The 123594-nt window shown below is 52.0% G+C and overlaps 3 protein-coding genes across 6 annotated transcripts; 2 read left to right on the forward strand and 1 right to left on the reverse strand.

Moving 5' to 3' along the window:
• The first annotated feature begins 2037 nt into the window (after window positions 1-2037).
• On the forward strand, window positions 2038-30453 carry LOC144936566 (basic helix-loop-helix ARNT-like protein 1). 4 transcript variants are annotated; one of them, XM_078863770.1, is made up of 17 exons: window positions 2038-2300; window positions 10731-11019; window positions 15580-15627; window positions 16552-16593; window positions 17676-17833; window positions 18342-18421; window positions 18988-19083; window positions 20143-20260; window positions 20686-20850; window positions 21258-21738; window positions 21970-22076; window positions 22890-23040; window positions 24386-24477; window positions 25539-25650; window positions 26555-26648; window positions 27027-27102; window positions 27608-30453. In XM_078863770.1, exons 1-17 carry the CDS (start codon window positions 2294-2296, stop codon window positions 27754-27756), a joined length of 2265 nt encoding a protein of 754 aa, XP_078719896.1. In that variant the 5' UTR covers window positions 2038-2293; the 3' UTR covers window positions 27757-30453. The 4 variants fall into 4 exon arrangements, with proteins under 4 accessions (XP_078719896.1, XP_078719898.1, XP_078719897.1 ...); XM_078863772.1 differs by having other exon boundaries at window positions 22001-22076; window positions 22898-23040; XM_078863771.1 differs by having other exon boundaries at window positions 15583-15627.
• Window positions 30454-39708: 9255 nt separating this feature from the next.
• On the forward strand, window positions 39709-92373 carry TRPM5 (transient receptor potential cation channel subfamily M member 5). The gene is made up of 26 exons (XM_078863774.1): window positions 39709-39809; window positions 56153-56229; window positions 57350-57518; window positions 59675-59855; window positions 61274-61440; window positions 62484-62661; window positions 63422-63486; window positions 64132-64329; window positions 66808-66913; window positions 68820-68938; window positions 69652-70101; window positions 70755-70922; window positions 72313-72442; window positions 73146-73291; window positions 74039-74151; window positions 77631-77726; window positions 78273-78513; window positions 79182-79300; window positions 79502-79634; window positions 81115-81289; window positions 81723-81885; window positions 82995-83176; window positions 83311-83443; window positions 84941-85013; window positions 86214-86313; window positions 88997-92373. The coding sequence occupies exons 1-26, from the start codon at window positions 39783-39785 to the stop codon at window positions 89014-89016; spliced, it is 3729 nt and encodes a 1242-aa protein (XP_078719900.1). The 5' UTR covers window positions 39709-39782; the 3' UTR covers window positions 89017-92373.
• A 3277-nt stretch (window positions 92374-95650) lies between these two features.
• On the reverse strand, window positions 95651-104404 carry LOC144936445 (uncharacterized). Its single transcript, XM_078863496.1, has 5 exons — window positions 104393-104404; window positions 103896-104129; window positions 102487-102509; window positions 100705-100850; window positions 95651-100390 (listed from the first exon to the last, which is right to left on the reverse strand). Exons 1-5 carry the CDS (start codon window positions 104402-104404, stop codon window positions 99672-99674), a joined length of 1134 nt encoding a protein of 377 aa, XP_078719622.1. The 3' UTR covers window positions 95651-99671.
• Window positions 104405-123594: the final 19190 nt, after the last annotated feature.

Below are 123594 nucleotides of genomic sequence, written 5' to 3' on the forward strand. Positions count from 1 at the left end.
GGCTGCTGCAGAGCTGCATTCTACGTCCATGAACCCACGTGAATGGTCATCACCGCCTCCATCAACCCAGCGTGGTGAAGTATAGTCAAATGACTCCCGCACGGCGTGGGGGAGACATACCCTCTTCTTGGTTCGTTGGGTAAAGTCACGTAGAAGGGAAGTAATACAATAATAAAAATAAAACATAATAAAATATTATGTTTCATTAAAATAATAAAAATAAAACACCGTGTACTCTGAATCCACGCGTAATTTGTGGACGATTTCAAAATTACTTCTCGTCGACTCGAAAGCCACTCGATGCCGAGATTGCGTAATTTCAACAACAACAATAAATGCCTAGAAGTCCTCTTTGACGTGAAAGCAATTCCACAACTAATAATAAAAATAAAACATAATAAAATATTATGTTTTATTTAAAATATTATGTTTTATTTTTATTATTTTATTACTTCCCTTCTACGTGACTTTACCGAAAGAACCAAGGTGATGAATCCCTGCAGTCACGAAAACTTTAAATCGAAAAAGACATACCCTCGTTCAGCAGTGGAGTGGCAGAGCGCTGTCCAGGTGCTGCACGTGCACAGGGTTGTGCGGTGCGTTTTGGAATTGCTCTCACGTCAAAGAGGGCTTCTAGGCATTTATTGTTGTTGTTGAAATTGCGCAATCTCGGCATCGAGTGGCTTTCGAGTCAACGAGAAGTAATTTTGAAATCGTCCAAAAATTACGCGTGGATTCAGAGTACACGGTGCCATCATCGAGACGTTCAGTAGCGGACTCGGGGTAATCGCTGTTGATTTCTCAAAAAGTTAAATGTGTGGGTGGGACGGGGGGGAACTGCAGGGCAAGGCTCTCCCAGAGAATGCTCCGTAGAGCCACAACACAACGCAAGCAGCATTTCACAAACACAACCTATCATATTGAAAACCAATCCGCGATGGCTTTTGACACATTCCATGCTAATCCGGTAATTGCCAGGGTGTAATTTCTCACTCAATATTTTCTAGGTCGCCTACAGTAGGTGGGACGTGACGAGGATAACCGCAGCCAGAGCTGGATGCGGTGTTCCTGGAGATACAATATATTTGTTTCTGGTATACCGACCCAGCTAAGATTAAACCCCGGACAAAATGAAGCCCTGCTAAATACCCACAATGTTCACTCTGGCTACGTACGGTGCCAAAGAAGTTCAACACACATACAGCACTCCACTCAACTCACGGAAGTAATATCGCGGGCGACGAAATCACAATTCTAGAAACTCCAACAAGAGGGCCCCAACACATCCCAGAGGGAGTAACCAAACCCCATACGACTCATCAGACATTGAGTTTCCAGAACAGGGCAGCAGTTGGAATCGCTACGTGCATCGCCACCACCACCAAAGACAAAGATCCCCCGTATAGTCTGTAACAGACTGTAGGGGCAAGTGCTGTTAGCGAGCAGCGCCGATGAAGGCGGGCACGGCACACGAGGGGGTGGGTGGCCAGCAACCACGCCCGGCCGCCTTTGTCTCCCCAGTGGCGACGTTTACACACCGCGCCGGGTACTCATTTGAGGCTGAGTCGACCTAGGGGAGGCCCAGGACCGGTTTAGATAATTGTCGCCAGTGTGGGTTAGCCGTGAGCGGGAATCGAACTCGGGTTGCCGGGTTCGTAGCGCGGCGTAGCGCTAACCGCTGCGCCACCACTCCCATCACCATCACCAACAACAACAGCCATTCGCCACTAAGTGGCGGTGACGTCACCACGACGCTTGTGCCAGGCCATGTGCACCTTGAGGCCACGTGAAGTGTCGAACGCCCGCTGGCAGGAGGAGGTCACGGGGCAGACCCAGCAGGTGCCACGGGTCGACTGACCGAGATGACCGAGACGACTGGCTGATGCACCACCTGTGCCCCCTACTGTGCCAACTTGCTATGCTTTAGCCACCCGGCGCTCCGCTCGTTGTTGTGAGCGTCGCTCCTCCGCCCTCCATCACCAGCCGCATCTGCGGTCACGGCACGGGAGAGGGAGGAGGAGGAGGATGAACGCGGAGCAGCAACGCCTCCGCGTCGTCCCTGCCGCTTGCCCAATGGGAGCTGCCGCGCGAGTCGACGGGACACGGCGGGTGGCGCTCGCGAGGCTCGAACCCGGCGCTCTCGGAGCCGCTTCTCGTTCCAAACATCGCAGGCGTCGAGTCCCGGCTGCTGCCCTCGGTACAATCGCGGCGGCGGTGGTAGTGGTGGTGGTGGGTTTGTTTGGTGCCGGCTGGACTCGTGCTATCGGCTTCATCGGGCACACGGTGTGAGGTCATGGATGGTACGTGCTTCATCCGATTGTTCCCGCTGTGCGTGCGCTGTCGGTAATTGCGACGTTGTGCATAGTGCGACGGTTGAACGATCCACAGTTACTTAGCGTGCGCGTGTGTGTCAGCGTGCGCGTGTGTGTGGATAGTGTTGTCAATCCACTGCTGGACGACCCGCCTGGCTCTTTGCCACGGTGGTTCACCCGTTCCAAGAACTAACCCCAAGCTCATCCGCGCTCAGCTTCTGCGATGTTGACCGTCGGATCGGGAAAAGCACGCCGGATGATGTGGTTAATGTGCGGCGTGCGTATCGCGTGTGTGGCCACGTTCGTACGTGGATACAGTGCGGTGCGTGTGCTTGCATGTGACGGCTCTTTGGTTGTTGGTGCCAGTGTGAAGTTGCTATAGTTGTTGCAGCGTTGTGAATGGTGGAGCGGTGGCGCAGTGGTTAGCGCTGTGCAGCCGGAGCGGTGCGAGTTTGATTTTTGGCGACGCGAAACATCAGCGGCGAGTCAGAACCTCACTCCCTCCACCCCCCCCCCTTTCGTTGAAACGCATGACCGGAGTGGTGAAGTATGGTCAAACAAACCCGCCACGACTCTTCGCGGCGTCGGGGTGACTTCATCCAGCAGTGGATTGATTAACAGCTGCGCGTTACAGTTAAGGCATTGCGTTGTGTATTCTAATTATGATGCATTTTTTATTAAACAAACCGCTGTAGTCTGCATGGTATTACATAGCCTGTATATTATACACTACTGTATACTGTACTGTGTGTAATAGCATACGGCGCTTTGCCAGTCCACTGCTGCTGGATGATGTCATTGGGGTTGTTTGACCATACTTCACCACTCTGGTCGCCGCCTGTTCTCGAATGGAGTGTTTCCCATGGCAATGCTAATAGCGCAGTGCGCTAACCGCTGCGCCACCGCTCCATGGTAGTATCCACAACAGCATGACCGTGACATTACCGAATGATATCATGCGATGGCCGTGTTGCGTATTATTGACATATGACATTATCATCATGTAGGACGTATCATATATATGGTACACAATGCATTCGCACGGGTAGGGCATTGTGCCTGCACTGTGAACGCATTTGGGTGCTGCAGCCGTGTGAATGAATGGGCCAGCGTGCAGCGGGGCTCACAAATCCAGACGACGATGATTCGATTTTCCGTGGCGGCAGCTGGAACTTTGATTGATTTAAATCCCTCGAACCGTCTCTGTCGCCCAGCACCACAGCCGATCGAGTCGACGGGGGGTGGGTTAAAGCGTGGGTTGCTCCCACCTCTTCCAAGACCTGTGAAAGAGTAGGCCAAAGTACATTTCTAGTGTGGAGGCTTCTTCCGCCGGCAGTGGCGTGAGCGAACAATTTTCAGCGCCGCGCCTTTACCAATTGTACACGCACGTGAAGTATGTACACTGTCATCCTCGTGATTAACCTAGCACCTGGTCAACGTGCTGTACAACATCCAGGCGCCGGCACCAGGGAGGGAGGACATCTGAGATTTGGTACAGAGCCACGGGGTGAGTGCGGATTAAACAAAATTCTCGATTGCCGCGCCGGGGAATCGGACGGGCGACTTGTGCGTTCAAACCACGGCGATAATCCACAGCGTTGTCGCGTGTTTATACGGCGTAGTTCGCACCGTTCTGAACCGCGTATAAAAATACATCTAAGCGTGGACTCACAAGAGCGTACGCATCTTCGGGGCGAATAATCATCTTGGTCCAGCACTCTGCGACATGGCAGCGCCGTAGTTTCACGCTCTATATCAGGGGTCGGCAACCAAAATAACAAGAAGAGCCATTTCTTTCCAATTCGGTACAAAATTCAGTATTTCAAGAGCCGCAATGCATCTGAGTACATACGTACATATCGTCAAGAAGCAGCCCGTAAAGAGCCGCATGCGGCTCCGGAGCCGTAGGTTGCCGACCCCTGCTCTATATATTCCACTCCCCCCCCCCCCATTCATTGTTATTCACACAGCGGTCTGTCTCCTCGAACGCTCGGGGCCAGAGCTCGCAGACGATGTTTGGCAGCGGGAGCATTTAACCCCGACCACTGCGTCGTCGTCTTTCCCCATTATTCATCATGCAGGCTCAGTGCACGGTTGCCACCTCTCCTGGGGGTTTCCCAAGCATGCGTCCTCTTGATAAGGGGGCTGTAAGTCGTCCCGGTGTGTGCGGTCGGTTACCTGTGCAGGTATTCTAATACTAACAACAACAATAACCTAGCCAGCGGTATTCAAAGGGGTTGCGAGCAATTAGAAAGGTGGCGAGTTGAACTCCTAGTTTGGGGTGTTGACTCAGCCCATCATGCCTCCAAGGGTCTGTAAAGTGAGTACTATACAACTTTGTGCTCAAGTCATCAGTCGTTGTTCTATGGAGAGACTCGTCCCCGCCATAGGACTGTGGAATTTCCACCACTGCCTGAGGGCCGTAAGCAGGAGCGGAGCCTCCGCCGCCTTGATGGTCATTTTAGCCAGGAAATCGCGTGGATGTTTTTGTGCCATGTATAAAAATGATGATAAACTACTCAAGACAATGTCATTAATAGACATGTACTATCCAGTATTTATCTGGTATTTTTAGATATTCCACGTCGCATGATATGACCCAGATTTTTTGTTTTGCATCTCAGAGGTGGAAACTCTAGCTCTGTGAATAATGAGTAATCCGCCAAGCTTAGATTTTATATGGGCCCCTTGCCAATACGCATCCCAGGCTATGTTTGCTATGATTTCAATATTATGCACAATGTGGCGCGTGTAGAAGCGATGCTTGTGTGTGTGTGTGTAGGGGGAGCGGTAAGCGGAGTGGTTAGCGCTGCTGATCTGCGCTACGAACCCAGCGTCCCGAGTTCGATTCCCGCTCTCAGCGCCAACACTGGTGACGATCATCTGAACCGGTTGTGCGCCTCCCCTAGGTCGACTCAGTCTCAAATGAGTACCTTGTGTGGTGCGTAAACATCGTCACTGGGGAGACAAAGGCGGCCGGGCGTGGGGTGCTGGCCACGCACCCCCCCCCCTCGTGTGCCGTGCCGGCTTTCATAGGTGCTCGCTAACAGCACTTGCCCCAACAGTCTGTTCAGGCTATACTGGGGATCTTTATCTTTGTGCACGCGGTGGTAAGCTGTTGTATACGTAGTGGTTAGCACACTGCTCTAACATCGGTGACAGTCATTTGAACCGGCTCCGGGCCTCCCATTAGGCCAACAGCATTGAAGGAGGCACGTGCTACGATATGGGAATATCAGCATTGGGGAGACAAAGACGGACGGGCGTGGAGCAGATCGCACCAACGGCTTTTGTAGTCCTCGATAACAGCGCTTTCACCAAGAGCCTGTTAAGCTATAGGGGGGGGGGAGTTTTTATCAGTGTAATGATCATGATAAATAATAATGATGTTTAGTTTATATAGCGTCGTCTTGCATGCACATGGAATCTCTCAAATGCTGAGGAATCACAGACCAAGCTGGGAGGCAGCGCTATCAACAATTGCCCCAGCTCTGCGGTCCTCTACTTACAAAGATGTTTTCAGCCAACCAATGAGTGTTTATACAAGTGGGAGAAAACCCACGCGTGCGAGGGGAGCAACGCTCTATCCCCGTAAGATGGAAACAAGTTGATATTCGCTCGCAGTTTGCTCTGCTGCCATCTCCTGGCGAGCCAGGGTTTGGGCACCTTCGCGAGCCCCCACGGGATGGCAGATTCGCAACATTTTTGTGAGCCACCAACCCTCACTGCCTCCAGTGCTGGATTGCAGCCAACCACGTGCAGAACCACCACCGCACGGGTGGGTCGGGTGTGCACAGGGCGAGTTAACTGCTGGGTATAAATGCAGCTTTGTGCTAAGTGGGTGGCCTATTTAAATCATGCAGACTCTGTTATGATGATGTGTGCATGTCTGGTATATCATTATTATTATCTCGATTTAAAGCTTTCGTGACTGCAGGGATTCATCTTCTTGGTTCTTTCGGTAAAGTCACGTAGAAGGGAAATAATTAAATAATAAAAATAAAACATTGTATTTTATTATGTTTTATTTTCATTATTTTATTATTTCCCTTCTACGTGACTTTACCGAAAGAACCAAGAAGAAGATTATTATTATCATCATCATCATTTAAAAAAATCTAATTCGTGGTCACATTTAAATACTGCAGGCAGTATTGGGACGGCGTGTGTAGGTGTGGTATACGGGTGTGTGCTTGTGTGCAGCAACAGCGCAGCCCTTCGTCAATCCACTGCTTGATGAAGGGCCCTTCCAGGCCGTGCGTGAGCGCTTTGGTGAAGGTTGTAGCATGGAAGTGCAGTACAACAACGGACGCTGCTCCACTGCCCTCCATCACGTAGCCCCGCGGAGGCCTGTAACGCCGCGTATGCATGGTGGTCTCCTTGTCCGAGCGCTGTCCAGGCTCAGTGTCGCTTAGCTTCCGAGATCTGATGAGATCGGGCTTCATTTTGGGTGATTTGGTCATAGGCACGCGAGTCTGACTTGGTCTCAGTAGGCGGTCGCATGAACTCATGCAGACAGTGCTGCGATGGTGTTGTGGCACGTCCTGACATGGATGGATTTCTTTCCGTCTATCATGCGTTCACACTTTGGCCCCACTCACTGCATTAAACTTTGTCAGTGTTGTCTCATAATTTATAACACTCTGCGTTCGTAAATCGTATTTGCTAATCCAGCTCAAATCTATCATTTCATCATCAGCCGCGCGTTATCCACTGCCGGACAAAGACCTTCCCAGGCCATCGCCATCTCTCACGGCCGTGGGATGCAACAATTCACCTAGCACCTGCACGCGAGCTCATTTCATCGCTCCATCTCCGCGTCCGACGTTGCCTTCGGTGCATTCCTTCCTTCAGTCCCCTCCTGTAGTTCCGTTTAAAATGTTTGCTTAAACCTTAACAATTTACAGCACTTTGCCACTCCACTGCGAGACGAGGGCCTTCCCATACAGTGTTGGCGGTTGTGGTTCTTTGACCATACTTCGCCACACTCGCCAGCGTGGGTTGGTGAAGTTGTGGTGGGTGAGGTGGGGAGGGTCGGAGGGGCATCCTCCAATTCATATATCACTCGCCACTGATGTTATCCGTGGCTGGGAATCGAACACAGGTCACCAGGCTGATGCTGCGGTGCTCTTACTGCCGCACTTGTGTAATTGTTTATGCTGTGAACCTTGAATAATTTGTTCCTTTAAACTTTCGTGACTGCACGAATTCATATTGTTGGCTCTTTCGGTAAAGTCACGTAAGTAGAAAATTAAAATAAAATTAAAATAAATTTAAATAAATTAAAATTAGCTTTTATTTGTAATTAATGTTTTTATTTACATTTATTTTATTTTCTATCTACGTGACTTTACCGAAAGAACCAAGGATAAGAAAACTTGCATATTTTGTTAAACATTAGATTCCATATTTTCTGATTGTGGCTGTGTGGGCTGTTGTACCAGCAAGGAGGGGGACATTTATTATTTCTACTACTCAGATCCGTCGGCACCGTCGTTGAAGCTGATGTTTGTTACCTGGGTCGCGAGGTCGGCACTCAATCGGCTTTCTTTAGAAATAACCTCTCAAGATGGCTCTCTGCTTTGCGTTCTTGTCGTACCGCTTCCATTTCCACAGAAGGCCCCCACGTTCTTCAACCACTCAACATTCAGATTTTTTAAGGAACGGAATTCCGTTTTGGTAGAAGCTCCCAGGCACGTGGAGCGAAACGTCGGACATCGTGCCGAACGACAACGCACGGCACGCGGCCCGAAAACACGTTGGAGAGCTGTGCGGCACAACCGCGAAAACAAACGCAGTGACATCCAATCTCAAGTTACCATCCGCATCAGAGCAGAACTGCTCCCTCCACATGCAATAGCAAAAGCCCTGGGTGGTATTTAAGCCTCCAAACCCTTGAAATCTTCCTGCTCAGCGGGTCTGTCGAAATTGTTACGTTTGACCTCATTCGACCAATTATGTGCTTTATTTAACCATGTCACAATGTGGCTTTTTGGCAACGAGGGTATGGAAATGTACAACTTGATATCGGAGACATTTGCTTATAAATGGGTGCAAATTATTTGCAGAACACTAAAAAAATTTAAGCTTTTGAGCTGATCAACCCCACAGCTAAAATGAATGACGAGTTTCTAGAACACCCAGCAACATAACAGCATTTGTTTAATAGCCGTGACTCGACTGATGAGATCCAGAAAGTCAAACTGCTTAAATAAATTCCTTTATGAAACGATTTCGTCTGGAAAGCCCAAAATACAATAACAAAAAATATTGTAACTTAAAAAATGTTTTTTATATAATTTACATTAAATTTTTATTCATCATAAAAATTTGAATAAAAAACGGAATAAGCATACAATTGAGCATAGAATTACGGAGATTCCTGAGTGGTAACGTGCCTTCGTAAGGCGACTGATCTGTTAATTGGGTGAACGGACACGTCCCAGATCACCGGCAGGTCTGGGCAGGTGCCTGGTTACGTGTGTAATGAGCGACTTCTGAGACACGTTTCTTATTTATTTCTCACACTCGAGCACAAACACTGGGCGATATATAGAAACGTATCTACAAAGCTACACACAGCCGACCTTTTGACACAGCCCCATCGTCGGCGTCTAACTACACAGCTGGCTGACTAATGTAGCGATTACAACAATGGCAGCCGTGCAGGAGATCGGCCAAGCGGACGGACGACGAAGAGAGATGACGGCGAGCAGCGACGCGGCCAAGACCCGGGACCCCGCGACAGCTCCGAACCTTTGGTCACGTCCCCCCTTTATACTTCCCGGCGTGGCCAGGCTCCGCCTCTGGCCACGCCCTCTTCTAGAACCTTCGAGCAGGTTCCCTGAGCTTCCGACTGACCCCGCCTGTTACCTTTAACCCAGACACGCCCCCCTTGTAGTTGGTTATTATATAACACGCCCATACCCGTAATTACCCCTCCTGGCCGACAGGTGGCACCCTGTCATTACACAGGTATCTGGATTACACACAGTACAGACGGGTCTGTACCCCACACACAAAGACAAAGATCCCCAGTATAGCCTCAACAGACTGTTGGGACAAGTTCTGTTAGCGAGCACCTGTGTAGGCCGGCACGGCACACGAGGGGGTGGGTGGCCACCACCGTGCCGGACCACCTTTGTCTCCCCAGTGGTGATGTTCACGCACCGCGCCTGGTACTCATTGGAGGCAACTTAGGGGAGGCCCAGGACGGGTTCAGATAACCGTCACTGGTGTTGGGTTCATAGCGCAATGCGCTAACCGCTGCACCACCGCTCACAATGACAGGCATCGGTGATGTGGATGTGTGCGTGATGCTCATAACAAGGGGCGGTTTCTTCATTAGGGCGATTGGGCGACGCACCACCAAGCTCATTCAACCACAGAGTGACGTGAGCCGTTACTGTGCCTCTGGATATAGTCCAATCAGCGTCATGTCACGTTCTGTGGAGTACCGCCTCTTTTTGGGCGATTTCACTCCGGCTGAGAATCGCCCAGAGTGTTCCCATAGACTTACATTCAAAGATGTTTTTTTTCGAACGGCAGGCGCTGCAATGCATTCTCTATGGCTGCCAGGAGGGCTCGCACTAACGTGCTTACGTCATCATACGTAAACACGTTTCAGTCAACAATATTATTTGTCGCCACCTAGTGGACTCTTTCATAAAAGAAACTGAGTGGATTGTAATAATAGTGAGTATAGAAACAAACAAGATGTATTGTAAGAGTCACTTTATTTTTCATTAATATTAAAGAAGTGAACTTGCCTTTACATGCTTAAGCTGTTAATTTATCCATTACATGGGTGGACCTTATCCTTATCAATCATCCAGACATTTGCCCCCCCTGAGAGATTTTGCAGGAGCCGCCACTGCTCATAACACTGAGTGGAGCGTCGGGCGGAAAACACAGCGAGGTGCATCTGCTAGTTGTCTTAGTCAACCCATAACCCCTGGGTCTGTCCTGTGACCTCCTGCACCTAGACTGGCACAATAGTCAACCCATAACACCTGGGTCAGTCCCGTGACTTCCTCCTGCCAGATAATCTTTGACACTTCACGTAATAGTCTTAAAGTGTACCTAGCCTGGCACAAACGCTGTGGTGACATCACCTTTTAGTGCTGCCTACTGTTGTTGTAATGTGTGTGCGCATTGTTACCACGTTTGAATATAACCTTGACATTGAACCGGTGATTAACTCCATTTTGTGACAATTGTTGTTTTCTAGAAGCTGATATTTTTTGCCATTGATGATGGTGATGTTCGTGACTCCTCTGGTGGTTGCAGTGATAATACAACGCCAAGTTGCCATTGCGAATATCAAGGGACGATGATAACGATGTTGACAGCAGCGGCAATGATGATGGTGAAGACTGACGATGACGACGACGACGACATTATTACGTCTCTCCCCAGGTGACCTGCTCGCGGAACAGGGCTTGGATGTCTCCTCCACGGTTGGGGGGGATTTTTCCCCCGGCGGGGGCGGCTTGGGGGGCCTTGGCAGCAGAGGAAGTGGGGTGCCGAGGTCGCTCCCTTCGGGGGGCTCGGTAACGATGGGCCCTGGCGTACGAGTCGTGGGGGGGGGCGGCGGCGTTTTCCCGGGAGGCGGCACCCCCCCAGATTTCGTCGCCGGCAATCTGGCCGAGCTGGCGCCCGAGAGTTCAGGGTACAAGCGCAAGAGCAGCTCGGTGGACTACCCAGAGTGAGTGTCGCACGTTCACTACACACCCTGTCACTCACCTGGTCACCCACACACCCACCCAGTCACTCACCTGTTCACCCACACACCCACCCAGTCACTCACCTGTTCACCCACCCACCCTGTCACTCACCTGTTCACCCACACACCCACCCTGTCACTCACCTGGTCACCCACACACCCACCCAGTCACTCACCTGTTCACCCACACACCCACCCTGTCACTCACCTGGTCACTCACACACCCACCCAGTCACCCACCTGGTCACACACCCACCCAGTCACTCACCTGTTCACACACCCACCCAGTCACTCACCTGTTCACTCACCCACCCTGTCACTCACCTGTTCACTCACCCACCCACCCAGTCACTCACCTGTTCACCCACCCACCCTGTCACTCACCTGTTCACCCACACACCCACCCTGTCACTCACCTGGTCATCCACACACCCACCCAGTCACCCACCTGGTCACACCCACCCAGTCACTCACCTGTTCACTCACCCACCCAGTCACTCACCTGTTCACCCACACACCCACCCTGTCACCCACCTGGTCACACACCCACCCAGTCACTCACCTGTTCACTCACCCACCCTGTCACTCACCTGTTCACCCACACACCCACCCTGTCACTCACCTGTTCACTCACCCACCCAGTCACTCACCTGTTCACTCACCCACCCACCCAGTCACTCACCTGTTCACCCACACACCCACCCAGTCACCCACCTGGTCACACACCCACCCAGTCACTCACCTGTTCACTCACCCACCCAGTCACTCACCTGTTCACACACCCACCCAGTCACTCACCTGTTCACTCACCCACCTACCCAGTCACTCACCTGTTCACTCACCCACCCAGTCACTCACCTGTTCACTCACCCACCTACCCAGTCACTCACCTGTTCACACACCCACCCAGTCACCCACCTGGCCACACACCCACCCTGTCACTCACCTGGTCACCCACACACCCACCCAGTCACCCACCTGGTCACACACCCACCCAGTCACTCACCTGTTCACTCACCCACCCTGTCACTCACCTGTTCACTCACCCACCCAGTCACCCACCTACCCACCGACTGGCTTGCTTACTTCATTCGTCTCAGTGTAACACTGGCATGTCGTTCGAGCTGTTCATACGATTTCCATCAATCGATTCTCACTCGCACAACGTGAGCCCCGAAATCGATTTTTATCGGCGCTTCGTTGCATGCGCCCAGTAAGAACGATCCAAAGTCAATATTAACTCAACGCAAATTCGGTTCCTATCGCCCCATGAGCCACCATAAATGATTCCATGTATTTTGAGAGTCGAGGTGATTATTCTGGGCGAGTGTGCGATCAGGCCCAAATGCCAAAAACGCCAAACGGCCAACAACAAACAGCACTGTCAAAGTTGTAACAGATAGGAGTAAAACACGTTTAATGAGGTTAGTATTAGAGCAAGAAACGATGGGAGTGAATTCCAAAGTGGAGCAGTGCAATTTGTACGTATTTTTGTTGAACTTCTTTCGAACTGTTCGTAGCCAACCGTGCTAATCGGAAGTGTGTCAAATTTAATTGTGCACCTCTCTCGAAGATACTTTGTGTTTTTCCGCAAAGTACGGTTAATCCTCAACCCAGATAACCTGCCCGCAGACCATAACGGGCTGCCTTGTAGGGCGAACGGACGCGTTCAAGGCTGCCCCAGGTGCACGCCCTTTTCCGTCTGTTGATCTAAGACCACCGTAGGTCACTGCCGTGGGAGTGTCGATGCCACCGCTGACAACAACCTGCCATGTCGTTCTCAATTTCAGCCTCATGGACGTTGTGTTTGAGTGAGTAAGAGAGCGCGAGCTCCCCTCTTCGCTGCTCGTTCACCTTCGACGAGTGTCCGTGGGGCTCCCGTGGTGCCGGGTTACAGGGCACGGCTTGGTGTGAAGCTGGTGGTTAAGGGGCTTGGGACACACTTGAGCCGTCACCTCTGAAAAACCTGGGTTTGAGTACGGGTCTCGGACACTCGTTATTAAACCGAGTCGATGGCCACAGCCCGGTCACCGATGGCCACGTATTATCAAAATTCCATCACGTCGCAATGGGGTTTCTGCTTCATGTGGCTGCATTTGAGATTTGAGAATTTGGGAAACCATATCGGTTTCACTGCTCGTGAGCTGGCGGTCTCAGCTGGGCCACCAAAAGACTGCACATGGAAAAAAACATCTGTGTCAAATTTGGATCTCTGCTTCATGTGGCTAAATGCTAGATATGAGAATTATTTTTTAAAATTAAAGATTGGATTGACTGCCATGCCACGACAGTTCCTCTCTCGCACCCCCCCCATCGAGTGAGGATTACAAAACGGTCACTCGAAGACATCTCAGATGCAGTTCCCTGAAACCCCCTTCCAAGGTGCCGCTCTGGAACCAAAGGTGACGCTTTATCGCGAATATTGCGAATGGACCCCGTGTCTCACGACGAAAGTTAAGCCCCGAAGCAGAATTGGAATAAAATTTCCGAAAAAACACGACTCGCTCTTTGCTCTAAGGTTTCACACTCTTGCTAATGCCACCGATTTCTCGCGCCCTCTGCTTGTGGGTGGTGGTGGTGGCGGTGGTGGTGGCGGTGGTGGTGGCGGTGGTGGTGGTGGCGGTGGTGGTGGTGGTGGTGATGGCGGTGGTGGTTGGGGAAGCTTGGCTTTACTTGCCGGTCGCTGCTCTTCTTTCTCTTTCGCCGCATGAGTTCATTTATCCCTCTTTTTTTAACCGGGACAATTTCTGAGGCTTAGCGCGATTGCACGTGGCCGCCTTGGTTTAATTGCGCAAATCGCGCCTCTACTTTTGTGAAATACATGGGGGTGGGGGGGGCGCCCGTGTGGGAGTGTCGGACTTTCACAGCGATTCGTTGAGAGAGGGCGAGAGGGCGAGAGGGCTGGGGTGAACGGGTCAGGGGGAGCTCCGCTTCTTCCCATGATCAGCGTGGTACCTGCTGTCACAATCTGGATGCCGCGCCTCGCTGTAAGGTAGCGAATCTAGAAAATTACCAAATTATCCCCAGGATTCCGCCCTCCAATGCTTGGCACGGGTTCCAGTGGCTGGGTCTGGAAGGCCCAGCACAGGCATTGATGTGTAATTGCTCACGAAATACGACATATTGATGCGTTCACGTAGTAAGATGTTAAATATCTTGTGTGAGGTGACGAGTGGAGAGGTGGCGTGGTGGTTATGAAACTGATGAGCTGAGTTTGATTTCCGGCCTCGATCAGTATCAGCGCCGAGTGACGTCTCAGCCGGTCCTGGATCTCCTCCTCCTCCTTTACCAACCGCATCAGAATCTGCATCAGAATCTGTATTTATCCTGGAGCAATCCGATGAGCTATGAAAGCTCCTTTTCACACATGTCCAGTAGTTGGGGGTCAAACAATGCCCATGATTGAAAGGTGTGAAGATGTCTTCATCCAGCAGTGGATTGACACGGTGGCGAGATGTTGACTACCTCGCCTGGTATACAAGATATCGTGTGTTATATTATATAAAGGTCATGTAAGGTCCCATGCAGAGACATCGTATTTTTTAAAAGTCTGACAGTCACACTTTAGTGAATGTCAATGTAAAGTAGTTTTTCCCATAAAAAATGTAATATTCCAAACTCATATCAAGACGGTTCAAGACTCAAAGCCTGGGCGTGTATATACAAAATTACTGCAGTTTTTGTTGTTCGTTTTCGAGAGCGTATCTCTGATTGTAACAAGAGCATCCTGCAGAAGGCCAATCGCGCAAACGAGACTCAGCCTGGTCTCTCGACTTCTCAACCCGGGTTAACCAAAAACGAACTCGAAGCTCGAACAACAACAAAAAACACCACCGGCTGACCCACAAAGAGCGCGTCGCGACTCGCCCACGCTCGGAAGGCACGGACTTGTTGGTGCCGACGTCCACGAACCGGAGTAGTCGTGCCACGAGGTGACGCGCCAACGGGGCCGTTTGGGAGCTGCGACGGGGCGTTGGTTGCCGAGAGAATTACGCAAAGGGGCGGTTTGCTCCAACGGCCGCCCGTCGGCTTCCATACCGCCGATTAAAACTATTATAAACAATTTATTTTTTTATTTTTACCAGGTAAGGCCCACTGAGCTACTGATGTAGCTGTTTCTCTGAAGCGACCTGGCTATCACAAGTGATAGCTCAACGAAGTGGCTTCATCATCGCTTGGAAATGTATAGCAGCAGTCAAATACTATGAACGCGTGACGTTGATTCTCAATGTGGAGGGAAAAACCAGAGGACCTGGAGTAAAATTCACATTACCACGGGGAGGGAGACACAAACTCCAAATACACAGGCGTCACGGGCGAGATCGAACCCACGATCTCTTGTATACCAGGCGAGGTAGTCAACATCTCGCCACCTTAGCGGCCAGTCACTAAAGTGTGACCGTAGTTAACATACCGCCGATGAAACACCTTCACAGACAAAACGCGTGTTGGGAGAGCGTGTCAGCGGTGCGTGCGTACGCGCCATTTCCCCGAACTAAAGTTTGTTTTGTTTTGTTTCGTCCGACCTCTTCCGTTTCTCAGCAGCGATGGGTTGGACACGGAGTTCGATGCGGACGATCAGAGCAGCAGGTGGGTAGAGAGCGCAGAGAGTCACTGCCCAAGATCCCCCCCGAAGATTCATCCCTATCATCTCACAACGGTGTCACCCTGGTACATGCATGCACACACAGCAAGTTGCCAGCTATGGGACCAGCCCCGCCAGCCCTTGCCTCTGCCCGGCAGGAGCCTCACTGTACCTGCAATACTCTTTGGTTCTTTCGTTAAAGTCACGTAGGAATAAAATAAATTAGATCACGACGTTTCGGGCGCAACACAAGCGTCCGTCATCAGGTGGGACAACCACAGCAAGATACAAGCAGCTCTTTTGCCCACTTCACCAATTGTTTTTTGCTGTGGTTGTCCCACTTGATGACGGACGCTTGTGTTGCGCCTGAAACGCCGTGATTTAATTTATTTTATACCTACTTGACTTTACCGAAAGAACCAAAGAGTATGGATCCCTGCAGTCACGAAAACTTCAAATATAGATTGTACCTGCAATGCCACTGAAAAGCTGCTATTGCTTAATGTTTAATATTCAGGTTTTGTTTTCGTAACGCTTTACAATGAAGGTTGAAGGCGTTAATGCATTGGCTTTGTCCAATACGAACGACATTTTTGGCTACACCTGCGTGGCTTTTTCGGGACACTAATTCAAGAGAAAGCCGGACAAGTCTATGAAAGGGTTTCCCCAAAACTTGGTGGTAACATAAAACAAACCAGAGCTAAAAGGATTCGCCCTGCTGGCCAAGGTGGTGATGATGTCATCATGCGTGGGTGTCATCTCGCAAAGTCACTCGCCTCCCCTGCCGGCCAAGTCTCGGACACGTGACGTCACCTCGTTGCGCGGCTCGGAATGGTGATTTTATCATCGCTATCGAAGCGAACGCACGTTGGAAAGCGTTACGGAAATCCATGCATTATTTTTCTCTCCCCCTTGTTTTGTTTTTATAGAGGGGAGAGTGGTGACCATCCTTCCAAACCCAAGTACTCGAGGTGAGTGCATCATCGTGACCCCTAACAATTGTCGATTCGTTCAATTATCAACTAGCATCGATTCGGCGATTAAAAAGTGTCGATTCTCACGCCGCTTTGGCTGAGTGACTGAGCTGGCATCGCTGAGATCCTGTTTGTCGAATCCAGGCAGCCGCTTGTGATTATACGCGGCTCTGCGGTGTAGCGAGTTGACACAGTCACAGCCGCCCATTCACCGGTGATTGCACGCAATGATCCATCACTTTAAACACATTCCTGCGGAGGGAGCTGGTAGGAACGTTGGGTTGCTCGGTCAATGGCCAGGGTCAACGGCGGCGTGGTGTATTCCGCAAATATGGCCGACTGTGAGGGCGGGCACAAGCCGGCGTGAGTAGGTTAAACGTTGAGTTTTATAAGGGCACCACGGGGTGACCAGCCCCTCCCCACCCAGCCCCACCCCTCCCACCCAGCCCCACCCTCCCCACTCAGCCCCTCCCCACCCAGCCCCTCCCTACCCTCCCCACCCAGCCCCTCCCCATCCTCCCCTCCCCACCCAGCCCCACCCTCCCCACCCAGCCCCTCCCTCCCCACCCAGCCCCTCCATGCACGACGGACACAATAATCCCCTGTGGGCTGGTGTAACCAGGAGGTTCCTACCAGTATTTAATGTATGCACTTACTTTGGCTAAATCCCAGCCCTGAGAGAGTGGATTTGTTGTGCCGTAGAACCGTGAGAGACGCAAGCGGCAATAGGGGGAGCCCCTCATCCAAAAGTGGATTGCTCATGCCTGATGATGGTGATGATGATAACCCATCCGCCTTTTCTACCCCACATCTTTCTCTTCTGCTGTCTGGCCTCGCCTCTCCACATCATCATCGTCATCATCGTCGTCTTCATCGTCGCCATCGTCATCTTCGTCGTCATCGTTATCATTGTCGTCTTCGTTGTCATCGTCATCGTCTTCATCGTCGCCATCGTCATCGTCGTCGTCATCGTTATCATTGTCGTCTTCGTTGTCATCGTCATCGTCTTTATCGTCGTCATGTTCATCGTCATCGTCGTCGTCATCGTCATTGCTGTGCCACGCCGCATCGCGTCGCAGGGAGGTGCACAGCCAGATCGAGCGCCGCCGCCGCCTCAAGATGAACCACTACATCGACGAGCTGGAGCAGATGGTGCCATCGTGCCGCGGCATGCAGCGCAAGCTCGACAAGCTCACCGTGCTGCGCATGGCCGTGCAGCACATGCGGGCGCTGCGCGGTACGGCGGATGCTTTTGGTTGGGGAAAAAAAAAAACTTGAACACGTGGTAGGCTTTCGCGACCAATATCATCCATAATCGAGGTTTTTCGGTTGGATCGCGTAAATATATATATGTGTCGTTAAAACCCGCCACCACCCGACACAGCCAACTAGTAAGGGTTGTCACGTAAACAGAACGTGGCCAATTCGTCACTAGTACAGCACTAGGGTTTCGTGTAGTGTATATTAGTATATAGTGTAGTGTATAGTAGTGTAGTGTATAGTAGTGTAGTGTATAGTGTATAATACTAGTACAGCACACAAGTTGTGTGTTGGAGAGCCAAGCCGCAACAATTACAATCTGAGTACGACGTTTCGCCAGTTATTACAACCAGCTTCATCAGGCGACAGCCAGATTTCTGGAGAAGTCCACCTGTTTCGTTCCCTATACAGAGGCGTAGATGTGGCGACCACACCGAAACTGTTTCAACGGAGCTCCTCCCGCGTGTGCGCTGCCTTGCCCACAGGATCCACGACGGCCTACACGGAGGCGAACTACAAGCCGGCCTTTCTCAGCGATGACGAGCTACAGCACCTCATCCTGCGGGTGAGTGGTGGCTCTCTGCGGCCTCCTCTGGCTCGTGAAAACCTCACCTCCCCTCCCTGCCGCCGCCGCCCGGTCTCCGTGCGCCTCGCCGGCGATATCATCTTCTTGGTTCTTTCGGTAAAGTCACGTAGAAGGGAAATAATAAAATAATAAAAATAAAACATAATAAAATACCATTCTCACAACGTTTCGGCCACAACGCAAGCAGTCGTCCTCAGGTGAAGAACACGGCTGTCGGATATTTGACACTCGCAAGCCCTCGGACAGTTGCCCGGCCGTTCAGCCGTACTTCGCCGCACCGTTTGCAGCTCCGTTGTCACGCACGACCGATGTTGGCCGTGGGCAGGCGTTGAACCGTCGCTTCTCATCACTCAAGTCGCGAATGTTTACTGCACCGTGAGATAAGATGCAAATTGCGTCGTCCGAATCGTGCGTCTGTAGAGTTGCGGTACGAGTAACGTGGTCGTCTGGCGAACCCTGCACCCCCCCTCATGTGCCCCCCCCCCCATGCCCCCCCCCCGTCTCCTGTGCCCCCATGCTCACGACGCTGGTACCACCATGAGCAGCAGGCTTCGGACGGATTCCTCATTGTGGTCGGTTGCGACCGAGGCAGGATCCTTTTTGTCTCCGAGTCCGTCTCCAAAATCCTCAGCTTCTCGCAGGTAAGCTCCAGTGCCGGGCCGACGTAGTCCTAACAAGGATGAGAACAGTCCACACGTGTCTCTTTGTCTCTCCGAGTCCGTCTCTAACACCGTCGGCTCCTCACGGTAGCTTCCAGCGCTCGCCAGCATCTTGTCCGGTGACGCTGAAAGGCGAAGGTCAAGAGGTCGACGCGGCCGATGCCGATGATGCCACCACGGTTTGCCGGCGCTTCCTTCTGCTAGATCGTGTGGTTGCTGCGAAGTCGACGCCCTGAGTCTGAGATCGAGTCTCATTTACCATCCTCGCCGCCACTACTCGTTGGCTTTGGTCTTCCCCTGGCGACAAGGTTAACGTGTCCTTTACGGACCGCTCTCAACAGTTGTGCGTGTGTGCACGTCGCACACGTGTGGATATTCTGTGCGTTAGTGAATGTCGTATACTCCTGGATGGTGCGTGTTGTCCAAGCATGTTGTGCGTGTTGCGTGTTATGTGTGTGAATCCATGCACGCAGTGCGCCGGGTGGCTAATATGCAACAAGGTTGGCACAGCGGGGAGCACGGGTGATGCATATATTGGTCATCTCAGTGAACCCATAACACCTGGGCCTGTCCCGTGACCTGCCAGCAGCAGCAGCGAGAGCCTTGCACACGTCACGTGACGCCAGCGCCACTCAGTGGGGAATGGCGGCTTGCCGTTGTAGTTGCACACACGTGCTGTGTGTGTGTGTCAACATGTCCTCGTGGGGAACGCTTAGCGCACTACGCTACTAACCCAGCAGCGGCGACCCGAGTTCGATTCCCGCTCACGGCCACCAACACCGGTGACGATTATCTGAATTGGTCCTGGGCCGCACCTAGGTCGACTCAGCATCAAATGAGTACTTGGTGCAGTGTATAAATATCGCCACTGAGTGGTGTTGGCCACCCACCCCCTCGTGTGCCGTGCCCGCCTTGATAGGTGCTGCTCGCTAACAGCACTTGCCCCAACAGTCTGTTCAGGCTACACGAGAGATCTTTGTTTTTGCTGCACACGCGTGTTGTGCCGTGCCGCGTGCATGTTGCCTCTGCGAATGCGCATAGAGTGAGCTGGTGGGACAGAGCCTTTTCGACTACCTGCATCCAAAGGACATTGCCAAGGTGAAGGAACAGCTCTCGTCCTCCGACACGGCTCCCCGGGACCGACTCATCGACGCCAAAAGTGAGCACGGACACAGCCGGCGTGCGGCAGCATTCATCATCATCGACGACGACGATGATGGCGTCGATGATTACAATAACGAATACGACGATGTTGAATGGCTATAATGATGACAACGCTGATGGGTGCAATGATGATGATGACGGCGATGATGGCGGTGATGATGACGATATTACGATGTTCACGAATACAATGACAATATTGATGGATCTTGTTGGTTCTTTCGGTAAAGTCACGTAGAAGGGAATTAATAAAATAATGAAAATGAAACATAATAAAATACAATTCTCACGACGTTTCGGCCACAACGCAAGCAGCCATCCTCAGGTGAAGAACAGGTCTGGATGCAATGATGATGACGGTGACGATGAATACGACGACGACGGTGATGCGTTCGAATCAAACGAGGGTGGCGATCGTTGCAGCGGGGCTGCCGGTACGCACGGACGACGTCCACGCCGCGCCGTCGCGCCTCTGCTCCGGCGCGCGCCGCTCCTTCTTCTGCCGCATGAAGAGCAACCGGCCGTGCGCCACCGTTCGCCCGGACGAAAAGCCCTTCTCCACGACCTCCTCCTGCTCCAGGAAGAAAGGTCGGCGCCTCCCTGTCTCTCTACCACTTTCCCCCCCCGCCTGCCCGCTCACTTTATCGCACCGGTGCTGTTTGTTGCTGGCCGCTGGGTGTTGTGGCCCAGTGGGTATGTGCGTGTGTGTGATCAGATGTTCCGTAACTTATTTTGACACCGGACACACATTGGGGCCTTGCATCCCAGAGCGTCTCATCATCAGGAGTGCGTGTAATTGTGTTGTCGATGCCATGGCCTGGGAGCGGTCTCTCGCGGTGACGTCATTATTCCCTCGTTATCTTCATCATCATCATCAACATCATCATCAACATCATCAACATCATCATCATCACCCTTATAGATGGACTTACGTGGCTACAACCGTGAATAATAAAGCGAAGAGCGTACTTGGTAATGCCCGCGCGTGTCCACAGATCGCAAGAGCTTCTGCACCGTGCACTGCACGGGCTACCTCAAGAGTTGGCTCCCGGCCAAGGTGGGCCTCAAGGAGGAGCAGGAGAGCCGGGAGGCCCCACACGGTTCCTCGGGGGGGGCGGCGGCGGCGGCGGCGCCGGCGGCCGGCGGCGGGCCACAGGACGGGCCCGAGGCACCGGGGCTGGCCGGAGGAGGTCCCCTCGCCAGCCCGCTCAGCTGCCTGGTGGCCATCGGCAGGCTGTACCCGCCCGCGGCGCCGGCTGGGACCGGCGGCGTCGCGGCCGCTTCCGGCTGCGCCCGCCGCAACGGGGGCCCCGGCGCGGGCGACGCGGCATGCCGGTTCGGCGGCACCGCGACGATGCCGGGCGGACGAGGATTCTCGGGTGGCGCCGGCGCCAGGCCAGGGGAGATCCGCGTCCGCGCTGCCGAGTTCGCGTCCCGGCACGCGGTCGACGGGAAGTTTGCGTTCGTCGACCAGAGGTTTGCCGCTGCCCGCACAATCTCCGCTGCTGAGGATATAAACCCGGGTTGATGGGCTTCGAGCGCGGCGCTGTTCCGCGCACGCAAATGCAAAGTAATCGCCGCGTGCGGGATTTCGATCGATGTTCTTTTGGGTGCCCGGGATCGGATACGAGTCGACGAATCGGTGCGAGCCTGGCACGTGGCTGAGCGAATTTTCGTCCCGCGCGTTGACGCCGCCGTCTGTGGCAGGGTGACTGCGCTGCTCGGGTACCTGCCCCAGGAGCTGCTGGGCACCTCGTGCTACGAGTTCTTCCACCACGACGACCTGGCGCACCTCGCCGAGAGCCACCGCCACGGTACCGAGCGCCCGCGTCCCGGGGTTTAGACTAATAGAAGGAGTCGCGGTCATTTTCGATCGCTGTGTTTTGGGGCCAGGGGAGTAGCAGCGGATATGTAAAAGCAGGCAGAGGGCCTACCAGCTTACCGTGCATCTCGATTGATCACCCTGAATATTCTGCAACTTCATACTGTTTTTCCCCACTGAAAACGAATTTCTTTAGAACTGAAATGAAGTTCTACAGCAATAACGGTACCAGATCCTGCCACCCAAACACGAATGCCAATGTCCGGACTGTCTGGATTCAAACTCAGATAGGTGGCAACTCGGCCGAACTGCTTTTGTGTTTCCTTTGCTGTCCTTTCCCGCGCACCTCCGATTAGCACGGTTGGCTACGTACGGTGCGAAAGAAGTTCAACGAACATACGTACAAACATACGTCGAGCCGAAGCTGTGTTGGGGTCATACCGAGGTCGCCCTGGTTGTTGTTCCACCGCAGAACCCAGAGTCGTGGCGCTGACATCATGCGCAAGCGTATTGATGACGAAATGTGTCTGCGTATTAGTGTCGTGTGTGTGTTAGTATCGTGTGTGTGTGTGCGTGTTAGTCTCGTGTGTGTTAGTATTGTGTGTATGTGTGTGTTAATCTGGTGTGTGTGTGTGTGTGTGTGTTAGTCTTGTGTGTATGTGTTAGTCTCGCGTGTGTGTGTTAATCTCGTGTGTGTCTTAGTCTCGCGTGTGTGCGTGTTAGTCTCGTGTGTGTGTGTGCATTGCGAGCGCGTGCCTCCCCGCGGTGCGGGTACCACATGAGCTGTGCGCGCGGCTGCCGTCAGTGCTGCAGACGCGGGAGCGCGTGACGATGGGGCCGTACCGGTTCCGCTCGCGCGACGGCTCCTACGTGGTGCTCCGCAGCCAGTGGTTCAGCTTCCTCAACCCCTGGACCAAGGACGTGGAGTACATCGTGTCCACCAACACGCTCGTCTCGTGAGTGCCGCGGACACCCGCGGCGAGTCTCCCCGCTCGGCAACAAAGTAGTTTTGTCGAGGGCATGGGCCCCACTTCCTCCAAATCGCCATTGGTTGTTCCATCGGTAGCTGGCCACGCATTTCTTAGAAATATAGGCAGTGGAACGATGATGCGTTCATCGCTATGCCCAGCGAATATTACGTCGAGCTAATCCATCTTTTAAATAAAAAAACACACACTTGTGATGTTTTCACGGAAATTACAAAACCTCTCCGGAGACAATCGTCACAACACTCACCACCCAGCTCACCCAACACCGGCGCCCAGATCTGTACTGATGGGGGGGGGGGGGTGGGCAACATCGAGAGGACAAAACACGTGAACTTTTAAAATAGTTCCTGTTAAATGAGTGACGTTACGCTGCGTGCCAGCGCGATCAGTCGCGTGCGTCCCTGCCTCTGACGCGCAACGCGGCACGCCACTCTGCACGCCACTCGGCACGCCACTCGGCACGCACGAATTCATCCCCAGGGGCTCCCTCGACGCGGCGGTCCTCAACTGGAGGGGCACGTGTCAATGTCCCAGGGGGTACGCGTGAGGTCATTACAAACGTGTGAAATTATATCACGCGTGAGAGTCGATGGTGAATGACCAAGTATGAATCTGCCAATAGCAAAAAACTAGGATAAAATTGAAATCCAATTGAAATCCATGAAGAAATTTCTAAACTGATTTATCGTGAACAATGTTGGTTTCCAAGAGGATCCAGTGAGCGCTAACAAATGACGTCACACGCATGCAGAGCGTCCGTTGAATTTGTTTTATTCGCAAGCTAGTTAGGATACCTCACAAAATGGACAGTTGGGTTAAAATGTTCATGTTCATTATTCATACATTTATTTCTCAGAACCATGTGGGGTCAGGCAAGCGGTGGGGGGGGGGGGGGTTACTCGGTTGAAACAAAATTCAACCAGGGGGGTGTTACAAGTAGCCAACAAAGGTTTAAGAACCAGCGAGTATAGTGATAGGTTTTTACCCTTTCAACTGGTACAAAAAACTGACACCTTTATACAAGGCATCATGTTTGCAATAACCACAACACAAGCAGTCAAAATGCAAACAAAAAGAAACAACTCTGATGATGATAATGATATGCACTGTCCTTGAAGTTGATTGGTCCACACCCGAGACAGCTTTTCTTAAAGCCTAGTCTCCATTGGTGTTGGACCAGATGACGCCAAAAGGCGTACAACTCAAAATCAGCGCACTATATTTTGCCACTGGTAAAGGAGATGTCTCATAGTGAACCAGCGAGTGTTAACAGAACGACTTGTCGGCTCCGTTTGTCATTTCCGCTCTTGAGGAACGGCAGCGTCGAGGGCCTCGCCTCGGCCACGATCATCACGCAACCCGGGGCCTCGCCTGGACGGGACGGCCGGCCACAACCTCTCGACGGTACGTGGGCACCCCCCCCCCCCCCCCAATAGCTTCCAGCCCGTTCGTCGATCCACTGCTGGATGGGTGAGGGGCCGCCCCACGCCGTGGAGGCCGGGAGGGTTATGTGACATTTGACCGCGCTTCCCCGCGCTGGTCAAGGCGGGTTTCTTGAGGGTGGGGGAGAGAAGAGTTCAGGACGAGAGCGGAATTTACTGCACTGCCCTCTGCCGCCCTCAACTTTGACTGCACGAGTTTTTTTTGTTGCGCATGTGGTCGCCCATCCTCACCCCACTCCAGGCTAAAACCCTGCGTAGCTCCTGAGGTATTACTAGAGATCGTGATTTGGTCGTTTGTAGCATGCGTCCTACTGCATGTATATACGTTCCATTATGTACGGTACATTTATATGCGATGGGTTTTGGTGCTTGAGTAAAGTTCACGTTGTTTCTGTGAGAATAAGCAGTGCACGCTGGGTGGAACAGTGGCGCAGTGGTTAGCGCACCATGCTACAAACCCGGTTATCTGAGTTCGATCTGTGGCCATGGTCAACACCGGTGGCGAGTGATTGATCTCTACCGGTCCTGGGCCCACCCCTGCTTTTATCATTGAAGTCCCCCCCTACCCCTCTCAATCTCCTCACATCCTCCATGGCTTTCTTATTAAACTAAACGATAAAACATTTTTTCATTTCATAAGGTAAGGCCCACTGAGCTATAAGACTATTTTTCGGAAGCAACCTGGCCACAAAAAATAGCTCAACGAAGTGGCTTATCATCATGTGGAAATGTATAGCGGCCAGTACATGTAAATGCTCGTTGATTATAAATGTGGAGGGAAAAGCCGGAGGACCCGGAGAAAAATCTACGCGACCACGGGGAGAGAGAGAAAAACACGCAAACTCCAAAATATACAGGAGTCAGGGTCGGGATCGAACCTGCAACCTCTTGTATACAAAGCGAAGCAGTTAACATCTCAATGCTGGGGAGCTTGGTCCCAACCTCACGGTTCTTCTTGGCCGTGAATCCGGCAAAGTCGCCGTTCCTGCACGTGATCGTCAGCCGAGATGTTCTTGTCGCCAGGCCTCAAGCGGGGATTGTCTCCCAGCGTTCCGGGCCTTCCGGGAGGAACGCGGCTCGGAGCCGGGAAACTTGGCCGCACGATTGCCGAGGAGTTCTTTGAGTCCCGAAGCAGGTTAGTAAGTCCGTGGGTCTCTCGGTGTAAATCCACGGGTCTCTAGTTAGATCGATGGGTGTCTGTGTGAGTCAATAGGTATTTGTGAATAATACTGCCTTAAAAGATGATGTCTATAACAGGCGGAATTCCAGGCAGTGGCCCCTTGTTCCTCAACACATCTCGGAGCACGTCACCTCGAAGAGAAGTCCCGTCCGCCGTGCAAGAAGGAAAGACAAACGGAGAAGTAAGAGAGAAGAGAGACGGAGCGTGGCCAATGACAACCACCGCCACGCCATCTTGCAATGGCGGACAGAGCGCCTGGGAAGAAAGCCAAGGCTTCCTCTCTCCTCCTCCAAGAAGACAAGACCTGTCCCGGATCCTGAAGACTTCTGTTAACCTGAGAAAGGGAGATGGCCATGAGAGTTTATATTGGTTACAGATGTACGGTGGTGACCCTGGAAGAGGGAAGAGCCTGTTGCGTTGCTTCATGTTTTGTATTCCGTACGTGAACCACGGCGCCACCGGTCCACCCTCTGCTGTGAAGTATTGATCAGAAACGCAGTCATTTTACGAATTGCTTTTTGTGTTTAGTCTGTTGTCCTTGCCCGCACCTCCGATTAGCACGGTTGCCGAAAGAAGTTCCACATACGTGCGTACAGAATGGAACAACGGCTGAAAAGCGCGCAAGGAAGCAAAGAGAAGGCGCATGCTTGTAATTGTGGAACTGGATCACATGGATAGAGTCCGCGTTCGCTGAACAACCTCATACCGGGTTCCTTGTGAAAATGAAACTCTTATCTAATTAAACATCCACTCCTGGACATGAATTTCCACCTAGCAGTTAATGACGCAGGTGCGTCCGCAGGCGTGATGGAGTGTTGCACCGCACCGCAGCGATCGTGCGATGTGTGCGTCTGCTCAGGTTGCGATCGTCTCCATCCAGTTGCGACTGCAGTCCCCTGCAGCCAGACTCCCGGACGCCGCCTCCCTCCAACACGCCGTCGCCCGGCAACAAGGTCGCTCCGCACACTGTTGTCTTGCTGTTGTAGGCTGTGGGCACCATTTTACGCGACAAAGAGAATCCATTCGGATCTTTCGCACGGCAGTGTGACCCTACGCGCTGGAGAACGGACGATGGATGTCACAGAGCTACCTCTGAGATCCTTTCTAGATTGAAAACTCGTTCCTGTAGAACTGCTTTTTGTGTTTAGTTTCTTGCCCTTTCCTCGCACCTCCGATTAGCACGGTTGGCTACGTACGGTGCGAAAGAAGTTCAACGTGCATACATGCAAGTGACGTCTGCGCCATGGGGCTCCGTTCTTGGATTGGCTTGTCGGCTTGTTCTTTCTTAACGCCGCGCTCTGTGGTGTCGTGCATTGTGCCACGGTACGCAGCTGCTCACGGTGGAGTCTCCGTCCCCTTCGGCCCTCCTCCCGCCCGCGGACATGAGCTCCTACCACGGTCCTCTGGGTGAGCGCACTGCACTCGGCGCGGCCAATCCGCTGCTGGATGAAGGCTTGCCCAACCCACCGTCACCATCTCTCACATTTAATTATTATTCACCTTTCATTATTGAGACGAAGCGAATGCATGCACCTGGCATGCACCTGATGATTGGTAAGCACCTCCCACGTAACATAGTGCTGATTTTGGCCACTAAGACTAGGCCGCCCTGGCTGCTTTGACTAGGCCGCCGATTAACACGGTTGGCTAAGTACGGTGCAAAATAAGTTTAATATACATACAACATACAATGAGAAAAATATACTTTACATTACAGGCGAGTGCGCCATTATGGTTCTTCTGTCCTGATGAAAAGGGAGGGAGGGTAAAGTTTTTATTTCACATTTGTGAAAAAAACGACCTATACCAATTACGAAAAATACAACCAACAAAAAAAGTAAGCCTTAACACACGATAAAAAAAAATTCTCTTGTCCTATTTTTTTACTTCCCCACATCCCGGCGTTGCCCAGGCGACACGGACTCCCTGGACCTCGACCTCATGAACAACCCGGGCAGCCCCGACGACGACGTGGCCATGTCCGTCATCATCAACCTCCTGGAGGCCGACGGAGGCCTGGGTGGGCCCGTGGACTTCAGCGACATGCCCTGGCCATTATGACTAGGCCACCCTGGCTACTATGGCTAGGCCACCCTGGCCACGATGACTAGGCCAGCCTGGCACTATGACTAGGCCACCATGGCCACTATGACTAGACCAGCTTGGTCACTATGACTAGGCCAGCATGGCCACTATGACTAGGCCAGCCTGGCCACTATGACTAGGCCACGCTGGCCACTATGACTAGGCCACCATGGCCACTATGACTAGGCCACCATGGTCACTATGACTAGGCCAGCCTGGCCACTATGACTAGGCCACGCTGGCCACGATGACTAGGCCAGCCTGGGCACTATGGCTAGGCCAGCCTGGCCACTATGACTAGGCCAGCCTGGCCACTATGACTAGGCCAGCCTGGTCACTATGGCTAGGCCAGCCTGGCCACTATGACTAGGCCAGCCTGGCCACTATGACTAGGCCAGCCTGGGCACTATGGCTAGGCCACGCTGGTCACTATGACTAGGCCACCATGGCCACGATGACTAGGCCACGCTGGCCACGATGACTAGGCCAGCCTGACCACTCTGACTAGGCCAGCCTGGTCACTATGGCTAGGCCACGCTGGTCACTATGACTAGGCCACCATGGCCACTATGACTAGGCCACCATGGTCACTATGACTAGGCCAGCCTGGCCACTATGACTAGGCCACGCTGGCCACGATGACTAAGCCAGCCTGGGCACTATGGCTAGGCCAGCCTGGCCACTATGACTAGGCCAGTCTGGCCACTATAACTAGGCCAGCCTGGTCACTATGGCTAGGCCACGCTGGTCACTATGACTAGGCCACCATGGCCACGATGACTAGGCCACGCTGGCCACGATGACTAGGCCAGCCTGACCACTCTGACTAGGCCAGCCTGACCACTCTGACTAGGCCACCCTATCCACTATGACTAGGTAACTAGGACAACCTGGATGATTAGACTACGCTGCCCTAACCAAATCTAAGGATTTGAATCAGCACTATGTTACATGGGAGGTGTTTACCAATCATCAGGTGCATGCAACGTGTAATTGCAATTTATATTTAAAAGAAAATAATTGGTAAATGTGGGAACGAGTGCCATTTTGCGTTATGAGTAATGGTGTTTTGGAAGAACCTTGTCGAAGGTATGTTTTCTCTTAACTTCTATTACTTTAAACAACAGACGAAGGACGGTTCTTACTAATGTTATGCAACTAGCCCGCAGCCTCCCCGCAGCGGTATGCCACAGTAGCGTCAAATGCTGTAGAGAGGGTTGGCCTCTTAGGCTTTGGCCTAATACTACTAGGATATCATTAGCCCAACAGTGTACGGCTGTATTCTTGTCCCTTTGGTTCATCTTTGCGGGTGAAACTTTAAAACACATTTTACATAAATCCGTGTGAGCATCGTGTCGTAATTGATGTTTATTTGAAGACACAGAGAAATAAATATTCTACCGAGGTTCGCCTAACTGTAATTACGGAACAGGATGTTTTTAACTCAATAATAAAGAGGGCTTTTTCATATTGATGTCGAAGCCCCACCCTTAGGCAGCTTGGTGGCGGTATAGCACCTTTGCCAAATCGGGTGCTCGCGTTTTCACCTGGACACACTCGGCACTATAGCTCCCCCCGTGTGTTTTCGGGTTTGCACCGTGCAGAACAGTGTGCATCAGGAGAGCTATGCAGGACAACCTCGCGAAAACCTATGCAGCAGTATTACTTGATGTTACAACTCCGTGGCGTTTACACCCAAGCTTCTTGCCAACGAGGCCATGTGATGGTGGCCTCATGCCGCGTTTCCGTGGCCGTTAAAAACCAGATCTGGCCCACGGTACGTCCCAGCACAATTCATTTCTTGCCCCCGACACGTCGTGGCTGTGTGGTTCTTTCGTCTCGGCTCCGAATCTCCCTTTGCTTCCTTCCTTGGTGTCGGTTACATTGTTCCAAGATTTAACAAAAAATAATGTTATCATTAAAAAAATATTTTCCATGGATTAAAAAAAAACGTAAACACAACCCTGAAGCTGACCAACGCGAGAGTGCCTCGTTGAAGACTCTCGTCTTCCGCGTTGACCCGATGATGCCGTAAACTCTTTCCGAGGGTGGTCCAACTGAATGAGAGTAGCTCTCTTTTGGAGAGTGGGCTACCTGGCCTGCGAAAAAATGGGCTGCAGTGCCAGCGTAGAGCTCACGCACCCTAAGGCAGTCTGCCGCAGGGAACACCCCGAATGACCCCACTTACCCGGTTCACAAACGGGGGGGCCGGTTCGCTTATCGGAGTCAGGGGGAGCTCGGCACTCAATGAGACTAAAGAGGGATGCAAATGTGTCGTGATGCACATCTGCACATCTGTGTATGGGGGAAATTAAAAGTTTGGGGACGCGTTGAAAAAAACAACTTGATTCGCTTTGCACGTGATCTGGGCACTTGAGTTAATTTGTTCTAAATTATCTCTGTTATGCTGAGGCATTCCCTGGATGCAACGCTTTGAATTTGCATCAAATGTCAGCACCCAACCGAATGTCATTTGATGCCACAGCGGTGTAGCAATTCATTGTTGAGTTGCTACCTTTTCCACTGTAGACCAAACCCAAAAATATTTACTCAATCAGCCTAGATCTATCAGCACTGCGCAGTTCACTGTAATACAGTTCAACAGCAATACAGGTACCAGATCTCAGTACAAATCTATTCCTGCCACCCAAATACAAATGCCAATGTCTGGACTGTCTGGATTAAAACTCGGACAAGTGCCAACTCTGCCGAACTGCTTTTTGTGTTTAGTTTGTTGTCCTTTCCCGCGCACCTCCGATTAGCACGGTTGGCTACGTACGTTGTAAAATAAGTTTTACGTACACACGTGCGTACACACGTGCGTGCATTGAAACTGCACTGGGGCACACGGGATGGAGGGCCACAGGGTTTGACCTACGTAGGGGGGTGGGAAGACATTGACCAAGGGGCCCCATTTAATCGCTTGCACCAGGCCCCATGGCGACCACACTACCGCCACTGGCCACATGGGCTTGTGTGTGACTTATTACAGAGGTCTGTTGGCCATTTGAAACACCTGGTTGACGCGGATGCAACTGAACAGTAAGTTAAATGACAGTTTGGAACACAATGCGAAGAACAATGTCCGTCTCGTTCAGGGGTCGGCATCCTGCTAGCCCCGGAGCCGCGTGCGGCTCTTTAAGGATCGCAGTGCGGCTCTCCTTGACCATGGAAGTCCAGTTCACCATGGAAGTTTAGTTCACCATGGAAGTCCAGTTCACCATGGAAGTTTAGTTCACCATGGAAGTTTAGTTCACCATGGAAGTCCAGTTCACCATGAAAGTTCAGTTCACCATGGAAGTCCAGTTCACCATGAAAGTCCAGTTCACCATGGAAGTCCAGTTCACCATGGGCAGCTGTCGGCAACCTGCGTCTCCGGAGCCCGCACGCGGCTCATCAAGGAACTGTTTGGTGACGTCATTTATTAAGCACCCACCGTCTCCTGTCCACGTGCATTGTGGGCCCTCGAAATAGTTTTGTTTTTTTACTGAATAGTAACACAAAATGTGCTCTTCTTGTTGTTTTGGTTGCCGGCCCCAGTTCTAGTTCAATATCCTTGAGACTCTTTCACATCCCCAAATCAACTTGGTTAAAGGTGCAGCCCCTGCAATGGCCCTGCCGACGCCACTGCTGGCACAAAAGCCCCCCCCCCTCGCTCGAGAGAAACCCTGGAGAAGACCTCGGTCTCGAGGTCTTCTCCAGGGTTTCTCTCGTTGGCCTCGCCGTGCACGCTGGCCAGATGTCTTAGGAAGAGGTGGCGGTACCCACACTACCATACCCCACCGCACACGACTTGCCGCTCGACTAACCGTTCACCGCACTGTTAACCATGTGCAGCAGTGCTGCACGGTGCTACTGTGTGGACAGAAGTAGTTGGGGGGGGGGAAGGTGTGTTAAGAAGCTTGCACCATTGTTCATGTTTTTGTTTGTTGCGGTTGCACCCGATTCAAGAGCCGCATGGTTCACAGGGCTATACCTAATAAATGAACTGAACTGATTGTTACGACTGCCGCGCCGGGAAATCGAACCTGTGCAGTGAAAGTCCAGTGTGAAAACCACGAGCCACTGCTTTGCCGATCACGTGAACCCGTCTGGGTAAGCTGGGTAATCGAGAAAGATGTAAAATTGCACTTTGGTGAATTTCTCTCGCGGATGGCAAGTTTGGTTGTAAAATGTTCGCGGCAGATTACAACAGCAGTCAAAAGCTTCAGCACGTTCGATAACGTTTGATGTCGCACGTACGGTTCAAAATCCCGTGAGTTATATTGCTAACAAGAGCAGAGCTATAAAAAACTAAAACAGTCCAACACGTGTGCTTCACAACTTTGCCTCTGAACCGGATATACGGCATATTTATAGAGAAAGCAACGTTTTTATTTTGGGGCAATCGCCGCTTTCATCTTCGCCATGAATCCGGGGCCATTGCCTAGAACGTTGCCTATGCCCCCTTCTTCGGATTATAAGACGCCCTGCAGAGTAAGACGCGCATCAAACTCGCGCCCGGCGTCACAAATGTGGACAAGATCCCCCCGTGTAGCCTCTCACAGGCTGTTGGGGGGGGGGGCGAGTGCTGTTAGCGAGCAGCAGCACCTATGAAGGCCGGCACGGCGCACGAGTGAGGTGGCCGACACCACGCCAGGCCGCCTTTGTCTCCCCAGTGGGAGATGTTTAGTAACAGACCGCACCGGGTACGGTGACTCATTTGAGGCACGCGCGCGTCCAACCGGATTTCAAGACAGCCCACCCCAAATGTTGATTTTGAAAGTGCAGGATAAAAAGTGCGTCCTTATAATCTGGAGAATACACGGTGCGTACAAGTGGTGTTTTCCCTCCCCTGTTCTGTGTGCGCGGTGTTATTGACGAATGTGTTTGTGTTACGCAGTCCAGCGTGTGATTGTGCAGCACTGCCGCGGTTTTATGGTTGACATTGTTGAGCAGAGGACAACGATCGATCGAAATTCGTTCCTGGCTCTTTCGCTTCCTTGAAGTGCCGGACTTGAAGCGTTCGGTCTGAAAGCCGCGGGGCGTTTTTCGCCGTTCCTGTCGACGTAAATGTTTCCCCACGTGATTTTTGTTTCTCCTATTCACGCTGCTGTACATTTATATATGCAGGTTTCAGAGATCGTTTTACAAGTTCTTGAAAGTTTTGCACTCTTTAATTTTTTACAAACATGCAGGATTTTCATTACTTTTTTATTCTCATTATTATTATGATCTTTTTAAAAAAAGTTAAATAGGCGTAAAATTAAATGTGTTTGGCTGTTTATTTATCCGTTCAATTGCTCTTACCCACGCCACAGGTCGAGCGCCTTAATGCACCTCCGATGAGCACGGCTGGCCACGTACGGTGCGAAAGAAGTTCAACATACACACTGTTCTATGGAGGTGTTTGTTAAAAGTCGAACTGAAAACATTTTGGTCTTCAGAGCTGCAATAACAAACCAACATCAGGGATCATAGCGCCGAGCTGTCAACCAATGAGATGCGAGCTTCGAATCCATTCCACCCTCCCTCCCCCGCCCCCCTGATGTCCAGAATAAACGCCTCATTCAAGGGCCAAACATCGCACCTTCTGGCTTTAACATTCCCCTATGAATCAGAATATTCATACTGGAGGAATCCGATGAGCTATAAAGCTCTTTCTCACAGATGTCCAGTAAATGCGCCGGTGGAACCCATCAACCACACTGGTTGAACATCAACAGGCCGATGTTAATTTCTTCAAAAGTAACAAAAATAAACTAATGCCCAGCCACAGTGCGATTGTGGCGATGCAGCCCAAACTGTGGACCCTATTGTATAAACCACTGTCGTCTGCGATTCTTCAATGGAGGGGGATAAAAACAACTCCAAAATCGCTCTCTTGAAGCCCCCTTGTGGTAAGTAGACCTCGGCATTGGCACTTCGCTCCTGAACGAACATTACTGCCATTTGCAAGAATACATTACACTAGAGATAATCATCACAATTTCATTTTATAGAGCGTAATTCATGCAATTGCATCCCACAACGCAGCCAACATCAATTATCCGGTCCCTTACACAGATTATATAAAAACAAAACCCCCCATCGCTGAGCAAATCAAAAAGAAAAGGATGAATACATGAATAACGAAGGGGGGGAAATGCACGTAACAATAAATGACCATCACGGAGAAATGCAATTTAAATAAATAGATCCGTTCAGTCTCCATCCTCAACACGATATCACAGCCGGGATCACAAACTGCGCTTTAAGAACCCCGTTTCATCACGGGCGGCTCAGACCCGGATTCAAACCCAGGCTGTCAGCGGTTGTCGGTTCAGTGCCCACGTGGTGGACACTGCGTTCGCACGCTCCGGGCGACCTGGCCACCCACCCCCCTTCACTTGTAATTGAAGACGGTGGTGGTCACCGCATCGCACGATTTTCACGATTGCTTCTGCGGCCGTCTGGAACGCTCTTCCTTCCGATATTCGGAAGCCACTGGAGCTACGCACTTTTAAATCATCTCGATTGACAACGAAATTCTTGAGAACTGCTTTTTGTGTGGTTAGTTTGTTGTCCTTCCCCCGCACCTCCGATTAGCACGGTTGGCTACGTACGGCGCGAAATAAGTTCAACGTACACCTTCAGCGTCGCTACTCGGCAAACAGCAGCTTTTGCACCCCAGTCCTTTGTGAAGCTGGCATGAACACAAACACGGCAGTGGCCTGCTCGTGTTGTGTGTGAGACAGGAAAGCGGATGTGCGGGGGGAGTGGGGGTTGGCAGGTTACGAGTGGGCACTGTACGTTCTCAAGGGTGCACAACACAAGGGGACTCGCAAAGTCCCGTAGCCGCAGTGTTCACGTCCCACACTGCGACTCACCGCTAAGGGGCCGTCCATAAATGACGTCACGCGATTGTGGACGATTTTTGACCCCCCCCCCCCTAGTCACACAGCGTCACAAAAAGTCAGACCCCCCCCCCCCTAAAACATGACGTCACAAAGCTCTGCCCCCCCCCCCCCCAAAATATAAAACATGCTTCAAATCGCTATAAACTATTGTCATTGTAGTGCGTATGTAATGTGGCGCTGCACTCTGATGTTGTAGGAGAAAACATTTATGAAAAACGTGTCTATATTTATTGAAGGGAAAATGTCAAAACTGGGTGGTTTTTAACTTTTGCCGACAAAACTGGATCCCAAATTTCAAAACTGGGTGGTCTTGGAAAACGACAGGCAAAACAGGGTGGTGCTTTTTGATATGACAAAACTGGGTGATGTTCAATGTGGACAGATGTCAAAACTGGGTGAAGAAGGTGTACGATTTAATGTATCATTTTGTACACGTTTAGGTCCTTGCGTTATTCATCCATATGTCGCCACAGATTTAGAGCGTTCCAAATGATGTTTCTCGTGGCTCATGTTCCATACCTTGCACCACAAACTTCCCGTTTGCATACTGGCACAGTGTGCCAGCTCGCTACTACAGTAACACTTACTTGCCATATGAATACTGGCACAGTGTGCCAGCTTGCAACTACAGTAACACTTTCAGCTCGCGAACATACACGAACTTGCCATTTGTATACTGGTACAGTGTGCCAGCTTGCATGCTACACCTACTCTACTACAGTAGAACAACGGTAGATAGTGTTTGCGTCGAGAAGTATGGTGCTGCACACTTAGAACAAAACATGTTTGTTACATATATATAACTACTTCGACGGGCAAGAGCGCTTGTTGTGGCCCTTGGCGCGACAGAAGGAGCACCGCGTGAGGCCCAATGGGCCACCTTCGCCACGGTTGCGAATCCGACGCTTCTTCGGGCGGCCAGCCTTCTTCTGGCGAGGAGGTGGCATCATGGTGTTGTCGCGTTGCAGCTCCTCGGCAATGGGCAGCTCGATACCGGCAACCGAGGTCCATGTCGTGTTGATGGCAGAGACTTGGTAACACACCGCACATGCGTCGTAGAGCTCGGGCATCCGCCCAAACGCCATGAGGGCACGAATGTAGTGCCGACACGGCAAGCCCATCTGCTTCATGTACCCGCACGTGCACGACCGAGAGCTGAGATCGACTCGGCGCTTGGCAGAGGCGTAGGCGTCTGGATCCTTGACGTATGCACGCGTCGAGGTACTCTCGTAGACCTTGTACCTCGGGGCCAACGCCTGCTGAGCGTCGATGAGTCCTTGAGCGTACGGCGTAATGACACGCCCTTGAGCGGCCCACTTCTCGGCGTCGCTGCGGTGGGCAAAGGCCGTCGTCATCATGTCTTCCATGTGGTGCATGAGGAAGTGGAAGGGGTCCATCTCGCGAGCCGGCAGGGCCTCGCTGTTCGTGGACTCCACAAAGTTCGTCGTGCGCCAGCCGTACAATGGCGTCGTGTGCAGGTGCGGGTAGAGCGCCCACGTGTGGGGGTCGATCTTGTTGTAGTACGTGGCCGCCGCAGGCAGAGCTACGCCCAAGCAGCCCAAGGAGTTGCGGAACGCGGCCTCGGAGGCGCACCCTTGGGCATCGTAGATGATGCCTTGGAGGTCGGGCGTGAACGCGGAGCCGATGTTGTCCACGCCGTTGCAGATCAAATGCCGCGTGCAGTGGATGAGCATGAGGTCCTTCCAGTCGGAGGCTAGGATGCCCGTGCCACGATCGCAGAAGACCGGCGTGCCGTCGAGCTCGATGTCGTTGGTCGTGCAGCAGTTGAGAAACCAGTCGTAGGCCGCTGCCGTCTCGGACGGCACCAGCGCCACGGCGAGAAGGACGTTGCGGTTGTTGCCGTCGCGCCCAACGAGGACGAGCATGGTTCCATTGTAGGCGCGCGCCTTCATGTGCGACCCGTCGATGCCGACGACGCGTTGAAGACTTGGCTGCAACGAGCGTGCGATCGGGTTGCAGATGAACGCACCCCAGAAGATGCCCGCGTCTTCTCGCACACTGCAGGTCGTCGCGTTGAGCTTGCCGAACGTCTCCACCAGCGAGTTGATGAACTCGAAGCCTGCATGGGCCGCACTCTCATTCGCCGCGATGCACGTGTCCTTGGCGCGGTACATCATCCGGGTCGGGACAATGACGCGAGCAACGTCGGCGACCTGGGCAATGACAGTCGGTGCGGAGGTACGGGGGTTGGCGCGAAAGGCCGAACGGGCTGTCGTGTTCGCCTCCACTTGGCGCTGCGTGATCTTGGTAGTGCCCGTGCAGCCGTGGTGATCCGTGCACAGCGCCGAGACGCGGAAGCCGCGTCGTTCCCCCGTGAGCTTCGTCAGCTTCACCTTGAAGGAACAAGGTGTTGAACTAGAGCAGACGATGGCAACGTGCCGTCCGCCGCTTCGCTTGAGGTCAAGGACCGCGCGCTTGCCTTGTTGCAAAGCAAAGTCTTGGATGCCGTGGATGGCCTCGCGGCGCGTGGTAAAAGTCTTCTTGGGGTGGAGGGTTGCCATTCGAATGTGAGCAAGGTGGCAGTGCGCCCGCCTGGTCGCAAGCCCGCCCTGAGCTCACTTCCGAGTCCGAGCCGTAGCTTGAAATGTTGGTCGTTGGGGTGCTGGCACACTGTACCAGCGTACAAATATCAAGTGTGTGTAGTTATATGGTGCTGGCACACTGTGCCAGCATACTAATACCACGTGTTTAGATGAATGGGGTGCTGGCACAGTGTGCCAGTATACAAATACCAAGTGTTTGGATGAATGGGGTGCTGGCACACTGTGCTAGTATACAATTATCAAGTGTATTTGACAAATGTCAAAACTGGGTGCACCCTGAGTGTCCAAAACTCAAGTTTTTGGCCACCCAGGGTGCACCCAGTTTTGACATTTGGGATCCAGTTTTGTCGGCAAAAGTTAAAAACCACCCAGTTTTGACATTTTCCCTTTATTGAAAGATGCGCATTTTTACGTGATGTCACATCTCTCACCCCCCCCCCCTCGTCACACATCGTCACAATGTCTGACCCCCCCCCCCCCTACTAGGTGCGTGAGGTCATTTATGGACGGCCCCCTAACTTTTGGATGCTCAACGGAGCCAATTCGTTCGGCCTCGCCTGAAGCAAGTCGCGTGGCTTTCAAACGTGGAGGTTGTCACTTAACCGTGCGGTGTGCGAGATTAAGAACGTGATGGTCTCAACGTGCGTATGTTCCCTAGTCCTTGAGTTCCTCGTTCTATCTCTCGGTCTAATCGCAAGCGCCGCACCTCTTCTCTCTCCGTGCTTCACGAGTCGCTCGCTGCCCCCCCATATGCGGCTCGTTTCCTATCGGTCATCATCATCAGCAGCATCACTACCATCAGAGGGGCTGCTTGCTGGCTGGTTAAAGAATTTCAAAGATTTGTTGATATTTTGTGTCCGTGTTCTTGCACACAACAATGTTTTCTAGCACCAACGCCCAACAACGATGTCGTTGTAAGGGCAGTACGGGGTGGACTGTGGCTGGAGGATTGGGGCGACCGGCGTTTTGTGGTGCAACTTGCGATGTCACGAATCATGTGCGCGTCTCTGCCTCTCCACTCGGTGGTGACGAGGCAGAGACGAGGCGCGGTGATGTTGTCGCGAGACTCATTCAACTGGGTTCTTTGTCCGAGTCCGATGACATCATCTCAAAGCCAGAGCACCCCTCGTTTAAAGGAAGACTAAAGGGGCCGTCCATACATGACGTCACGCGATTGTGGAAAGATTTTTGCCCCCCCCCCCTCGTCACACGGCGTCACAAAAAGTCAGACCCCCTTAAATATGATGTCACAAAGCTCTCCTTCCCCCCCCCCAAAAAATCATATTTTCATTTTGAAAATAAAACATGCTTCAAATCGCTTTAAACTATTGTCATTGTAGTGCGTATTTAATGTGGCGCTGCACTCTGATGTTGTAGGAGTGTTGTTATAACAACAATAATTCTATATTTATTTAAAGTTGCGTATTTTGATGTGACGTCACATTTCTCACCCCCCCTCCTCCTCCTCGTCACACATCGTCACAAATGTCTGACCCCCCCCCCCCCAGGTGCGTGACATCATTTATGGATTGCCCCAAAGACAAACTCAACAACTTATCTGTGCACACATCTAACAAGGCCAGTGGCTCACGGGCTATCGAGCACCAGTTTTAAGACCTTTTATTATTTTCTAGGGTTTTATGACAACAGCATCTATTATAAAATCGTGGCGTTCCGTTGTCCGTCAACTAAATTATAAGAGCCTTTCAGAAGGCCTCAATCAAGAAGTTCTAAAAATAAAGTGAAGCCCCCCCCCCCTCCACCGCCAGATGTGGGGGTAGAAAGTTGATCCAACAGGCATCCAAAAATTGTCGATCCCCCCCCCAAATATAAATTTATTTTGTAGACATATGCTGAGACACCCTACATATCATGGAGTCAGTAGTATCTGCACACGTGGGGGGGGGACATCAATGGGAGTGACAGGCGAGACACCGAGAAGCTCTCCGAAGGAGCGAGAATGACACAAACTGGAAATGCAGGTTACATACAGCAGGGCACGTGGTCGAGTACACCCAACGCAAGCCTTGTGCTGCGCTGTGCTTCTATGTTTACACGTCTATGCCCCCCCACCCACTCTTGCCAAATAACATCTGGTAATCCAGCAAGTTGAACAAACCTTAAACTCTGATGATGAGACCCATAAGCTCGAAACCGGTCTGGACTCCGATGAATAATCCAATTGGCTGATAAACGGACGCATTATTGCACATGTGTCTGTGTGTGCTGTTTGAAGCTCATGGGAGTTTTTCCCAGGCCTTTCTGCTGTGATGATGCTCGCTTTGTCATATTCAGATTTGAATTCATAGGTTGTGTATAGGTCACCACGCCTTCTCATCTCACACACACTCACACAGACCGCCAGGCACTGGCTCGTTTCCCCTGTAACCATTGTGCATAGCCGAGTGACACACCCACACACAGTGAGTGGTGGGTAAGTCGCGAGGCTTTGGGTCGCGACGTCCTTTTATTTGGCCCCACCTCGCTCGCTACAGACCGGGGAGGACAGAGACTCACGAGAGGAGACTCAACCCAGAGCCGTGCGGTGGCTCAGAGAGCCATGGCGAGTCTTGGCCCTCAAGACGAGGTGAGTACACACACACACACCTGGCTATCGCTGTGTATGTTGCTAGATGCCTGTGTGTACACCGGTTTAGGCGTGCGTGTGTGTGATACAACCCCGAAACCGGGCCTCCCCTAAACCAGTACCTCGTGCGGCGTGTCAACATCAGCACCGTGGAGACAAATGTGGCCGGGCGTGGTGTTGCCGGCCACACCACTTCCCTCTTGTGCCGCACCTGCCTTCACAAGGTGATCGCTAGCAGCACTCGCCCCAACGGCCTGTGCGTGTGTGTGTGTGCCACGTGGGATCTGTGTTATACCTGCGTACGATGCCTGTGCACAAGAGTTGCTCACTCACTGCCCTTGTCCACCTCCACTCACCCAGCAGTTGTGTGTCGGCTCCACGGGGAGACATTTGTCTGTGTTAGTGTGGGGAGCGGTGGCGCAGTGGTCCCTGCACCGCGTTACGCAACCCAGCGGACGTGGGTTCGATTCCCGGTCACGGCTAACGTCAAGTGGGGGGTGCAGTATTCCTGGACCGATTCGGAGCCTCGCTTAGGTCGACTCAGACTTAAACGAGCCCCTTTGTGCTCGGTGTGTGTGTGTGTATCAACACCGGGGGATACAAATGCCTTCGGACGTGGTGCGTTGCTGTGCCACGCATCACCACCACCACCACCCCCGTTGTGCGATGCAGCAGCCTTAATAGGTGCTCACTAACACGAGCCTCGAAAGCAGTGGGTAGGACTGTGTACATCGTCATCAAGATGCATTCTCCCGTCGTCGTAGTCGCCATCGATTTGATCATCGTTTTCACCTGGCCTCATTTATATTCTGATCGTCATCCCTATCACCCACGTTCACGTCATCGTTCTCATCGCCTGACATAAATTGGATCATCGTTATAATCTGACGTCATTATCATCAATTGGATGAACACCATCATCATCATCATCCACCTGGCGTCATTATATTCCGATGATCGTCCATTTTTTTATCATAATCTTTCTATCCACACAATTGTGCACACATCTCGTGTCATGCCAGAGTCTTCCATTGATCCAGGTGGAGAAGAGCACCACGGCGAGCCTCAAGACTCGTTCTGTCGTGAGAGCCACGCTGCGTTGCGACATTGGGCCAGTTCCCACATCATTCAATCCGCGGAGTGTCCGTCTCGCTCCTGCACATCATTGGCCGATCTCATCGCTCCGTCCTCTCCCTTCCCGTGGGCTGCTATTCCAACTCCGCTCTCGTCAATTAGCCATCATCGCCATCATCATCATCCTCCCGTCGAGGTGTCTCTTGCTCTCCAGGCCTGCTCTGATCATCCTCTCAGCAGTCGATGTGATGATGTTTCGACTCTTCCTTCATCCGTCCGCTTCTCTTCCTGTCTCTCAGTGCGCAGTCATTCCGAGCAGAATATATGAAAATACATTTCAATAGACGGATTCATGTATCGGTGAACTTTTTTCGGGTTGCTGGTAGATTGTGGAATGTTGACAAGTAGCCACGGCGATAAGCAGATCGTGTGTATAGTGGTTGCGGTGTGTCGGGTGCGGAATTATGTTCCGTGTTGCTCGTCGGCTGATGGGGGGTTCGCGTGATGCGTCACAAAACAAGAAGCCACGGCGAGACGCGTACCGGATAGTGGTGGTGGTGGTGGCGTGCCGCCCCAGAATGTTGTTACCTTAATTGTATTACTGTTCTGACATTCATAATGCAGGGGTTTTTTTGGTTTGGGTGAGATCGCGTAATTATAAATGTGTCGTTAAACCCGCCACCATCCGATACAGCCAATTAGTAAAGGTTTGTCACGTAAACAGAACGTTGACAATTCGTTACGAGTGCAGCGCAAGGGTGTGTTGCAGAGTAAACCCACACAGTAGTCGGTTTGTAAATGTTGTGGGTTTACTCTCCAACACACCGGTGGTGCTGTACTAGTGACGAATTGGAAAGTAGTTAAAGACTTTGCACATCCGAAACTTGTGCCCCGGTGTCTTATCATGTTGCACACATCTGGTAACACACAACAACAACAGCCGACATTCGTCACTAAGTGGCGATGACGTCACCACAGTGCTTGTGCCAGGCTAGGTGCACGTTGAGGCCACGTGAAGTGTCGAACGCTCGCTGGCAGGAGTTGAGGGGGCAGACCCAGGTGCCACGGGTCGACTGACAGAAGACTGGTTGATGCACCACCAGCTGTACCCCCTAATGTGCCAGGCTAGGTGCAGGAGGAGGTCTCGGGACACCCAGCAGGTGCCACTGCTGACTGAGATGAGTGGCCGATGTACCACCTATGCCCCCTACTGTGCCAACTTGCTGTGTTTTAGCCCCCCAACACTCCGCTCGTTTTTGTGAGCATCGCTCCTCTGCCCTCCGTTGTTGTTGGAGGGCACACACACACCTGGTAACACACACACCGAATTATTATAAGACGCACGAAACATGGGTGCTTTAACATACGTGTGGGGAAAGTTTGGGGCGCGTCTTATAATCCAGAGCATACGGTACACATCTTAAGAACGTCACAGCTCGCTTATAAACTCGCTGTGGGCGCCCCTGAATCAGGAGGAGCCTGGTATCCAACTCGGGTTGACCGGGTGGTTGACAGCGCAGCGCGCTCACCACTGCGCCACCGCTCCACCTCCCCACCTCCAAATAGGGCCTTCATTAATTCGTAGATTATACGTTTTGGCCGATTTGGTAGGAATTGTGTTCACTTTGCAATTTTAGTTGCAAAGCGGCTGGTTGCTGTCGCAAACGGCGGCGTGGCCAGCGCACTCCTCCACCAACCCCGTGGCCACCAGACAGAGTTCGATTCCCAGCCACGGCTACCGTCAGTGGCGAATGATGTCAAAAACCGGCCAGAACCGGTGTGGGGATCTCTCCCCTACGTCGACTCGGCCTCAAGCGAGTTCCTGGTGCGGTTTTTGTGTGAAATAAAAATTACAACGCATGAGCACTGGAGAAACAAAGGCGGTCGGAGCTGGTCAAACAACCGTAACAACTCCCAACAGTCCACTGAAGGTCATAACAGAGGCGGTGGGTTTGGGGAGGTTTCTGAACGTTCGCTTTACGTTCCAGGAATGTACGAACGAGCAGTTAGTGGCAGTGAAGCGTTGCAATCAAGGTTATTTGTGGCTCGGTAATTTGTTGGTGTAAGACGTGCCGAGTGGTAAATTACGACTATGCACAGGTGACTGATGTTTGTCCTAAAATAACAGTAGGGTACCGTATGTGGTTAAACAGACGAGATAATGACGGAGTGGAAGCCAAAGGAGGGAGGGAGGGGTCCCTCGGAGGACAGCCAGCGCAGAGATGGAGCGTTCAGCTTCGTGAGCTGATTTGTGTGGAATTGAGAAGCCTTCATCCAGCAGTGGATTGATTATTCGCTGATGATGAGGCCGAGGGAAGCCTTAATCCAGCAGTCTGTTGATCATTAGCTGCTGATGCATAGGGAAGCCTTAATCCAGCAGTGGGCTGATTATTAGCTGATTATGAGGCACAGGGAAGCCTTCATCCAGCAGCGGAGTGATGATCGATTATAATAACAGTGATCAATGGTGTTCAGCAGCATCTGTTCATGCAGGCAAACCCTGACACAAGGGCTGTTGGAGTTCAGGTTTTCTTTTGTGACTTTCCAGACATAATTATTAAAAAGGGTGTTTTCACTTTGACATTATTTGTTAAATACGGTGTATTAAACCTGGGAGGTATGTTGCCCGCACCGTTAATGACCCTCAACATTCAATAGAATGGATGTTCGTGTTTGTTTCCGCGTCTCCGTCATCGGTCGGCGCTTCCTTGCCGCACCGCGTTTGTTCCGATGTCTGTGTTCAATGTCCCGGCCCAATCGGTGACATTCACAACAGCGGTGATGACTCCCTCTCTTCATCGATGTGGCCCTCTCTTCACCCGCATGATCCTCGTCGACTTGAGTCGGTTTGGGGCATCGATGTCTCACTCAGAAGCAATCCTCAAACTAACCGACAGGCAAATGACGTGGTGATGGTGATACTGCTGCTGCTGCTGAACAAACAGCGATAACAACGCAAGACTTTCATCGATAACACTGCAAAATAGGCGACGTTTCTGACAATGGCCCTTCTGCATGGCATGTAAATAGCATTCACTTTGCGAATTCATAAGCGTGTCCCTCATGGCAAGGAGAAAAAAGACGTGCAGATAATCTTTGCCCCTTTTACGGCAACAGTCACCGAGTTCCATTTTTAATTAGCAAGCTTCTATTACATACATGCCTGAGCACGTTCCAAGCATGTTTGGAAATCAACATCACCTTACGATTTGAAAGTATTCTTATCATCTGTTACCCTGATCAGACGCTTTGGTTCAGCATCGCCAACTGTACGTCTCTTATTTTGTTTTCACTTTGACATTATTTGTTAAATACGGTGTATTAAACCTGGGAGGTATGTTGCCCGCACCGTTAATGACCCTCAACATTCAATAGAATGGATGTTCGTGTTTGTTTCCGCGTCTCCGTCATCGGTCGGCGCTTCCTTGCCGCACCGCGTTTGTTCCGATGTCTGTGTTCAATGTCCCGGCCCAATCGGTGACATTCACAACAGCGGTGATGACTCCCTCTCTTCATCGATGTGGCCCTCTCTTCACCCGCATGATCCTCGTCGACTTGAGTCGGTTTGGGGCATCGATGTCTCACTCAGAAGCAATCCTCAAACTAACCGACAGGCAAATGACGTGGTGATGGTGATACTGCTGCTGCTGCTGAACAAACAGCGATAACAACGCAAGACTTTCATCGATAACACTGCAAAATAGGCGACGTTTCTGACAATGGCCCTTCTGCATGGCATGTAAATAGCATTCACTTTGCGAATTCATAAGCGTGTCCCTCATGGCAAGGAGAAAAAAGACGTGCAGATAATCTTTGCCCCTTTTACGGCAACAGTCACCGAGTTCCATTTTTAATTAGCAAGCTTCTATTACATACATGCCTGAGCACGTTCCAAGCATGTTTGGAAATCAACATCACCTTACGATTTGAAAGTATTCTTATCATCTGTTACCCTGATCAGACGCTTTGGTTCAGCATCGCCAACTGTACGTCTCTTATTTTGTAAAAGAGTTTAATCATTGCAATAATTTCATGTTTATAATCTGAGCAAGTACAACAGTCACGATGGTAATCTCTTCATATGTTTACCTTCATTTTTATGATTGCATACTAGAATCATCAACTGTCTTATCCTGCTAGTTTATTAACCAACTGATGTTCTGTACAATCTAATTTGAGTGGATCTTGGTGAACTAACACACACGTGGTTAGACGATTGTTGCACCGTTTACATTTTTTTATAACGACGTGAGTTGTTTATCAACCTCCGTGAACACTTTAAAGGAGTCGTCGTTACGTCGGAGGTGGCCGCCGCGTGGGATTGTGGTCCGAGTGCCGAGCCGCCACCACCGAGAACCCCAAGTTTCAAGTTTCATGTATTAGGTAGAGCCCTGTGAGCCATGCGGCTCTTAAGTCGGGTGCAACCGCAACAAACAAAATATGAACGGAGAACATCTTAAAGCGACGACGCGCAAACAATGTAACAACAGTAATCATAGAAACTGTGATTTAAATTTAACAATAAACGATATATATAACATGTACGACCAAACTTTGCAGCCATAGCTGGCAGTATGACACTCCCAGTGTATGATGTGTGAGTGAGTCAGTGGTAGTGTGAGTGAGTGTATGATGTGTGAGTCAGTGTATGATGTGTGAGTGAGTCAGTGGTAGTGTGAGTGTATGATGTGTGAGTCAGTGTATGATGTGTGAGTGAGTCAGTGGTAGTGTGAGTGAGTGTATGATGTGTGAGTCAGCGTATGATGAGTGAATCAGTGTATGATGCGTGAGTGAGTCAGTGCTAGTGGGTGGGAATCCCAGAGGCTCGGCCAAGCGTGGGGTTTTCTCACCGGGGTCTTTATGTGTAGCGAGCTGAGGGTCTCCCCGTCGGGTCACCGACAACCGCACAAAATAAAACCGGATTTTACAATTGTGTTTGCACTTAATCTCACCCAATTCTAATTCTGCGCGATAAACAATCCACGGAAATCGTCGTCTTGTAAAAGGAGCGGGTGGGAAAGCGCTACCACCTGGGGTGGATAAGAGGTCACTTGAATTCTCTCAGAAGTAGTTCTTTAATGTCTGCTTTTGTGGGTCGTTCTCTGGTATATGTCGGATTGCTTCGCGGGTCCCTGATTGGTTTTTTTTGTCGACTGAAATAACGCTGATAATGCGATCGAGGATACAATTGAGGAGAGATGTGGGGATGACGAAAAACAGTGGGAAATAAATTTTTATTTTAAAATCAACATTTCGGTGCTTAACATTATAACTCGGCCACGGACTGTGAACATTTGAAATTGCAGCAACAAATGAATGAAAGTAAACCTCAGGCCCCATTGGGTTCACGCTACAGAGAAGGAAAACTGTTTGTCAATATCTTTTGCAAGACGAGTTAAATCTTGATTTGAAGCTTTCGTGACTTCATGAATCCATACTCTTTGGTTCTTTCGGTAACAAAAAGTTACGTTATTCCAAAGTGATCAGCAAGTGACACTGTTTTGAAAGCTGGACGAAAAGTTTGAAGAACGTCGCAAATGTGTGTGTCAATACACATGTTGAGGGCCCATTAATAAAAAAAATTCATATTCGGTGCAAAGCCGTTGGGAACAGCTGACGGGGGTGGGGGGGGGCACGGAGTTAGTGGAGGGATTTGGTGAAGGGCAAACGGACGGAGGAGGGAGAGGGAGCGAGGAATCGGTGAGAACCTTTTGGAAGGTTCGAGAAGGATGTGGTTGAGGAGGGTGTGGCGTGAGTATGGGCAGTTTTGTCAAAGAAGCTTGACACACACAGAGTGTTGTGTGAGAGCGTGGGTTGCTGGGGGAACGGTGGTTCAGCGGTGAGCGCGCTGCGTCCACGAACCCTGTGGCCCAAGTTCGATTCCCGCTCACGGTCGGTCGCTAACACCGGTGACGATTATCTAAAGCGGTCCTGGGCCTGCCCAAGGTCGATTCGGCCTCAAATTAGTAGTTGGGGCAATGTAGGGTAAAGCACAGTCCGCGATAACACGTGACAGATATAAGTATGCACGCTGGGCAAAGACTGAGGCGTGTGGGTAGCATCTATAAGTATCCAGCAGCATCCCAATGCCCTGTGTGATGCTACGCCGAGGCAGCTGTACAACCTGTTATTATATCTCGCGCGACGTAGTTCAGTCGATCGCATTATATACAATTCGCGTTCGCACGATAAAAAAAAAATGTGTTCCGTCATACATTCATGGCATTATATCCCATTCGCGTTATTAAAACACCACGTGGCGTTATAGGAGAACGGGCTGTAAGTTGTTCATGCAATGCACTGTAGCATAGTTGTGTGTGTTGGTATGGTAAACGTGAGGTTCAGAGGGCATTTAATAAAGTGTTAGTTTACAGCCCTTAGTCAACTCCTGCATGAAGACACCCCCCCGCCCACCCACCCTATGTCAGTCTTGGGAGGTTGTTCAGCCAAACTTCACCACCCAGGTTAGTGAGGTTAGTGAAGCCGAAGACCGGTAAAGATCATCGCTCGGCACTCACCGGTGAATCGAACTCGGGTCTCTCCGGATTCATAGCGGAGTTGCGCTATCCACGGTATCACCGCTCCACTCCCCCAAACGCAGTGGCAAGTGAAAGGCAATAAACAGTAATTGCTTTTACGATTAGAAGTTACCGCAGCCGTAAATTCTAGGTGGTAGAGTGACTGCGCCACCCGGGAGCATTGTTCCAAGTTAAACATTCTCCAGTTGTTTCTTGGATTGTATTTGGTCACCGGTTTGCCCACCGCTCGGTGGAATGTCAACAGCAGCCCGTGGTGGCTGGGCCACTCGCCGTCGAAATGTGGAACATCTTGCACCGTCGAATGTACGGGAAATCACTCTGCAGAGCGCACCACGGGAGGGTGTAAATTTGGAGAACTGTGGTGATGGTGGGGTGTAGGAGCTGTGGTGATGGTGGTGTGTAGGAGCTGTGGTGATGGTGGTGTGTAGGAGCTGTGGTGATGGTGGGGTGTAGGAGCTGTGGTGATGGTGGTGTGTAGGAGCTGTGGTGATGGTGGTGTGTAGGAGCTGTGGTGATGGTGGTGTGTAGGAGCTGTGGTGATGGTGGTGTGTAGGAGCTGTGGTGATGGTGGTGTGTAGGAGCTGTGGTGATGGTGGGGTGTAGGAGCTGTGGTGATGGTGGGGTGTAGGAGCTGTGGTGATGGTGGGGTGTAGGAGCTGTGGTGATGGTGGTGTGTAGGAGCTGTGGTGATGGTGGTGTGTAGGAGCTGTGGTGATGGTGGTGTGTAGGAGCTGTGGTGATGGTGGGGTGTAGGAGCTGTGGTGATGGTGGTGTGTAGGAGCTGTGGTGATGGTGGGGTGTAGGAGCTGTGGTGATGGTGGTGTGTAGGAGCTGTGGTGATGGTGGTGTGTAGGAGCTGTGGTGATGGTGGTGTGTACGAGCTAAGTATTTGTAATGCGCCATGGTTTAATGCGCTATAGAAATTCCATGAAGATAAGATGAGATTAACTATAACACTTAATGCCTAAACAGACGGATGCCACCGCGGTGCAATGGTGAGCAGCGCACCGGACTTGCAATCCAGAGGATCGGCGGTTCGATTCCATGTCGGGGGTGCGGCAGTCGAAACAATGTTAGCGGGGTTCTTACATCCCCGCCTGGCGCCTCTGTTCACGCCGCGGTAGAAAGGGGATCCAACAACGATCGATTTGGAGGTCGCATGTGGCCCGGTAAGGTGTGGCTACCACTACCTTTTCCAAGATGTTGGCTAACAAGGAAGGGTAGGCCAAACACTCTCTAGAGGGCTTTCCTAGAGCAGTGGCTCCGAACCTGCGGTCTGTGGATCGCTGGTGCAGTCTGCAAGGCCGCGGGAAGCGTTCCAACAAACTGTGGCTGATACGTCGTTTTTTCTCAAAACATCACATGTTTTTTGACCACATCGTGGTCCCACAAATAGTTCTTTGAGTGTTGAATCAGAATCTTTATTTATTCTAGAGGAATCCGATGGGCGAAGAAGATCTTGTTCACAGATGTCCAGTAGGCGCGGGTCAGCCAGCTACAACATAGAGTGACCCGTGGCCCCAGGGAGCTATAAACCATCGTCGCGCGAACTTCCCCGGTCATCCTCGTAATAGCAGCAGCAGCAGCGGCGGCTTTTGGCTGGACATCGAACAAAGACGGCGGCCACCGCATCATCATCGCGCGGCGCTTTCAGATGCGCTTCTGCGGCCGCTGGAGCACTCTTCCTTCCGATGTTAGGAAGCTGCTGGGAGCTGTGCAATTTAAAAAAAATTCGATTGAAAACTCGCTTCTTTAGAACTGCCTTTTTGTGTCCAGTTTGTTGTCCTTCCGCCGAACCTCCGATTAGCACGGTTGGCTACGTACGCTGCGAAAGAGGTTCAACGTACACACGTGCATGCAAAATTGCACGCTCACGTCGGCGGTGGTGTGAGCGAGCAATTGCAGGTCCGCGCCTTTACCTTCTCAACCCTCAGTAGTCTATCTCCATGGCGGGACACTCACGAGGTAGGTATGCCGATAAGCATCTGCACCATCCGGTGCTTTGTATTTTTGCTCTCTAGCGCGTCACCTGCCCAACGGCAGACGACGCACGGGGGCCCCATGCTTGCCGGGCAGGCCCTTGTGGGTTGGGTCAGAATGAAACCTGGGGTGATTCTCATTATTATCACCACACAACCAGACGTCGTAGTTAGGGAGTTGGTCGCTCTCGTCCGAAAGGAAGCGTGTCACTTGGTCTTTAATTCGACGGAGTGATGAACGCGGCGCCGAGAGCGATGGGGATATATTTATTGTGCGTCGTGAAGCAACGCGGCGAAAGTGTGATTCGCTTTGTGCTCTGCGAGCATTCTTTGTCGCCCCCGTTCACCTCGCTGCCGCCCTTTACACTGCCTGAGAGAATGCCGAGTGATGTTTATGAAGTCGCCGTAGCGTTTCGCTATGTTTTATTGAGTGTACGTACGTACGTATGTGCGTCGATGTTCTTTCGCACCGTAGGTAGCCAGCCGTGCTACTCGGTTGTTCTCTGACACGCAGTGATGCACTTGCTAGCTTTTGAGTTGTGAATGGAAATTTAATGACCCCCTCCAAAAAAATTGTAGAAAACATTTTTGAGAGTGGGGGATGCGGGGTGGGGTGAGAGGTGTGTCTGGGAGAGGTCAAATGCCTTCAGTATCCAGACGTCTCTTGAGTTTGGGCCGGTGTGTGAAAGCGAACCGGTGCGTGGTTTGTAGACGTGCTTCGCTCAGGATTTCTGTGAAATTGATTGTATACTGTGAAATATCCGATTTGATTAGAAGGGCACTGAAGTGTATCATATTATTATCTGTGCTCATCAGTACATTTCATTCCTTTTTATGTTCACGGTAAAGTGCATATAAACGCGGATAATCGGATGAATTATATGCCACTTATGTTGTGCAAAGCCTCAGATATAATAGGATAGATAATTCCAGAGTAGTTATTTTGTGTCATCTTCTGGGGTTGTTCTCTGACACGGAGTGATGCACTGCAAGCTTTGAGTTGTGAACGGAAATGTCCTGGTCCACAAAAAGAAAAAAGAAAACCGTGGAAATTATTTATTTGTCATAAATGGGCCCTAGATTAAAATATATATATTAGAACACACATTTTTTACTTGCATAGTAAAATAATTGTATTTTTTCATCTGCTATACAGCCAGATAATACGACAAATCGCTAACCTTAAACACCCAGTCGTTCAAAATAGTTGAAGGCAATATAGTACTATAGTAATAGAGCAAGTGCAGAACCACTGAACTGGAATTGAGAGCTTGAAAGCATTTAGCGCGTGGCCCTTGAAAATGTGGGCCCCGTAGCATATGGAACTACCTTTGCTTCTAGGATAACCCGGCACAGAGGACTGCGAGGAAATTGTAATGTCTTTGGGAGACCTTGATCCAGCAGTGGGTTTGATCGTGGCCAATGTTTGTTGCCGTGGTGCACTTCGCTGGTGCTTTTGCGACACAAGTTCCCACGGGGCCACCCTCCAGGAACGAAGCCAACTTTAGGGCCGACTGCAGGTCCCAGCTTGAGCTGCTGCAGCTCGTTTGGCGTGAAAGCATCGAGAAAAACGATAGCTCCAGGATCAAACAAAAAACTAATAATAATACTAATTCTGAGTTCGTGCCACAGATTTGGCCCCATCAATAGATTAGACCTTACGGGGCTTAAGGCCCTCCCACATCAACATTCTCGCCGCCTCCAAACCTTCAGTATCGTAGCCAGGAAGGTTATTTTGACTAACTGGAAAAACCATGAACCACACACTTGGGAACACAGGTACAGTGCGCTTACGGCGCGTTATGGAACACCTGAGCCATAAGCTCAAGGGAACGGAGGGGGAATTCGAGGCCAGATCGCACCCCCCCCCCTCATGCAACACCTGAAATAAATTGGCAGGATGGAGGGTCGGGGGACAGGGACCGAGGGTCAGGGGGCATGACCACTGCAAATTAGACGGGAGCCGGAATCGGAGGGGCGGAAAGAAAAAAAAATCTCGTTTAGTTTGCCTCACGTGGTTTTGTTCCTTCTCTCCCTTATATCAGCTGTGTTGGGTTGTGCACAGCTTTCTCCCATTTGTCATCTCTTCCCCCTTGATAAAAAGTCACCTTTTAGTGAGACCCCCCCCCCCCGTATGGTTTGGGGCAGCGAGCCCATTCACCATCTTTCTACATCCCCTGCTTTTCACCACCGGTTTGGATTGTGTTGACAGCGTGTAGGTGCGGGCGTGCGTCTCCGCAGGTCCTGCACGCCACTGTCTTCCCGTAGGCCTAAAAAAAAATACATTAATAAGCAAAAGATTAGGGGGAAAGTTTATCTGAGCTTTGCGAGTGCCGTCCACCCTCGGCTGACCTGTCCTTCCAACGAACTCGCGGGGAGTGGCTGAGACGGCGCTGACAGGCAACGCTCGTCCAAATATTGTCCCGCAGGTCCCAGCTTCGGTCTCTCGCTCTGCGAGCCGCCCCCCCCCGCGGACGAAGGAAAACATCCCACCGTTATGGGAGTGTCTCCCACCTCGACGGGGTCTTCTCAGAAGGTTATGAAAAAAAGATTGCAAAACCGTGGCGTTTGGGCGTGTGACGACGGGATTGCAAGATCTGTCCCGTGCAACATCTGAACCGAGGAGCTCATCGGGCCCCTTCCTGCTGAAATAATTGTGATCTGAACAGAAAGTGGACGAATCAGTTCATCGCGTGAAATCGCAGTTTTCGCTCGCGATTACGGGAATTGAATTGTGCCGTTTAGAATCGATTATTTATCCAAGAAGACTCGGCGGTTATTATTATTCTGCTTGATTAATTATCCATGCAAAATTTTTTTGGGGAGGGGGGGGGGTGACGCAGCGGTTCGTGCGCTGCGCTATAAAACCGGTGACTGGAGTTCGATTCCCGGCCGCTGCCGATTTCAGTGGCGAGTGACACTGAACTTGAACTTCTTTTGCACCATATGTAGCTAATCGGAGGTGATCACTGCCTGTGGCCAGCCGGTGGATTGACGAAAAGGTTTGCGCATGTCCGTATACAAAACACGTCCTAAAATAAATGTATAACGCGCCTTAACAACGGGACAGCGTATGAATGTGATGGTGGAGACGAGATGAATGAAATCGATGAAAGGAAGCAATGGGTGGCAAATCTGCGAAGACGCGTTGAATGCGGTGAGAGTGAAATTGATTACAGTCTATGAAGATGAATGGATTGAATGATATGGGGTTAATGGGTGAGAGCCATAATAATGAGAATATGAAGAGGGGACAGTAACGGCGGCGGTGGCTCTGAGAGGGAGATGAAGGGGTGGCGTGGTGAGCTCGGGAACAATGAGTGCGGAGACCAAAGTTGGTGAGAGAATGTGACCGCTCAATGTGGATGGGGAAGTTCGTTCCAGTGAAGGGGCGGGCGAGAAGAGAGACAGAGAGAGCGTGGATGTTGAGCACAAGGGAAAGGAGGGACAGGGAGAGAGACAGCAAAGATAGCGGGCGAGAAAGACGACGTAGAAAAATACAAGCGTCACTTAACATTCACGTAACATTCACATAACATATACTCAACAAACGCATAACATATACATAACATATACATAGCATACACAAAACATATACTCAACATATACGTAACATATACTCAATATATATTAACATATACATAGCTATATTTTATTATTTTAAAGGCAAAAATGAGCGAGTCATTCGTATGCTAGGGCTGTCGCGTCGTGTGTGTTTAGACATCGGTAGGTCCGTGGCTTCTCCCGCATTGTCTGCCGTGGTGTCCCCCGTTTTGTGTCCTTGTTGTTGGGAACATCCAGAGGTAGCGATCTTGTTTGCAAGAACGACACGCGTGTTGACACACGTGTTGACACACGTGTTGGTTGCATGGTAACCGGTGTTGTTGGATAATAACGGGCATGGGTGGAGAGAGAGGAGTGGACAAAGGAGACTGGACAATTAATCCCCACGCCCATGACACCTGAGTCCCTGACTCCCTGTGGCTGTCCGCGTGTGTGTGTCCGTGTGTGTAGTGAATGTGTGTAGGTGTGTGTGTATGTGTGTCCGTGTGTGTAGTGAATGTGTGTAGGTGTGTGTGTAGCGAATGTGTGCAGGTGTGTGTGTATGTGTGTCCGTGTGTAGTGAATGTATATAGGGGTGTGTCCGTGTGTGTAGTGAATGTGTGCAGGTGTGTGTGTAGGTGTGTGTGTAGTGAATGCGTGTAGGTGTGTGTGTATGTGTGTCCGTGTGTAGTGAGTGTGTGTCCGTGTGTATAGTGAATGTGTGTGTGTGTATTTGTTGTTTTTGTGTGCTCAGCGGTATAGTGGAGGGGCAAATCATTTCACTGTAAGCCCAGGTAACAAGGTGTCTGTGTCTAACAAGGTGTGTCTGTGTGTGTAACAAGGTGTGTCTGTGTGTGTAACAAGGTGTCAGTGTGTGTGTGTCTCTAACAAGGTGTGTGTGTCTGACAAGGTGTGTCTGTGAGTCTGTGTGTGTAACAAGGTGTGTCTGTGTGTGTGTGTAACAAGGTGTCTGTGTGTGTGTGTCTCAAGGTGTCTGTGTGTGTGTGTCTCTAACAAGACCGTTCTGGCCTTCATTGGTGCTCGCTAACAGCACTTGCCCCTACAGTCTGTTAAGGCTATACGGGGGATCTTTGTCTTTGTGTAACAAAGCTGAGCGTAGGGGGGACCGGCTTTACCGGCCAGATCAGATTTGTGATTTTTTCTGTCCTACACACACACACGGCCGCGTGCCGCACCCAAAGTTTTAGCTCGAAGCGGAATTTTGCAGCGCGGCAACGTTTGGCCGAGTGCGCCCGGGGGTCGATCGCTGTGGCCCCTCGCAGCGCCAAACGCCGCAGGGGCGTCGTGTCGAGACAAATTAAGGCGACGAATTCTCTTGCTGGCATTCACGTTCCATGCCGCGCGGTTGCCGACCGCAGTCCTCTCCCCCCCCGCCCCCCTTCCCCCGAAACGGCCCAAAATATCCGAGGCAGCCCCGCTCCAACAAGGTGCGATCGATAGGAGGTCGCGTTCCTGGCGTCGAGCGAAAGGAGCCTGGCGCAAAGCTAAGCACGAGGATGATGCGATGACAGATCCTGCGGCGTGTCGGTCGGACACCGTGTGGATGATTGACGCCGTGCGGATGATTGACGCCGTGCGGATGATTGACGCCGTGCGGATGATTGACGCCCTGCGCAATTCCGCGATCGCAAAGTCGCCGTTTGTGGCTCTGTGTTCAGCCCCTCCCCCACGCACCGCCTCCTTGCAGTTTTGCGTGGGTCCAGGTTTTGGCTTGACTTTGACATCTCAGCAATGATGATGTTAGATCATAAAAAATTAGCGGCCGTTTGTCAATTCACCCCACGCGCTTTGTCAGTCGGAGCCAGTCGGAGCCAGTCGTGCAAGATGGTAAAAGTTGGACCCGGGGGGGGAGGGTTGGGGGGAGGACCATTTCGGATGCCACTCAAGCCGGGTGACACTACTGCAGCCAGGAATTAAATCCACGTGGCTGGTTTCATGGCCCAGTGCACGAGCCACTGACGCTCCCGCTCTCGCCCACGGTATGTAACGTGCGAACGATGTTGAACGTCTCTCGCACCGCACGTAGGCCAGCCGCGCTAATCGGAGGTGCTTGCCAATAAATAGCTTTTGATCCGCCTGGAGAGTCTCTTTGACGTTCAACATTAACGGGGAGCGCACAACCACTTTTCTTTTCGCGTGCGAATCTTTATCACGTGAAACTACTGATCACCGGGAGCGCGGTTGTGGCACAATTAGTGCGGGATGACTGAGCCAAGCGTACGCTGGGGTTCCCGCGTCCGCGTGTTGCACAACTCGAAGCAAATTTACGCACGGACCTGGCATGAGGCCGTCCCTGGGTTTGCGAAGGCAAAGGTGCAGCCCTGCAATGTCTCGCCCACGCCACCACTGGCAGGTGGGCCCTCCACAAGAGGGAAAGTTTGGAGGGGCTCTCCAGAGGTTCTTTTGGGGGCATACCCACACTTCAGCCCACCACAGGTGACTGAACGATTCACGTGATCTACCCATTTGTACTTCTGGGTGGGCAGGTGTGGGGGGGGGGTTAACAAGCGTGCCGTTCTTCTGCGGAGATTTTCATCGCAAGGCCCGCGGGCCCCTGGCGGCCCCTGGTGGCCTTTAGTGCGGCCCCTGACAATACACAACACGTGAACACCCCCCCCCCCCCATCATCATCATCGTGCTGCTGTAAAACCCCCAATGGTTTCATACGTGTGGCGGCCCTCGCAGCGGTGAAATTCGTCCCCCTCTGAAAATGAGTGAAGAACGCTGCTCGACCGAATGGGAGGCGCGGAATAAACGTTGAGTGGTCTAACCGGCGACCTCTCGACCGCAAGTCCAGGGTGCTGACCACTAACAACCACGGCAGCATCCCAACCCCCACCCCCCTCTAGGTTGACTCAGCCTAAAAACGAGAGGCAGGTGCAGTCATGGAGCTATGCACCTTTAATTAATCTAGATTGAAAACTCGTTTCTTAAGAACTGCTTTTGTGTGTGTTTAGTTTGTTGTATTTACCCCGCATCTCGGATTAGCGCGGTTGGCTACATACTGCGCGAAACAAGTTCAACGTAGTACATCCGTTAATTCATAAGTGGCCGGAGCGTGCATTGTGGTGGCAGCGGTGGTCATTGCGGGCGTGTCCAGCCCGTCGCGTACGCCCGTGCCGTGCCGGCTCGAAGAGGGTGCTCGCTCACGGAACTTGATGCCGACTCCGCTGCTCGTGTGCCGCAGGGCTGGATCGGGAGGAACATTCGGATCCCCGTGTGCAGCGCGTACGTTGCTGACATCGAGCTGGCACACAATGGGCGGTGAGTAGGAGCACGGTGCCGAGATCAGCGCTGGTGGTGATGGGGACGACGATGATGATGTTGCTTACGACGATGATGATCTATTGCTTCCGCTGACGATGACCTTCGTGAGCATGATGATCGTGGTGGTGGTGGTAGTGGTGGTCTTGGTGGACTGATGGTGATGATGATGCTCTTGCTTCTGCTATGGTAATGAAGATGTTAAGCAATCGTGGTGATGATAGTGGTGGGATGATGATGATGATGATGGAAACTCGTTTCCGCTGGTGATCATCGTGATGGTGGTGATTGGATAATGTTGACCTATAGCTTCTGCTGCTGCTGATGATGATGTTGTTGATGAAAATGGTGACTCATGGCAGTGATGAATGACAGTGCCCATGGTAATGAAGTGATCATTGACGATGATAACGATTATGATGGCACGCCTGTTTTTGCTGATGATAATGTGATGATAATGACGTTGCTGATAACAATGTGAGTGAAGGATGATGGTGACCCTTATGTCACTGCTGCTGATGGTGATAATGATGCTGATGTGGTAGTGGTAACGGTTTAACTACTGGGGAGACAAAGGCGGCCGGGCAAGGTGCTGGCCACCCATCCTCTACTCGCTGACAGCACTTGCCCCAACAGTCTATTAAGGCTACAGGGAAGATCTTAATCTTTGTATAACTATTGCTGCTTATGATGATGTTGGCAGTGCTCTGCGTTATTTTTAACCTGCTGTTACTGATGTAATGTCAGGGATGCTCGTAACTGCTGTTGCCGCTGCAGTTTCTGATGATGAATTGGAGGTGGCACCTTCCCTGCTGCTGTCCCGATATTCTAGAATGCCCTTCCCGCCTTGCTGCCCGTTCCGGGTTTGACAAAAATTTGCACGAATATCACGCAAGAGAGTGTTGTCCTGAAAAGTGCATGACAGCAATCATGATGATTACAAAGATGATGCTGATGATGACTGTGCTTATGACCATGTTGATGATGATGATGATAACAACGATGATGATGATGCCGATAATGACTATGATGATGACGATCATGACGCTGATGATGATGACGATCACGACGCTGATGCCGACGATGAATTAGGACACTGGTGGTGGCATCCCTGTTGCAGGGCGACATGTCAGTGCGGCTCCTCCATGGCTCTGCACACTCACTTGGCGCAGCAGAACAACACTCACCCCGACGACACCGTGTGGAACCCCGACCTGCATACCAGCGACGAGCCCACGGATGCCTACGGCGACTTTATCTGCCAGGGTCTGGGCAAGTCCCAGCGCAAGGTGCCACCATGTGCCACGGAGATGACACGGAACGCACAATGAAGAGCCTCGCCTCTCATCTCACTCTACTCCCCTCCACACATTCTACTGCCTCTCTCATCTCACTCTACTCCCCTCCACGCACTCTCCTACCTCTCCCCTCTCATCTCACTCTACTCCCCTCCAAGCACTCTCCTGCCTCTTCCCTCTCATTTCACTCTACTCCCCTCCACGCACTCTCCTACCTCTCCCCTCTCATCTCACTCTACTCCCCTCCACGCACTCTCCTACCTCTCCCCTCTCATCTCACTCTACTCACCTCCACGCACTCTCCTACCTCTCCCCTCTCATCTCACTCTACTCCCCTCCATGCACTCTCCTACCTCTCCACTCTCATCTCACTCTACTCCCCACCACACAATGTATTGAATTGTGTAACATCTCTGTCGAGTGTCACTGTCGAGTGTCATTGTCGAGTTTCACTATCATCATGGCCAGTGGAAAGCCCATGTCGCTGTCCACTATAAATGGGACTGCGTTATCCACCAGTGTCCAGGTGCCGCTACATTTACCACGATGTGTTTAAGAGTCGCACCCCGGAATCGTGACATCACCGATGAACTCTCTGGAGGTGAAAGTTGTTCCCCAACTGATAGATAGAAACCGTTGATGAGTGAACAGGAACCCAGTGTCAACAGAGGTCTTTCTTTTGTAGGGAGATGTGGGTAAATATAACTACACCCTAAAACAAATGTATGCTTTAAGCAAACGGACCGTGATCACTCAAATACTCACATGAAGCGAGAAGGGGGTTGGCGCATTGGGCTCTGGCTGCGCTATGAACCCGTGCGAGCCGAGATCGAGTACCGGCCACAGCTAACATCGGTGGCGCGTGATGCCGGAACCAGACGCTGACCACGCGTGCTGTGACAACCATTTTATTTTGCCCAGTTTGAAACACTTTCACAGGAAGGGTTGAAAGCGTTTATGCGTTGGCCCTGTCCGTCTGTCGAGTGCATACCTGTCAACCCCTTATCAGTGCCCTACTGAATTACAGACCAATTCAGACCTTATTGCTCACCCCCGTGCCATTATACATCTCAAACAGTTTTAAGTATTAAATTTGATTATTGATGTCCTTGATGCTACTTATCATGCTACTGTCTTTGATCTTGCATGCTGATGCTGTCCCATAAAATTTTTTATTTGGCCATATAAAAAATTTTTCTCGTATTGAAACAGCTGTGCGCCGTATGAACCTGAACTCAATTTCCCTGTACATGAATTCGGGGTAAACCATGTGAGTTGACACGGTATAGGAGTGGGGCGGTGGGCGGGGGTGGGGACGGGGGGCGGGGCGTGAGGACCAATCTCGTCAAGTTGACCCATTGTGAACGGGACTTTAGCGTGAGGTTTGTGTTGCTGTCCGGGATCTACCCCGAATTGAAAGGCGGCTGAATTGATCAAAGGGTTGCCTAGAAGTGTGAGACGCAAACAACTCGAGGGGAAAAATGGCGACTTGCAAATAATACGCAAACACGTTTTGCCCTGACAGTTTTTCTATCGGCGTCCATGCTGCCAACGAGAACTGGGATGATGGAGGAGATGAATCACCTTGAGATTATCATCGACTACTGTTGTCATGGTCCATTACTTGGGTCACTTAAAAAATGGCGGCTGTGCCACCATCCTGCCACCTGAAGGTGGGAAACCCCCCACAGAAGCCACGCCCAGCGTGACGCGACTGCCGATGACGTCACCAAACCCCGCCCATCACCTCCAATACAGCGGCAGATTTGAGACTCTTTTTCCGCCGGAACTATTTTCGCGCCATCTGATGAGTCGAGCGATTTGTCGACGAATCGATGACCTAACCCTTTCCCCTTCTGATGACATACATATACATATGTCATCGGGAGGGGACAGTCGTGTCGCTGCAGTTCCCCTGTGGCGAGTAACAATTTCTTTAAAAACAACGCCGCTACGCCTCCCTGAAATAAAATGAACGCTGAACCGCTTGCAGTTTCTGTGATTCGGAGGCGAACGTCTCAAAACGGGAAAGTATTAAGCAGTCGGAGACCCAGCTCTACTGCTAATTTAATACTTCTGAAGATGATTTTGTTATATATATATATGAAAAATGCGCGTATGCGAACTCACGTTGTCCTTGCCACCAGTACGCGCGGGTGTCATACAAGACGAGCGCAGACCTGCTGTACAACGTGCTCACGCGCATCTGGGGGCTGCGCACGCCCAACCTGGTGATGTCTGTCGTGGGCGGGGAGGCCAACTTCCAGCTGAAGCCGTGGGTGCGTGATGTCCTGCGCACGGGCCTCATGCGCGCCGTGCAGAGCACAGGTCGGTGTGGCGCGATGCGGCATGGCGCAGAGCGCGTGCGGTGCGACGCGCGGTCCGACCTTGCGTGTGTGAGGTCGCTAGTCCATCCTACTGCTACTCCCTGCTCCTACCCCAAAGCTCCGACGAGGCCTACCCCCAACCCCTATCACCACTCCTACCCCTATCACGACATCTATCACTACCCAACCTCTATCACCACCCCTATCACCACTCCTATCACTACACCTATCACAACCCCAACCTCTACCCACTACACCTATCACCACCCCTACCCTAACCCGTCCTTAACCACTCCCACCTGCCCCTCTAACTGTGACCATAACTACACCACCACATTTAGCACCGTACAGAGCCAACCGTGCTAATCGGCGGTGTGGGGGAAGGACAACAAACTAAACACAAACGGCAGTTCTAAAGAAATTAGTTTTCAATGTTCGCGACGATGTGTGCGCCACACAGCGATGCGTCGCTCCCTGCCTTGGCCATATGGACCACCTCCGCTGGCCGCGTGCGTTCACCCCCCCCACCCGTCGTCTCCGCGCTCTCTCCACTCTCTCCGCGCGCTCTCCACTCTCTCCTCTCCGCGCTCTCTCCACTCTCTCCTCTCCGCGCTCTCTCCACTCTCTCCTCTCCGCGCTCTCTCCACTCTCTCCTCTCCGCGCTCTCTCCACTCTCTCCTCTCCGCGCTCTCTCCACTCTCTCCTCTCCGCGCTCTCTCCACTCTCTCCTCTCCGCGCTCTCTCCACTCTCTCCTCTCCGCGCTCTCTCCACTCTCTCCTCTCCGCGCGCTCTCCACTCTCTCCTCTCCGCGCTCTCTCCACTCTCTCCTCTCCGCGCTCTCTCCACTCTCTCCGCGCGCTCTCCACTCTCTCCTCTCCGCGCTCTCTCCACTCTCTCCTCTCCGCGCTCTCTCCACTCTCTCCTCTCCGCGCTCTCTCCACTCTCTCCTCTCCGCGCTCTCTCCACTCTCTCCTCTCCGCGCTCTCTCCACTCTCTCCTCTCCGCGCTCTCTCCACTCTCTCCTCTCCGCGCTCTCTCCACTCTCTCCTCTCCGCGCTCTCTCCACTCTCTCCTCTCCGCGCTCTCTCCACTCTCTCCTCTCCGCGCTCTCTCCACTCTCTCCTCTCCGCGCTCTCTCCACTCTCTCCTCTCCGCGCTCTCTCCACTCTCTCCTCTCCGCGCTCTCTCCACTCTCTCCTCTCCGCGCTCTCTCCACTCTCTCCTCTCCGCGCTCTCTCCACTCTCTCCTCTCCGCGCTCTCTCCACTCTCTCCTCTCCGCGCTCTCTCCACTCTCTCCTCTCCGCGCTCTCTCCACTCTCTCCTCTCCGCGCGCTCTCCACTCTCTCCTCTCCGCGCTCTCTCCACTCTCTCCTCTCCGCGCTCTCTCCACTCTCTCCTCTCCGCGTGCTCTCCCAAGGTGCGTGGCTCATCACGGGCGGCCTGCTCACGGGCGTGATGCGCCACATCGGCGAGGCGGTGAGCGAGCACTCGATGGCTCGCACGCCCGCCGAGCACAAGGTGGTGGCCATCGGCATCGTGCCGTGGGGGCAGCTCGCCGGGCGCAAGGCGCTGCTCAACAAGCGGGTGAGCGCCGACGCGCCCACGCCCGGCCACGTCGCACCCCGAACCGATCCAACAAAAACTAAACTACAGTCGGCTCTCGATTATCCGCGTGCGGTTTTTCCGATTTGTGGATTTTGACTGCGCAGCTGAGATTTTGACATGAATTAATAACCCATGGGTTTTTTCCTTATGCCCAAAATATTAATCTAAAAACAGTATCGCATAGTTATTCTTGGAAATGTTTATTACATGTCACGTGCTTAAACACATGTTGCTCCAGTTAATCCGAAATCCACACGATCACCTCTACAGCACAGTAGTTGCATATCTTTATAATAGTGGGCGGAGTTTGATTGATTTTGATTGCCGTGGCTCTGCTTTCCATTTAGTTGGCCAAGTCTTCGGCGCAGGAGCAGGAATGTGTTATCACTGAGCACGCACATCGATCGTTAGTTTTTGGCATCGCGATCCGTGGATAATCGAGAGTCTACTGTATTTTTATTTGACCAGGTAAGGCCCACTGAGCTGTCATAGCTCTTTTTCAGAAGCGACCTGGCCAATCACAAATGGCAGCCCGACGAAGTGGCTTACCATCACGTGGAATTTACCGCAGCACGTCGATTACAAATGTGGAGGGAAAAAGCGGAGTTTCCACGTGACGACAGGGGGAGAGAGAGGGAGAAATGCAAACTCTAAATATACAGCAGCAGGCATTGTCAGGGTCGGGATCGAACCCACGACCTCTTGCATACCAGGCGAGGCAGTTAACATCTCCTAGCCACCGCGGTGCCTATCGATCGGGGCCGGGCCAAGCCACGAGATGGAGCAGCGCAGGGCCGGGTTGTTCAGGGCGCTCAAGCAGCCAGTTCACTCACTCTACCCGCACAGGGAATGCTGCCGCTGGGGGGGGGGGGGCGGGTTACCCTTCGGAAGTTCGAGATGAGATGCGTGACCTTAGGCGCCCTGAGCTGCCGAGGAATTTAAGCAAGCGCTGTGCAAATGCAAGAGGAAAGTATTACTATTATAAATCGTGTGGTGCTGTACTGTCCACTGCTTTCGCCTAGGGTCTCAGGAAGGAGTACACGGTGCCAGGCTGGGAGCGGCCCCTGCTGCCGCTCGACAAGAACCACTCGCACTTCCTGCTCGTGGACGACGGCAGCACGGGTCAGCGGTCGACGCACGTGCACACGCTGCGCGTGCACCTTGAGCGGTTCATCGCCAAGCAGAAGACGATGCACGGTGGTGAGCGATGCACGCGTGGGTATGAGCGTGGGGGAGGTGGCTGCCAACTCAAAACCGTGCCCCACGGAACTTTGCGCTGTCCCAAAAACACATTAGAAGGCAGTTGAGTGTATCTGCCCGGCAGGGCGGACATCTCTAAAAAAGTTCTTCCATAGTTCACCGGATTCTTTCAGTCTAAGTAAAGATTCTGATTCTACTTCTGAGGGTAGCGCAATACGGCAACACGTGTGCCTCGCAAGGGAGAAGTTCCTGGGTTGGATTTCCGAAGTGCGGTGCCTTCTCCGTGCGGAGTTTGTGCGTTCTCCCCCTCTGTTTCGCATGGGTTTCCTCCAGGTTCCCCGGTGTCCTGCCATAGCTATGTATCTAACATTGGCCAAACCATCCCAAGGCTGCAAACATTTCCTGCAAATGATTCAATTGGGATGACACACGGCAACAACATCGCCTCCCTTCTGAGAAAACTCAACGGGACCCTCCTGAACGAAGGTTCTTGAGACTCGGTGGGCATTTCCTGGGTAGACGAGCGGGATACCAATCATAATAATCATGATCACCAACTTTCAGACAAACGCTAAGTCGCTCGCAACGAACGCTCTGGCTGTAAGAAAGTAGAAGGCCCACAGGGGCTGTTCGCTATTGCGGGAGTGACCGAGGGGAGTCTTGGCCCTAGGGATCCCAGTTACCCTTGCGACCCCAGCGACCAAAGCGACCCCAGTGTGACCCCGCTTAATGGCTCATGCGGGTTGGTGTTGCCCGACAGGGACGGGCTGCATCGAGATCCCGGTGCTCTACGTGCTGATCGGCGGCGAGCTGGAGGTGCTCAAGGTGGGTGGGCGGCGGTCTCCCGCAAATCCCTCGGCCGGCTGCGGCTGCTCGCGGCCTCAGAAAGCGATCGTCGGTCAAAGGGGCGAGCGATCGGCTTCAGCCGGGTGGTCCGTCCGCGTACGGAGATGAGTCCCGCGGTTTTTGCAGTACGAGTCGTCGAAGGAGGGGAGAATGGTGAGGAGTGAGCGGAGGTTTAGTCGCACGGGCTGCGAAGTGTTTCGTTTGGCGAGCCGGGCAGTGGCCTCGTCACCGCGGAATGAGGCGGCTCAGCTGGCGGACGGTCTTGGGTGGAGGGAGGCGAGTTGCAGAGTTTAGCAGCGTGGGGTGCGTGGTGGGTTGAGGCAAAACAGTCCGTGCTGCAGAGTCGATAGTGAAGCAGAATTGATACGGCACGGTCGGTGCAGTTGAGCACTCACGCACTCCGGCCAACGCGGCACCACAACAAAACTTGGCAGAACGTTGAGAGAGAGTCCTGGGGACGATCACCGAGCGTGGAAGCTCCGAGTGGACGACGCGAAAGGAGGCGACGGAGCGACGTCCGAACGACGCCGATTACCCGGCGGTGGCGGCCGGCAGCAGCTCATATACGCACCCCCCCCCTCCCTTCTCCCACCCTCCCCCCCCCACCCCAACCACCATCGGCAGACGGTGCAGGACGCGGTGGTGAACGGGACGCCCTGCCTCGTGCTGGGCGGCTCCGGTGGCATCGCCGACATCATCACGGCAGTGGTGTCCGTGTCCCCCGATGAGATCACCGCCGAGATGGTGGCCACCCACCACCACGCGGCCTTCCCCAACGAGGACGAGCTGAGCGGCGAGCAGCTCGACAAGTGGACCGACGTGGTGAGGAGGGGGAGGCACGAGGCGGTGGTGGAGGTGGCAGTCGTGGAGGTGGTGGAGGTGGAGGAGGTGGTCGAGGTGGAGGAGGTGGTGGAGGTGGTGGTGGATGTGGTGGAGGTGGTTGTGGAGGTGGAGGAGGTGGAGGGGGTGGTGGAGGTGGAGGAGGTGGAGGAGGTGGTGTAGGTGGAGGAGTTGGTGAACGTGGTGGAGGTGGTGGAGGTGTAGGTGGAGGTGGTGGAGGTGGTGGAGGTGGTGAAGGTGGTGAAGGTGGTGAAGGTGGTGGAGGTGGTGGAGGTGGAGGAGGTGGTGGAGGTGGTGGTGGAGGTGGTGGAGTTGACGAATCCGCCACCGCTCGACCGCGTCACCGCCCCGTTGCTTATGGCACACCCATCCACTCGTTGCCATAGCAATGTGGAATATCCACCGCCGGCTGGAGCCGAGCAAGTGGAGACTACAGCCGACCGACGACGCTCGTTTGGTTACGGCGGCGGCGTCGTGGTCGCCGTGGATGTTTCCGCGCGCAGAAACCAGCTCCGTGTGCGTGAGCGTTGGTTGCGTAAGTCTAGGCGCGGCTCGGGCGCGTGTGGGCGTTGCGTGATGTACGAGACGCTGACGGCTCCCACACGTTGCCAGATCTCGGGGAACAGCCGCCTCCAGCAAATTGGCCTCCTGTTCCAAACCCCACAAATCTCTCACGGCCCAAATCACGGTTAGATTCTGATAGATGAGTGAAAGGACATCGTAACCTTTCGTTTTGAAATTGTAATTTAATTGATGGTTTAAAAAAAATACGTCTAAAGTGTTTACTGTAAATGTCACATTTGGCATTGTGATGAATTGTGGCCCGACTCAATTTCAAAGTGTCACTTGTGTGAATTTATATGTATTATTATTAGTAACCCTACGCTTGTTTACTCAGGAAAGACCTCGGCGAGTCTCGAGACCATTCTTCAAGAGGGTCCTGCCAATTTTTCCCAGGAGGGGTACGGGGTCATGTTGCTGCCCTGTGTGTAATACCAACTGAGTGAATTTTCCAGCATTTTTTTTTTCAGCATCGGGGATGTTTTGGCCAATACCAGTTACAATTCTTTATGTCTTTAGCTATGGGAGGAAATCAGGGGACCCAGATGCAACGCTTGCAGAGATGCACCCAGGTCGGGAATTGAACCCAGGCTCTTATTCCTACGAGGCAGAAATGTTACCACTGCGCCGCCCTGCCCGCATGTTTGACCGTCGCTCGTAGCTGCTGTGTCGAGGAATCGAGCTCCGCAGACTCTTGTGATGGAAATAAATATTGCACTCTGGAGGTGATCGGGAGGCTCGGAGGGAGGTCAAAGCCCTGAGCCTCCACTTATGAGATCCTGGGTTCAAATCCAGGTTACAGCCACCTGCCATTAACCCGGGTGTTTGTGTAATGAGTTGATGGTCTCAGTCAGTTCGCCAAAAAATTAACCCAAAATATATATAGTTGTGCATTTAATTTGGCAAAATTCCATGTCTAAGAATTGAAAATGTTGGTTTGACTGTGAAGGAACTCACATTACTCGGTGTAGCAGGGTGGGTCGGGTTAATGCTTGACCCCCTGCTGTGTCGCTGGACCTCGAGGTCACTTTATGAGGCGGCTCTGTGATGTCCGCTTCCGCGGGCCATTCGCTCCAACGCGAGCGGAAGCCTCGACAGCGGTTCGGCCTCGGGCCGCGATGCCACGACACTGGCCGCCACCCAGGGCCGTGTGGTGCTCGGGCCCCGCTGTGAGATGGCAGACTGAGCTCGTGTTATTTGAACCGCGGGTTCAGAAAACTCATGACAGTATTTGAGCCCCCCGGGGTACAGAGTCCAGGGCGCCGCGGTGGCGAGATCTTAACTACCTCGCATGGTGGTTTCCATCTCGACCCTGACGCCTGCTGTGGATTTGGAGTTTGCGGTGTCTCTCTCCCAGTAGTCGCGTGGATTTCCATCCGTGTCCTCTGGTTTTTTCCCTCCACCTTTTAGAATCAATGTACGTTTAGAGTATTTGGCCACTGCTATAAATTTCCACGTGATAAGCCACTTCGTTGAGTTTAACATGCAGCCTTTTGGGACAAATGTTTTCCATAATACAGGTTTTTTTGGGTTAGATCCCGTAAATATAAATGTGTTGTTAGACCCGCCACCACCCGACACAGCCAACTTGTAAGGTTTGTCACGTAAACAGAACGTGCCAATTCGTTACTAGTACAGCACACCGGTGTGTTGGAGAGTACATCCACAACATTTACAATCTGGGAACGACGTTTCACCAGTAATTACAACTGGCATCATCTTCGTTGAGCTATCATTTGTGAGAGGCAGGTCGCTTCTGAAAAAGAGCTACTATAGCTCCGTGGGCCTTACCTGGTTAAAAAAAAATGTGTTTAGTTTGAAATTACAGCAGGAGCTCAAAGCACAACCTGAAACTGGTCTTCCATCGCCCCCCCACCCACCCACTCTCTCCCCGTGCAGATAAAGAGCATCGTGGAGCAGTCCAACATGCTGACGGCGCTCACCGAGGAGGAGCATGAGGTCGCGGAGCCCATGGACACCGTGATCCTCAAATCGCTCTTCAAAGGTCGGTCCATCTGCCCGTCCGACTGTCTGCTCAACCACCCCACCCACTGTCGGTCAGCCGCTCGATTTACTCATCCATCCCTCTGTCTCTCTAGTCATACGTCCATCCTTCTGTCTATAAATCCTCTCTTACTATTTATATTCTTGGGTCTTTCGGAGAAGTCACGTAGATAGGTTCGAAGAAAAAAATAAAAAAAATAACAGAAAACTACGACGTTTCGATCGCAACGCAAGCGGTCGTCTTCAGGAAAAGGGAAACCAATTCCTGTGTCTGCTTGTCAGCGCCGCTGTCCCTCCATACATCTCTCCGTCTGTCCGCTCGTCCGTACCTCCCGTCAGTTTGAATCTCATCACTCCGTCAGCCCCTCTGACGTCAATCCCTACGACTTGGTGGTCTTCTCTTTCTCTATTTTCCATCCCTTCCCCATCCATCCGTGCCCCCATCCACGCATCCCTCTGTTTGTCCCTCGGTCCATGTCCTCTCCCTCCGTCTGTCCCGTTCTTCCATGTGTCCATTACTGGGCGACCGCAAAAATCGTGTCGTTGTTGTTCTTCCCCCGCATCTCCGATGAGCACGGTTGGCTACCTATGGTGCGAAAGAACTTCAACATACACACACATTGTCAGATCAGTGTAAGCTGGCCCCGAGGTTACGTTGCCCAGTGTGCCTGGCGGGACTGGTCCCTGGTATAGGAATGTGGAATTTCTGCCACTGACTCGGGGCCACCAATTGAAATGAGCACTGTGGCATTTGCTGTGGGATGTTCACAATTTGAGAAGACTTGTGCTGTATGATCAACACAGTGCACTCAGCCAGGCGACTCCAGTTTGTGGAAAATAGTATCAGAAACGGTCCTGGGCCACTCCTAGGTTGACTCAGCCTTAATTGAGTGCTTAGTGTGGTGTGGAAGCATGTAAGGATGTATGTTGAACTTCTTTTGCACCGTACATAATAAAATGTTTCGCTCCGGATGATCGCTGCAAAGTATGACCTGTGTTTTGATTTAGTGTGCTGATCTTAAAGGTGGAGTGACTCATGCAGCCAGCTATGGCTGCAGGGTTTTGGTAGTACATGTTGTTTATGCCATTTATTGTGAAAATTCTGTCACAGTTCCTATGATTGCTTTTTCATTGCTTTCATGGCTTTATTTTGGTGATTTCGAAAAGTGTATTGGTTTAGCCATGTTTGTTTGTTGTAGTACAGAGTTAGACTGATGGCCTTAATCTAAGCTGTCTTGTGGTTGTTGTTGTTGTTGTTTGACTTGCATCCCACTGGGATTTTTGCACACAGCGTTGGTGTACGGTGTTTTTTCTGCAATATTTTGCTGTCTTTTCTTGGATTTTCTGTTTGCACTTAGTCACATATTCACTTTAAGATGTTTTTTGTTCATGTTTTTGTTTTTTGTTTGTTGCGGTTGCACCCGATTCAAGAGCTGAATGGCTCACAGGGCTATACCTAATAAATGAACTTGAACTTGAACTTGAACATAGCCAATCGTGCTAATCTGAGGTGCAGTGGAAGAACAACAAACTAAACACAAAAAGCAGTTCTAAAGAAATTAGTTTTCAATCTAGATGACTTAAAAGTGCATGGCTCCAGTGGCTTCCTAATATCAAAAGGAAGAGCATTCCAGACGGCCGCAGAAGCACATCTGAAAGCGCGCGATGCGGTAACCATTTTTGTTCGATGGACCAGCCAAAAAGCTGCTGCTGCGAGAATGACCAGAGTTTGTGTGATGGTTTATGCTCCTTGACGAGATCGGCGAGGTATCGAGGTGTCGACGACGCCTCACCTCGTCGTGCACCCTGCCACCCTCCGTGGGTTGCTCGCTTCACGGCGCTTGCATCATCGGTCTGCTAAAAGCCGTCCGCGGGATCTGTCTGTCGTTTGCCGGGTGCACGTTTAGCGTGCCGCGGTAAGAGCCACGAGGCGGCCGAGTACAAGGACGAGCTGAACCTGGCGCTCGCCTGGAACCAGATGGACATTGCCAAGAGCGAGATCTTCAATGGCAACATCGCGTGGAAGGTAACGGCAGGCTCTGGCGCAGGTGCCTGGTTGTTTGTAAACTTGTGCGACTCCGCGGCCCTGCGTCGTTTCCCGCGGTTGTCGCCGCACAGCCCGCCGATGTAGGCCAGGGCTCGTCCCGCTTTTCTTCGTTATTCTCCCGAGGCTCTGGATGTCCTCTTTTCACGTGAAATTTTACGAACGTTACAAATGTGTTTAGCAACAAACTATTACATGCACGTACGTGTTTTTAACTTCTTTCGCACCGTACGTAAACAACCGTGATAATCGGAGGGGCGAACGATTGGACGTTGGCGCCGTTGATGGTGGAGAGCCAGCATCGTTATCTACGAACGACAGCTTGAGCCGAACGCCGCTCGTTTCTGGCGCGTCGCGTCTCTCGTGGTCGCGCTGCCGTGCGCCGCTCCCCTGACGTGGTTTTTGGGTTCCGCCGTGTGGTGTTGTTCGCGTTGTGACGCCCGACGCTTCGCTATCGCGAGCAGAGAGCCACTTCAGAAACTGAATTGAACTCTGGGCACATTATCATCTTTACAATGAGTAGTTAAGCATCGTGAGTGGGGTTTTATTTTTTTTGTCCCCCCACCACCACCCCATCAGCGGAGCCCAGCCCCGGCGTCCGTGGTATCGACGAGCCGCCACGCGCTGGTAAGACGACGCGTCGTAGCGTGCCAGCCGTGGCCGCGACCCGAGCGTGCGTCCGTTGTGCGTTGCAGGCGAAGGACCTGGAGGAGTCGATGCACGTGGCGCTGGTGAGCGACAAACCCGACTTCGTGAAGCTCTTCGTCGAGAACGGCGTCAACATCGGCGCCTTCCTCACGCTGAAGCGGCTGCAGCAGTTGTACCGCGCCGCTGCACCCAAGAGCGTCCTGCACAAGCTGCTAAGCGACAAGCTGGCGCGCCGGAAGGATGAGAAGGGGGGATCCTTCCTCTTCGGGAAGAACGACGACGACGACGACGAAGACAGCGGCAGCAACGAAGCCGACGCGGCCGCCACGGTGGCAGAGGACGAGGCCAACGGCGGCCCGCTGAGCGGCAGCAATCCGGACGTGGTCCGCAAGCCGGGCTTCACGATGCGCGATGTGTCGCTGGTGCTGCACGATTTCCTGGGTGACGTGTGCGAGCCGATCTACCAGGGCTCCACGGAGAAGAGCTCGCTGAAGACCGTGAGTCGCCGCTCCCGCGCGGGGTTACCGTCGCCGCTCCCGATCGCTGCTTGGACGCGAGGCCCTTGGTGGTGTTAGGCCCCCCACCTTCCCCCCACCTTGCGCTTAAAGGAACCTCTGGGAGGGTGTGTTCATGCTCCCGGTCACACCTTGTGAACGGCAATTGTTTGTTCCGTCGCGTGAGAACTTTATCGATCGGCCGAGTCGGGCGGAGGAGGGTCTGACAACACGACGTTTTACTTCCGCGCCAATATGACCCAAGGCACAATAACGAATCGTAATGCGGGTCACCAAAAATCCTCTGTTAAAGAATTGTTTCTCTTTAGTGGCCACCACAGGGCGTCACGTGATTTAGAAGTTTACCTGTAGTGTTCTGATGATAAAAAGATGAAATCTGACGTTGAACTTATTTTGTCATAAAATGTATTCACAAAATGCTAATTACTGTTATTTTGCCCTGTTTGGTGAGTAGGGGGTACATGTATGTTGGGAAGGATGTATATATAAATATATATTTTTTTATCCATTCCGTAAATTTTCTTAACCTATTCTTCTGGGAAAGTTAATAATATGTACATGAAACTGCAATTGCCCCCCAGGGTAAATGGGCCATTTCCACTAATCGCACCGTTGCTTAACTTCGTCGCCCTCAGCTGTTCAAGAGCAAGGTGAAGGAAGTGGAGCAGGCTTACACGGACGAGACCGACTCGCCAACCTTTGAAGAGGATTCCACGAGGCCAAAGATGTACCCGTACAGGGACCTCTTCATCTGGGCCGTGCTGCAGAACCGGAGGCAAATGGCGCTCTATTTCTGGGAAATGGTGAGGCACTCCGGTGGGTTGGTGGGTTCAGGGCCTTGGTTTGCGGCAATATGACTAGGCCCAGAGGCAAACCGTTCAAAGAAGAAGGTCACATTTTTGGGGTTTTGTCTTCGACCAAAATAGTGCGAGAGCTGCATCGCAAGCAGAGCCACTTGCACGCGAACACAACAGGTGATGGAATAAACTTCTTCTATTTAGCCTCTTCCCCCCCCACCCCTTAGTTATTTTTTTGAACAATACGGCTTGACCGTACATTTGTGTCCTCACCAAGACGGTAATGGGGTGCGTCTCTGGGAAAGTCTGGCCCCGTTTACGACGATCCGATTTGTGACGATGGGGTTTCCAGGAACGCGTGGTGACGTCGTCGTAAAAGCGGGGACCACCTCTGCTTAACACTTTAGAGTATAAACAACTGAATAAAGTAAATATATACTTTTTCTAAAAATGGCTTCCATCTCCATGGCATCCTCTTTTTCAGAGGAGCCTCCCTGGGAGATCTCAAAGCCTTCGTGGGACATTGATTTCCCACTTTTTGTCAGCTGTGTAAGAACACGCCACTCAGGACGAGGCCCTTCCATGTAGTTGCTCCCTTCTCCCGGCAGTGTGAGATGTTCTTCTCCGCGCGATGCGTCCCCGGCATTGTGTACCTCACGGGTCGCAACCCCCAGTCGTGGGGGCTGGCCGCCTGGTCGCTTAATCCCATTCACCAATTGAAAAGTGTGGAGTCGAAGCGACTTTCCCCACGACTCTGACGGAGTGGTCGCGTGGCAGTTGAAAGTGGGGCGCACGGCAGGCGTGACACGACGACGACACCATTTGGGATTTGTGTGACGTCCAAAATGAGACTGCATCTCAAGCCGCTCTATGGAAATTGGGTGTGTAGCAGCGCCATGGTAGCTAGGAGATGTTAACTACCTTGCCTGCTATACATTTGGAGTTTGCGTGTCTCTCTCATCATCACGGTAGCTAGGAGATGTTAACTACCTTGCCTGCTATACATTTGGAGTTTGCGTGTTCTCCCTGTGGTCGTGTGGATTTTTCTCCGAGTTTCTCTGGTTTTCCTCCCCACATTTAGAATCAACGTGAGTATTTGGCTGCAATAAATTTCCACACGTGATAAGCCACTTTGTTGAGCTACAATTTGTGATGAGTTTGCTTCTGAAAAAAAGCTGCACACAGCTCAGTGGTAACAAAAAATACGTATACATTTTGCACGTTTAACTTCTTTTGCGCCATACGTAGCCAACCGTGCTAACCACGAGATTGCGGCAAGTGTCCATAGAGCCGAACCGCTTCGTCCTGCCCGTTGCACGCACCCAGGAAGGGGTGTGTGACGCGCGTGCTCTCTCAACTCTCCCCATGTGTGTGTGCGCACGCTACCCACGGGCAGGGCCAGAACTCGGTGGCGTCCATGTTGGCCGCCATGCGCATCCTCAAGGGGCTGTCGCGCCTGGAGGTCGAGGCGGAGGCGGCGCGGGAGATGAAGGACTTCATGGTGATGTGCGAGAACATGTCTGTCGGTGAGTGGGGCGTCGATGTCATCGCCGAACAGAACCCCCGACAGGATCACGAAACGTCATGAATCATAATTTGCATTTTGTCAGGCGCGATTCACCCGGGGACCTCGGCGCGCCATGCACGAAGTTAGGAACTATAAAGAGTCCAGAGTCCAGAGTCCACTGGTCGTACATGGGAAGTGTAGGCCTGGAGGCGAAACAACAGGCGGGTCTTTAGAAAAGACCTAAAGCAGGGCAAGTGAGCTCGCCTGTCTAGCCACTGGTGGGAGGGAGGGTGTCCCGTCGCTTTGCGAAGGTTCAGTCCACTCCATGCCTCACCCTCACCGTAGGCCTCGCCCTAACTCTCACATTACGCCACCCGCTACACAGTGGATGTGAAAGATCTCCCCGTGATGCCATTCGCAAGAGTAGGCCGCTGTGTGCCGGCGTCACGGTGCCTAATTTTAAACAATTACCAGATTTTGTAAATATGCATAGCAATCGTCGCCCCCCCCCCCGCCCCACTGCAGAAACTCTAGCAGGACCCTTCTGAAAAGTTGTTAGCAGTCTCTGGATTTAATGGGCAAATAAATAAACTGGGCGGTGGGGAGGGCTGGCCAGCAAAAACTCACGTGCTTGCGTGCACCACTAAATGCACCCTGTCGCTGCGAGTAATTCCCACTGCTGCTGCTGCCGCCGCTGCTGTTTGTTTCCCGGGAAACTGCAGCCGTGCTCAACGAGTGCTACCGGACGAGCCAGGCGCGCACCTTCAAGCTGCTCGTGCGGCAGAGCCCGTCATGGGGCAACGCCACGTGCCTGCAGCTCGCCTCCGAGGCCAACGCCGAGGCCTTCTTTAGCCACAGCGCCGCGCAGGTGCTCGCCGACGGCAACCACCGGGGAGCCTCGCGGCTACGTCGGTTTTCTTTTCTTTTTTCTGTGACGCGATGCGGCGTGCGCGCGTGGAGGTTTGCCGGGGACGGCGGTGGGATCCGGCGGCGCACGAATCTGGTGTCGCGGTAATGCCGACGTCTTGTTCGGATCTGTAGCTTTTAAGGAAAGCCGTCCGTGCAACAGGAGCCTTCGCTTGTAGGCCGGACACCAACGGATCTAACGACGAAGGCGTGTCGCCACCGCATCGCACATACACTGCTCTCAGCCTTGTCTAGACCACCAACGCGCAAAGGTGTGTGCGCTCTCCTTTCATTCTTGGGCCATAATACGGCCACACTCAGCTCTATTGAGTTGGTGGCTTAGACAAGGCTTTGAACATGCTAAGAGAAAATTGTAACACAGTGTCGTTATTTGACACGCATGCAAGTCATGTGACCACAAAGCATGCTGGTGATGCCTTGCATGTCATGCCTTGCATGCATGAGAGATATACCAAGGCATGATGGGAGTCACGCCTTCCTGCTGATTGCGAGTAGCACACCATTGTGTCTGCTGTAAAATCAGTTTCCTCTTGCGTGAAGTTTCCTGCCGCGATTGGTTTTCTCATCGTTTACAGAACGAGATTACAATGGGCTGCGATGCTATTTTTCCTTAACTTTGCATCTGCGTGTTAAGATGTTTCTTTTCCTCTTATCATACCTTGCTTCCTGTCATTTCACCGCCCTCTAGGACCTCCTCAACGACATCTGGTGGGGAGACATGTCCAACGAGACTGACATCTGGAAGATTTTCGCCGTGTTCTTCTGTCCTCCGCTGCTCTACTGCAACCTCATCGAGTTTAGGTGCTGCAAATTCACCGAGCTCGCTCGCCCCATCCGCGAGCGACGGGTCGCGGTTCACGTCACATTCGTCTCGTTCAGCACGTGTGTGTGTTTGTGTGTATGCGTGGTGCTGGCCACCCACCCCCCTCATGTGCCATGCCGGCCTTCATAGGTGCCCGTTAACAGCACTTGCCCCAACAGTCTGTTAAGGCTATACAGGGGACCTTTGTCTTGGTATGTTGAACTTCTTTCGCACTGTACGTAACCAACCTTGCTAATTGGAGGTGTGCCTGGGAAAAAACAACAAACTGAACACAAAAAGAAGTTTTAAAGAATTGATTTTTCAATCTAGATTTTAAAGAGCATAGCTCCAGTGGCTCCCTAATATCAGAAGGAAAAACATTCCAGACGGCCGCAGAGGCGCATCTGAAATCGCGCGATGCGGTAACCGTCGTTGTTCGATGGCTAGCCAAAAGCCGCCGTTGCGAGGATGAGCGGAGTTTGCGCGATGGTTTATGCTCCTTAAAGAGAACAGCGAGGTATTGTGTTTCATTTGCGGTAAGCGCTTTGTGTGTGTATTGAGTGTGAGGTCGAGGTGACCTGGTGGTGCACAAGGCAGGGCGCAGAGCCGGTATCGTTAAGATGCTGGGTTTGAATCCCTGTTTCAACCGTCCGTGATTATGCCGTGTTCTCGGTCGACCTGGCCACACATGATAGCTCATCGGAGTGGCTGATATCATCATAATGATCATATGTGGAAATTTATAGCAGCAGCCAAATAATTTAAACCCATGTTTCTCAATGCGGAAGGAGACAAAACCAGAGCAATCTGGACAAAACTCCATGCGACCATGGATAGAGAGAACATGCAGACTCCAAATATGCAACAGGCATCATCAGGGTCCGAATCGAACCGACGAACTCCTGCGTACCAGGCAAGCGAGATATAAATATTGGTTTGACTGTCACGTGGTAACCATTACTCTGTAGTAGCAGGGCTGGTGGGAAAGTGCTGCCCTCTAGTTTGGTGTGGACCAGACGTCACTTGAAGAAGGGATGTCCAAAGTAGCTCTGTGATATCTGCTTCTTTGTACCACGACGTTACGACGATAACAGAATCGGGACACAATCCGGGGAAGGCGTAAAAAAAAAAGTGCGTATGAGGCTGATTCAACTCAAACCCACTTCAACCCGGACCCAACCCATCACCCCAGAGCGGCAGGCGATGGTCGATTGAACGGGAAGAATAAGATTATTGGCCCAAGTATAGCAGCAGGAACGCAACCGGGCGTGGCGGCGGCGGCGGCGTTGCCATGGGCACACGCGTCGCGTGGGCGTTGTTACCGGGGGTTAAATCTAGAAGCGTGAGGCATGGACCCTGCGGGGTCGCTCCCTCCGGCTTGGGTGGCTGGGCGACGACCGGGTGTGACCGTGCCCGCATTGAGATCTCCGCCCTTCTTAAATCAATCTCAATTATGTGATGAGTTTCTCGGTGGCGGGCAAGCGGGTGGGCGGACGGACGGGCGGATGTTTTTGCACGTCTGCAGACATGACCGGGCGTCTCGTTCAGCGTGTGTGTGTATGCGTGGTGCTGGCCACCCACCCCCCTCGTGTGCTGTTCCGGCCTTTATAGGTAGGCTCGCTAAACAGCACTTGCCCCAACAGTATGTTAAGGCTATACGGGGGATCTTTGTCTTGGTATGTTGAACTTCTTTCGCAACGAGTGAGTCTCTCACCCCCCTTCAGGGGCGTTGTCACAGAGCTGCGGGGGGGCAGGGGGGTTACAGGGTCCGGTGTGTTTGAAGTGGTGCCGATAACGCTCCGCTGTTGCCTTTAATCGGAGCAGGTCACCGGCAGCATGATGACGAAGGAGCTGACGATCAAAATTGCACGCCGAGGCACATATCATGTACATATGTACGTCCGCACATTGAACGTCTTTCACACAATTCGTAGACAACCGTGCTAACCGGAGGTTCGGGGGAAGGACAACAAACTATACACAAAAAGCAGTTCTAAAGAAACGATTTTCCTAATATAAGAAGGAAGAGCGTTCCAGACGGCCGCAGAAGTTCATCTGAAATGCAGGCGCACGCTTAGAATTCACACGGAGGGAGAGACATAATGACGAAGGCGTGGATTGGAGAGCTTGCGCGAGTTAGCGACGTCGCGTGTTGACTGTCGAGGAAAGCGAGCGCGCTTGGGCATGGCACGTTGCTCGGAGTGAAGATGGCCGGCGGTCGAGACTAACCGCTGAGCGGCCGGCATAGAAGGAGAGTGCGTCCGAGAGAACGAGATGGAGCGATTTAAATCCGCTCGTGTGCAGGTACCAGGTGGATCCTTGCACCGCGAGATCGCGAGAGGCGCCAATGGCTCATGGAGGTCTACATCCAGCAGTGGATAGATCGTGGATGAGGCCGATGGCACTTGTGGTCGGTCTCGGCGGCACGGTGGTTGAGCGTATAGCTCGAGACGAGAAGGCCGTGAGTTCAAAATCTCGGCCGAGCCCATCATCAATCCTGGCTCATTAAAATGGGTAGCACTATGCAAGAGGTTCGCAGTGTTCGACCTTTGGATAGACTCGTCCGCCTTTCGTAGGAATGTTGAAACTCCACTGCGAGCTCGGGCCTGTATTTGCCCTGTGCTTGCACGCGTTGGTGGTTTGTTTTAATTGGGCAGAAGTACGTGCACGGTGAAGCTCACGGGCACTAAACACAGCGGCTGGGCCCAAGCCCAAAGTCCCCAAAACGGTTAGCGGCGAGCAACAAGCAACACGGTGAAAGTTGAAAGTATGATAAGAGTTCACACCTTTCTTGATTGGACAAGGAAGTGAGTGATTTTGGGGGGGGGGGGGGGGGACAAAGAGATGACAATGGGAGGGAAGAAGCAGAAAGATAAGTGTTGTGACCTGCAATGTTGGTGAGTGTGTAAGTGGGATGCGTGAGTGAGCGGTTGGGTGCGTGAGCGAGTTATCACCTGCAGTGATCGTGGTTGAACACCAGTGTGATGGATGAGATGAAACAGTCTGCTAGGCCGAGTCCACAACACGGGTGAAGGAACCGTGGTAGTAGCAATGTAAGAGCGCTATGGAGATGACTGACCTCCGGTGAGCGAGCAGTGGCAAGATGTTAACTACCTCACCTGGTATACAGGAGGTTGTGGGTTCAATCCACACCCTGACACCTGTATATTTGGAGTTTGCATGTCTCTCTCCATGTGGTTGTGTGAATCTTTCTCCGGGTCCTCCCCATTTAGAAACATACGATAAGAATGTTTTGGCACGATACATTTTCACACCATAAGCCCGCTACGTTGGGCTATCATTTGTGAAAGACCAGGTCACTTCTGAAAAAGAGCTACATAGCTCAGTGGGGCCTTACCTGTTAAAATAAAAATTAGTTTATAGTTTTAACGGCGGATCATCAACGGACCGGTGTGACGATGGCCGTCTCACCGCACCCACCGTACCCACCTCCCCCGTGACCCCGTGTGGAGTGCAGCGAGCTCAGCATACAGAAGCCGTCGGCGTTGGAGATGGACAGCGTCCCAGACGGGGATAACCCCATGCTGAGCCTGCTGCAGAAACTGGACGAAAAGTGAGCGGGCCCTGCCTGCCACCCACCCACCCGCCCATACAGCTGCCTGTCCCTCCCTCGCGCATCTCCCACCCACCCACCCACCTACATCTCCCACACCACCGGCCCCTATTACCTGCCCTGCCTACTCTCACGCATCTCCCACCCGCACCAAAGACACAGTTCCCCCGCATGGCCTGACCAGGCTGTTGGGGCAAGTGCTGTTAGCGAACACCTTTAAAGGCCGGCACGGCACACGAGGGGGTGGGTGGCCAACACCACGCCCGACCGCATTTGTCTCCCCAGTGGCGATGTTTACACACCGCACCAGGTACTCATTTGAGGCTGAGTCGACCTAGGGGAAGCCCATGACCGGTCCGGGCATCTATCACCAGTGTTGGCCATGAGCGGGAATCGTACACGGGTCGCCGGGTTCATAGCGCTGTCCACTAAACTAAAGTGAGTGGCCCTGCCACACATCCACCCCGACACCTGCCTCTCCCACTCTCACACATCACCCACTCTATGGCTCTCTAAACCCTTGGACTTTGTCGTTTTCCCACGCAGGGACATCGAGGGAGTGACCACGTCGATGAGGGAGCACTACACCTGCAGCCGCCGCTGGACGCGCTTCTGGGGGGCGCCCATCATCGTGTTCCTCGGCAACGTCGTCACCTACTTCATGTTCCTCTTCCTCTTCGCGTACGTGCTGCTCGTCGACTTCCGCCCCCCGCCCGTAGGCCCGCGGGGGCCCGAGATCTTCCTCTACTTCTGGGTCTTCACGCTCGTGTGCGAGGAGATACGCCAGGTGAGTCGGGGGGGGGGGGGGAGGGGCCAGCCAATGGGGGGGAGGGCGCGCGCACTACATTTTGTGCGTCGCGAGCGCAAAGCGACGCGGAATTTTTTTTTCCAGCAATAAATTTGTTCGGATTTGTGTTGTCGCGACCCCCTTCACTACCAGATGTGGCCACAGAGGCGAGGAGATGTTAACTACTTCACCTGGTGTACAGGAGGTCGTAGCTTCGATTCCGAGCAGGATTTTTCCCGGGTCCTCCATTTCTCCCCCCACATTTAGAATCAATGTGCGTTTAGAGTATTTGGCTGCTATAAACTTCCACGTGGTAAGCCACTTCGTTGAGCTATCATTTGTGGCCAGGTCGCCTCTGAAAAAGAGCCACATAGCTCAGTGGGCCTTACCTGATAAAATAAAAATAGTTTAGTTTAATTTTAAAAATGTACGCGTGCAGGCGTTTCACAGCGCGCCAATTGTTACCCTTCCGGCTCACGCACCCAGCGGGTCGAGGAACGATTCTCACAGCCAAATTGTAGAAGCAGTTAGACGAGCGACGTTTCGCTGGGGACTTCGCCGAGCATCATCGGCACGAGGGCCAGGAAGTCCCAACGAACAAACAACACAGGAAGCGAGGATAAGCGCGTTGGACGCTGACCTCGCGGCGTTTCTTTCCCCGTCGGCAGAGCTTCCACAAGGTCGGCAACATCTCGCTCGTGCACTCGCTCAAGCAGTACATTGAAGACTTCTGGAACAAGTGTGACATCATCGCCATTTCCCTCTTCATCCTTGGCCTCATATTGCGGTGAGCTTTCGCGGTGTCCCTCGTGTCTACGGCTGCACGCACGCACGGCGATTGCGGCTATTGCGTTTACGTGGAAAGGACAAGGACGCATATTCGCGTGTCTGTGTGTGTTGCATGTGTCTGTGTGTGTCACGCGTATCCGTGTGAGAGTGTGTCACGCGTGTCTGTGTGTCACGTGTGTCTGTGTGTGTGTCGCCTCAGGATGTTCCCGTCCCGGTTTAACGATGGCCGAGTCGTCTTCTGCCTCGACTACATGGTGTTCGCCATGAGGCTCATCCACATATTCGCCGTTCACAAGCAGCTGGGACCCAAGATCATCATCGTGGGGGGCATGGTGAGGTCCCCTTTGACCCCCTGAACCTCGCAGCGGTGACGCGACCGGGGCGACAGCCCGTTGCCGGGAGGGGGGGGGGGGTTCGCGATTCGAGCTTCCCCAGCATGCCGTCCTGGTGAACGCTGTGGGCGTGCTGATGACCGTACGAATGCGGCGACGTGCACCTCACGAGTGGAGGCTCGACGTGCCGTGACGTCGTTTGAAGAAGTAATCAATCGTCGGGCCTTGCTCGCGAAAGGCGTCACAGTTCGAATTTTGAAGAAGATAAAAAAGCGGTCCCCAGAATGACTCAGTTGGGATAAAACACTAATTTAACATCGCCCCCTACTGTGAAACCGCTGCGGACTATACTCGACTGTGAACCACAGCACGCCTTGACGACAGCCTGGCGCAGTGAGAGTGGCGCAAATACCGAACGTGCTCGCGATCAGCACGGTTGGCCACGTACGGTGCGAAGGAAACTTAACACACGCATGCGCGTGCGTACAAATGTGCTCGCGATGTGATTTGATGACCCTCGAACCAAGAGGCCTCACAACCCCTGCCCCCCCCCCCCCCGCCGCACAAATCGAGATCCAAATCCTCTCCGCCAGAATCGACGTTTGAACGCGGACATGCGTCGTCCGTTTGTCAATCCAGCGCTGAACGGTGGCCTCCCCATCCCCACACCTTGCGGGTCGGGGGAGGGGGGGCGGGGCGGTTATTTGACCATACTTCACCGCGTTGATAAGTGCCGTTGGTGGCGTGTGAGCAGAGAGTCGCAGCCTAACCATCGCTGCCCACCGCGGAGTCCCGCGGCCACCTATGGCAACCTGTGTGTGTAGAGTGGTAAACCTACGCAAGCAATATCCTGCCTCGGAGCTGCTTAGCATTGGGAGTATTTAGCTGCTGCTGTAAGTGTCCACGTGATAAGCCACTTCCTTGAGCTATCGTTTGTGATGGCCAGGTCACTTCTGAAAAAGAGCTACGTAGCTCAGTGGGCCTTACCTGGTAACAAAAATAAAATCTTTAGCGTCTGAGATCTTGCATACAGGATCCATTGCTTCAGGAGCTAGGTGGAGATCGTGAGAGATGACGATGGCTTGGGGAGACCGTTCACTCAGCAGTTGATAGATCGCGGCAGATGATGATGACAGCTCTCCTGGTATCTTCCCCCCCCCCCTTTGATTTAACAACACGCGAATATGTGCTTACAAACAGCAGGTACACCTCCCATAATGCATTGCATGTGTGGCTTTTCGACCACCACATTGCATGTACGATGCTCTCAGCCTTGTCTACACCACCGGCTCAGTAGAGCTGCACGTATGGCCGTATTACTGCGCTCGTTTTCTTTCTGCTCTCACCACTATTCAATGTTTGACTGCCATGCGTTACCTGCCATGCGACTAACTCCCCTCTCTCCCTCTCTCTCTCCCCTCACTCTCTCTCACTCCCTCTCACTCCCTCCCTCTCTCCGGCTCGGCATCACGGTGCTCAGATCAAGGACGTGTTTTTCTTCCTCTTCATCCTGGGCATCTGGCTGATCGCGTACGGCGTGGCCACCGAGGGCCTTCTGCACCCCGACGACACGCGCCTCGACTGGACCTTCCGCCGCGTCCTCTACCGCCCATACCTGCAGATCTTCGGGCAGATCCCGCTCGACGAGATGGACGGTCGGTGTTCTGGCGGTGGCGGGGAGTGCGATGTCGTCGTCGCGATATCGTCGTCGTCGTCAACATCGTTGTCATTGTCGTTGTCGTTGTCATCATCGTCGTCATCGTCGTCATCATTGTCATCATCATCATTGTCATTGTCGTCATCATTGTCATCATCATCGTCATTGTCATCATTGTCATCATTGTCGTCATCGTCGTCATCATCGTCATTGTCATCATCATCATTTTCATCATCGTCATCATCGTCATTATCATCATCGTCATTGTCATCATCATCATCACCGTCATCATCATTGTAAACAACTTCAGTCATCACGGTCATCCTAAACATTGCACTATAATTAGTCAAAATTATGATGATTTCGAATATTATCATGATTGATGATGACGACGACGATGATGATGATGATGATATCCGTTGGCTCATCAGCCGTGAAGATCTTGAACTGCACGGACGACTCGATGGAAGGCATGATGGGGAGCAACGCGGCGTGCCCCAACACCTACGCCAACTGGATCGTCATCCTCCTCCTCGTCATCTTTCTGCTCGTCACCAACGTCCTGCTGCTCAATCTGCTCATCGCCATGTTCAGGTGACCACCAGGGCTTCAGCCGTAGTGGGAGCAGAGATGGTCACGACCCCCACCCCCTCCGCCCCCCCCCGCACTGCCCCGCATTGCACGTGGACTCTTCCGCTGCGAATGCTGCGCACCAACCGAGTGCCTCGTATTTACGTTGGACCATTCCAATTGAACGAGTGGCGCGGGGGTGAAGGGTTGTGCGGGGATCTGATTAATGTCCCTCCACCTGAATCCCTGGAGTCACCTCATGGCACGCGGGAACATGTTACTGCCTCTTCTCTTTCGTACGTCCGATGTAGATGCAGAGCAACAACTGCAATTTCACATGCAGGTGGTCAAATGTCACTGCCTGATAGACATTTCCACATTTGCCAGGGCTGCCACAAGGGGTTTTGGAGGCCCAGGGAAAAATTCCAGATAAGGCCGACCAGGGCCACTTTCGGAGGCCTCTTGCCATCTGAGGCCCTGGGGAACTACCCATGATCGATTGATGAACTTGCGTTATGTTTTGTGATTGCAGTTCGATACAAACATGCATTTATTTTATTGTGTTGTTTTAACAATCTTGTTTCGTGGTTACATTTATTTCAAAACAGAAATTCAAACGGCAATCGCAATGGCAATTAGTTGTCCGGGAATGGCGTCACCCGTGTCTCCAAGGCTCGTTCTCAATAGGGTCCCGCTGCATTGGGATGTTTGGCCGATTCGATTAGTGAGTGTTTGTGGCATCACGTGGCAGGAAACCCGAGAACCTGGAGGGGGGTAACACTCAGCATCGCCACCTCCTGGCAGCGCCACGAATGACACCAATTTTGTCATTAATATTCCGGCACGTGACATATAAATGGTACGTACAGCCTTTTGTTAATCCACTGCTGGAGACGAAGTACACCCCGTGATGTTTTCGGCCATGGGGGTCATTTGACCATACTTCACCATGATAGTGCGAGTTTGTGGGGCTCAAACCAGGCGGCGTTGGCGGTGGACGGGAATCCAACTGGTTGCCGGGCTCATGGCGCTGTGCGCTAACTGCAGCGCCGCCACTCTCGCCCCCGACCCCCCCACCTCCTTGAGTCCTGGAATTCACGTGACTCTTCCCTCTGCCTGGCTGTGGGACCCAGTTACACCTTCTCGCAGGTGCAGGGGAACAGCGACAAGATCTGGCGCTTCCAGAGGTACAACCTGATCGTGGAGTACCACGACCGGCCCTCCCTCGCGCCGCCCTTCATCATCATCAGCCACATCAAGCACCTCGTGCGCAAGTTCGTCTTCAAAGCCACTGCCGAGAAGCACAAGCACTTCAGTGAGTGACCCACGGCGCGGTTAACGTCACTGTCATTACGCTCGCTTGCAGGGGGTCCCTTCCTCGAGCGAGTAATTTCGGGGCCGCGCCTTTACCCTTCCTCGGAGCTAATGCCGAGCGCCGTCCGAATGCAGTGCAGTCGCTGCAGGAGGATGTGGACCAGCGACTCATGGTGTGGGAGGGCATCCAGAAGGTCAACTACCTGACCGACACCATCCTTCGTAAGCGCGACTGCAGCGAGGAGCGCCTCAAGAGGACGTCGAAGAAGTAAGGCTCGGCGTGACCCCCCCCCAAGCCCCCCCCGACCCTCGGCGTTGTGGCAAGGCGGCGCCGTTAGATTCCAGCCGTGCACACCCGTGCGATGTTGGCAAGGGGGTACGAAGGAAATGACGCAGAGCACAGGAACGGCCGATTTGAGGCGCACCACTCGCTCTGCCGAGGGTCGCTGCCCGACGCGGCTCGGGAGCCGCGTTGGGGCGCAACGTCGTCGCGTGTCGATTGCCGTTGAATTCGCTCCTCGTAAAAGTCCGAAGCGGCCGGTGAGCAGATTTATCGGGTCACGAATCTCATCGATTTGTACGACTGTGGCCACGTCGTGCCAAGTAATATCTCTGTGGACGGCACAGATCCCCCCACAAATGTTGCGGAGGCTTGATGACAAACGTTTTGGCACGAACACGACTGCCAACATGGCCATAACCCAAAAACAGATACGGATCGTAGCGTTGGGTACGAGTCAGTTTGAAGAAATTACCGCTCGGAAGCTCTCGTAGAGAGAAGCAACAGGAGAGCTTCACCATTCTTACCCGATGAAGCTGATTGTAACTATCAGCGAAACGTCGCACTACTCAAATTTAAAATGCTGTTGATTCTCTCTTCAGCACACCGGTGGGCTTAAGAAGTGGATTATTCTGTCCTTTGAAAAACGTGACACATTTTTTACTATTTGGCCGTGTCGGGTGGTGGAGGGTTACGACACATTTATAAATAACGCGATCTGACCTAAAAACCTATATTATGAATAATATTGGTCGCGAAAGCCTACGTGTTAAATTCAGTGTAACGTCTCCCCATGTCGTAAAATGGCCCATAGAAGGCCGACGTCACAGAACTACTTCTGAGTTCCCTTCAATTGCCACTCATCGACACTAGGTGGTGCCACCTCCTCACGTGCCTTGCTGTCGAAGAGCTTGTCACGTGGCAGTACAATTGAGGGAATTTAAGTGTCAAGCTCATGCACGTCAAATGACAAAGATGATCCCCCGTGTAGCGTTCGGAGACTTTTTTTCGGAGCAAGTGCTGTAAGCGAGCACCTGGCTGCCTTTATCTCCCTAATTATGATATTCACACACTGCACCAGGGACTCATTTAAGGCTGAGTTGACCGTGGGGAGACTCGGGACCAGATGAAATGTTCGCCACTGTATTGTTCGCGATCGGGAATCCGGCTCACCGGGTTCGAGCGCGGTGCGCTAACCACTGAGCCGCCGCTCCTCCAAACACACACACGCACGCACGGGCGTGACCACGCTTTCACATCTTATCTCTCCCCAATGCAGAAGGGCCATTTCCCAGCACGTGTCGCCTATTGTATAGGGTATCTTGTTAACCTTCCGGGTTAGTCCTAATTGACGAACGCGTTGAGGTTTTACGGTTGACCAATATGGCACTCGCTTTATGTATGAGAAAAAAAACGCAACGGAGAGTGCGAGAGTTGTACTGAGTGTTGTACTGAGCGTGCCGGGGTGGCGTGTCGTGCCCGCAGGCTGGACATGGTGCTCAAGCTGGCACAGGACATCCAGGTCCAGGAGCGGAGACTCAACAGCCTTGACGCCCAGGTGAGGGGGTGTGTCGAGCGCTCGCGTGAACGTTTATTAATCGTTGCGTCGTCCGTTACTTGTTTTGCTCGTTTGCCCCCAGTGTAATTCTCGCCGAGTGTCAAGGGGCGGCAAGGGGGGGCAGGGTGGTGCCATGGTAACGCTTGTGCCTCACCAGCAGCAATGTCACTTCGCTCTATTACAATGAGCGCTTTCCCCATCTTGTACAGACGCTAGCAACCCGAATATCCTTTTGACATGAACGACCGACCGTCCGTCCGTCCCTCCCAGCCAGACAGAATATTTTTTCATCTTTTATAGGGCCCTGTCTCTCCACATTTCTCTTGCCTTCTCTGGGCCATATATCCCAATTTATCTCGATTTCTCACTCTGTCTCTTTCTGAATCTCTGTTCCTCTGTCCTCTCTTCTATCCCTCCCTTTCTCTTTATTCCTCTCCTCCCTCACGCACTTCCCTCCCCCTTATCTCTCTCCCTGTTTCTCTCTCTCGCTCTCACCCTCACTCCCCGTATTCCTACCTCTCCGTACCCCATCTCATTCTCTCTCCTGCCTCTCCCGAATCCTCCCTCCCACTGCTTGGCACTTTCCCCTCACTCTCCTCTTTCCATTTTTGCTCTCTCGCTTCGATCTCTCCATTTCAGACTCCCCTTTCACTCTCTCCCCGCCCCCCTCTCCTCTCTGTTCCCCTCCATCTCTTCCTCCCTATTCCATCTCCCTCGCTTCAATCTCCCTCCTCTATCCCTCTCCTCTGTCGCATTTCCTGCGGGATCCACATCCGAGACGGGGGGTGGGGGCAGGGGGGGGGGGCGGCGCCGGCATGACGCCATGGGATGCGGGTGACGTCGTCAGCCGGCAACCATTTTGTTGATATATATTCATTAATTTATTCACCACGGACAGTCGGCGAGGGACCATTGGCGCTAAACGTATGACCTCTTGCGACAGCGTTCGCATAAACTGCTCTTGCTGCCTTAGACCGGCATGTTTCGAGTGATTTGTTTGACCCACGTCCTACGGGCGTGGTGCCATTCCATTGGGGGTCACAGTCCACCTTTGACCGTCGACCGCCAACTGAAGTGCGCAAATTTAGTGGAATTTGCGCATCAAGACGGGCCGACGTGACATGAAACGTGTATACACATTCTCCGCTGTGCCCATCGTTGGTTTGTGTTGTTGTTGTTCTTGTGCGTGGCGTCGCGTAGTACGAGCAGATGAGATACTGCGCCAAGGCGCTGTCATGGCTCATCGAAGCCCAGAAGGAAACGAACAAAGACTTGACCATGGTGCCGCCGGTGTGTCCAGGTGAGACCATCGCTGTGCTTGTGCGACAACCAATGCCACTCGCTTTGCGCCAGAGCCGGGTCGCCGAATTACACAAAGCGGAGGTTTGGCAGCGTCTGGCCGGCTCGCCTCGTTACACCTGGCCCCCCTCCCCCGTCACATCTGGCTGTGCCATCAGGATCAGAATATGTTCATACTGGAGGAATTCTATGAGCTATGAAGCTCTTTTCTTTTTTTTTAGATGTTCAGTAGGCGGCGGCCATATTGAGACGGAGACATCGTCCTTGTGCTGTGCACGGATGGACTGTTGGGAGTGGACGGCTGGGCTGGAGTGAGCTACGGTCCTTGGCTCGGTCAAGTGCAGTAGTAGTAGTAGTCATATGTTACCCAGGAGAGCGTCACAGATTCTCTAGACTCATTCGCAGGAGGTGTGGTCCTGCTTTTAACAATTCCTTCTGAATAGGGGCGTGGCTTTGTATGGGAGGGAATCGAGGGGACAACGCTGAAAGTTCCGTACGGATGGCCCCACAAAATGCGCGTTGCTGTACTAACACCCCCCCCCGGCCACCGCGCAGTTTCGGCGAGTTTCACACGTCTCCATTGTGATCCGCCAATGTTTCGTCTCCAAAGGGCTGGATCTCAAGCGCGCATAGCCACCACCACGGGGCAGCGCCTGACGTCGTCAAAAACGTGGGTGGAACCCTGCGAGCACAAACGCACGCCGCACCGTGCGACTGGTGGGCTCCATACGTCGGTCGCGTTGTCAGCCCCAAATATGTTAATCACACCTCCGATTAGCCTAGTTGGCTACGTATGGTGTGAAATAAGTTGAACGTACATGCATGCATAATCATCATGCGTGTGATAATTACCACAAATAATAGCTCAATGAAGTGGCTTATCACTTGCAAATTTATAGCAGCCAAATTCTCTAAATGCACGTTGCTTATGAATGTGGAGGGGAAAAAACCAGAGGACCCGGAGAAAAATCCACGAGACCACGGGGAGAGGGACACGCAAACTCCAAATATACAGCAGCAGGCGTCCGGGTCGGGATCGAACCCACGACTTCCTGCATACCAGGTGGAGGAAGTCAACATCTCGCCTCCTACCTCTGATACATGCACGCATTGCATTGTGTGCGTCGAGGAATGGATCGTGGTACATGCACGTCGTAAGCAAATTTTGTCACTGCCCCCTATGACCAAATCGGCTGGAATGCGAGCCATCTCGTTAGACGTCACGAGTTAAACAGGGTTGAGTCTGGACAGCGATTGGCCGAGTGACCAGCGGGCACAGCGCAGGTGCTACAGGCTGTCGCTGCTGCTCGGCAATGCGGCAAAATTCATCGCACTGTACTTCTGTGCCGCCCCAACCCCCCCCCCCCACCACCACCTTCATCAACCGGCACTGACCATCGCGGTGAAGTATGGTGAAGTAGCCCCCATGGCCAATACGGCATGGGGAGACCTTCACCGGACATACGAGATGGCACGAACGAGACGAAAGGGAATCGGTCCTTCAAGCAAATCGTGACTTTGAACGAACACAATTCGTTGAAGCGTGATGGCGGCGGAGCGAGGGAGGATATATTTGCATGCCCGTTAAAGATTCCGCAATGTTCCACGTGAAATCTGTTGGATTCTTGCCAAACGTTCCCAAATTAGATTTCCAATTAATGATTACCCGGAGGTGGCGGGCAATGGTGGCCTCAGAGGTCAGAAAGGCGCCGAGTTGGCGCCGTTGACCACCGCGAGTTTTCGAGTCTCGAGTTTCAGCCACCCCCGTGGATTAAGCCGGCTTCTCAAGGGTTGCGAGTTGATGGCTAATCGGAGTAGCTCCACAAGAAAAGAAAAAAACCATCGCGTCAAATCTTGTCCTGTGTGTATGCATGTTGAACTGCTTTCGCACCGTACTTAACCAAGCGTGCTAATCGGAGGTGCGGGGGAAGGACAACAAACTATGCACGCGCCTAATATGACTACCCCCCCCGCCCATTGTCCAAGCCAGAAGTCGCTTAAAATAATCTTGGAAGTTCAGAGATCCCCATAGGGGCATTGTCTAAAACGCAGGGTTGCAACCGCTCTCTGCGAGAGGTTGAATTCTTCATCCTATCACACGATGCTGATGGCACGGTTGGGATAGATTTGCGGATAAAGTCTGAATTATTCTTAGGGCCTAATTATTCTTAGGGCCTAATGTGGGTGGAGCTGCAGTGGAAGGTGGCCTGTAGTCGAGGGGACGACCACATGCCGTGTGTTTTGAACGCTTTCCAGCTATTGTTGAAAGCGCTAATATCTCTCTGCGCCGTCTCTCTCTGTTAGTAACGTGGGGTAATGGCAACTCTCGTAAAAAAACGTTCAACATAATTTACATTGTCGTTCATATTTGTGTTGCTCTTCGGCACTTAGCCTTTCCAAAACCGGCCAAATTGATTCAAAAGGGTTGCCCAATATATGGCAATTAAAAAAAACCCCAACGTCAAATGGATGAGCATCTCAGGCCGAGGCTGGCGACGTCACAGGCCGTACTCGCTGCCTCTTCGTGACGTCATTACGAGCGGCGGCGTCTCGTTGTGCGTCGCGCAAAGGTGCCGTAAATTCCGCCGATTTGATCAACTCCGAGGGACGGGCGCGCTTTTGGAAGGCGACGCTGGGATCCACGCACGCGCGTTGACCTTTCCCCCTTGCTCGTTCCTTGGCAGACTTGGGCGAGGCGAAGTGAGCACCTTGACTTGGGGTGAGCGCGCATCTCCCTCGGCCGGCCCTCGCTGCCGCTGCGCGTACAGTACATTTCAGGAGCCGTGGATGACGTCGATTGCTGTCGACTTCTCTGCGAACATGCACCCAACGAACTATCGTCACTCATTTGTAAAAAAGAATTGTAAAAATCGGCTGACGTAATTGACATATATCCCGTAACGATGAGCTCCTGCTGTAAGACGTCGTGACGCGCGCGCGCGCTTGCGTGTGCATCGCGGTGTCTGTGTACGCTGGGGCGTATGAGATCCATCGAATCGCAATCGTGCACAAATAACCAAATGTCAACACGTTCGTCAATAACATTGCCCTAAAGAGGATAACAAAAATACAGGAGAGTGGCCGATGTTTCAGGGAATGGCCCTTTTTTGTCTCTGCTTGGAAGTAGGGCCTTGCCCAAAATGTCACCTGTTGCGTATACGGTGAGGGCTAGGTTCTTTAAAATCTGCTCGAAAGTGGATTTTGCGAAACGTTGATACTATACTGTGTCCGACTGAATATACGGGACCAAATGAAAATGTCAATTTCTCCGCTTAGACCCCGTAAGTTAAATTTAAAAACCACCACAAATGAGGCAAGACTAGCACTAAAATACAATGGCACTAGAGGTGTAAAAGCATCGGTGTGCTGACTCGGGCATACGAGCTACAACCTGCTTACCGTAAAGGGTGGTTCAGATGTCTTGTGACCCCCATTTAATTCTCTAAAGCGTAATATTTTACAAGTAAGGCTTATTTAAAACGTGAATGACTATGCAAAGGGAAAAAAATGTTAGAGGTCAATTAATTGGCTGGGTCACAAGACATCTGGGCTACCACCCTGTTCAGTGCACAAGTACAGTACCCCTCCCCCATGGTGCGATGTTGCCAAATTGCAAATATCTCAGGGAAAAGGATGTGAAAGTTGACCTGGTATACAAATGTTTCATTGCAAATAGTCGAATTTCAGGAGAGTAAAATCTGCGAAGGAAGAGGTTTGCCTGTACCTCCATCCTCGGGGCAGTGTTACTGACGGACATGTTGAGTTTTTGTTATGTCGATCTAGGCCTCGGCAAGGTAAGGCAATTTACCCTTTTTACCGGGTAAAAGGGTAAAGGTAAAGGTGTCGACATGCCCAAGGGGTAAGGTAAAGGGTAGGGTAAAGGTAGCGTGGAATAATTATCCGGTGAATACCTTGTTTACCGCTCACTAGAAGCTCCGTGGCGCAGTCCGTGGCCTCCATTTAAAATTGGAATCATCGAGAGTATTCTATATGAATAAAGCGCTCTACCTAGCATTTACCGTTATAAACCTTTTACATGTGTAGTACCCCAGTAATTACCCTATAATCGGGTAATTTGTATGGGGTAAGGGTAAAAAGTAGGATAAAGGTAGGCTCGTTGTTTTAACCTTTTACCTTACCTTGCCGAGGCCTATGTCGATCATAAATGATCGCCGGAGGGGAAATGTGCTGTAAAATGTTTAATGTGACAATCATAAAGTAATATTAGTTACTTAAGAGGTGTGGGGTATATATATATAATTTGTGTTGGAGCTGTGGCCCAAGGAAGCTGACAACGAGTAGACCCCAGGGGTGGTCGAACCGCTGCTCGTGAGCAGCATGCGGCCCTCAAGGGCCTTCTTCGGTGGTGTTTGAAACAGGAATTCTGCGGAATCCGGAAGGGCCCTGGGACACTGACATTTGGCGGCAGAGCCAGGCGATGAGTACTCCTGGGGCGCTCCCACAGATTTCTCAATTCAAAAACTAAACTGTTTTAAACTAAACTAATTTTTTTTACCAGGTAAGGCCCACTGAGCCATGTAGCTCTTTTTCAGAAGCGATCTGACTATCACAAATGATAACTCAACGAAGTGGCTTATCGCGTGGAATTGTGTAGCAGCCAAATACTCTAAACGCATGGCGACGTCGATTCTAAATGTGGAGGGAAAAAACGATGGACCAGGAGAAAAATCCACGCCACCACGGGGAGAGAGGCACGCAAACTCCAAATATACAGCAGGCGTTAGGGTCAGGATCGAACCCACAACCTCCTGCATACCAGGCAAGGCAGTTGGCATCTCGCCACCGTGGCACCCATAAAACCCGGTCCGATCAAACCGTAACCACCGCATTGTGACCCCGCTCTCAGAGTCTTTGTGGCCCTTCGGCCGTACGGAGATTGTGGCATGCGACTCGTAGGGTCAGCAAGTTTGGCCACCCCTGTAATAGACTCTGATCTCATTCAAATGAATGTACAACTTACCTAATGATATGTTTGTACTTGTACAGCCTTAGTAGAATTTTGTGGGTACGGGTTAAGTGCCAGAAACGTTGCTCCTTCCGTCGGGTTTCCAATCATCATTAGTTTCGTTCCTGTACCGTTGCATGGGTGGCTCAGGGATGAGAGTGCCGAGTTGGTACCCTCGGCATATCCTGGGTTACAGTCCGGGTTTTTAGCTGCCAGTGATTAAACCGAGTTCGAAAATCTAGCTGAGCGAATCATCTCAGCTGAGTCACCAATGACTGCACACATTTGGTTGGGGGGGGGGTGTGTTTTTTTCTCTTTCAATAATTTCGGAAAACATTTTAAACTTTGTGATTTTTTTACTTTCTTTGTTCCGACTACCGTACAATAAATATTTCTACAGCAGGACACGTGGGTAAGTGGAGCGTCCCTCCAGTGTGGATAAGAGGTCACGTGCAGGCATATCAGAAGCGGTTCTGTGACAGCACCTTCTGCGGGACCATTCTCAAGCACGTGGGGATGACCCATTTTTGTTTTTTGGTATGGTGCCCTACTCTGCAAGGGTTCCGAATGGACGTTTTGCTGATGTTGACGCCAAGGGCGCAATTGGATTCGAAATTTGGTTAACGCGAATTGTATTTTTGTAAACGTATTTCTTTTAACCTGTGTGTCTCACGGTGACCACGTGATAGTGCACGTGTGGGATGTGCAGTGCAGAGACTGTGCCTCTTGCCTTGAGAAGTGGGTGATTACGGTGTCCCCGAGACCACGTGCAGAGCCAGAAGTCGAAAACATGCAAAGTGGCAAGCCGAAGACCAAAATGCAAATTGCGTTCCCGCGCATAGCATCAAATCACTCCCACCCAGCCCCAGAGTGCACTTCTCAGAAGCTAAGCGGAGTCGAGCCTGGCCGGTGCTTTGATGCGCATTCACAGTTGGGCTGCTTTCTCCATAGGGACGGCTTCACCAGACCCTGTCTGTCTGGCAGTGACCAAGTCACCACCGGGAACGATTCGCCAGTTAGCCGCTGCTGCCACGTGTGTTTAGGAGTGTTTTTTTATTTGAATTGTGCGGAAAAAAAATAACAAATCGACTTCATTTTCACGTCACGATTGCCTTAGATTTGTCGAACCTTTTGTCACGTGCTCGACTGTTACTGTCTTCACGTGCTGTGGTTGCTGAGGCGTGGATAGAAATGTACGATTAAGAAAAAAATACAATTTTTACAAACCAGTCGACGCATGTAAATGTTTTATTTATATTTCAGTACAACATGTAACCGGTTGAATTCATTCGATGCGGGGGGGGGGGGGGTTTCTGCTTTTGTTGTTGTTGTTTCGTGGGGGGAGGTCAACCAGCCCCCTGCACCCCCAGGGCATCCCTGCAGAAGACACCGTGTTACTGGAGAATCGCGACTGATGAGCCACTCACAGCTTTGCGTCAACCACATTAATACGCGCGCAGTTTCTCAGAAAGCCGCTCGGTAAATCACAACCACTCCCAAACACCGAGGCCAAGCAAAAGCCACGCAAACACAAGAACCATCCCCGCCTCTCTGGACAAACCGTGGCGGCCTTCAGAGGTGCTCGCTAACAGCACCTTGCCCAACAGTCGCACACGTACTGATCACACATCCTGATCACACACGTATCGATCACACACCCTGATCACACATCCTGATCACACATCCTGATCACACACGTATCGATCACACATCCTGATCACACACATATCGATCACACACGTACCGTTCACACGTATCGATCACACATCCTGATCACACACGTACCGATCACACAGTACCATTCACACACATCCTGATCACACACATATCGATCACACACGTACCATTCACACGTATCGATCACACATCCTGATCACCCGCATCGAGCCTGCTGTATAGGCTGTTGGGTTAAGTTAAGTTGCTGTCGGCGACCACTGCACATACTAAGGTCGGAAACGGTGAATGAGAGGGCGGTGTGGCCGGAACCAACGCCCGACCACCTTTGTCTCCCCAATGGTGATGTTTACACGCCGGCAAGTCCACCTCAAGAAGCAAGAAGATAAGTCCACCTCAGTCGGTCAGTTTATTCGGGGTAAGGCCTATCGAGCCAAGACTGAAAAGAGAACAGAAACTGTGAAAGGGATCTTGACAAAGTGCCAGAGATAAGATTAGGGGAGAGAGGGGGGGTAAGGGTTATGGTTATTACAGTACTCGTGGTGAGTTGCATAGTACTGGGGTCGGTGAGAGGGATATAACTAGTGGCTAATTGGCTAGAGTTTGGGCGGTGGAAGAGCTAGTACTAATGTCTACTTGGTTAGGGTCAGTGAAATGGCTAGTGGCTAGTTGGTTATGGTCAGTGAAAGAGCGAGTACTGGTGGCAAATTGGTTAGGGTGAGTGAAAGAGCGCGTACCGGTGGCTTAGTTGGTTATGGTTAGTGAAATGGCTAGTACTAATAGCTAGTACCGGTGGCTAGTTGGTTAGGGTGAGTGAAAGGGTGAGTGAAAGGGCGAGTACTAGTGGCTAGTACTGGTGGCTAGTTGGTTAGGGTGAAGGTCAATTGCATCAGCATAGTCCTCGTGGCGAGTTGGTTGGTTCAGCGGGAGGGCTTGCACGAGGTGGCTAGTTTGGGACAGGGCTAAGATTCGCTTGGCTAGAATTCTGCACTTCCCAAACAGTGCATAGTAACCCTCTCCATGGGTCAATGTTGCGTTTAACCTTTTAGGCCGTTTTGTTTCTGACGTGGAACAGCACAATGGAAGGCACTACCGTAAAGAAACACAAGGGACTGGACGCTTGGGTGAATCGGCAGTAAAATACTGTGTTAGTAGCATTGAGCCGGCAACGCAGAGAGGCTGGGTTTGAAATCAGTTTTCATCCGCCCGTGATTAAACCGGCTTCTCAAACGTGGCTTCGACTGGTCACCAATGAGTGCACGAACCTCCGTCGTATTCATGTTTCCCCCGTCGCATCACATCCCGATATAGGCAGGTGGATGGTTTGGAACTTCGCAAAAGTATTCCATGAAAAAGTCAAGCCTCGCTTTGCTTTGCTCAAACAAGAGCTAAATTAGACGTTGCCTTTCAATGTCTGAAAAAGAAATGTTTCGAGCTTAGAACAGATAAATCTTAATTGAACCCACCAGGGTGAAAAAAAAGAAAGAGTAAAAAAAAAACCGCGTCTTGTTTGTTTTGTGTGTGCGGTCGTGGTACAGCGCGTTGTGCACCCTAAAATCCCCATCAGCCGAGTTTGATTCCTGACCACAGCTATCATCGGTCGCGAGTGAGATCCCAACCAGTGCTGCCTACCATGCCCCCCCCCCTCAACGCCCGCTCGTCAACCCACACTAAGTAGCAAGAAGTATGGTCAAACAACCCCCACGGCACACATTGTATGCTGAACTTCTTTCGCGCCGTACGTAGCCAACCGTGCTAATCGGAGGTGCGGGGGAAGGACAACAAACTAAACACACAAAAAGCAGTTCTCAAGGCCTTTATCTCGCAGTGAATCTGCAAAGGGTTGTTAAGGAAAGGCTCTCATATTAATCTATTAAAAATACACGTATTTTTGCTGCAATGAATGTGAACTATCATTTTTTGTTACACTATTTTAAGAAGTTAACCGATTGCCCTCCATGTCAGATGGGGAAACTCGGAGTACGATTTTTTAAAGAACAGACATAACTACGTTTAACACGTAGGTTTTCTTGACTAATATTCAAAATCCAGGTGTGATTTTTGGTTAGATTGCATAAATGTGTCGCTAAACCCGCCACCATGATTCAGGCTGTCGTCTGATGAAGCTAGTTGTAATTATTGGCAAAACGTCGTACTCAGATTGTTAATGTTGTGGATTTGCTCTTCAACACACCGGTGATGCTGTACTAGTGACGAATTGGCACGTTCTGTTTACGTGACAAACCTTACTAGTTGGCTGTGTCGGGTGGTGGCGGGTTTAACGACACATATTTACGTGATCAAACCCCAAAAAACTATTATGATCATCCGATCAAATGCAATGTTGCGTTGACGCTCGCTTAAATCCCTTCAATTTACTTCCGCGCTAAAAACCAGATAATTTAAACTCGCCAACATTGATGAACAAAAACAATTGTGTTTAATTTTCGATGTAAAGCTTTCGTGACTGCAGGGATTCATATTCTTGGTTCTTTCGGTAAAGTCACGTAGAAGGGAAATAATAAAGTAATAAAAAATAAAACAATAAAACGTCGTGAGAATTGTATTGTTTTATTTTCATTATTTTATTATTTCCCTTCTACGTGACTTTACCGAAAGAACCAAGCATATCAATTGTGTTTAAATGAACAAAGTCTTGGTAAACTCACGTTTTGTGTTATAGGTACAGTGCCTTGAGTGTCTATTTGACTTGCGTTACCCGGGATACGACAATAATATTCCCAGAATCACAATATTTATACTGGAGGAATCCGATGAGCTACAAAGCTCTTCTTCACAGATGTCCAGCGTCACGCGTGCTCACCCAGGAAAAGCCTCGACTTAGTCTCATGACCACTTTCTAGCAGGGTCCTGTCAGGTTTCGCCCACAGTCGGGGCGCAGTGATCGCTCTGTAATCCCAATTGAGAAATCGGTCACCAGTAATCACATCGTTAATTTAGCAAAATGCTGTTACGGGCCGATTATTATTGTTGCTGTGCTTTGAATTTCTTTCGCACGGCACATAACCAACCTTGCTTATCGGAGGTGCGGAAAATTTCTTATCGCTTGTTTACATTTTTTATTGATATTTTATACTCCTGACAAGGATATTTATGATCAAACCAATTAGCACGATAATTGAAGTTTCAAATGATGAGCTTTTGCCCAAGATATGAGTGTTTTGCAAAAGTTCGTGGAGTTGTCGATAGCATGTTGCGAATTTCACATGTTCAATTTCATAGTTACTTAGTTAATTATTCCAAATGTGAACAGTAACAGCATTGTCCATTTATAAGCGCTACGGATTGTAAAATTGCAATAATTGCAAGATATATGGCAGGCTCGTGTCGAGAGAAATGCAGAACATATATAGTAATATTTTTTGGATTCCTGTACGGATGGCAGAGTACAGAAACAACACTATTAAAAACACGTGAAATACAATTTTATAAAGCTACGCGAAAGTAATATCGCGATAATCGTCATGTCGTGAAAAACGATCGTCTCCTATCGTGTTGTAAAAAAGAAAAACAATTAATTACATCGCGTCAACGCTACGGTTTACTTTGTCACGCGGACTGCGAGCCGAGCGGGTTTAACGGGATAACCGTGAGAGTCGTGGGATAACCGTGAGAGTCGTGGGATAACCACGAGTCTCGCAATGGCCGTGGCCACTAAAAGTCGGCAGAGGGACGTCTTGGGGAAACATATTCTTTGGGTCTTTCGATAAAGCCACGTAGATGGAAAAAATAACAAAAATCATCAATCGTCAGAAATCGTCCTGGGGAAAGCCAAATGAACACTTTTGCGTCACTTTGAAGGAACGCACGGGGAGAGGGGGGGGGGACATTGAGCCCGCAATGTTAAATGACCCTCTCGTGTAAACAAAATAAAATACGGTCACTAAAAAGTTCCCCAACAACCGGATGTGGCCACACCGTCTAAACAAATAGATTTAGTTTTTTCGTTACCAAAAAGTCACTGGGCTGCGAGATGGGCACAAATACGGCAGTAGGCCTAGTGGATTCTTGAATCCATCTGTGTGGAACATTCAGTGTGTTGCCCCCCCCTCGTATGGCTTTTCTATGGGGAGTCCAAGTTTCTTCATCCCTTAAGTGCATTTAAAAAAATATCTTTAAAATCTTGACTCGATGAAAATGGCCCGGGTGAATGAATGGCTTGAGCCAGGGTGGGGGGGGGGGTCACCGTTTTGTTGATAAAGTCACGGCGCGCCTTCGGCGAAGGTCACGTTTGGAGCTTCTCAAAGTCAGCAGCGGGATTAAGCAGCACCATTGTTTTGACGTATCACGCATCTCACCCCGAATTATCCTGTCACACGCGTCAGACATTGCTGTAGCCCGCACATTAGGGGCGTTAAAGTGCCCTCTGGGATAGCAAAGGTTACGAATTGAGGCCTCGATCCGCTACGTCGAGGGGGGGGCCGCCAAAACGGTGGCGGGCGATGACGTTTCCACGCCACCTCTGCAGCGGTGATTTTATTCAGCTGATCATGACCATGATGTTCATGCTGACAGTGATTGAGATGACAGTGAATGATGAGTATTATAACTATTTTTGACGATAAGGATGATGGTAATCCTGGTTGCAAGTATGTTGATGATAACGATGACGATGATGGTGATGTCCGTGATGACGATGATAACCAACATGAACACGATGGCGATCATGCTCACGACGGCCGGGACCATAATGAAGATGCTAATTACCACAATCAAAATGTTGTAGTGATTGTGGCCTTAATGATGGAAGATTATGGGCATTGCACACAATAGCAGCTTCTTCTTAAGAGTCTTAACCCACGTGGTTCTTGTGCCATCACTGCATGACTGTAATCTGGCATCCTCCATTCACTCTGGCCAAACGAGCAGCATCGCCCGCGTCCCATCGGCGTTCTCTTCTCTCCTTATCCCGTCACCCGAGCGATGGCGGCGTCTTCACTTTGTTGTGCGTACGTGCATTGAACTTCCGTCGCACCGTGCGTAGCCAACCGTGCTAATCGGACGTTATCTCTCCACCCATCCTGTGCTGTCCTTGGCAGTGATTAATCGATGTTCGCGGGTTAGGCCGGCCGGCCCATGCCGCGATGTTATCGAGCCAGTTCTTACTCGCTGTCTTTTGCCATCGGCCGTCCCCTATCCGATGGCCTTGGTCGGGATCTGACAAATGTCGTGGTAAGCCCACACCAATTAAGATTTCTCGTTTTTTAAATGACAGTCAACAGGCGTTCACGCTCGCCAACCTCTTCGCTTTCCCTTACTCGTACCTCTTTGTTTTCATAGTTCCCTGTATGGGGACATGCGGCCGCACAGAAAAGACTTTCCATCGCCTCTATCAATTTGCGTGTCTTATGTTGATGACCACCATTCACATCCACGCATGAAAGAGATAACGAAGGGGGCCCCCTCGGAACGATGTATTTCGGTGACGATGGAGGTGTTTGCATCTCTCCAGGCTCACGATGTTAACTAAAACCAGTAGATCTTCCCACCGACCGTATCCTTTGATGCGAGGTATTTCAGCGATGTCGTTTTTGTCCCGAGTCGGGGTCCGCTCGTGTCATGGTGCCACGTGCACCTCGATCGCACGCGCGCATGGACGCCGCCGTCTCTCGACTCTGCGCCGGTCTCCATCTCGTGCTTGGACGACGGGTTGCGGCGCAAGTCGTTGATTTCGGCTCCTCCGGATCTTTTGTAGGTCGTCCCCGCTGCGGTTCCCCGATCGCCACGCGGTACCTCGCCGCGATGGGCGCTCGATAGGGGTCGAGTAAGAGCCGGCGAGAGGCAGCGGGCGTCGCTATCTCATGCCAAGAGCCGCTGCACACCACGTGGCCAGCAGCCACGCTCCTCACATTCAGAATCTTGATTTCGACTGGAAGAAGAGGAATCCGATGAGTTATGAATCCTCCTTTTTCACAGATGCTCAGCAGGGGCACGAGGTCAGCGAGTTACAACAACCAACAACATTCAAGTAGGAGGCTTCTGCCGTGCTGGTGATGTTTTCAGAAGAGCTGGTGCTGCCCCGTGTTGATCCGCAGCACTATCTGGCAGACTCTGTCAAAAGGATCCGAAGCGATCGAATCACGGTGTCTGGCTCCACGCGATCTTTCCACACGCGGCGCAGAGATTAAACATCTGCTCTGCGGAGCTCTGCCCTTCTCCACAAACCTGCTTCATATTTCTTGATTTAGAACTTCCCCTGTTGGTTTGAGTTCAATGTTCTTTGGAATAATGCTTGACTAAGGGTGGCTGACGAGGCTCGTTTTCCTCATAATTATGCCGCCGTCTTTAAGTGTTCGCTTTTCGTAGTATTATTGTTGATTGCATCAATTGTTTTAGCCATGTTTGTAAATAGATCACTGCTACATTCTCCCTGTTAAAATAATTATCCTGGGACGTAAATTCCTGCTCACTTGCCCATTTTCGGGGACCTAATTCAATTCCCTCTTCAGCTTCTTCCCTTTGCAACTTCACTCACTTGAACTTCATCATCGCCGCTTGATATCGACTGCATGTAGCTTGATTTAGCAACTGTACGCTTCATTCAAATATTCCATCCATCTCTATCAATCCTCCCGTTTCTGTCAAGACCTTTCCATATTCTCCCACCCATCCCATCCATCGCTGTGTTTCAAATCTGGGAAAGATGGACCAGGAAGCACTAGAACCCTGAGCCCGAGACCCCTCACCTCTCACCTACGCTAGACAATGGCAAAAGACGCGTCTTCGCCGGCGGAGAATGTGATGTTGACAGGCTGCGTGAAGACAGCGTGGTGCGTGTAAAGGCTCGCCATCGTGTACCCGTTGTAGAAGGCCACGGTGCCGCCCTCGTAGTCCAAATACACCCCGATGGTGAGAAGGCCCGAAGGTCCCAGTGGTTCAGCCTCTACCAACTGCTGCTGCTGCTGATTCTGCTGCTGTTGCTGCTGTTGCTGTTGCTGATTCTGCTGCGGCTGCTGCTGCTGCCGCCGGCGCCGCTGATCGCCCGTGAGGAACTGCGTCTCGTCCCACAGCAAGAGGCAGCAGACCCCCGCCCCGGCAAGGGGCTCCGCCGGGCCGAGTGGACTCTGCGGGGCCCCCTCCCGTCGCTCCACGGGGCCCTCGCCCGTGTGCACGCACACGCGGCAAGACGTGCGCACGCACGCCTCCACCTCCACGTAGTGACGCCCAGAGCGGACCCCGCGCAGGGCGCTCGCCACACGGCCGCCGGGGAACGGGGACGGCGGCGCCGCTGCGAGGACCCGGCGCGGGGAGGCGCTCTGGGACGGCCCCGCGAAGTCCGCCTCCAGGTCGGCGTCAGGGTCGGAGTCGTGCCGCTGCACGGCGAGATCTTTCGGGGGCCCCGGCGAGGACGGGAAGGCGGGCAGCGAGGACGGCTCGCGGAAAGCCGAGTCCGGTTCCGGCTCCGTGTCTTTGTCATCTGCACGCACGCGGGCACAGGTCGAGGTTCCCCCGTATAGACTCGCGCTGCCGAGGCGAGCGTCGACGCGCGGGACGGCGATGCGGCGCGATTGGCGCACTGGACGACGCTGCCGCCGCACGCGACATCGGCGAGAGCGCAACTTTGAACGCGGCGTCACCGCGCCCTCTCGGCTCGTCCGTCGCGGGCGATGTCGGGGGCACGGCTCGGGCTTTGCAGTGGGTAAAAAAAACAACCTCCTGAGCCACGCCGGGCCGGTCGGACGCAGCGGACACGAGGCAACGGAGGGTGCGTTGAGGAACGTGGCGACTCACACATGAAGACGGGCCGCAGGCCGTGCCACTCGTCCATCCGGCGCGTGAAGGTGCTGATCCTCTCGGCCACGATGCGCACCTTGACCTTGTTGAAGCGCGCCTCCCCAGCGTCCACTTCCAGCGGAGCTCCCAGCGCCGCGTCCACCCTGCAGCGGGGAGCAAAGGGGAGGGCTCATCACGAATACGTTTCGCAAATAAACTAAACGATTAACTATTTTGCCAGGTAAGGCCCACTGAGCTACATAGCTCTTTTTTCAGTAGCGACTTGGCTGCAAATGATAGCTCAACGAAGTGGCTTACCACGTGGAAATGTATAGCAGCCAAATGCTCTAAACGCATGTTGATTCTAAATGTGGAGGGAAAAACCGGAGAAAAATCCACACCACCACGGAGAGAAGATGAAAACTCCAAATATACAGGAGGCGTCAGGGTCGGGATTTACCCCACGATCTCCAGGCGAGGTAGTTAACATCTCTCCACCATGGCACCATTAAACCGATTACACTGCGGCAAGCCTCATGAGATGCTGTGTGTAGAAACCAGTTCAGACTTTGCTCGTACTGAATCGATGCTGTTGAGGTTGTGTGCAAACCAGAAGGCTGTGGGGCCGATGGGTTGTGTTGTATTTGTATCTATTCATTTGGAGAGGCCGATATATGGAGACAAATTGTCTACTCGTCTTGTTGTTTATATTCTCCACGACGCTGAGGGTTATTTTGTGTTGATCATGCGTCAAGTGCATATACTCAGACCTACGTGTAGCGTCACCACGTCAATACTCTTTGGTACTTTCGGTAAAGTCACGTAGGTGAAAATAAAAAATAAAATAAAAAAAAACTATTTTTATTTTATTAAAATAAATTAGTGAAAAAATAAAATAAAAAATAAAATAAAAAATAAAATAAAAATAAAATAAAAATAAACTTTTAATTTTATTAAAATAAATTATTTTTATTTCATTTTAATTTTATTTTTCCACCTACGTGACTTTACCGAAAGAACCAAAGAGTATGGATCATTGCAGTCACGAAAACTTCAAATCTAGAATCACCACGTCAAGTCCATCGGCTATCGGCTTTCCGGATCACTGTTACCCAGCAGCATTTAAGCACGCAAACTCTGGACCGGTTTCGACCTTCTGGGTCTCATCAGCAGAATCAGACTTGTTCGACAAATGCAGCTGGCTTGCCAGACGTTATTGGAAAGTGCACTCCATCTAAACAATGGGCGCCCTGTTTGTTGCAATCAGCGACATCGTATGCAAGCTCATCAATATGCGTTGTTGTGAGGCATTATGCTTACGCATTGCTTCAGTTTCTAGCAACTTCTAAGTCTAATATCCAGATTAGTTTCGCCAGGAAAGGGATTGGGTGAGTAAAAGCTGTGGGGGAGGGTGATGATTGGATGGCCTCAATTAGCCTCCTGAGTCACCCAGCAACCCCTCCAATTATCCTTTGAAGAGAGGGCGGATGAACCCACGGGGGGGCAGGGGGGGGGCTGGTGGGGGAAGTGATGCAAGAGCACACACACACACGTACCTTTCTACACACACACACACGTACCTTTCTACACACACACACGTACCTTTCTACACACACACATGCGTACCTTTCTACAGACACACACGCCTACCTTTCTACACACACGCCTACCTTTCTACACACACGCCTACCTTTCTACACACACACACGTACCTTTCTACACACACACACGTACTTTTCTACACACACACGTACCTTTCTACAGACACACGCATACCTTTCTACACACACACACGCGTACCTTTCTACGCTGCAGCTGTGAACCTGCGTGGATAAAACAAAAACAAAAACGGGCAAAGAGTTAGAACTAATAAAGTTATTTTATTTATGCAATAAAATGTTCAATTATATATCGGCGAAACGAGACCGCTTCTCAAGACGCCGTGCGGCGACATTGGGTGGATTTGTTTTATCGAGAAGCAGTCGGCCCTCGGCAGAGGGGCAGGGCTCGAGCCGGGACTGGAACTGGGGCAGATGAGTCGACAGCACGGACGGCTGTCTTCATGTCATCGATATCAACCTAAAGTTGTTACCACTTCAAGCCCTCTGCGGCACCTCCTGTGTACATAAATCGGCACGTTAAAGCAAACAGTTCGTATAGATCTGTCGTGTCACGTACGACACAACTATTCGTTATGCAACTTATCGATCACGCAACCCTCTGAGAATTAATCATTTCAACAGCATTGATTGAGTACCGTACAAGCGAACTTGGACCAGTTTCAACAGCAGAGGCAGGCTTGCTTGAATCAATGCTGGTGAACTGCGAGATGTATTAGAGGCAAGGTTCTCCTCTCTCTCAGACACCTGTACTAGTTTGATGCAAAATAATATAAAACGTGACTGAAAATATCGACGAGTGTCATTGTAGAAAGTCCTGAGATGGTATCGTGGGTCGAGTTCAAGCCTCGAGTTTCAGGTTTATTTTGTTTGACGAGGAGAGAACTCAAGAGATTAGCATCGTCTCATTTGGACCGGTGGTAGGGTCGAGGGTTTGTGGATGGCGTGGGGAGCGGTGGCCCAGTGGTTAGCGCACTGCGCTACGAACCTAGCAAGACCCCGCGTTCGATTCCTAAAAACGGTGGCAATATTTGAAGCTGTTTTGGGCCTCTACTGGGACGACTCAACCTTAGATGAGCACCTGGTTCAGTAGGTGAACATCATCATTTGGGAGACAAAGGCAATGCGGGTGTGGCGTCGGTCACCCACCTTCTCGTGTGCTGTCGCCGCCTTTCATAGGGTTTCAATATAACGGCACTTGCCCCCTACAGTTGGTTAAGCCTATACGGGGGATCTTTATCTTTGTTGTATTTTTTTGTGAGGCACGGTGGTGGTGATCAGATCAGAGCGCCACAGCGGCGAGATGTTAACTACCTCGCCTGGTATGCAGGAGGGTCGTCGGTTTGATCCGACCCGGACACCTGCTGTAAATTTGGAATTTGTATGTTCTCCCCATGATCACGTGGATTTTTCTCCACATTTAGAATCAACGTGCGTTCAAAGCATTTGGCTGCTATAAGTTTCTACACGATAGGCCACTTCGTAGATCTATCATTTGTGGCCAGGGCACTTCTGGATGAGAGCGCCATAGCTCAGCGGACCTTAGCTAGTAAAGTAAACAAAAATAGTTCTCCGATCTCTGCCACGCGCCTGCACAAATTCGAAGGGGTCGGCGATTTGGAGCAGCCTGGACACCTCCAGCTGAGCCTTGTCCAGGGCGTCCGCCTGCGCCCGGAGGCGCCACTCGGCACGGCGCACCCCGCCCAGCGCGCGCTTCTCCTCGCCGCGGAAGAAGCGCAGAGCCGCCGCCTCGTCCGCCGCCAGGAGACGCCTCATGCGCGAGAAGGCCCTCCGGCAGCCCGCCTGCAGGGCACCGCTCGCCTGCTGCACACGCGAACAGAGGCAAAGGTGTGGTCCTCCCGTCACCGCCCGCGTAGCCTTGAACAGACTGTTGGGGCCGGCGGTGCACCGAAGAAGGCCGGCACGGTGCGTGAAGCGGTGGTTTGGCCAGCGCCACGCCAGGTCGCATTTTTCTCACGAGTGACGATGTTTACCGCACACCGCACCAGGTACTCATCTACACACGCGCGCGACCTACACGCGCGACCTACACACACACGCGCAAAATTTAACCTACACGCAGGTACATGCATTATCATTATCCGCTATGATGTATCCACTGCTGGAGGAAGGCTCCCCGATGCAGTCGCCATCCCTCGTTACGGCCACACGATGTCAAAATGCACCTCGTTCCTCACTCATTCACGCCACTATCGGTCTCGCCACGAGAGAGCTCTAGGGAGCCCCTTTGACAGGGTACTTTGGCCTACTTCTCCACACTTTACCCCTCCACAGGCGACCTGCCAATCGACGAACTCTTCAGAACATTATGCAAGTGCTTACTTACATCGACGGGGCGAGGGTGGTATTTTAATGGAATGCTGGATGATGCGTCTTCCCGAAACCGTTTAACAGTTTTAAAGGAAAGGGCATTTTTTGTTCATGACTATGTGGGTGCGGGGCCAAATGTCATGGCTTGAAACATTTTTGAAGCGATAAATGCACCTGAAGCCAACAGTGAGACGAACTGCGTTAATGTTGGCCTTGCGTCACGCAAACAAAATGTCAAGTTCGCTTTCTAATGTCAGCCGAGCCCGCACGAGGGCCAGAACCAGTTAATGATTAAAGTTGAGAAACGTCAACCTCATGAAAGAAAAAAGAGAAACGCCGCATATCCAATGGATGGGATGAGATTGAAATTCGCGTGCACGGTTTGATGATTTGCTGGTTTGTATCTTGACTTAAAGCTTTCGTGACTGCAGGAATTCATATCGAAACGTCGTAGTTTTTTGGTTACTTTCTTTGAACCTATCTACGTTGTTGGTTTGTGTTTGACACGTGCAGATGCACACCCCCTCCCGATCGCCTTTGTCTCCCCCAGTGCCGATGCTCACACACACGGGCACCAGACACTCGTTGACGCAGCGCCAGGAGCGATTCGGACAGCACTCGCCGGATTGGCAGTGTGGTGCGCTAACCACGGCGCCACCGCTCCTCTCGTCCCACACGCGCGCTCTCACCTCCACCACGGTGAAGAGCTCCCGGGTGCGGCGGATCGCGTCCTCTGTCTCTCCGCGTCTCGCTCTCAGCCTCTTCAACTTCTCTTTGTAGAAATCCTTTTGTACATCAGTCGGTGGAGACACACGGTAAACAAAAGAAATACGTAACATTGTGTAAACTATGAACGGATGAGCGGTGAGGGTCATGTGCATTTATGATTGGTGAGTGGTGAGGGTCACGTGGCGAAGGTGGCAGCCCCTGCCCGTCTGTCGCCACCGCCTACTTTTACATGACCACGCCCATTCACCCACTAGCACCGCGCGCTGCAGCAGGAGGATCAAATGAATCCTCGACAGAATGAATGATAAATGATGTTCATGTTTTAGACCCATGTATGGAGTTATTGGCTGTGGCTGTATCCATATAAGGAATTCTGGAACGGGAATCGACCAATTTTTTGACGAGAAGTGTTCGAGCATGGACCAAGCTGTGACATTTTGAATAAAACATTTTAAACGGTGAAGTGATTCCTGGCACATGATTTGTGGATCAAAAAGCACCCATATTAGGCCGCCCCTTGACGCTCATTGGCTTCTTTCGGTGTTAACATAATTTATTATTCAATGAATTATAAATGTATGATAAATTATGTTCACGTTTTAGGCGAGCGGATTCCAACGCCCTACCACGCTGCCAACTGCTCATGGCCCCGCCTACTAATCTGGTAGCCCCGCCCACTACCCAGCTAGCCCCGCCCACGGCACAGGTAGCCCCGCCCACTGCTCAGGCAGCCCCGCCCACTGCCCAGCTAGACCCGTCCACTGCCCCGGTAGCCCCGCCCACTGCACAGCTAGCCCCGCCCACTGTCCAGCTAGCCACGCCCACTGCACAGGTAGCCCGCCCACTGCATAGGTAGCCCCGCCCACTGCCCAGCTAGCCACGCCCACTGCCCAGCTAGCCCCGCCCACTGCACAGGTAGCCCTGCCCAACTAGCCCCGCCCACCGCCCAGCTAGCCCCGCCCACCGCCCAGCTAGCCCCGCCCACTGCCCAACTAGCCCCGCCCACTGCCCAGCCAGCCACGCATCCTGTGCTCATCGAGGGCTCTGTATATGAAAAAAAACGAATTGGGGAAGGGGCCCTTTCAATCTATAAGATGCCAGTGAGATGACAGAAGAGATAGGCAGATTAGATGAGAGAGATTCATTGGCTTACGTTAATTAGCCTCGAATGTTTACTAGAACCTGAATAGCAGCCGGCATTTCATGCACCCGTAAATATAATTTGAGAGCGCCCCCCCGAGTTTCATGAGACCGTGAGAGCGTTTACCTGCCTTGCTTGTAACACAACAAGCGGCGAGAAACGCGCAGCGGATGAACGACCGCCCAATTAAATGAATGCCTTTCACATACACTGTACTGCGCTCCCGATTATCGCTCCGGGTTTGTTACACAGTGTTTGCTGTTGTCCCCCCGCCTGTTCAGAATCTACTTTGTATTCTGGGCTCTTGAATAACAACACAAAAACGAATGCCCATCACCATGCACATCATCATCATCACGTACGACGAGGTGAGCGAACTCCTGGCGCACGTCCGTGACGTGATGCCTCGAATGCGCGCCCACGATGGCGCACGCCGTGCAGACGCAGGCGCGGTCGTCCCTGCAGAAGAGGCGCAGCTTCTTCCCGTGCAGGGAGCATCGCCTGGTGCCACCGCCGCCACCTCCGCCGCCTCCGGCAACGGCGCCGCGACCTCCCGTCGCCGTCGCGTCCTCCGTGGTGCCGCCGGGCCACGTGTCGCACTGCCCGATCTTCTGGTACGGAGCCGCCTCCAGGTGCTCCACGAGGCGCGACACGAGCACGTTTTTACGCAGCGGGGGCTTCACGGGGAACTCGGCCCGGCACTGCGGGCACGACATGTGCGCGCCGCGTCCGGCGTGCCGCAGCCAGCGGCCGAGTCGGGGAGTGCCGCCCGGCAAGGAGGAGGAGGAGGACGAGGGGGTGATGGTGGCTGCCCAACAGCCCTCCACGCAGTCCAGGCAGAAGGTGTGCCCGCAGGGTAAGGTGACTGGCTCCGTGAACACGTGGAGACACACGCAGCAACGCAGCTCCGACTCGAGGCCGCCGCCGCCGCCGCTCAGAAACGACATGGCCCGTTCGGGTTGGATTCCGGGTTCAGGAGTTCTGCGACAGGCGGCGGGGAGGATGGATGGATGGAAGGATGGAGGAGCGGCTGTTTAAGGTATGGATTATGATGATGACATGCGTGGCGGTGATGATGGTGGCGGTGTCGGGAGAAATAGTTTGCAGGGAGTTAGGGAGGGAGGCAGACGACCAAAATGTTGATATGCTTGATACGTGTGTGTATTCGCACGTATTAACGTATAACTACATAATAATGTGCATTCCTTAGATAGTCTACGGCTACACGAAGACTTTCCACGTCGTGTCCGTCGTTGTTTGACAATACTTCACCACGATTCTCTGTGCGGGTTTTTGAAGGGGTGGGTGCTATCGCCCAGAGGTGGGACAAAGTCATTGTTATGCAAGTCCAAGTCGAGTCGCAAGTCATCAAATTCATGACTCGAGTCTGACTCGAGTCCAAGTCACATGACTCGAGTCCACATCTCATAGGTGGGACAAAGTCATTGTTATGCAAGTCCAAGTCGAGTCGCAAGTCATCAAATTCATGACTCGAGTCTGACTCGAGTCCAAGTCACATGACTCGAGTCCACACCTCTGCTATCGCCCGCCAATGATGTCAGACATGGCTGGGAATCTAACTCGGGTAATCGAGTTCATAGACTTTGTTTCAAGAGTGTCCCGCACTGGGATGTTTGGCCAATTCCGCGAGTCCGTGCTTTGTCACGTGACGGCAAACGTCGGTAGGGATGAGGACGGCGTGAGAGGAGGCTTCCACTAAAGCAGCGGATGCCACAATCCACGTCGCTTCTACACCGGAGTCGATTTCATCGCTCCGTCTCCTCCCGGGGGCTCGTCCGTTCCTTCGACTACCGATACATGGCCAGTCTCGTATGCCCAGCCCCTTCCCACAACGCGACCAGCGTGGAAGAGTAGGCCAATACCATCAACAGCCCTTAGTCCTGCCCAAGCCCGCTCACTGCGTACGCTATAGAGAAGGTACCACGCGTCGCCCGTTATATATATTTCCTTTTAAGGCAGTGTTATTGATGAATCGGTGGAGTTTTTTTGGGGTTGCCTTAAGTCAATATAAGAGTAACGTTCTCTCGGTCGAACGTATTTGTTCCCCTTCCCTGTACAATTCAAAGAATGCGTCTCCTCGCTGCAGGCTTCTTTGCGAACTCTTTCAGCGACGCTTACATCTTTGTCGATGTCGATGTCTTTATTCCAGCCGCTCACAATTCACCCTTGCATTGTCAACTGTCTTTATTGCTTGGGCAGTACCTCATCACGCCGGTCATCGCATGCATGTATCGTGAACTTATTTCGCACCGTACGTCGCCAACCGCGCTATTCGGAGGTACGGGGCAAGTGGTGAGGGAGGGCGCGGCTGTTTTTCTGATCTCACTCGCAACAGTGCCGGATTAAGCTAGTGTAGCATATGTTATAAAATGGTCCTGATTAAAAAAAAAACAAAAATTAAAACATGTTTTACTTGCATAGTAAAGTAATTATATTTTTTCATTTGCTATACGGCCAGATAATAGGACAAATCGATCACATAAAACACCCAGTCGTTCATAAAAGTTGAAGGCAGTATAGTACTATAGTAATAGAGCGAGTGCAGAATCACCGAGCTGGCATTGATATCTTGAAAGCATTTAGCGCGGGGCTCTTGAAAGTGCGGGGCCCGTAGCTACTTGTGGGGGTGCGCCCATCCCTCCCCACAACGCGGCCAGCGTGGAAGAGTAGGCCAAATACCCCTCCTGGAGGGGCTTCTCTGGAGGCGCCCCTGCCCCCCGAGTGCAGGCCCTACCACCAGCGGTGACGCAGTCATTCCACGATCAGCGCCTTCACCGCGCAACTGAAGAAACGCGGCCCCGAGTCATCCCAAGTCATCCCGAGTCGCCCCGAGTCGCCCCGAGTCATCCCGAGTCGCCCCGAGTCGCCCCGAGTCGCCCCGAGTCGCCCCGAGTCGCCTCGAGTCATCCCGAGTCACCCCCAGTCTTCCAGAGTCATCCCGAGTCGCCCCGAGTCATCCCGAGTCGCCCCGAGTCGCCCCGAGTCATCCCGAGTCGCCCCGAGTCGCCCCGAGTCGCCCCGAGTCATCCCGAGTCATTCCGAGTCGCCCCGAGTCATCCCGAGTCGCCCCGAATCGCCCCGAGTCACCCCGAGTCACCCCGAGTCACCCCGAGTCGCCCCGAGTCGCCCCGAGTCATCCCGAGTCAGTGAGGGTCCCCATCGGTGACTCGCCGCCCACGTTCCACTGGAAACGGTTAACCGGCTCCTCGCTTTTGGAACCGGTGATCAGTTCTGAAACGGTTACCGGTTTTTCGCGGTTGTCGTTTAACATCCCTCATATATATGGGGGTGGAGGGGGGGGACCGAATGGAGTTGTTCCTATATTGCTTTTCGCTCGTGGCAGGCGAGACAACGGCGAACAATGTTGGCTTTGTGTGGCAAACAATCGCCTTTGTCACTGCGGGGGACGTGAAGACAGTGGGGAGCGGTGGCGCAGCGGTTAGCGCGCTGCTCTACAAACTAAGCCCAACCGAGTTCAATTCCCGCTCACGGCCACCAACACCAGTGGCGATCATCTGAAGCGGCCCTGGACCTCCCCTGAGGTTGACTCGGCCTCGAATGAGTACCTGGTGCGGTGTGGAAAAACATCGCCACGAGGGAGACAAAGGCGGCCGGGCGTGGTGCTCGCCACTCATCCACCTCGAGTAACGTTCCGGCCTTCATAAGTGCTACTCGCTAATAGCACTTGCCCCAAGGCTATACGGGGGATAATTGTCTTTGGTGTAAGTACAACCGTATTCTCCGGATTATCTAACATCGCCCCCCCCCCGCGCCTCCAATTTTGGGGTGCGTCTTACATTTTGAATTGCCTTATACACCGGGGAATAGGGTAATGAAAGTAATCACTGTACTGTACCCAGGGAAGCGTCAATTGGGTCAAACTAGGAACTCCCCTGCGCGGGTCATGGGTTATTTTTTACCATACTTCACCAGGCTGGTCCGCGCGGGTTGGTGAAGGCGGGAAGCATAGACGTGGCAGCATGTACGTGTGTACGTGGAACTGATTTCGCACCGTATGAAGCCAACCGTGCTAATCGGAGGTGGGTAGGAGGGCATTCAAACAATGTATTTTCTCTGCAGGCCTATGACAACCTTGTGGTTTAAATGCATTGTGGTCACCCAGGCTCAACCGTGCTTGGCAGAAATCGCCCCGGTCATACATCATTAACCCAACTGGTTGGAGCCACATCGCAAACTTCGCTTAAGAAAAAACATGTCCTATAACTGGTATCCGCCAAACCATCCCGAAGCGAGAATTAATACATACAAATCTACTCAATTGGAAACACGCAGCAGCATCGCACCCCGACTGCGAACACGTGGCAGGACCATCCTGAAAATTAGACTTGAGACTCCCAGCGAGGCTTTCCCGGACAAGCAAACATGTAGTGATGACAGAACAACTGTGAATCTACTGCAGACGACACGTGTATGTTGATGCACAGCGCCGTCGCGATATTATGGCTCGATAAGAATGATGCAAATAACAAATATACGCCTGCTAATATAACTTGTTTATAAACCTCGCCAGCCAACGTGTTTATCTCTTCAGGATTCACAGACTGTGCTGTCAATATCCCATCATCAGCTGTAGCTGCTACTGAGCTATTTAACATCTCTGCACTGACCGCCCCCATCAGCCTCACGCCGCCACTAAGCAATCTCACTCGCCTGCGGGAACCGGTCCCGCCACCAACGATCTGCCAAGCAGCAAAGCGAGGCGCTGTGTCGCATTAAAGAGATCCGTCGAATAACAATGAGACTCTGCAGTTGAAAAGAGGGAACCGTGAAATAATGCGACGCTATGAATATCCACCCACAATACGCACGTGACGTTTTCAAAGAGCCAGAGGACTTCTCGCACGGGCGACCCTGAATTCGCATTGCAGCTTGCGATTTACAGAGCGGCGTCGAAATGCGTCCTCATCTCTAAACGCTGCACAGACACAGTGGACTCATTTATTCACTTTTAGAGAGGGGGAGGGAGGCAGTCACATGGAGAGGGGGGAATAAGGAAGGGCTTGAGGCTGGGGGAAATGAGTTCTAGACTTTTGGGTGCAGCAACGGAAAATTGGTGGTCTACCTCTACTGAGCGGAAAGCTTTGGTTGTTGGAGGGGAGAGTGCGTGAAGGGGAGTTGGGTAAGACGAGAGAGGGGAGATGTAGGTGAGCGTCTGGAGGGGAGTAGAGTGAAGAGAGAGGTAGGAGGGTGCGTGGAGGCGAGTATTTTGAGACGAGGGGAAATGTAGGTAGGGGCGAGTTCACGGAGCATTTTTGAGAAGGGCGAATCCCATCTTGAAATGACTCCAAGATGGGATTGAGACGCAGTGGAGCGATTGGGGTTACTGGAGACACGTGGTCTTGGTTACGGTTGGGGGTGAGGAGCCTGACAGAAGGAAACAGTTTGCGCCACGTGGAGTTTAATGGGAGATGGGGGATTTGAGGACGCATCATGAAGTTAAATATATTACGAATACCACGAGATGGAACAAATCGTTTGCAAGGGTGTGCCACTGTTGTCCAAGGGTGTTGAGAGACACGTGCAGTCCAAACGCGCTACGGGAGAGTTGCAACTTCTTTTATTTTTAAACTGTGCACTGGCTGATTCTGGGCGTTGGTGAAGTGAAACTGTTGTGAAGGTGTTGGTGACAGCAGGGGTGACAGGCAGCCTCGAGCTGTCGTCTTTGCGAGTGATGATGGCTCCGTGTCGAACGTGTAACAAAAACGCAATGTGTCAGCACAACACGGCGTGGGCCTGTCCGATCATTTCTCTTTGATTGTTTCCTGCGAAACAATTAATATCAAGAAGGCACCTTCCTATTAGTGCGCGTGTTTAAAAAAATATATATAAAAAAGATCACGATTTCTGGACACAGGTCCAAAGTCCAAACGCGTTAAGCAACCGGCAAAAACGATACTTGAAGTATAATTTAAGAGTGTGACACGGTTTTGTGAGAGTCAGCAAGGTTATTGTTCGAAGAGCTTTTGGGTAAAGAGACGCTGGGAGGGAATTACGAAGTGGAGCAGTGCGAGAGAGACACACAGAGGTGAGGCTACCTGCGGTGTGGTAGGTGAGTGAGGTGAGTCAGTGGGTGAGCGGTGGTGCAGCGGTCAGCGCGCTGCGCTACGAACCTCGCAACCCGGGTTCGATTCCCGCTCGCGAACAACACCGGTGACGATTATCTGAACCGGTTATAGCCCTCCCCTAGGTCGACTCAGCCTCAAATGAGTACCCGGTGCAGTGTGTAAACATTGCCACTCGGGAGACAAAGGCGGCCGGGCGTGGTGCTGGCCACCCACCCGCTCGTGTGCCGTGTCGGCCTTCATAGGTGCTCGCTAACAGCACTTGCCCCAACAGTCTGTTACAGGCTACGCGGGGGAGCTTTGTCTTTGTTTCGTTGTGACCTGCAGTTGTTTTGTTTGTTATAACGGGTGGTGGGTGCGACGAAACAGTCCGGTAGACACGCGACCGACAGTCTAGATTTGAAGTTTTCGTGACTGCAGGGATCCATACACTTTGGTTCTTTCGGTAAAGTCACGTAGGTATAAAATAAAATCAATAAAGTCACGACGTTTCGGGCGCAACACAAACAACTGCCCAGGCGGGCTGTGGTTGTCCCACCTGATGACGGACGCTTGTGTTGCGCCCGAAACGTCGTGATTTAATTTATTTTGTTTTCTACCTACGTGACTTTACCGAAAGAACCAAAGAGTACGCGATCGACGCTGACACGAAGACGACTCCGTGAACCAGGAGGCTGCAGAACGATGTGGGAGACAGTCTGCTTGACTGTCTCGAGCCATCGACACGCGTGGAGGAATCCACAAGAGACGTTCACGGGAGCAGTCGCCACGGTAGCAGCGACAGAAGAGCGATATGGAAACGACTTTCTGTCGGTGAGCGACTGACTGTAGTGAATCAGTCCAGCGTGCTGCCCTGGGAACCCGGCCACCCGAGTTCGATTCCCGTTCACGGCCATTACCAGTGACGATTATCTGAGCCGAACCTGGGCCTCCACTAGGTCGACTCGGCCTCAAATAAGTATCGGGTGCGTTGTGTAAGCATCTTCACTGGGGAGTCTACGGCTGTCGGGCGTGGTGCTGGCTACCCATCTCCCTCGTGTGCCGTGCCGGCCTTCAAAGGTGCTCGCTAACAGCACTTGCCCCAACAGTCCGTGAAGGCTATACGGGGGGGACGGGCTCTTTGTCTTGGAGTGAATCGGTGAATGCTTGATTATAAATCTACCTGACCGCCTGTACGTTAAATTACGTGTTCAGGACAATCTCTAGACTCCTGCAACAATGAGAGATGTGACAATGTAAGGGGGGAGCGGTGGCGCAGTGGCTGGCAAAACTGCGTTATGAAACGCAGGCATTCAATTCAACTCCTGGCCGCGGCTGACATCAGTCGCGAGTCTTATTTGAACCAATGCTGCCTTCACACTTCACCAGCCTGCACGGGTCGGCGTCGTGAAGTATGGCAGCCTGAGTTTGATTCCCGGGCAAGGCGAAGGACATCAGTGGCGAAAGTTGTATCTGAACCGCGGACTTCGGCTTATTACCCGCCCACGTCTCCCTCCCCCCGACCCCTTTCACAAACCTGCGCCGGCCAGCGTGGTGAAGTATGGACAAACACTCCCATGACGAGCAACACGCGGCTGATGATCACCGGGCCGGAGTAAGATAGTGCGAGGCCTGTAGCATATGTTATTAAGGGGCCCTAAATAAATAAAAACACATAAATATGAAAACACACATTTTTAACTTGCATAGTAAAGTAATTGTATTTTTTCATTTGCTGTACAGCCAAATAATGCGACAAATCGCTAACCTTAAACACCCAGCCGTTCATAAAAGTTGAAGGCAGTATAGTACTATAGTAATAGAGCAAGTGTAGAATCACTGAACCGGAATTGATAGCTTGATAGCATTTAGCGCGGGGCCCTTCCAAGTGCGGGGCCCTTCCAAGTGCGGAGCCCGTAGCATATGTAGCTACTTTTGCTACGAGGATAATCCGTCACTTGTTGATCATCGTTAAGACTTAATAGCGAGTCGTGAAATGCCGCGCGCGCGCGCGAGTCAGGGCGCGCGCGAGGGTGACGCGGTAACCCATGAGGCCACAGAACGATCTGATCTCTGCGAGACGGACCCAACGATAGTCGACTCATGAGAGGTGAATAGCGACCCCCCCCCGCCCCCCCAAATCGTGAGTATCGTCAACTCGCTCGGGGTTGCGCGTGACTCGTCGCGTGACGAGCTACACCGATAGCGCATTCTGCAGATTATTAACGCGCATCGGAAAGTAAGACGCACCCCGAAATGTGTTCGTTTTTGGTTATTGGTTTTCAATTGCAGCCATTTATTTCCTTCGAAAAAATGATGATGATGATAGTAAGGGCGAGGAGGGGTGTGGTGGTGATGGTGTTGATGATGAAGATAATGATAGCGATAGTGATGACGTCCCCGCAAAGGATCGCTCCTCGACTATATGGCACCAGCACGACGCTCGAGATGACAAGACGCTCCATAAATCAGACGCGCCTCCAAACATGCGCCCCGTGCAAATAAAGTTATACAAATCTGGTCACGCGCGCAAACACCGGATAATAAGACGCACCCTCAAATGTTGCTTTAAAATAAGTGTGGCGGTGGTGGTGGGGAGGAGGGCGTCTTATAATTCGCGGAATACGCCAAGAGTTATATTCATCTTAGAAAGCCTCACGGAGTCTCAGGACTCTTCCTAGGAGGGTCTTGCTACATCGGGATGTTTGACCAACATCGCTCAAAGAGTGCTTCGCTTCACGTGGTCAGTGGCTGGAGAAACCGCACCACGCAGACACGAGGGGATGAGACTCGCACAGGAAGACACGCAACGGGGGACTTCTTGAACAATGGAACTGGCCAAACAACTCGACACAAGAGACCGGTCTGAGGCTCGCAATCAAGAAGAGTCGAGACTCGGCGAGGAGCAGCATCCCTCGAGAGAGAAAAATAGCGCGCGACTAGCCTTAACACGACACCCGCGTATGCATGTGTTCATTATTAATGGTAACTTTAAAAAAAAAAGTATGACTCGCTCATGTAAACAACACGCAAGCCGCACGTAGCGCACAGCGAAATCCGCCGAACAAAATTCACAAAAGAATTGTCGGAAAGACGAGCGCTCATGCGAGTGCGTGGATGTCTCTGTCTGCGGAGGGGCTGACTCGTGGCGAAGACGCGCGGTGACCACAAGCGACGAGCGACTCGGAGTTGCTGTCGGAGACTTTGAATTTGATATCTACATTACACGTTTTTTTTCAATGTACCAAATGTGCACCTTACCAACAGCCGTGTTCAATCAGTGAACGTCACCCGCTGTGGCATGGATCGGACGGCGCGTGAACGCTGACCAAACACAATTCCATCAAGAGCTGAAAAGACACAAATGGAACGGGGGAGATGTGGGCACCGAGAGAGAGAAACGGGACGCGCGGATCGGAGAACGGACGCGAGGTCGCGACTTCGGGGGTGGCCGTTGAGAGCGGTTGTTGGGGCTTGGGCAGACAGGCAGACAGACAGGCAGACAGGCAGACAGACAGGCAGACAGACGGACAGACGGACAGGCAGGCGGACAGGCAGGCGGACAGGCAGACGGACAGGCAGACGGGCAGGCAGACGGACAGGCAGACATACAGACAGACAGACAGGCAGACAGGCAGAAAGGCAGACGGACAGGCAGACGGGCAGGCAGACGGACAGGCAGACGGACAGGCAGACATACAGACAGACAGGCAGGCAGACAGACAGACGGACAGGCAGACGGGCAGGCAGACGGACAGGCAGACATACAGACAGACAGGCGGGCAGACGGACAGACAGACGGACAGGCAGACGGACAGGCAGACGGACAGGCAGACAGACAGACGGGCAGACGGACGGACAGACGGACAGACAGGCAGACGGACAGGCAGACGGACGGGCAGACAGGCAGGCAGACGGACGGGCAGACAGGCAGGCAGACAGGCGGACGGGCAGACAGACAGGCAGACAGAGGTACGCCAATGGCTAGAAAGGGGAGGGGGGGTAACGATAGCCGACGGACGAGGCTGGCTACGGAGTGGCGGGCAAAGGAGGGGAGAAGGCGTCCAGGGAGTGACGACCACCGTGTGAGATGGAGCGACGGCGAGATCGGCTCGCGTGCAAGGAGGAGCGAGACGCCTTGAAGCGTGGCGTCACCGCAAGGGACGTATTCACACAGCAGTGGATAGAACACGACATGACGACGATGATTACAGTACTGCGTTGGCAGTTGTGCATAAGCACAAGTTTACAAAAATAGACACATTCCTTAATATCACTGTTAAAAGCAACTACTATACACATAATAGGCAAATGAAGGGTTATTGCTTGAAACGTCGTCTATTACAATAACGTTGCTGCTGCTGCTTCTGTTAGTTTGTATCAATGCCTCCCCGAGCCAAGCGCCGTTGCCACATTCATCCGCTCATCGCTCAATCTTCACTCGCCGGCTCGGTCACTCACTCGCCGCAAACTCAAATCACTCTCGCCTCCCAGCTCGCTCACCTGGCTCTCTCACAACCTTCCCGCGCCGCTGCCTCCGTCTCATCGGCGACAACTTGTCAGAGAAGAAATGTTTTCATCTCACGGTTGGGCTTGCTCAACGCACACACACACAGACACACACACACCTTCAACCACGCGAGTGAGTGGTAGGTAGTGCTGCTGGTGGTTGGGTAGTCAAGCAGCGAGTAGCGCAAGTCTGACACCGCGCTTTGAAGTCGATGACAGCCTGCGCTAAGCGTCCGGGCAGCGGCAGCAGCCGCAAAAAAAGCTCAGTTGCAGGGCTGTTGGGGTGTGTTTCCCAGCAGCGTAGCTCCATTGGCGGACAGCAACTCCCTGGCACCCCCCCCTCATTCATGATGCATGAGGCTATTGAGAAATGACGCGCTCCTTGCTCGGAAGCGAACTTGCTGCTCCTGCTGCTGCTGATGATGATGTTGCTGATGATGATGTTGTTGGTACCCGCCCCGTGCGCGCTGCGAGAGCCGCATGAGCGCCGTGGTGGTTGTGGTGGTTGTGGTAGTTGTGGTGGCTGTGGTTAGTGATAGGGAATGGAGGTTGATGATTGTGCGCCGTGGTGTTGTTCAGGTATGGGGGATGCTCGTCGTATAGTTGGAGCGATGGTATTAGTGTTTGGTGGTGGTGCTCATTGTATTGGTGCTAGTTGTGATGGTTGTAGTCGTGGTTGTTGGTGGTCGTGATGACCGATTGTGTGTGAGGGTGGTGGTCGTGGTGTTTTATGGTGGTGGTATTGGTGATTATGGTAAAATGGTAATGGTGGTGTCGATGCTGGCTTTGATAATAATGCTCATACTGGTGGTGTGTGTGTCGTGTTGGTAATGATGGTGGTGGTGGTTATAGTCATGGTAATAATCGTGGTGGAGATGCTCGTTGTGGTAATGGTTGTGGTGTTTCTGTGCTGGTGCGCGCGGTGGTGTAGCGGTCAGAGCGATGTGCTACGAACCCGGTGACCCGAGTTCGATTCCCGCTCACGGCCAACACCGGTGACGATTGTCTGAACCAGTTCTGGGCATCCCCTAGGTCGTCTCAGTCTCAAACGAGTACCTGGTGTGGTGTGTAAACATCGCCACTGGGGAGACAAAGCTGGCCGGGCATGGGGTTGGCCACCCACCCCCTCGTGTGCCGCGCCGGCCTTCATAGGTGCTCGCTAAGAGCACTTGCCCCAACTGTCTGCTCAGGCTATAGGGGGAACCTTTGTCTTTGTTTGATGGTAATGCTGATGATGGCGGTGGCGGTATTGGTTATATTGGTGGGGGTGTTTTTGGTGATGATTTGATTGGTGATTTTAGTGGTGGTGGTGGTGTCGGTGATGGTAGTTGCGCCGTGTAAACATCGCCATTAGGGAGACAAAGTCGGCCACCCACCCCGTATTGTGCCTTTCCGGCCTTCAGCAAACATCACTTGTCCCAACAGTATATTAAGGCTATACGGGGATCTTTGTATTGATGCCGGTCGAGGTGAAGCACGTCACCAACAGCGATTGTAACCGAGTGTGACCTGGGTCTCCGCCGAGTCGATTTCGCCCTCCACGACTGGCCAAAGAAGCGTGTCGATGTTACTGCTGGAGAGACGAAGCGTGCTGGTGGTGCTCATCACAGCACCCGTCTCGTGCACCGCCGTGCTGTGATATACACACAAGACTCAAGTGGTTGGTTGCATATAAGAGAGGCCCCGTTAAGGCTAAATACGTTCCTTGTTGTTGTTTTTGTTAGGGGGTTTAAAATTATATAACACGGCTAAAAGAGAACGGCAAATTCACAACTCAAAACCAAAATGCGACGTCGTATGGTGGTCACGAAGAAGCTTTTTAATTAGAGCTCTGTGAAAGAGTCTCGGATTAACAATCCAGGGTTATTTTGAAGCATCGGGGGGGGGGGGGTATAAAACGTTCTGCAACATCTCTCGTGTGGTTGACGAATTTGCGGATGGCAACAACGAGTCACAACAGGCGATCGCTATCTAACCCTTGCGCCTACCGTTTGTGTCCGGCTAAAGGAGAGATGAGTTGCTGAAATGACACACAAGGATACGTTTCACAATGTCAGGCTGATAAAACGCTTAAAATGCTCCGCAATAATTGTTTCTCCATCAGCCAAAAATGCGTTTTGTACATCGTGTACAGAGTTAATCTGGCATTGGTCGATGCATGGGGGTGGTGGGGTGGCAGAAGGCGATTGGAGCCCACGAGTCTAAGGACAAATGCTGGCACAAACGATGAGAAACCTCATCGGACAAAAACGGTGAGTTGCAGGCTGGAAGCGAGGATTTCCTCCTTCGCTTACAAAGAAAAGGGTACAGTCCTCCTATAACGCCGCGTTTTGTTTTCATAACGCCAATTGGATATAACGCGATGATCAATGTGTTCGGGAACACATTTTTGTTCTAAACGTGGATGCGAAGTTGATATAACGCTATCGAATGAACGGAACTACGCCGCGCGAGTAGGAATAGGCGGTTGAACGGCTGTCTCGGCTTCCCATCGCACGAGGCAGCGGGATGCTGCTGGATGCTTCTAGAAGCTACCCACGCGCCTCGGTCTTTGTGCGGCCTGCGTGACGCATCTTAACACGTTTTATCGCGGACTATACTTTACCCTATGTTTATATATATCATCTATTATAACGCGATTTTTTTTGTTCAATAACGCGGTGTTCACCATTGGAACCTCATTTGCCAGTAACAAATATGATAATTGTTTTTTTACCCTTCTATCTGGCAACAAAACTGACATCTTTTTTTACAAGGAGTCATGTTTACATAGACCACAATACCTGCAGTCACAATGTTTGCATTATGTTTGCATTATGACTGCAGGTATTGTGGTCTATGTAAACATGACTCCATGTAAAAAAGGTGTCAGTTTTGTTTCCAGATAGAAGGGTAAAAAAACTATTTTCAACGCGGTGTTCGTTAGGAATGCAATTACTACCCCGTTATAGGAGAACAGCCTGTATGGGCAGGATTCATTCAATGCCGCCCTTAGGCAGCTGTCAGACTATGTCGATGCTGATCACGTGAAGACCCCCCCCCGCCCGCGAGGCACAGGGTAGCAGTAGACAATGAGGATCAAGCCAGTCAACGTGGAACATTGGGCCAACGCTGGGCCAGTGTCCCCAATGTTGCACGTTGACTGGGTTGGTTCAACGTTGTCATGTGTTTGGGTAACGGTTGACCCAATGCTGGACCAGCGTTGCACATCTATTGAGGTTGCTCTCCTGATGACTCGTTAGTTTGAAACGCTTTCACACGAAGTGTTTATGCGTTGGCCCTGTCCGTCTGTCAGTAACGGAGTGCACGCCTGTCAACCCCTTATCAGTGCCCTACCTAATTACAGACCAATTCAGACCGTATTGGTCACCCCGTGCCCTTATACATTTCAACGTTCATCCTACAAAGTCCCACCATAAGGGAGAAACACAGCCATTATTTAATTTAATTTTGCCCGTATTGAAACGGCTGTACGCCGTATGGACCTGAAAACTCAACTTCCCTGTATAAGAATACGGCTAAACCCTACAGGTTGACAGGTGTGGAACTGGTATAGAACAGTTTTTCCAATGAACACGCTGCCGCTGTCAAAGATAATAGGGCGACAGTTTTGACCTGTTGGCGGTCTACATACAATGCTGTGTGGACAATGGAGTGATGTCACGTGACATGCGAGGCATGGTGGGTCAGTCGCATGGTCGTTATTGCATATGTTGTTATCCAACGAATGAACTCTGCGGTTATACTGTGGCTGTAGGACCCCCCCCCCACCACCCCCTTGACTCCCGTGTAAGTTCTCTCCCCTTTCAAGCATCTGTGATCATTTCCAGCTGAATTAAGTTGTCACAAGAGTGGAATTCCGTCTGTGTAGTCAGCGCCATAGATCTTGTTGCTGTGACTTGCTGATTTGCTGTTGTGACTCGCTGACCCCTGCCCATCCTGGACATCTGTGAAAAAAGAGCCTCATAGCGTATCGGATTCCTCCAGTCTGAATCAAGATTCTGATTCTGCATGAGTGTGCGCGCAGACAGACCTCCACTTATTTGGGCCACTCGCAATTCTGTATTTGTACGTGCTAGTTTTCACCTGTGTCTTTCTGTGTGTGCCTGTCTGTTTCTCTATGTTGTGTCTGTCTCAATGTCTCTCTGTATCGCTGCATTCGTCTCACATCGTGTATATATTTGTATTTCTGTTTCTGTGTCTATCTCTGCCTGTGTCTTTCTCCAAGTGGTTTGTGTTTGTGGGGAGCAGTAGTGTAATGGTCAGCGCGCTGCGCAATGAACCCGGTGACACGAATTCGATTCCCGCTCACGGCCAACACCGGTGACGATTATCTGAACTTGTCGTGGGCCTCCCCTAGGTCGACTCAAATGAGTACCTGGTGCGGTGTGTAAACATCGCCACTGGGAAGACAAAGGCGACCGGGCGTGGTGTTGACCACCCACCCCCTTGTGTGCCGTGCCGGCCTTCATAGGTGCTCGCTAACAGCACTTGCACCAAAAGTCTTAAGACTATATGGAGGAGAGGGGGTCTTTGTGTTTGTGTCTCTCCGTGTATCTCTTCACATCCATCTCTCTCCATGTCTCTGCGTCCATTTCTGCCTCCGTGTCTGTTTATCTCTTTTTTCTGTCTATCTCTGTGTCTATATCTCTGCGTGTCTATCGTTTTGCGTATCTCTCTCTCTCTCGTTTCTGACCTTTCTATCTCTGTGTCTTCATCTATGTCCTCTCATCGCTAACGGTAATTCGACTAAGGTTGTACAGATCTCCACAGCGACGGCGGCGGCGGCGTTGGTGGTGGTGGAGAGAGCGTTTTATGGGGAGGGGTTGACCGGGTGCTACATGAACCCGATGTCAGGAATACACGCGATATGGCGTGATGGCTTCACTGTCAACCTACGTCAAGGGCGATGTTCACTGCCGGGAAGGACGCTGCGTACCGTGACTCCTCCCCATGGCCCAGCCTGCCAAGTTTTGTTTGTCCAGGCAATTACGAAGTTTTCACCTTCCTTAAATCCAACGCCACCGCAGGGCAGGGCGGGCGGGGAGCGCATTGGCTGTTTATTTTTTGTCCAAGCGTATGTTTTGTTGTTGTTGTCGTGATGATAATATATATGATGAGAGTTTTGTCTCCTGTGTGGGAGATAACTGAAGGATGCAGGGAAAATCCAGCATGCGTGTTGAGAGAATCATCCTCGAAGACTTCGCCGCTGCTGGGTCCACGCGCCCACTTTCTGTACTGGCACGTCGTGTGCCCCGTGTAGCCCAGCCGGACTCGTCATTCTCATCGTCCATGATCACTCCACTGCTGGATGAAGGCCTTTCCCCCATTCCATAGCCATCTCTCACGGTTTTGTGATGTAACATTGATCCATCTCCACGGCGAATGGCCTCTTGGAAGTTGTTTTCCCTCCTTGGGCTGCCACTCCCGTTTTAGTCTCGACCGCCCGTCGTCATCTCTTCTGGCCATGACGTGTCCTGCACAAGCCTACTTACTTCGGCTGCGTACGGTGCGAAATAAGTTCAACGTACTTACTTTTCTTGTATGTATGTACTGTGTGTTGAACTTCTTTAGCACCGTACGTAGCCAACCGTGTTAATCGGAGGTGCGGGGGAAGGACAACAAACTAAACACTAAAAGTAGTTCTAGAGAAATAAGTTTTCAATTTAGATTATTTAAAGGTGCATAGCTCCAGTGACGTCCTCATATCGGAAGGAAGAGCGTTCCAGACGGCCGCAAAAGCGCATCCGAAAGTGCATGATGCGGTGACCGCCGTCTTTGTTTGATAGCTGTGGTCAAAAGTCGCTGCGAGGATGACGACCGGAGTTCGCGTGACGGTTTCACACCATCGCCCGTAACGAGGCAACAACATTAATCATGTTTCGCCCTCCGACAATCCACTGCTGGATGGAGGCCTCTTCCACACCGTGCTGGTCATGGGGGTTGCTTGACCATACTTCACCACGCACAACGCAGAAACTCATATGCGGTGAAAGTTGCGGAGTGACCGGGAAGGTACGAGGAGGAGGAGGGGACGGGGGGCTAGCCCAGTGCGTGAGGTTTGGTGAATTCTAGATTTGAAGTTTTAGGTTTGGTGAAGTCCACGCGTTGAGATTCTGCCCTGAGCACAGCTAAGATGTGCTCGTTTACGTTGAACCGTGTGGCGTGGACTTTTTACAAAGGGAAGGGGGGGGGGGTACAACACACACAGACTCATGGGGGCCACGAGAACCAACAACGCCAAACAAACTTTAAACAAATCTGCTCGACAGACCGAGTAGAGACGCGATCTCCTTTTGGTTTTCGTCCATCGTTCTGCTGCAGCTCTCGCCTCCTGCGTAGCTCGAAAGGCCACCGCCGACGTTCAACATTGCCCCAGCGTCTTTTGACGATTGAAATTGAGCAGGGAGGGCTGAGCTTCCAGCAGGGGGAGGCTTGGGGGGTGGGGATAATCTCCCTACAGCCCCCGCCAACGCGAGAAGAGTCGTGCACGTAC

Source organism: Lampetra fluviatilis, chromosome 16 (genome assembly GCF_964198595.1).
Source record: "Lampetra fluviatilis chromosome 16, kcLamFluv1.1, whole genome shotgun sequence".
NCBI lineage: Eukaryota > Metazoa > Chordata > Hyperoartia > Petromyzontiformes > Petromyzontidae > Lampetra > Lampetra fluviatilis.

What these genes read in the sequence shown, in the direction of transcription:
- LOC144936566 (XM_078863770.1), top strand. An exon ending in CTCCTGCTCCAGGAAGAAAG is followed by an intron (nt 20,851 to 21,257) that starts GTCGGCGCCTCC and finishes GCGTGTCCACAG; the next exon opens with ATCGCAAGAGCTTCTGCACC. An exon ending in TTTGCGTTCGTCGACCAGAG is followed by an intron (nt 21,739 to 21,969) that starts GTTTGCCGCTGC and finishes CGTCTGTGGCAG; the next exon opens with GGTGACTGCGCTGCTCGGGT.
- TRPM5 (XM_078863774.1), top strand. Translation starts at nt 39,783, where the DNA reads ATGGCGAGTCTTGGCCCTCAAGACGAG. An exon ending in GCGAGCTGGAGGTGCTCAAG is followed by an intron (nt 63,487 to 64,131) that starts GTGGGTGGGCGG and finishes CACCATCGGCAG; the next exon opens with ACGGTGCAGGACGCGGTGGT. An exon ending in CGCTCTATTTCTGGGAAATG is followed by an intron (nt 70,923 to 72,312) that starts GTGAGGCACTCC and finishes ACCCACGGGCAG; the next exon opens with GGCCAGAACTCGGTGGCGTC.
- LOC144936445 (XM_078863496.1), bottom strand. An exon ending in CACAGCTGCAGCGTAGAAAG is followed by an intron (nt 100,851 to 102,486) that starts GTACGCGTGTGT and finishes TCCCCGCTGCAG; the next exon opens with GGTGGACGCGGCGCTGGGAG. An exon ending in CCTGCGGCCCGTCTTCATGT is followed by an intron (nt 100,391 to 100,704) that starts GTGAGTCGCCAC and finishes GCGTGCGTGCAG; the next exon opens with ATGACAAAGACACGGAGCCG.